This window comes from Ictidomys tridecemlineatus, chromosome 5, assembly GCF_052094955.1.
Source record: "Ictidomys tridecemlineatus isolate mIctTri1 chromosome 5, mIctTri1.hap1, whole genome shotgun sequence".
In the NCBI taxonomy this organism is placed as follows: Eukaryota; Metazoa; Chordata; class Mammalia; order Rodentia; family Sciuridae; genus Ictidomys; species Ictidomys tridecemlineatus.
Window position 1 is genome coordinate 24,131,602 of NC_135481.1, and position 144,179 is coordinate 24,275,780.

The 144,179-nt window shown below is 37.7% G+C and overlaps 1 protein-coding gene and 1 long non-coding RNA gene across 3 annotated transcripts; one reads left to right on the plus strand and one right to left on the minus strand.

Annotated features, from left to right (window-relative positions):
- Window positions 1-24,118: 24,118 nt before the first annotated feature.
- On the minus strand, window positions 24,119-32,237 carry LOC144377729 (uncharacterized). The gene is made up of 2 exons (XR_013438763.1): window positions 31,851-32,237; window positions 24,119-29,267 (listed from the first exon to the last, which is right to left on the minus strand). It is a non-coding gene; the product is annotated as an uncharacterized LOC144377729 (long non-coding RNA).
- Aldh1a2 (aldehyde dehydrogenase 1 family member A2) lies at window positions 28,084-115,475 on the plus strand. Of its 2 annotated transcripts, none has more exons than XM_005316616.4 (13): window positions 28,084-28,823; window positions 67,682-67,786; window positions 67,957-68,097; window positions 70,881-71,010; window positions 79,538-79,599; window positions 81,919-82,047; window positions 82,170-82,283; window positions 101,696-101,798; window positions 103,472-103,656; window positions 105,060-105,224; window positions 105,919-106,076; window positions 106,832-106,906; window positions 113,638-115,475. In XM_005316616.4, exons 1-13 carry the CDS (start codon window positions 28,707-28,709, stop codon window positions 113,708-113,710), a joined length of 1,557 nt encoding a protein of 518 aa, XP_005316673.1. In that variant the 5' UTR covers window positions 28,084-28,706; the 3' UTR covers window positions 113,711-115,475. The 2 variants fall into 2 exon arrangements, with proteins under 2 accessions (XP_005316673.1, XP_077905681.1); XM_078049555.1 differs by lacking the exon at window positions 28,084-28,823 and adding an exon at window positions 29,401-29,518.
- Window positions 115,476-144,179: the final 28,704 nt, after the last annotated feature.

The window sequence follows — 144,179 nt, forward strand, 5'->3', positions numbered from 1 at the left end:
TGAGTTTTGTGCAAGGTGAGAGATGGGGGTTTAATTTCATTTTATTACATATGGTTTTCCAAGCACCATTTGTTAAATAGGCTATCTTTCCTCCAATGTATGTTTATGGCACCTTTGTCTAATATGAGATAACTGTATTTATGTGGGTTTGTCTCTGTGTCTTCTATTCTGTACTATTGGTTTTCATGTCTGTTCTGGTGTCAATATCCATGCTGTTTTTGTTACTATAGCTTTGTAGAATAATTGTGATGCCACTTGCTTCACTTTTCTTGCTGAAGAATTGCTTTGGCTATTTTGGGCCTCTTATTTTTCTAAATGAATTTCATGACTGCTTTTTCTATTTCTATGAAGAACTTCATCAGAACCTTAATAGGAATTGCATTGAATCTGTATAGTGCTTTTGGTAGTATGGCCATTTTGACTGTATTAATTCTGCTTATCCAAGAACATGGGAGGGAGCTCTTTCCTTCTTCGAAGGTCTTCTTCAATTTCTTTCTTTAGTGTTCTGTGTTTTCATTGCAGAGGTCTGTCACCTCTTTTGTTATATTTATCTCCAAGTATTTTCTTTTCTTTGTGGCTATTGTGAATGGGATATTTTCCTAATTAATCTTTAAATTGACTCATCACTGATATATAAGAATGCAATTGATTTATGGCTGTTAATTTTATAACCTTCTACTTTGCTAAATTTGTTTATGAGTTCAAGAAGTTTTCTGGTGGAATTTTTGGGGTCTTCTAAATACAGAATCATGTTGTCAGCAAATAAGGATAGTTTGAGTTCTTCTTTTGCTATTTGTATCACTTTAATTTCTTTCTTCTATCTAATTGCTCTGGCTAGAGTTTCCAGGACTGTGTTGAATAGAAGTGGCAAAAGTGGGCATCCCTATCTTGTTTCAGTTTTTAGAGGAAATGCTTTCAATTTTTCTCCATTTAGAATGATGTTGGCTTTTTATTTTGAGACAGGGTCTTGCTAATTTGTTTAGGGCTTCTTTGTATTGCTAAGGCTGGCTTAGAATTTGTGATCTTCCTGCCTCAGCCTCCTAAGCACCTGGGATAACAGGCATGTGCCACTGTGCCTAGCTGGTGACTATAACTTTAAACTGTAAAGTTAACTAGGTCAGTTCCAGTTGGGATACAGAGCACTAGTGTGTGAGTTGCATGCCAGGTTTAGTTAGGTAGAGTCAGATAAGCCTCTTTGTTTCCAAATTCACTTGAGTGAAGAGAAGTGGCAGAATTACATAGTTCTTGGAACCATATCCTTTTTTAATAGGCTCAGATGGTCTCTAGTTAGTTCTGGTTTGTTCATTACATCATTTCTGACCATGGTTTGAGATATGAGTCCTAGGTCCTAGTTTCTTCCACAAAATGCTGTCTATTTTATTCCAGAACAAATCAAAACAAATAGAAGTCCTTGTTATAAAGATACTATGGTACCCTGCTTGGGTTGAGAAAGAAAAATATCTCCATGAAATCATTACAAATATGAAGGTTAAGATGAAAATAGAAAAGGCTTCAGAAGGAAATAGAAAATATTCTATGTCTAGAATACTGTCTTTGAGAGTTGAATTCATTGAGGGAAAAAAAGGTATTATTTAAAAGAACTAGATATGGATCCAGGCTTTGTGGTGCTTTAAGCTATACAATGTGAACATCTTACTTAAGAAAAGGAATACAAAATTTAAAATACAAAATTAATGACCCAAAGTTCTTAATTTTAATGGGGTTAAGTCTATCAATCTTTCCCTATATGGTGTTTTAGACATTGCTTAAGAAATCCTTCCCAACTCTGAGATCAGGAAGATATTATTCTACATAATCTTCCTAGATATTTCTAATATTGCTTTTTATGTGCAGATTTTAATTGTCTAGTATTGATTTTTTATGTATGGTATTGGGTAGGAATTGAATTTTATCTTTTCCCCATATGGACAACCCCATTTGTTTAAAATCTGTTCTTTTCCTTGCTCTGCCACACTCTTTTGGCTGCTTCTGGGTTCTATATTCATCCTAGTGGTCTATTCCTTCATCCCCAAGCAAATACCATGCTAACTGGATTACTATGGCTGTGTAATAAATCTTGCTAAGTGCTAGAGCAAGTCCACCCATCTTGTTCATCTTCAAGAGTGTCTGATTCTCCTGGGAACTTTGTATTTTAGAATCAGCTTGTCATATTCCACAAAAATATCGATTGAGATTTTGATTAGAATTTCATTGAATGCATTAATCATGGGAGACAAATTGGCATCTTTACAATACTGTCTTCCAGACCATGATCATAAAATATCATTCCATTTATATGTCTTCTTTAAAATCCTTCAGTAAAAACTTGTGTTTCCAAAGTGGTCCTGTACATTTCTTATTCAAATTATTCCTGGCTACTCTATGTTTTCAGATTATTAGGAATGATCATCACTTTAAACGTTTTTAATTTTCTTTTTGTCACTGATCATTTGAAATACAATTGGTTTTGGTACATTGATTTTGTATCTATCATTCCTACTAATTCTAATACTTTAATATTAATTCCTAAATTCTTTTGGATTTTATGTGTCCAAACATATCATTTATGAATAGTGACTTTCAAACCTTTATGCCTTCCCTCCCTCATAGCTATACCTTTTTTTTCCTATATTTTTTCTGTGTATCTTCTAGGTCCACAAGTACAAGTTAAATAGAAGTAGTGACAGAAGCCATTGTCTTCCTGCCCATGATCCTTTAACTATTTCACTATTAAGTATATCCTTGCTTTAAAAAAAATAGATACCCTTTTTAAAACTAAAGAAGTTCCCATACATTCCTCATTTGCTAATTTTTCTCTTGATGAATGGATATTGACATTTATTAAATGTGTTTTGTGCATCTGCTGAGATGGTCTTATGATTTCTTCCTTTGTTAATAATGCTGTCTTTCATTATATGATTTTCTGATTTCCAATTAGTCCTGCATTCCTAGAAAAGTTCTACTTGGTTATGATACTTTGTATCTTCTGCTATATTAGGTTTGTTAATATTGGGTCCATGGTTTTTGCAAGTACACTCATTAGCGAAGTTGACCTATAGTTTTCCTCTTTTGTAATGTGGTTTTGGTATCAAGATTATGACAGGTTCAGAAAATGAGTTGGAGAGTTCCTTCTTTATCTATTTGGTGGAGTGTTTTGTGGAATTAGCCACAGGTCTGGAGTTTTCTTTGAGATTATTATTATTATTTTTTTAGCCCTTATGGTTTGATCTGGAATATCCCCCGAAGTTTCACATGATGAAGTTTTATTCTCCACTGCAGCACTATTCAGAGATGGAGCCTTTGGGAAGTGATTGTATCAAGAAGGCTCTGACCTCATTGGCCTATTAAACCATTGGTGGCTTTATAGCTAGATGGGCTACTGGAAGGTGATGGAAACTGTAGAAGGTGGGATCTAGTTGAAGGGACTTGGAGGCCTTGACCTTGGGAATTTTGTCTTGTCCATGGCCCCTTTCTCTCTGAAAGCATGAACCATAATAAATCTTTCTTCCTTTATGTTGTTTTTCTTGGGTATTTTTTCCACAGAGACAAAAAGCTGACTATCACAACTCTGATTTGGTTTCTTTAGTGTTACAGCAACATTCAGATTTCTATTCCTTGAGACAGTTTTGGTAAGGTATATTTTTTTTTCCAGATAGTTTTTCAGTTTAACTTAATTTCCAAATGTTTTACAATAGAGTCATTTATAACACCCTATATTCTTTAAACATGGCAATAGCTAAAGGGATGTAACTTTGTTCATTCCTGATACTAGTTATTTTATCCTGCCTTTTTTTCCTTGATTAATCTCACCAGTATTTGTTAATTTTTTTAGTTTTTTTTAAAAACAACTTTTGATTTCTTGACTCTTTCTACTGTATGCTTATTTTCTATTTTATTAATTCCTGATTTTTAAATTTCTTTCCTTCTATGTTACTTCTATGTTTAATCTGGGAAGGTTCTTAAAATTTCTTAAGAAAGGTTCTCTCTAGATAGTCTCCAACTCTTGAGAACTTTTCTAGATTGTCTCCTTATATTGTCTTCTTAGCAGGAGAATGGGACTTCTAACATGAAATCTTGGGGCTTCCAAAAGTACAACAGAAGTTTCTGGAATCTATTTAAACTTGGTCCCAGAACTGGCATAACATTACTTCCACATCATTTTATTGAATAAGCAGTCAAAGCTAGAGCAGATGCAAAAGGAAGAGAATAACTCTGCCTTTTAATGTTGTGTTTGATTTAGTACTTTATGATTAATACTTTTTGATTCCATTTAAATAGTGTTTCCCAACCCTAAAGTCAAATAATTCATTACCTTTGTAATGTATACATTTCTTCTACATGAATTTTCATGCCCGCATGCATTTTACCCCTTTTCTCTTGCATATATACCTATATACAGGAATTTCAGTGATACAGTATGAATTTCTTTAATGCTATTAAATTAGGCTAGGTGTTGCAATGATTTATACCTGTTAGTAGAGCATCCAGTTACCATTGATCTATGCTGTTATGGACACTTGGTAGTGTCAATCTTCTCTCATATTAGCCATTCTGTGAGCATATAGTAGTTGATGATTGTAAATTTGCTTTGCATTTCCCTGATTGCTAATGGAGTTGATCCTCTTTTTATATTTTTATTAGCTATTTGGGTTTCCTGTTTTTTGAAATGTCTTTTCGAGTCTCTAATTCAAACTTGTTGGTTGGCCCAGTTTTTAAAATGTAATTGCATAAATTCTTTATATATTTGGATATAAGCCCTTGCTAGTTGTTATATATATCTTCCTTCTATTTTTGGTTTAACAATGCATTTTCTCCATGGTGTCTCCTGATAAAAAGTTATTATTTTTTTAAAAAATTATATGATGTTTATGTGTCAATTTCCCCTCAATTAAAAAAAAGTGAAAATCACATCAATTACTGGAGTGACATTTTAAAGTTGACAAAAACTTTAAAATATTGATGAAAACTTCTTGATGCCAATGTAGTATCATTTGCTGATCTGTACTTTATGATTAATACTTTTTGCTTCCATTTAAATAATGTTTCCCAACCCTAAAGTCATGAAAACATGAAAATATAATATATTTATCTTTTGAAAACTTTATTGATTTGCCTTATATATTCAAGTCTGAAAACCACCTGGAGTTAATTTAATGTGTAACATGAGATCTTTATTGTCCCATGTGGATATCCAATTGGACCCAGCATCACTTATTTTTCTTCCCTGCCTTGCAATATATAAAATATCCACACATGTATTATGTATGGATAGACTATTCTCTTTTATTAACCTATTTTTCTCTCTTTGCACTAAGACCACAATGTCTTCATTACCATGTTTTAAAATTAGCTAATAACTGATCAAATAAACAGTTAAACTTAATTACTTTATAGGTACAGTTTCAGCTTTATCCAAAAAATCTGACAATGATTTTTTAAGCAGTTTTTGTTATAGTTTAGTTTTATTGGTTTCTATTTTCCTTTTATGTTAGTTATCAGTTGTCTAGATGTGTGTTTTAAATGTTGAAATGTAAGGTATGGTTTTCTAGTTATTTTATGTTAATTATAAAATCAATCACACTATTGTAAAAAATTACCTTCATGATATATCTCATTTAAATTTGTTAAAGCTTAAATGTGTATTTTCCAAATAGCCTGTTTGATCTATCAATTTGAAAGATTGAGAGCCATGGGAGAATTATGTCAAAATCTTTTAAATTAATGGTGGCTTTGCCTATTTCTCTTTGTGGGTTTTGCCAATTTTTACTTTATATGAACATATATTGGTACTTTATTAGTGCATACCATTTTGGAAACATTTTCCTGGTAAAATGAACGGTTTGTTGGTTATGCTATTATACTCTGCTCTTTTATTTTTATTTATTTATCTATTTATTTTTCGCCTTAAACAATTCTGGGAAAATTCTAGGCTATTATCTCTTCAAATATTGCCTCTTTCCAATTCTATTATGCTGGGGCTGGAGCTGGAGCTCAGTGGTAAGGCACTTGCCTAGCATGTGTGAGGCAGTGGGTTCAATTTTCAGCACCACAAATAAAGATCCAGTTCTATTATGCCCCTCTGAAGGGAAAATAAAACATTGGTTCATTTTTTAAACTCCATAATTCTTGACCTTTTTCATATATTCCCTCTTTTTGGCTTTTTGAATTGCATTCTGGACATTTTATTTGAATCTATATTTAAGTTCACTAATTCTCTCTTAAACTATATCTTATCTATTAACATGTTATTGAATTTTTACTTTCAATTATAATATTATTCTTTTCTAGAATTCTTTTTTGACTCTTTTTTCAAACCTACATGGTTTTCTGTATATCTGTGTATCAATGGATCATCTTATCCTTTGTATTTCATAGACACATTAAACATGTATGTTTATGTTTTTTGGTATTTTTAATATTTGAATGATTTCTGGTTTTAATTCTGCTGTGGATTTTTTTTCTTCTGGATCTTCCTCATGAAAATTTATTTTCTTGTGTTTTGTGATTTTTTTAACCAGGGATTAACACATGGGAATTCTTGGAGTCCTAAAGTTGAGTTCCTTCAGAAAGGATTTGTGCTTGTATCTGCAGGTTGCTGGAAGTGTTACGTTTCCACGATTTCTTTATTTTTATTTCTCATAGATATTTCTATTTTTTGAAACAATCCCAAAATTACAGAAAAGTTGCAAGGATGTAAAAAGAAGTTTTATTCCTAAGCCACTTGAGAACAAGTTGCCAAAATGATGCTTCATTTTCATTTTCTTTAGTATTGCCTTCACCCAGAACATTCTACACAATACAACCATCAAAACCAGGAAGTAACGTGGATACATTGCTGCTATACTGTCCTCATATCCCATTCATATCTCACCAGTTTTCCCAATAGAATCTTTTATAACAAGTATGCCAGTCTAGAATTGTGAGGATTTATCTAGTTTTCCTTCCTGCCCTGTCAAGACAGATCAAGTCATGACATTTTAAACATTACAGGTCTATTATTTTCTAGAATTTCCCTCAATTTATCTTTTATTTAATGTCTCCTCATGATGTAGTTTGGAGCCAACACAAAAAATGATGCAAGATTCTGAGGCTAAGGGTGGAAAGTGAGCCAACTCAGGTGCAGAGGCAAACACTAGTTCAAAAGACATGCTTTTATTCAGAAATAAGAACTATTCATGGGAATATTAGAAAAGCAAATGTTGAAGCTGAGTACAGGGAAGTTGAAGGAACTCTTGGCCTTTGACCTCACCTCTCATGGCCAAACTTCTTGACCTCCACTTCCTCCTCACCCACTCACTTCTGCTCCCTCCAGTTTACAGAAGAAAGTCCCTTTTTAAAGGTTACCAATGAACTTTTAATCATCAAATTCTGGAGCCCTTTCCTGGTATTCATCCTCATTGACCTTCCCCCAATAACTACATGATATTTTTCTTAGACATTTATTTGAGATGGATTTTACATATCCTAAAGTTCACCCAGGTAGAGTGTATAGTTTAGTACCTTTTAGTATATTCATAGGGGTGTGCATTCATCACCATCAGCAGTTTTAGAACAGCTCATTACCTCCCAAACAAACTCTGCTCCCCTTAGCAGTCACCCCTCAAATCTCTCATTTCCCATTCAGCTCATGTCGGCCATTAATCTGCTTTCTGTGCATATAGATTGGTCTGTTTTGGTCATTTTACATAAATGGACCCATATAATATATGGTCTTTATAATTTTTTTTTTTAGTTGTAGATGGACACAATACCTTTATTTTCTTTCTTTATATTTATGTGGCACTGAGGATTAAATCCAGTGCCTCACATGTGCTAGACAAGCACTCTACCACTGAGCTACAACCCCAGCCCCAATATGTCTTTCATGACTGGTTTCTTTCACTTAGCATGTTTTCAAAGTCTGTACATGTGGCAGTCCTGCATCCTTTTCCATGACTGAGTAACATGCCTTTGTATGGAGGCAGGACATTTGCATTTCCCTTTATATAATTATTTGAGTTATTTTTTACTTTTTGGCTATTGTGAATCATGATGCTTCTCTTCATCTTAAAAGTTTTCCTTCTTTTGTCTTGCTTCAATGCTTATGTTATATTCTGAAAGAAAAAAAGAGAAGGAGGGAGAAAAGGATGGAAAGGAGGAAAGGAAGGAAGAAAGCTGACCAGCCTGATACACAGTAATCTCCATATTGATTCATTTTTCTGTCTCTTACCTCTTAATTATAAGCAAACCATATCCAGTGATTTAAAGCCTCTGGCTTTTCAGATATCTTTTTCTTTTTATCAGTTCCTGCACAAAACACCCTTCCTATTTTTGAAGGGCCAAAAATCCTACTAAATCTTTAAGTTTCATCTTAATTTCTATAAATACTTTCCCTATAAGCCTCGTAAAGTAAACGTTTAGTAAACTTCTTTGTATTTTGTGTTTGCTATTCCTATAACACCTGCTTTACATTATAACTATTTATGCATTCACTATCTTCCCTATCAACCTTAGTTCTTAAAGGCATGGGTTATGTCTTTCCCTTATATGTCTGCAGCACCTCTTACAGTTGACCTACCTAAAACAGGGAATCAATAAATATTTAATAGTGAAACTGCTGGGGGGAATATTTCAAAAAAATAGCTGGATAATTAGGGGAAAGCTATTTGGGGATTCTGAATTGTCAAGAATCTAAAACTTCAGTTATCTTTAAGGCATGACCACAATGAAGATGATTATTATCTTCTGAATAATTCCTATTACACTCCATTTGAGGTAATGACTCATTGTTTTAAATATACTGTGACTCAACTAATTCTAAGGCAATGACTATTATGGGAAACAAATGGTAAGTGATTTTTTTTAAAAAATGTTGGTTTATGAGACTTAGGGACATCATAGTTTCCAAAATAGTACCTTTATTAAAAACAGGCATGCAAAGCAATAAGAAACTAGTACAGTCACATGCAATGAACAATGTAAGCTAAAGGAGTTTCATAGTAAACCTATTGATCAGGAGTATTGTCAAGGTCATGATGTGCCTGGGTTATGGTAGAGATTTCCAAGACTGATTTTAAAATACTTAAAATATACATCCCTATTTATCTTCAAAAGATCACAAACTCTAGTACCACCTATGAAATATTCTTACCTGTAAAATTTGAACATTAATCTAACTAAACATCTAATCCAACCACCAAGTTTATGGGAAATATAGAAGATAAAAGAACAAGTTAAGTAACACTACAAATACATAATCAGTTTTTATTTTTTTTAACACATCAATGGCATAAAGAAAAAAATAACGTCAAGGAAATTGGGGATTATTTTAAAGACAAGAAAATTTAAGAGATATTACAATAAGTGCAATATGTGGACCTTGTTTAAGTTCTTATTCCAACAAATTGACTATAAAAAGACAAACAAGAACATTTGCATATAAACTGGGTTATAGATGATATTAAGAGATCACCTCTTAACTCTGTTAGCTATAATAATGTTATGTGGTAATTCTAGGCGCATTCTGAAGCATTTACACATAGTATAACATAATATCTAGAATTTGTTTTAAAATACTACAGGGAAAAACATGGAGGTGAGAACAAAAAAGAGTTAAGCAAACTATTAACAAGTGTTAAAGCTGAGTAATGGGTACATTGGGATTCATTATAGTTCTCACCCTCCTTTTTGGGTATGTCTGAAATATTCCATGATAAAATTTCTCTTAAAAAAGATTAATAATACAAAAGATTTAGATTTAAGCAAAATATACCATGTAGTTAATATAAATAAGACCCTGTACTAAGTGTGAAACTTTTATAAGTAACAATTTTCATAATTCTCAGTATAATCCTGGGAAAGAGATATTTGTTCTCACTTGTTAGATATGAGGAGGAGGAGGAGGTTTAGAGAGATAAGGAATTTATGTGCAACAGACTTAAGGGCAATTATCTGTAATCCCAACTACTCAGGAGGCTGAGATAGGAAGATTCAAGTTCAAGGATAGCCTTGGCAACAAGGTAAGATACAGAACTTGTCTCAAAACAAAACAAAACAAAACAACAACAACAACAAAAAAAAACAGAAAAGAAAAGAAAAAGAATTTATGTGTCTTGTGGACTCTCAGAATTGCAATTAGAATACAAATCCAGATTCCCATAAACCTAAGTCCAAAGTTCTTTCACAGCCTACATTACAGCTATTTTGTAATCTTATCAATAATTTTAATGGAGGCTGGGTTTGTGGCTCAGTGGTAGAGTGCTGACTTAACTTGTGTGAGACACTGGGTTCAATCCTCAGCACCATATAAAAATAAATAAATAAATAAATGTAAAATAATAATAATAATTTTAATGATCTTAGCCAGATTCATTTGACTCATAACTGTCTTATGACTAGGAGAAGATCAGAACAGAGAATATGAGTAAATCTAGGATTCATTTCTTTCTATAAGAGGATAAAAAAATCTTAGGGAAAAAATAAGAAATATTGAGTATTATTGATCAAAAGAAACATTTACTTTAGGAGGCAGAAATGTTTTAAGTAATAATAAAACGAGAATGTGTGAAGTCAGTGAATTTTGGGGAGACACAAAGGAAATCAAAAAGATCATCTTGATAATTGCCGATATTGAACTGAATAAACTGTACTACCCGTTGCCTCGATTACTTTAATGATGAGTCCGTGAGAAAAACAGCTTGCAAATGGGGTAAAATATTACACCAAGCAACATGTTATCTGGTTATGCCCACCTTGAAGAAAGTCTAGGGAGATATTTCAGAAGATTTATGTGTGAACAAAAATGAGGTCACAAGAAAGTGGATTCATCTGTGGATAGTTCTATGCCAGCAAACCTGAGAACAACTTGGGTTGTTCTGCAGTTCAATTAGATTTTCCACAAATGCAATCAAAATATAAACATTCTGAGAGTTTACAAATCTACCTTACCCCATCGGCTAAAACTAGGCAACCATTGCATGGGAAGAAATTCTAGCATTGATGTTCTTTCTCCTTATATATCACTTTTTGAAATAATTCAAGTTATCAACAATCATTTAAAAGTCCTTTGATCATTAATAACTAATAACCAACAGTGGTTTCTCACCTTCATTGCTTACCCTTGTGTTTGCTGTTATCAAGGAAACTCAAGCCTTCCTGAGGCGAAAGAACAGGCAGAGGGCTGATTGATAGGATAATCTCAGTGATTTCTTAAGAAGCCTGTGTTGTCACATAAACTTTCTTATACATTCCAGACCTAGAAGATACACAAGAGGTGACACAGGGCTCTCCTTATTCTGTGATTGCATTCTTAGCCATATCTTTCATTCTTTCTCTTCTTTCCTTTCTGGTCTTCTAATGACTGCCTAGAATAAGCCAATTACTTTCACTTACTTTCAAGTTAAATGACTCTAGAACCCTTTGAAACCACAAAAGTTATTCTGATTTTCTTTGGCATCTTCCAGCAGACCCACTTTCTGGGTCTCCCTGGGCTCTATATTTAACATCACCTGGTAGGTCAATGACCAGTTGCACAGGTGACCCACACTGGTGGCTTCACTTCTCATGAAACTTCCCTTAGAATTCAGCAATCCAGCTGAAAGCCTAAGAGGATTTACTGGCTACCATGTTTCAACCAATTGTCTGAGAAAGTCTCCTGCTGCCTGGGACAATCTCTTTATGTGAATGTGAGAATTCATGTAAAACTAGCAAGGGATCATAGCTCCCACTCGGTAGACAGGCTGAGAAAGAATAATCAGTCATTATGAGACTGAATTGTATCCCTATTCCCCAAATTCGTATGTTGAAATCTTATCCCTCCCCCACCTCGAAATATAACTGTATGTGGAAATAAGGCCTTTAAAGAGGTGGTTATTTTTTTAAATTTATTTCTGTGGTACTGGAAATTGAACTCAGGGCCTCATGCAGGTTAGGCAAGCCTAGTATCATGGAACTATACCCCAAGCCAAAGTGATTAAGTTAAAATGAGGCCAGTAGGTAGGTCCTAATCCGGTCTAAATGGTATTTTTTAAGGGGGGGAAGTAGGCACACTAAGAGACGGAGAGAATGTGTGTGCGTGGGAAGAGGCAGCTATATAGATGGTGGCCATCTGCAAGCCAACAAGAGAGGTCTCAGGAGAAAACAACCCCATCGGCACCTGAATTGTGGACTTCCAGTCTCCAGAATTATAAAAGAATAAACTTGCATTATTGAAGCTGTCCCTATTGTGGTATTTTGTCATGAGCCTAAGCAAACTAATATAGATCATCACATATTTTGTCTAGTTAGTATGATTATTGAAGAGAGAGAGTCTTCAAAGTATAGACAATGGAAATCCTTAAATCTTGGTTTGAAAATTAGGCTGTGAAAGAAAAAAAATAACAGCTGTATTCATATCTATCTATCTATCTATCTATCTATATACACACACACATAAATATGTGGTATTAAATTACCATACCACTTATAATTATTTACTGCCTTTAGGTTCCTGGAATTGTGATGATGATGATGATGATGATGATGATGATGATGATAAAGCATTTAGTATAGTCTAAGCAATATCCTAAGTACTTTATCAACATGAACTCATTTAATCCTAAATATAACTCCAGGCACTGTTATAATTCACATTTAAAAGGGGAATGAGCTAAGGCATAGGGAGGTTAAATAATTATTCAAGGTCACAGAACTAACAAGTAGCAGAGTTAGAGTGTGAGCACAATGATTGACTCCAGATTCTGGGTTGTTGAGCACCAGGCCAGCCTGCCAGTCCTCAAAGTCCAATAGAGTTGGAGTGATGGAGATGCTTGGACAAACATCCACAGAGGACTAGTGAAAGCTTTCACACAATACAAGGCTTAGCAGCTAAGATCTGAACATTTGCTCTACCATTTGAATAGGATCTGGTACTTTGTCACTGTTTTAATGAAAACAAACTAAATAATTCTAATCACAAGGTTTTTTTTTTTTCCTGAAGTTAATGTATTGTAAAGATGTGGTCTTAGTCCACAACACTTTTCTGGCACATAGAGAAAAGAATTCTGAATTTGAAAGTCAAAATACCTAGGTTCAAGGGTCTGCTTGATCATTTACAGCCATTTAACCCTGAGCATGTCATTTAACTTAGAGTCAGAAAGTGCTTCTTAACTAAAATGGAGATTAAAAGACTACTCTGTGGGCCTGATGTGAATGAGTAAGATTATGAATGTGAAAGAGACTGGTAGAGAGAAATTTCTCAATAAATTCTGAAAAAATGAGTCAGAAATCCTACTAAGATGAACAAGAAAGCATCACAATGCATTTAAGATTTTTTGCCAACTATTCTCAGTTTAATATTTGGCAGGAAGAATGAAGCCTAAATGAGGTGGAAGTAAACTCTTAATTAATTATTTTGGCTTGAATCACTTTCCTAAATATCCCTCAGGCTTTTAAATTCAACCATATATACCAGACAGTTGGTAGCAATTAAACAGTCTTGCTTTAAGTGGTGAATGCTATTATATAATTAACATTACTTTATACAACCAAATCTTTTGTGTTAATAAATACATTGTTACTTCTTTGGGATTTATAATATCTTCACTGTCAAAATAGAATGGAATAGTATGAGTCATATAAGTCTTATGATTTGATACTCATAATATTCATCTGTGTTTTCTTTTTTTAAAAAAGCCAGGATTTACCCTTTCAACAGTTGAGATCCTCTTTCTTTCACATATGTCCTCCTACATACCCTGCAAAACCCCAGAAGAAAGCTTCCCTTTAACATGGAATGCTGATGAGTTAGAGGCAATGGAAATTCAAGATCATGAGATTGTGACACCATGATCTTCATAGTTGGAGAAAAGAGAAGGAATAAGATACCAATTAGCAATAGTGGGTAGCCAGCCACTAGACATCCCCTCATTCTGGGCATCATGAAAATAGGCCCTGAAAGTCTGGGCTCTGGATTTATGTAAGGGACCAAAGGAAAAAGATGGGGAGAGGAAATGGGAGAAAATTAGCTCAAGAATTTCACTATTCTTAAGCAATTCTCGCCTTTTGGGTACAAAAACATAAGAAAGTTCCAAAACAAAACCAAAGTTAAGAAAGTTTTTGACTCAACAAAATTTAAAACACTTTTCTGCACGACCATCCTGGAAAACTAGGCCATCAAAAATGACCTGGAAAACTCTAATCATGGGTCCCAGCCTCTAAGCCACCTTTCCCCCACTATCTATTTCCATATGGCCACCAGAACTGCTGTTCAAATTTGCAATTCTTATTCCACTTCCCATACACCAACACCTTCACTGGCTCCCCAGTGTGTTCAAGATAAAGTGTAACTACTTGACATGAGTGTATCCCTAATCTATTGCTCTATAAAAAACTACCCCTAAGTTTAGTGACTCCAAACAACAAGCATCATTTATTATCATTCACAGTTACTTTGAGTAGACAGAAGATAGCAGGGATGGTGTGTGTCTCTGAGGTGTCTGGAGCCCTACAAGAAGACCTCACCCCTAGATGGAGGAATGAAAGAAACTGAGGGATCAGATAACATGTTGATGAGGCTGTCTTTGGAAAATACACTCTGCCACATGACTTTCCTGGTCCTTTGCCTTCAACCTACCATCTTAACATCCTTTCTTTTGGCTCCTTTTTCCCTCAGTCGACACTCTTTCCACACTGATATCTGCTTTATATTGGTTTTGGTTTTTCCTTTGAACATCATGAATTTTTCTGTATCTCTGTTCCCTGTATATACAGCTTCTCATGAGATTGTCTTTCCTTTTCCCTCTCTTTTCTTCCTACTACCCTCCATCCTCACTGCCCAAGAGTTGCTGCTGTTGTTGACCCCATAGGACCAAAGGGAGTGGGAAGGAAGTCTCCCACTACCAGGGTTCCACATTGCCAAGAGCTTTTATTAGGCTTGATTGAATATCCTATTTCTAAATTTTCTCTGCTTTCTCTCTTTTTTACAAGGTTATACAATTAGCTTTCCAAAGTCACAGCTCTGGTCAGGTTATGCCATGTCAAGGAGCTTGGGTTTTGTCCTCTACGCAGAGGGAGCCATTAAGGACAAGAGAAGCACAGTCATATTTGAACTGTAGAAAGGCTACTCTATCCACAGTGCAATGGGTGGACTAGAGTTTTTCTAGACCAGAAATAGGAAGGACATAATTTTTTAACAATCCAGATATTCTCTTCTTCTCCATTAGTGACTCAGAGCATTCCCACTTTCCATATGCCATAGTAACTGATCCGGTATCATTTTATCCTTGACTGAAATTCATTTTCATTGGTATAAAACTTGGCAATGCTATATATGCTATTCAAGAGGTAAAGGGGACCTGGACCAAAGCAGTATCACTAGAAGCACAAGAAGGGCCTGGACAGCATGGGGCAGGATAAGCATGAGATAGAAGATGCAGACCTTGGTGAGGAAAGGGTTAACACAGAGCCCAGTTTGTACCTTGCAGGGTGTTGTGGCCAGTGAAGTGAGAGCTAGTGCACTGCTAGCTCTTCCTATGTGGCACCTTCAGCCTCTCAGTCCTTTTCTTTTCATCACCTTGCCTCCTTCTCCTTTGGCTCTAGGAATTTCTCCCATGCCTAAGGATCCTTTGATTCCACGCATAGACCTTTTGGACCTTTTTCTGCTTTTGTCTAGATCTTTACAGTGTTGAATGGCAAAGACTTACACATCACACTTCTCTAGGACTTGCTACCACCTGACCCATGTCATATGGTCGGGTGTGTGTGTAAGAAGAGTGGGTGGGGGAGAACTGATTTACTCTAGCTTCCCCTTCTGCTACCAATTTCTTAGCTTCTCAAGGCTGGCTATGTCCTGAGTTTGTCTTCACAGGTGTGTTACATTATAACCAAACCTTTCTTTCCAAAATGGGTCCCAGGCTTTCTGCCACCCAACTAGTCTTGCCTGTGTGCTCTGCTCTTTAGGTTATAGGTCCAGCTCCAATGCCATTCTTCTGATCCCCACATGGACAGAACCACTCTCTCTTCGTCTTCCACATTACTACACACCTATCAGGACCCAGTGCCAGCACTATGCTTCATGCTGGTTGGGACACAGAACTCTTCGACATGAGACAGTGATTTATATATGTTTATACTCCTCAGTTACTAACGGTGCTGTGGTTGTTTTGTTAGATTATGAAGATGTCATGCAGTGATCATATCTCTCTTATACCACAATGTCTTTAGCTCAGTTATGCCCAAGTACTTTATTCCATGGTTTTAAGAATACCCGTGCAACATGGATAAAGATTATTTTCCTTTTGTAGCTAAAAATGCATAGGCTTTTAAAATATAAGCTATGACATATTCTTAAGGGGATACACTCACATTAGAACTGACATTTTCTATCAGAAGAAGTTAGGGACATTTTCAATGACAATACAGTGAATGGGGGAATAGTTAGGAATATAATTTAGGTTTCTTAAATTCTTAAATAATAATTCTTAAATTATTATTCGATAATGAAAACAAGCAAAATATTGTTAAGAGAAAAAAAACTCCAACAATGTTGACACAAACCATAAGGAGCCAATTAATGTATTACTTCAAATTCAAGCAATGTTTCTGGGTTCATTCTGCATGTTTTTTCAGTGAATTTTTAAAAATATGCAGGAGGGTTACTACAGGACAGTCAACAGAAACTTCACCTGGAATTGGAATATAGAGAATTCTATATTCCAGCAATTTTATGAACCCATGAAGGAAAACAACTCTATATATCTGGCCTACCCCTAACATTTATGATACCCAAGGGAAGAATACAAATAGAGATTCAAACACCATACACCTAAATATTTTATAATTTTAAACTAAACTTACAAATTGTTAAACATAATATTCTATTCTGCTTAGACACATAAACCTTTGTGATGACAAAATTTTTAAATAGGTAAAGCTATACTTACTAAATTTAACTATAATAGTGTATGTCTAAGCATTCTGTTGATATGTCAGCAATATCTGGGTAAGTTATGAAATGAAAAAATACACAATTCATAAGTTATATATTCATTCCACAAATTGCAGTGTGGGCCTTAATTTCATCAAAATTACTTTGTTGAAGTATTTGAAAATTTTCACATAATTTGTACTATTCATAGTAATAATTTAAAGCTTCTTTAAAAGTGAATTTCATTTTGAAGTGTATACATTTGAATATTTTTTTCATTTGAATGTGAATTAAATAAAAGCATAAATACTAAGTTATATCTCATAGATTTTTTTTAATAGAAAGCAAATTTTATTTAAAGGATAGAACAGAGATAGACTTCTCCCAGGAGGAAAAAGGGGATCCAGAGCTGGTATCTAGGGGAGGAGGTAGGAGTGAATCTTGTCTTCTTATAGTTTCCAGGTTTCTTACTTCTCATGCCCATTCCTTCTATCCCACCCATGGTGGGGGGAGGCAGGAGGGAGCAATCCAGGGATACCTCTTCCCATTTTCCATTGTCTGCCCAGAAAAGCCCAGGAAATACTCATTAATAATTCCCTGCTGGGAGGAACAATCCCCTGGAGGCAGGTGACTTTGGACACAGGTGAGGGGACCAGACATATCTGAAGGTATTAACATTCTTTTCTCTTCAAATCAGCTTCCAATCCCCCCTAGAGGCAGGTGACTTTGGCCACCGACAAGGGGGAGGGGGACATGTCCTGAAGGTCTGACCATTCCATTCCCTTCAAATCAGCTTCCATCTTCCTGACCCAACCCTATCATCTAGCTACACTAACTACCTGTCCTTTGTTCTTGCATCATCCCCCCCCCCCCCGCCTCTAATTTTAGGGAACCCTTACTGCTGTAAGGGAAAATGGATGATTACTGTTCTGTCTGCTTTGAGCTGAGAGGGACAAGCAGTTGTGTTTCCCTTTTTAGGCATCATTTGGGTCAAGAGGTCCACTGTAAAAGTCTAGTTTGGAAGCAATAGATTGTAAGTTCATTTGGGAGGCAGGTGATCTATGGGAGAAACAAGAAGATATGAGTACTGAAATAAGATTAATGCAACAGTAAATGCCGTAGCATGTGAACATGCCAATGAGTATGATGACGATGGCAGTAACAATGTCTTCCACCAGGAGGTTACCAGAGAACCAGGAACTAAGAAGTTCTTCCCATGACAAGGCTGGGGAGGACATGGCCTCTATCTGGGAATGTAAATCTTTAAGGATGTTCTTACACTGCCAGAGTTATCAGGAATGTAAACACAGCATCAGGTTTTCATAAGAGTACAAGTGTTGCCTTGGGCTGCAGTGAGAACATCTACAGCCATCCGGTTATGTCAGATAGGCTTTCCTCATGAGTGTTACTTCTGTGTTAAGGAGAGAAATACTTTCCTCAACCTCGTGGAGGGCAGTTTGAGTATAATTGGTTAGGGTTTCCATGTGCCACTTTACATCTTCTAAGCCAGTTTTTGGAATGAACAGTGAAGCTAGATGATCATACCAACGAAAAACTGATCACCCACACCTATGTCTGACATTGGGGAGATTTACTGGCTGCCTTATACTTGGTGTCCATCTTCCTTGCATCCAGGGGTACCCAACAGCACACCTTCCTATCCAGCCTGGGGGAAGCCAGGGCCATAAGTTAGTTCCACACATCCATTGGGTTCCACTGATGTTGCATCTAATCTCAGGTCTAGAGAACCAATTAGTCCCAAACCAATCATTGGCTTGTGAAATCACAATGTGTTGGCATAGTGACTCTGGGGTCCAACCTAATTCCTGAGTAGCACTAGGCCATTTGTCATAGGTGTGGTTATGTTGTTCCCAGCAGATTGGGGCTTTTTGGTTTAGATGCCCTATAGTAGGTGTAAGCCACATATATCTGTCCCAAAGCTGACAGTAACCATCCTTATACCTTTCACATATATTGGTGGTGATGTGAACACCGCCAACATGTGAAAGGCAGTGATGTTGGAAAGCTAGAAGTGGCTGAGCTTAAATGTGATTTAACAGTTGCAAAGTTGCAAAGTTACAAAGTTCTGAAGGTTGGTTTGTTCTAAAGTGGAAGTTTTTCCATGATCTGGTTGTGATGAAGTTTCATTTATAGGTCATAATTTAATATTGGCACAAGTAGCAGTTTATAAAGAGTGTCTCCCTTTTTTTGTTCTAACCTTAAGGATTGTAATTTTATCCAGTTTCTTCCTTGTAAGGGGATACCCCCCCACCAAGGTAACCCAGAAGCACTGGAAAGGGATAGTCCACATATCCAGAAATTATCTTTCTGTAACCTAGTGGCATACTATTGAGCCCAATCTAGAAAAGAGTTAATTTCAGTGGACTTGTCTAAAATAATAAAGAAAGAGTTGAAAAATAGTTTACACATCACCATTGTCTTTGCATAAGAGATATTTCAGGTCTTCTATTAGAGTGTAGGAGTATGGTTCCTCTGTTCCTTGGGAAGAAAAAGTTTCTCTGGAAGTTTGATTCAGGATGGCAGGATTTTACCTGAGAGTGGTGGATCCAATTCTCTGTCCAAGCATTCTCACTTGGTGACCAGCTCCATGAGACCTCCAAATATGATACCAGTAATGAGAATCAGGGCCAAGTTCCATTTCCTTATGTGAAGATTGAACACCCAAGAAATGCTATAGAAAGCAAGTTTTATTTAAAGGATTGAACAGAGATAGACTTCTCCCAGCAGGAAGAAGAGGATCCAGAGCTGTTATCCCATATCTCATAGATGTTTTAAAAAGTGTTTTTCTTTCCAATATACTTAATTTTTTAATAAAGATAATCTATAAATGAATCTATAGATGATAATCTATAAATAAATTATTATAGATTATAAAAATAAAATAATGTATAATAAAAATAAAATTAAGTTAATTTTTATTAAAAAGATTAAGTACTAAAATAGAAATTAAAATTAATGACCAAGCTTTTAAATAAATGATTGAAATGAGCTAACTATTCAATTTTTAAAACATGACATCTTATGAAATATCTTTATAAGAATAGAACTATTAGTAATTCTAGAGTTTTATGTCCATCTACTTACCCATTTAACAAATCAATATCAATGCAGGTTGTGTCTGGACTTACAAAGTTACAAATATAAAAGTATTAAATTGTTTAATAAAATATTCCTCAGCCATCATATAGGCTGTCAGGAACACTACATTTATGACTACTCAAAAATTGTCAATTGGAACACAAGAAGCAGCACAAAATTTGGACACTTTGTGCCTCTGAGAAATAACCTTTGTGCTTTTGAGGCATCTATGACATTCTTTCTGAGAGGATAGATGTGCAAGTTAATTCATTTGTCATTTCTCTCACTTCCATGGGTCCCCTACTCAAATGATGAGACTTCACACTCTTAATGATGATAGCTGCTTAACACTGATCTTTCCAGCATTCTCTACAAAAGATGCTGTCTTTCATTTTTAGAATATAAGGCAAGAGATGAGCAAGAGCATTTTATTGGGCCTGAATGATATGAGTTGTCATGACATCGATTTAGGGTTTCAGTTGATGCAGTATCCGAAACAGCCTGAATGTCCTATTGCAAATGACATACAGGATCCATATATTCCTCACAAAATTTGCTAGACACATCTTCTACTTGGATTATGCTTATGTATCCTTCTCCCAGTTCTGAACACATCAGGTACTAATTTTTTTCTCATTTTTTCAATTCCTGTGCTCCTAACTTCTACCAAGAGCAATATGGGAAATATTTGCTCACATTGGAAGTTTCTGGATACCAAAGAAAGTAAACCATCAGTGAAACACATTTAATATGCTCTTGTGGAAAATGTATATTTATAGTCAATTATAAAGACTTTTCTTATGTTAATCAAACTGTGAATTTCTTAAACTCAGAGCAGAACTTTCAGTTTGCTTTTGCCCACCCCAGGAAATCTAGCCAGTGCTAGGCACATGAGAAGCCATCTTTATTAAACACATGAATATTTCAGTAATTCGTTTTTGGAATATTTGATGTATGTAAACTTCATACTCTAGCAAGGATATTGAGACTTCATACCCTATATAATTCAAGGTAGATTTTAATAATCAAGTGTCAGCCCGAATGTAAGGAGTATAGATTAAAAAATTAAAAAAAATTAAAAAGACTTATTTCTCAGTAGAATTGTACATGCAGGTCCTGAAATGCTCTTACTGTAATGCTGCAAAATTGGTCCATGGCTTATCTCTTGCTTTGATGTAAAAGATATCTCATGCTTTAGAGATGATTTGTGATCATTTTCATCATAGTATTGCCACATCTAAAAGTAGTTTTCAAGTGAGATCTAGTCCTCACCTACCTTTTCTGGTGGCTTTTTTTAACTATCAAAAGTGATGATTTCTTCATAACCAGAAAAATACAAAGCCAGAAGTTTAACGATTGAAAATATTGTGGAATTAATTTTAGATCTCTAAATTACTAGATTAAAAAAAAAAATAACTACAGGAACATCCAGTTTCCTAAGTAATGCCTGGATGTATGTTTAAAGCTATAAAATAAGACAAGTTTGAAACAATCCTAAAGGGTATTACACTAAGTTTAATATTTTGTTTAATATGTGATATTATTTTTTATCATTAATCCCCTAAGAATTTATTATGAAAAACTGGATAGCTTGGAACAACAACCTAGACCTTTATATTTTTATACCAAAAAAGTGTCTTCAAATATATTTCTTTTGCAATTCTGAGTTCTGAATCCCTCTGAAAAGGCAGTTATCTTTGGACAACATACTGTTTTTCCTATTTTAGCAGGTCCATAGAACTCCTAATAGCTATGTAGTATGCAGAAATGTTAAAATGGAAAGTTCAAGCTATTTGTCATTTAAAGGATTATTTCCTTTTTTCATAGCAGAAAAGTTGTGTCCTCTCAATTGGCAGGCAGATATTCCCCTAGTGCTGCCTTCATATTCATTAGTCCATAATGAACCTATTAATTGAATATGTAAGTTTGACTAATTAGATGTAAGACATTTCTTCAGATTTAAAGGGTAATAATAAAAAATTTAAACTGCAACACCAGATCAAGCATTTAAGAGTTGATAAATGTGAACTGGAAAGTGCACAATTCCAATACAAATTAGTTAATTGCCTGTGCTAATTTAGGTGAAATACATTAGCAGAAAGGTCAATCCATTTGAGGCTTGATGTGTTTTTCAAATACTAAATTAAAGATAGCAAAGCAAGAATACTACAAAGTGGGAAGGCATGAAGTCCATGTTTCCAATAGAGAAGTTGCAAAGTGGAGTCAAACAATGCCACAGTGTTAACCTTCTGTGGGTTAACTAGTGGTTCCCAAATCAGGCTGTGCCTTAGATATACCAGGAGCCTTGTGAAAATTATCAACACTTTAGGTTCCTTCTAAAATTGGGTCCCTAATTCAAATCTCTGGAGGTAGGGCCTAACAATCATATTTTTTAAAGTTCCTCAATGATGATAATTGAACCCAGTGAAAGGGTTGAAAACCATTGAACTGTTCCATGACTGTCTAACCCCTGACAAAATATAAGTAAGGTAACAACATTTGTCTATAGCAGGTATGTGAGTATTTTAAAAAATGATTTAATGTCACATGTACTGCTTTTTGCTTTTATATGGAGGAGAATAAGTTACTCTTGGTTCCTCTATTTTCACATTAGATGTAGTCAATGAATATTTTTTTCAGTTGAACTTATTTTGATTGATAAAGGGGAGAAAAAAAATCTAGATTTGTCAAGAGCAGTGAGGAAGTCACAGATGCTCTGAAAGTGGGCCTACACATGCCTAAAGCAAGACCTTCTCTAGGCATGTTGGATGTCCAAATTGGATGCTTGTGTCCCAAGGCTGAATACTTTCCATTTATCCCCCTTACCTTTCACATAGGGAATAGTGTGGTGAGAAGAAAAATATTACTTTTCCTCCTGTGTGGTCAAGTCATATGAAGTGTCCCTGATTATCCTTTCTGTGGCTCAACCTAACAAGTCAAAGAAAGAAACAGGAACTGCTCATTTATCCTCGTTTTCTAGTGGATCTGAATATGGGTTCCAGGTCTAAATATCACCAAAGTTCATGAGACTTCCATATGCTCAAAGATCCTCTGAGTTGAACATTTGTGGGAAAGACTTGAGGAAGAAGTGTACGGGAGAATCCTGTGGTAAATAACAACACTAAAAAGTTCTGCACAGAGTGAGGGATTTTAAAAGTAAAAATAAAAATGTAAATTAAGGAATGTGAAAGGAAAGGTGGGAAAGCAAGCTTAAACCAAACACTTACCTGGGGAAGAAATGAAATTATTCTGGAATCTTACTATTAGTAACTCTTACTTGCCTGCCATGATAAAAAGTAGTTGCTTTCATTCTTATACTCCAAGATATTCCTATCTTCTCTATGATACTGAATGCTCTGAGCATTACTTAAGTGGGGCTATAGGGGTCTAAGTATTATATATTCTATGGCAAATTTAACTGATAGAAGTTCTTTTCTAAAAAATTAAAATGTCTTTTAATTAAAGTCCTTTTTCTGAAATAACTGCAGTCTAAAATTTGTTTATCTGACATGGTTTCTTTAAAGTAATTAAAATTAAATCTCCTAAAGATTTCTTACCAGTACCACATAAAAATATACTTAATACAAGCGACTGTATTTGGCACTATTCACTTGTACATACACACCATTGGCTGCAGAGGGAGCTAATGTCTTTTCCTCAGACGCTTTAGAGAAAGACTGCAGAGCTGGAATTTTAATTTTTTTTTTTCCTATCTGTTAAAGTGTCATTATTGATAAAATACTGAGCTCATCCCTGTACCCAGATTGAAACCTCTACAATACAGATGAAGTACAATCTGGCTTTAAAATAAAGGCAAATCTAGTTCCCACTTTTAAAATAGACTCTTGGGGCCCCCTAAAGTGAAGGATTTATTCTAAAAGGAAAGAATTATGTTATATATCAGAGTGTAGATTTCTGGAGCCATGACCAATTAGTAATCCACTCCCTCTAACCAGAAATAGTCTTCTCCAAAAAATATAATGACTAGGAACTACATTAAGAATTGAGGGTCTTAATAACCAGAGAATTTTTATGGTTAATAAATGCCACAATCTCAGCCTCTTTTCTTCTAGATGTAAAAAGGAAGAGAATAATTAAATGAGCATTTAGTTCTCAAATAAAAATTTAATATTGACATCAAATGTAAAAATAAGTGATTTTATTTTATACAAGTTTGCATAATGGGTCCAAAATACTTCATTAAGTATTTCTGAATAAAAATATGTAAAGGTTTTTAATAAGGTTTTGTTAGTAAATTAAATACCATTTCTCTATAAATATACTTCGCATTAAGCTTTCCTGTTAGAGTTTTCAGGAAACATTTCAAATAAAGTGACCAGGCATATCCCATTTGAGATGAATGAGATCATTAGGAAACACTTATATCTGAAATAAGCACTGAGATCATTCTGCATACGACCCAAGGGCTCTAATTTTTTAAATATTTCAAACAATGTGCCTCTTTCAAATCATTAGACTTAGAGACATTTAAGGAACTGATTCAATTAACCCAGAAGAAGGAAATGCTATAATATGTGATTTATTTTTAAATATAAATTAAAATGCAAGTGTATCTGGTTAGAAAGGTGGGCTGTCATCATGGTTAGTAATGGAAGCAGGAAGGCCATTAAGCGAGCCACCTGAGGCTGAAAGAGTCCCTGAACATTGAAGCTTGATGTTCAAGCTGGACATGCAATTATTGTCAAAACACAAAGTGTGTCTTCTTTGAGAGGAATCTTTAGAAATCCTTGATTTCTAAAGCATGGTTCTTGGATTAACAAATACTTTACTTTCCTTAACTGCATCTAAAAATAAGTCTAGATTATTATGATATCACACCTTAAAGTCAAACTTCATATAAAGCTGATGCCTTAAAATTACAACTTTGCATTCTATTATTTAGGTGAGGAAATATGAGGCAAGAATTTATTTTTCTCCTCTGCAACTCCAGGATATTGGCTCCACCAGGCCTAATAAATTGTTTTCACAAGGAAATAAATACAGTATGCTGTAGCTTAGGTTTCCTTGTTCATGGGGGTTTCAAACAAGATGTATCCTAAACAATAAATAATTACAGATGGAGGAGTGCAGGAGGAGAAACATTGTAAGGATGAGGAAAATGTTTCTTCATCAAACTGGGGGAAAGACTGACACTTAAAACCTTAGAATTGTGAAGGTAGATCTGGCAAAAATTGTACCTTTAATTGTTGTCAGATCTATAGGGAAAGACAATAAAAGAAGATAATAAAGAAAGAGTATAAGGAAGGAAAAATGAAATGTGAGAATAGAAGGCAGCTTTAAAAGTAATATAAGTCCTAAGAGCAGAAACCAAGCAGATGTAGACTAAAGAAGGATGATAGAATAAATCCACTGCTCTCTTATAAACTTTTTCCCCACCTGGAATTAAAGAGCTTGGATTAAAAAATGGTTGCAAGGGCCGGGATGTGGCTCAAGTGGTATCGCGCTTGCTGGCAAGCGGGTTCGATCCTCAGCACCACATACAAGCAAAGATGCTGTGTCTGCCGAAAACTAAAAAATAAATATTAAAATTCTCTCTCTCTCTTTCTCTCATTCTCTCTCTCTCTCTCTCTATCTCTATCTCTATCTCTCTCTCTCTAAAAAAACAAAATGGTTGCAATCCTTCCTGAGCTGATGGGGGAGGTTTCCCCATCCCAGATGATTATTATATAAAGAAAAAAAAAACCTTAGAAATCTTGAAATAGAAAAGTGCATGGTAAAAGATGGGGGATGGTAAAACGAAGTTTAAGATCAGAAAGATGATCTTAATCAGAATGTAGGGAAGTTTCCTCCTCTTATGGTAGAAGTAGTTAACAATGCTTTGTCTTTTGTTCAAATCACTCAACAAAATTCTTATTAAATAATCACAATGAACTCCACACTATTTTAGGAACTGAGGAAGGCGTAAAGGGAATAGAAGACAGTCCCTGTGTGGATCTCTTCACTGTCTAGTGGGAGAGTAAGTGTCACACAAAAGAAGTCATGAGGGAACCATTTAAACCAGCCTGCTGCTGTCTCTGAACTAGAACTTTGAGGTTATTTGTGAAAGGAAATCAAGAAGTACTTCCTTTCCTGCCAGAGTGAAGGAAATCTATTTGCTGTATGACTGTATAATTCCATCATTTTGGATCCTGTTCCTTCCTCTGTGAGAGAGTTTCTAGCCACAGTATTAGGAGTTAGCAAACAAGAGGTGGATCAAGAGTAAGCAACTCTTGTCTTACTCTCTGAGAATATAAACCAGTTTATTCTAGTTTGTGACTCTTTCCTGACCTTATTCATCTATTGAGTCAAACCATGAAAGTTTCCTTTTCCTCAGAAGCTCTTAATGGCCTATCAGTACCTCCAGCATTAAGGTCCTTACAATCTGAAGTTAACTGCCTTGCCAGCCTCATTTGCCACATTTCCAACCACATTTGATGTCTCTCCAAAAATGTTTTCACATCTCTCTGCCTGTGCTCTTGCAGACTCTTCAGTTTACTGTGTCCTTCCCTTTCCTGGTGAAGACTCACTTCTCTTTTCAAGCCATGTTCAAAGGTCAACTTCCCCTGAGAGTAGATCTCTTCCTTGATGGAGCCACAAGATCTCGCCATTGATGCATTCTGTAAATTTTCCTCACAGGTTCTCATGGTAGTAGGTCATCTACATATCAGTAGGGAAGGCTGTGAGCTCACTGGGGCAAGGGCTCTTGCTCTAATTTGTAATGCAGACTCAAGCACTGTACCTTGCATGGAAGTGCTCAAAACACTTCCATGTTTGTTCCCCAGGGATTAGTCCACAGAGATCCTTGCTCTCCCTTGTCAGGAACTTCTCTCTCTCCCTAACAAACCTCAAGATCTTACTTTCTTATTCCTCAATGCTATCTCCAGTCTTCTAAGTCTTTAATAAAAATGTATCTCATGAATGTATGCCATAATTATGGCATAATTTTGGAGCCTAGAAATCCTCTGAATCAATACCCCTCAACTGCCTAAGTGAAGGTCTGTAGTAAATTAAGTCACTTTGGATTGAGACTTTGGATCCTGAGAGGCTGAAACTATGTCTACAAGTTTATTACCAGAATTGCATATTTTGTCTACACCCACTATTGCTTAGCGTGAAAGAACCAAGCATTAGGCAGTTTTAGTTACTGGAAGTTTCTAACACAAAGGTTTTCTGATAATACCCAAAGAAATTGGATTCTAGTGTTCTGAAAATGGCATGTAAAATGTAAATCAAGGAGTTTCTTAGTAGTTCAGACACTCACAATAATATGCCCTTCCATGAAAAAAAAATATGATTGAAAGTTTTTCACAGTAGGATTTTGCTTTACATTCAGGTTTACATTGGGCATGAGGAGGGGAAAGGATTCTATTAAAGGTCTTTCATGTGGGCCCCAGATTCAGTCCAATGACCCCAAAGCCCAACTTGGAATGGCTCTCTATTTTTCTTTCTTTCCTTTCCTTTTCTTCTTCTTTCCTCGCCCCTGGAGGTACAGGGATTGAGCCCACAGGCACATCCCCAGTCCTATTTTGTATTTTATTTAGAGACAGGGTTTCACTGAATTGCTTAGCGCCACGCATCTGCTGAGGCTGGCTTTCAATTCATGATCCTCCTGCCTCAGCCTCCTGAGCCTCTGGGATTATAGGCTTCCGCCACAGCAGCCAGCTCTCTGAGTTCTTGATTTACATATATATGCTGACCCACAAACCAGAAGGAAGCTTGTTGGACTACAGAAAAAAATTAGGAGTTATGGAGATGGACGCTCAACCCCGAAGAGCAGTGCAGGGACAGATCCAAGGCATGAGAGGCCGAAGTTGTTATCCGGAGAACAAGGGACCCCCCCCCTAGGTGTTTTGGGGGAGAGGAGCGGGAAGGGGTAGAGGAGGGTATGGAGAGATAAAGTAGCCCATGGCACAACGCAACAACTCAAGAGCTGACCAGGTCCCAAGCCCACTCCTCCAGCCACAGCCCAGGCGCCCGGACTGGTCCCTGCCGGCAGAGGGCAGCAATCAGGCGGGAGAAGCAGCGTGAGGAGGGCCACGAAGCGCCCACTGGCTCGCAAAGGTTCTCATTCCGAATGTGGGGCGCACCCATCACTACCCCTCCCTAGCCCTCTGCCCACCGCGCACTTCGGGCCACCCTGACAAGTGTAGGAGAGGGGGTCGCTGCCGAGAGCACCGCGCCCCTTCCCCTGGGAGGAGGACCGCGGGCGTTCCCCCATCCCAACCGCAGGGGAGCTGGTGTTCGGCCGGCCCAGGAGGGAGTGGGAGGGATCTGGCCCTCGGGTGTCACCCTCCACGTCCTGGCTCTCTCGCTGACACCGCTTCCGGGGGCCACGACCCCCAGCCTGACTCGGGCCAAGGTACAGCTCCTTCGGACGCTGAGGGGACGGTAGGGAGACGGTCCAGTGACAGAGCCCCAAGCAAATTCGCAGTCTGGCCGTCGACGACGGCGGCCGTGTGGGCGTGGAGCGAGCCCCGCCGACCCGGGCGAGGGCGCACTGGATGGTGGGCGCGGGCCGCGCGGCCCGGGCTTTATGTAAATCGGGGCTGCGCCAGGGCTCCTAGGTAGGATGGACCAGCCCCCCGCGCCTCGGCCCTCACGTCCAATAAGAAGAGTCCCAGCTTGACACCTGCCTATATACAGGCGAGCGCGCCCCCGGCCCGCGGACCGCGCGCACAGCCCGCACAGCCCACGCCGCGGGCGAGCGACACTTCGGCCCGCCACCATGACTTCCAGTAAGATCGAGATGCCCGGCGAGGTGAAGGCCGACCCCGCCGCACTCATGGCGTCCCTGCACCTCCTGCCGTCGCCCACTCCCAACCTCGAAATCAAGTACACCAAGGTAAGCGCCCACGGCCCACGGAGGATTTCTAGAAACTTCCTTCCTCATCAGGCTCTCTAGGGGGCGAGGGCCGGGGTCTCTGGGGCCAGCCTGCCGTCCTGAGCTGCAGCGGACGCCCTGTCTATCTCCGCGGTGGTGGCTTTTGAAGTCCCGCCGTGTCTTGGGACGCGTCGGGGACTAGCCTAAAGGCAGCGCTCGCTGAAGGGTCTCCTTCAACGGCTCTGCCCCAGACCGCGGGGAAGGCGTCGGAAACCTCCCGGTTTCCGCAGAGGAGACCCGAGCTCCCGCCGGATCGCCGCGAAGCCGGGCCATCGCTTCGCGGTCTTCGCCCCCAGCCGCCCGGCAGGTCCTCGGAGCCCGGACCGAGCGGAGCGCTTTTCCAGTAGGAAATGGTCAGAACTCTGGCGCTCCGGCCGGTGTGTGACAAATTTCACGGGAACCTGGCTGATAAAAAGCACAGCGAGAGTCAGTGTCAGGATTTCATTTGAATTTTGTAGGCAGTGTGACTTTTTTTCCTGGGAAACTTGAAGAAACTTTGTATTTGTGCAAGTTTTCGGGTTCACGTTTCTACTGAAAACTTTTTTTTAAAACGAACTTTGACATTTTTTTTTTTTTTGGTTTTGACTAACAGGAATTTTATTGTTGCCTTGCATTTTAAAAAACACACGTATATAAATGTGCGTCTGCTACCTAATGTAAGTTGACTTTACTTTCTTTCCACAAATTCGTCATAGAAAAAAAATGAATCAATTTTACATATATATATATATATATATATATATAGCGGAGAATTGTAATTTTATAGCTTGGTGGGGTTCTGATAGATGTGATTTAGACCCACATTTCTTGGAGTTCACTTTACAGTTCTTATTTGATTTTCTATTACCGTCGCACATTTCTTGCAATTAACTTAAACCTATGTGTGTACTCACAATATCGCTAAAGTTGTATTCCATCATGCTTATTACAAGATCCACTACGTTTTGTAGAGAAGTTAAATTGTTTGATTCTTGGCTTAATGGCTGAAAAGAGAAATACCCCAAACCATCACAATATTGAAATTTTACATGGATTGAGTTTAGGATGCTATCTGGGATGATTCGTGTTTTGAATGTCGATTTAGATGGATTTAATGTACCTGCTAGCTCTTTTAGAGGGTGTGACAAATTTTTGAAGGCCATTTTAATGAGAGGTCGTTAATGGTTATAGCCCTTAGGCATTGTTTGCATAACAATAGTGCCAATGTGCGGCACCTCTTCGGTCTTAGGAACAAGCAGGGAAAGCATGCAGCATAAAAGTTTTGTTTTATGAGGGTCTCTAACCTCTCCAGCGGCTCTTCAGAGGTCTTAAAATGCAAGACCTACACATTTGAGAAAGGACTCAACCCTCAGATTTCGGAGGGTAGTTTAGTCTTAACTTTTAAACAGAATAGTAGCCTCTGAAAGTGGTTTTAGGTCTGCAGTAGGTATCTTTTTCAGAATTTAATTTGGAAACTCTTCCAGTTCTCTTTTCTCTAACTACCCCCTCTCTTTTCTCTCTTGTTCTCCCCAGTAGGAAAGACAACTGATTTATAGCTAATTGGAGCCTTTAATGTGGAGTCTTTTAGTTGGGGGAAGACTTTTAGCCAGTATCCACTTTCCCACTTATTACAAAGAAAAACAATCAGAAATGAAATAATGGATTGTAACTTGATTCTTTAATTTGAGGGGAGGAGGCACCTTATTTTTGCCTTGACAAACAACCCTCATAAACATTGAGTAACACTAATCTAAAGGGGAGCTCTTTCCACAAAAACTTGTAAACTGAACATTCCAAGCAGCTTTCCTCCTCAGCTCTTTAGTGAGAATTCTAAATTTTCTAAGACAAGCAGTTTTATGTTTTATTTTTAACATGAAGAGCAGAGGTTGATCCTTAGGTAAGCCCAAGGTGATCGCGCCCCCCACACACACACTTAAAAAGAAAACAACGTTAATGAAGAGAGAGTTTCTTTTTAAAATTACTTAGGATCATAAATGAGGAAAATTATCTTTTTAGTTTCAAACAGAAGAATAAAGAAGGTAGAATGCATAGTTATGTCCTTTAGCAGTGATACAATATTCATTAGAAAATTTGAAACACGTAATGGGTTAAAATATGCTTTAGGGACTGTTGAAAGGCATATATAAAACAAACACAATATTCACTTAAGTTAATAGTTCTCTAAGACAAGCAGATATCATTAATTAATCATTTTTATCTTATTGAACGAATACAGTTTTACTGAGGGCTATTACAATATTATTTTTCTATATGATTTTGCAATGTCATTTGAGGATCAACATAGAGTTAATACTTAGATATAGTCAGATTATGAAAATTTCAAGTAGCATGCACTTAGAATATTTTGCACTTGTGATCTCGGATATTTCTGCTTTTTTAAAGCTATTTTCTTTCTTCTGAAAGAATTTGTACCTTTTGAAAAGTTTTTATTTTTAAAGTTACTGCCTTTGCTGTCACAGGTCCAGTAGAAATGCTATAGAATTAAAGTTCAGTCCTCAAGCATGCCCAAAAAGCTAAACTCCTAGCTCTGTGTTGACTTTAAGGCAATTATATTCTGTTTTAAAAATAAGCTTACTGCTCTGAAGTTCCAGTATCCGTACTAGATTAATTATCGATAGCAATGTCTCTTTTGGAAAATGCTTGTTTCTGTTTCCCTAATACAGCAAGCTAGACCCTACATTTTAAAAATGATTTCTTATTAATGAATGTCTTTTCATTAAAACTCCCAGCCAAGAAAAAGTGATAACTGGCATGAAGTGTCAAGGGCAACAATTTGGAGCCACTTTCTTGCTTGTATCTCAAAAGACTGCTAAACAGCTAGCATAGGATTCTGATTGCTTTTAGCTAAGCTGTTATGAATTAAAGTTTTTCTGAGTTGTTTCTGTTTTATAAGTCTGGTTTTGTATGGCTGATCATATTATAGGAATACACAACGTTGTAGAATCAAAGCTCAGAGCTTTACAGACTGCCCCTGACTACAGGGAGTACCTTTTCCAGATTCCCAGGTTTTTGAAATATTCCTCTACTTTTCCACTTGTATGTTGACTCCATCTTCTCTTCTTGGCTCTAGGAGAATCCTCCCTACTCCTGCCCCCACATATAAGTGTGCTTACTTTCTGTTGGTTGCTTTTTCAGTGAGAATTTATGCCCATAAATAACAGTGATAAAAAGAGTTACGTGTTCTTCCAGTGTCTGATGCTGTGGGCATCTAGAACAGAGGCAGGAAGGGGAATATTTTTGATTACTGACCTGCTACACTAGAAGAGAAAAAATGCAATCAACTGAAAAAATCAGAACTAATATGTGTTGTGTGCCTACTATTTATTCAGTTAGTAATTTTTTATTAAATACATACTGTTTTCTGAGGTCAATCTCAATTCAATTCAAAGGGTATTTGAATGACGATGCTCCTAAAAATGATACTTTTAACTGTTCTAGTTGGATCATGGAAACATCTGACCTTCTAGGAGCTTAGGATCTTATGAGAAAGATTGAGTGCCAAATATTGATTGCCAGTATGGCAGTAGTTCAGTTGATCAATGTAATAATAAAATAGTAATAATACTTATAATGTAACATTTTTATAGGAACTTGTAAGACTTAATGATTTATCTAGTGCTTTCATTTAAATCTTATTTAATTCTTGCAAAACATTTCAAGGGAAAGAAATAAATAGGAAAAAAAGATAAGAGAGATTTGCCCTTGACTTTTAAAAATTGATAAAGTATTCCTTATCATACACTTTGCTTTTCTTAAGTATGTGACACATTTTTTGAGAGTTTAAGTCTTTATTTTGTGTGTGTGTGTGTGTGTGTGTGTGTGTGTGTGTGTGTGTGTGTTGCTTCTAATGCAGTCCTGGAATATGAAGTTGGTCTGTTCTTCTTAAAGAGTCACCTATTGTGACTTTTAAGCTCTTGACTTTAAATTACTAGTTTTTTTAAAAAAAATTCTATGAAGTGTTCTGGTTCTGGGAAAAATTCTTACCTATTTCAAGAATGATTTCTCTTAAATAGGTGTGTATCTAGTTCAATGTAAACCTTTACTTGAGATTGTTTGTTTTGATCATAAATTGTCAATCAAACTGCATGTTTATAGAGGATTTGGGCTTTTTAAAAAACACTTTTTTGTTAACTATACAGCTTTTTATTATATATTATCACCATTTAACCCAGGGAAGCTAAAACAACTTCATCATAGGACTTGGATTTAGATAACTTAATCTAAATATCTAAGTTAACCTTAGATAACTTAGGTCCTCCTGCCCTCATGCCTATTACTACATGGCTTTGTGTAACCACATGTAATTATGGTTTCTGGAGATTTTCTTTGTCCTTTATTTCTATAAAGAAAAAAGGGGAGAGAGGATGATAGCTTTTCTATTTCAGAGTAAAAGATTCTCCACTACCTGTTCTGTGAGGTTTGACTTTCTCATAGCCATAATTAAGAAAAGTTGGACATGAAGAATCTCTCTGACCTCAGTGAAGGATAATGATCATGATCAAACCAGTAAGCATTTCAGAACTCACACACAATCCCCAATTGTGAGTTTCTAAATTTAATAATGAAATACAAATACTAATGTGTGTTTTGTCTTTTTAGTTATCTTACTGATAGTTTGCAAGGGCCAGAAAACCACAGACTGTTTGTCTGGTTTTGCCATATCTATTCAATTACATATCGACTATAGCTGCTTTGAGACTACAATGGCAGAGTCAAGTAGTTTCAGCAGAGACCATACAGCCCACGTTTTAGAAAAAAAAAATTATGAGCCCTTGACTTGGAAAAGAAAGACTCCAAGTTAAAACAGACCTTTGATCAAATCCTGGTAAAAAATGTACTTACCATTATGTGGACAGGTAACATTTATTCAACTTATGGTGCCAGGTATGGTTCTAGGCTCTGGGGTTGTGGTAGTCAAAAGTATGTATAGCATCTTAAGTTTCTTCACTGAGTTTCAATTTTTACATGTGTCAAAATTTAGATTAATAGCACCTACCTAATGAAGTTATTATCAGGACTAAATGAGAAAGTTGTATGAAAGTAAGTGGCATACAGTGATAATCACCCAATGCTAGTTCTGTTGCATTTTATAAAGTGATGATTATATTTGGATTATTATAATATTTGAGGTTCCAAATTGATGGAATTCCATTTTTAAGAGACCAGAAATGTGTGATTAATAAAGTTTTATAAAACAAGCCATTGTTTACTATTTTGATTACTCATAAGAGTTTAATATTCTGGGTAACCATGGAATCCTTATGTGTTTATAATACATTTTTACCAAGTGAGACACCCTACATATTTCTTCATTAAGGTCTTGTTTTCACTAAAAAGTCATTAAACAAGACAAATGTTCATCCAGTATTTTAATAACAAATTAGATATCTGATGTACCAAAATTTAGCATTAATATATCTCAGTATGCCCAATTAACTGAACATAAACACCAGGTTGGAAATAGATACTTCCAGTATTTTAAGTAGTTTGAACAAAGATATTGCTAAGTTACTAGTACTTAAACCTGAGATGTGTAGTAACATATGAGGACATTTTCATATGGTGGATACCTTCTGGCAGTGGGAATGTGTCTTGGTTTATATAATTTAAAAGTGAAGAAACTTGTCAGGCGTGATGGTGCCCGCCTGTAATCCCAGCAGCTTGTGAGGCTGAGACATGAGGATATCAAGTTCAAAGCCAGCCTCAGCAACTTAGCCAGGCCCTATGCAACTTAGTGAGACCTGTTTCTAAATAACACACAAAATAGGGCTGGGGATGTGGCTCAGTGATTATGTGTTCCTTGGTTCAATCCCTAGTACCAAAAAAAAAAAAAGGCTGGGGGGAGAAGCTTTCCCTTGTTCTGACTCCCTAAGATAATGCATGGAATTTGGGGGACAGTCACCTTCCAGAAAGTAAAAGCACCAGGCAGAAACTATTTTAAAAATCTTCCTAGCATTTGCTTCCTTCCTTTATTTGCTGTGACAGGTCATTTCAAAGACATTCATTTCCTCTCAAGACACCAAATCGAATGTACATAAAGTTGATCGCCATAATGTCATCTTGGTTAATTTTTAATTGCCTTTCAGACATATTCTCGAGTTCTAGTCTATTTAACTTTTCAAATATGTGACATTATCCAAATTGGAAATTTCCCATCTGTGGCATGTCTTTATTACTTGTTTGGCTTACTTAATATTGAGTTATGTTTAAACTATTTTCCTTCTAAATCTTAACTCTTACGACTTTATTTACAGCAAACCTCTGTTGCATCAGTTAATTTGAAAACACTTCCAGGCTTTGAAAATTCCAATTGGAATAATAATTGGGTAATTTTAACACCCTGGCTTCTACTAGGCTCTCAACACTTCCCTGGGGCTAAACTCAGGGGTTAATTGAGCTCTGTACAATGTGGTTAAAAATTATAATGTCTGGAAGTGAACATTCTGAATTTTATTCTAGAAGGAAGCCTTCCTTTAACTTCAGTTCAGCCCTGTTACCTGCAGAAGAAGGTACTGTTCTACTTTCTTTTCTCCTCACTGTCTGATTTTTGGAGAGCCAAAGTAGCAATTTCTTTATCCCTAGATCTCTGGAAAGATAAAACTTATTGTCCAGGTGAAACTGGGAATTGAGAGACAGAGAAACAGTTCTCTCATTTGTAAGAATTCAGTATATCATGGTTATAGAAATTCCTTCTAATCTTGATTATAAAAGATAGGGAAAATTTTAAAAATAATTAAAAATTACATTTTTATATTTTCTCATTCATCTTGCCTAAGCCTACTGATTTCAAGGCCAGTGGTTCAAGTTTTTTCGCTCCATGTCATTTCTAGGGATTTCCTAAAATTTAAACTTTGAAAGTGGTATAGGTTGTGTGGCTGTTCATATAAGTAGAATGGAACTACTTTCAGGCAAATGAATTGGCCAAATACTATGAAGTTAGCAAACCTGCTAATAGGCAAAAATAACCTGTTTCCTCTTCCTCCCAGCCTCACTACTATACCTATATCAAATCTATAGACTGGATATGATTATGGAGAGTTTAGTGTATGGAGGAAGAGAGGAAATAGGACAACTTTGGAAAGATGAAATATGAAGAATTATTTAAAGTATTATTTTCAATTAGACAATTATTTTCAATTAGGGCAATTTAAAATATTATTTTCATAGATGTGAAAATTGGTCTTCTGCCTTGGATTCAATGTGTGAAACTTACTCTTTGGTTAAATTCCCTAGAAAACCTGAAACCTGGGATTCTGTCTCATCTATATTTTAGAATCTGATATCCAGTGTACTTGATTTTCTTAGAGAAGATTGTCTAATTGTATTATCTCAGGGCCAATTTTATTTTTAGTAGCCACTGTTTTGCTTACCTAAATTTATTTGCTTATTAACATTCATTAAGACCTTGTAGAAAGCATCGGTACTCACTGTCTAGCACCAAAAGATACATAGAGACGGTTCCTTCTGGGAGGAGACGGAAGAGAATTCCCACTTGGGCATGAGGTGAAGATAGGCCCCCAAGAAACTGTTGTGAATGATTGAAGGTGCTAGATACTTGACATAAATCAGTTAAACTGGGAGGATTCAGAAGATAAGGAGACATTTCATACTTGGCATGTGAACAGTGCACTGTATTGTAACACATTTGTTAGGAAATGAATTATTTTTATGTAAATTTTTAAAATTTATATATGACAGCAGAATGCATTACAATTCTTACTACATATATAGAGCACAATTTCTTCATATCTCTCGATGTATACATAGTATAGTCACACCAATTCATGCCTTCATAGATGTACTTTGGATAGTAATGATCATCACATTCCCCCATCATTTTAATCATACAGAAAAGTTTGGACAATGATACAACAAATGTATGTAACTATACCCAGATTTGTTAGTTCTTAACATTTTACACAACAGATGGGATTACCCCAGTGTAAGGTAAACTATCAGAAGTCAAAAATTCATTTAATCCAACCTATCCAACATCCTACCTTAAGCAACACAGTGCACTGTGGAGTATGGGTTGTTTACCATTATCACGGGGCTGACTGGAAACTGCTGCTGCTGCCTAGTATCACCTGTGAGTATCATAGCACACATCGCCAACCTGGAAAAAGATAGAAATTTGAAGTGTAGTTTCTGTTTTTGTTTTTTCTTAGACTGGGGATTGAACCCATAGGCGCTCTATCACTGAACCAGATCTCCAGCCCTGTTTTGTATTTTATTTAGAGACAGGGTATTGCTGAGTTGCTTAGGGCCTGACTAAGTTGCTGAGACTGGATTTGAATTCGATATCCTCATGTCTCAGCCTCACAAACCGATGGGATTACAGGCGTGCACCACCACACCTGGCTTGAAGTGTAGTTTCTACTGCATATTTATTGAAAAAAACATAGGTCAAACCAACATAAGTTGGGAACCATCTGCATTACTTTTAATTCTTTAAAAGAATTACAATGAAACCCTCCTACAAGCTCTTCCTATTCCTTCTTCCTTCTCACTATTCTTAGAGGCATTTATGTTTCTCATAGGTGTATGTATCTGTACATGTATAAGTATCCATAAATAATAAATGCTGTTGTTATTCACACTAAAATATACACCATGCTGTATATATCTTTCTGCAATGTGCTTTGTTTTGCTTAGCATCAAATTTCCAGGATTCGTTCATGTAGTTGGATATACCACCAACTCATTTATTGCATTGTTGCATATTATTTTATTCCTTGACAGTTTCCCAATTTTTTATTCATTCTATTATTGACATTTAAGATACTCAGTATTTTGCTGTTAGAATCATGTGTAAGAGCATTTACATTTAACATTTCCAAATGTGTCTCCTTATATGCCTGGTGAGAGAGCTTCTAGAATATATACTTATAAATGATATTGCTGGCTCATAGAGGATGTGTATCTACAACTTAATTAGGGCTTGCCAGATTTCTGTGCAAGATGATTATACTAGTTTCTATCCACCCTACCCGTCTACCACATTCCCCATTACTCTGTATCTCACTTATACTTGGAATTTCATAATTTTGCCAATTTGATGTGTTAAATGGTGTCTCTCTGCTGCTTTAATTTGCATTTCCTTGATTTCTTGTGATAATGAGCATCTTTTCATGTTTACCAGCCATTGGCTTTCCTCCATTGTGAACTGGCTAGTTTTTCATTTGCTTATTTTTCTGTGTATATGTGCTTGCTGATTTGTAGTAATGTATTTGGAATTGTAATTCTTTGTTAGATATGTACTACACAAACATTTTCTTCCCCATTGTACTTTTTTCTCCTTCCTTCCTTCCTTCCTTCCTCCCAAGCCCCCGCCCCTTCTCTCTTTGGTGTAATTGTCATACAGTTTTATTTTTTTCCTTTAATTTTTATTGTTGGTTGTTCAAAACATTACATAGTTCTTGACATATATTTCACACTTTGATTCAAGTGAGTTATGAACTTCCATTTTTACCCCGTATACAGATTGCAGCATCACATCGGTTACACATCCACTGTTTTACATATTGCTATACTAGTGTCTGTTGTATTCTTCTGCCTTTCCTATCCTCTACTATCCCCCATCCCCTCCCCTCCCATCTTCTCTCTCTACCCCATCTACTGTAATTCATTTCTCCCCCTTGTTTTTTTTCCCCTTTCTCCTCACTTCCTCTTGACATTTATACACAATGGAGTACTACGCTGCATTAAAAAATGACAAAATCATAGAATTTGCAGGGAAATGGATGGCATTAGAACAGATTATGCTAAGTGAAGCTAGCCAATCCCTAAAAAACAAATGCCAAATGTTTTCTTTGATATAAGGAGAGTAACTAAGAACAGAGTTGGGAGGAAGAGCATGAGAAGAAGATTAACATTAAACAGGGGTGAGAGGTGGGAGGGAAAAGGAAAGAGAAGGGAAATTGCATGGAAATGGAAGGAAACCCTCATGGTTATACAAAATGTCATACAGTTTTAAATGCAAATGAAGAGGAACTTTTCTTTGTTTACTGTTTAAGAAAATTCTAAGTTCTTACATTGTTCTGAAAGTTTTATTTCATTTTTATTATTTAAAATTTGGCTTTTTGCATTTGTGTCTTAACTTTCCTGGAATTGGTATTTGCTTATATATAAGGATAGACAAATCTGAAGGACAAATGATTTAACGTAGAGGAAAGGCAAATGATATTCATGTATAAGGAATTGTTTTAAATTGTATTCTGTGCTATCTTAGGGTAAGACTAAGAGGTCAAGAATGTGTGGTCTTCTTTCTCTAAGTCTGATCTTCTCCTTAATGGGAAAATATAAGAAATTAATTCTACTCTGATGTCCAAATTTAATACATGTTGATTTCCCTATACTAAGGACACAAGTGCATTTCATAAGCCTACCTATTAGGGGCCATTGTATAAAACTCTGTCATTATTATTATTATTAAATTCATATCAAGATATTATTTCTCTACTTTTCTTATAACACTTAAAACTGTGTTTGAATGTTAACTACTATTGCACTAAGACCCACTGTCTCTTGCATGCATGCGTGCACACGAGTGAACACACACACACACACACACACACACACACACACACTGCTACCATTTATGGAAGGCCAAGGTAAATAAATGAGTTCTTCAATATGTGTTGTTTGTTTATAGGAGAAAACATGTATAGATAACAATTTGAAAAATAATTGCTAATAGGTAAACCTTTTTCTTGAATAACTAATTCAATACTGTGATTTATCCTGTTAGTGTAAAGAATTTTAATTATTCCTTAGTACCAACTTGAAAATAACATTTTAGCACTTCACATTTTGTTAATACTTGAGCTTATGTTTTAAAGTTAAAGCTGGTGTTACACATTTACTTTTGTATTTGGGTTTTATAAGTGATTTGATTCATGTGTGTATGCCTTAGATTCTAAAGAAGCTGTTGTAGAAGCTGTTGCGTGTATGCCTTGACACTGAATTCAGCCCTTCTGTTTGTGTTCCTATATATGTAATACCTAACAAAATTGTCTGCATAACTTACTTTTGATAATGAACTTGAATTCTTTGAGAAACAGTATTATTTGTTTGCCCTTTTAAATGTTACAATTTTTGCCTCTACATTATATTTTTCTTTCACTAGATAATAAACTTTAATGCATCTTGGCTTTTCTGAAGCATCTGGCTCAGTCTATAGTATAGATATTTCAAAAATGTTTGTTGAACCCTTCCTGTATTTAAAAAAGAATTTTAGTTGTAGATGGACACAATATCTTCATTTTATTTATTTATTTTTTAATATGGTGCTGAGGATCGAACTCAGTGCCTCACACATTTGAGGCAGGTGCTCAACCACTGAGCTACAACCCCAGCCCACTTCCTGTATTTTACTATTATAGATAGCTATTAATAGGTACAGCTTTTTAAAAATGTAGTATTGAAAGTGCTTTTCACATATGACTAGTACTTAATTCTTTGGCAACCCTATGATGTGAACATAGTATTTTTTTTCTTTTGTAAGTAAGAAAATCAAGAATATTAAAATTAAATAAAATTTCCAGTCTCAGTAACAATAGTGGGTGGAAATTCCAGGACTCAGTTCTCTTCCATTTCTGCTTATAACATCAAGAACAAACACAAGAACCACAAAAAGCCAATTAATTTGAACTATCAGTTCTACTGAGTGTTTTAATATGATGCACCAAACTCAGTTCTTTGACCACAAATCCTAAATTTAAATTTAGTTAATATTGTCATAGCTCCCATTAGCAATAATTTGAACCATAAAAAATGGTGGAGGAAATGGATTGAGACAATTTGACATTTTAGATATGAATCACCTGGGTAAATGTAATTCTTTATACTTTGGTAAGAGGCTGTTTGTGGAGTGTCATTAGTTGAATACACAGGCCCCTTAATAACACGTTTGCTTGTTTTTCATTTGAAAAGTGGTTTTTACTTTTATTATGGTTATTAAGATTCAATTGGGAGTGAGAATGTTTGATTAACATTGAATGTTACTATATAGTTCATCTTTTGTCGAATCCCCCCATATGCCATCATTTGAGGTATTTGTCTCTAATCTATAACAGAGAGACACTTCTTGCAGGAAGACTTGGTTGGATATATTGCATTTTACTTGTTATGAACAATCATCTCTCACAATCATTTCAGATCTATTCACTACATATAGCCTCAGTAGGAATTCAGAATACAGAAATTCATATAGTATCCAAACTTTTAAAATAGAGTCAGTGATAAAGGGAGGAGGTAGCTGGGGTACAAGATTAAAGGTTCATTATAAATGACTCAAAATCCTAGACTCAAAATCCTACCCCCAAACTGCTGACAGGTTGTCTTTTTTAGTTAGATCTTAGTCTTCAGATTTCTCTGTCTTCACTTTTAGAAAACATACTTCTCTTTCTCCTTTATTTCCCAGGCAGACTTGCCATTTCTTTTTACCTTTTTCATATCCCTTTTATTCTTAGCCACTTGTGTTTCTTTTTGCTTCCATTAAGTGTTTCTCTCAGAACAGGCCCTTGATGACTTTCATCCTCTGGATAGACTCATTTACCTGTTTTCATAAAATTGTTTGTTATGCCTGGGAATCTTTGTGGTCTTCTCCAGCTGTTGGCCTAACCAGTCCTTAGGGAGCCCAGAAGCAGTGAACCTGGAATAACCACATTTGACTTCTGTTAGCCCTCTTGAGAATTTAGTAATTACTTAATGGATTGAATTGGTGACATATACTATTCCAGATAACAGCCTGGGTTGCATTAAATTAACCTTCACAAATGGGTATTTATTGGTATACTCTTAAAAGACTACATGTGTTGGCTATAATTGCTCTTCCATGTTTCTCCATGCAGATAAGTATTTGTACTGAGTGAAAAATTTCTCAGATTAAAGCTTGGGTGGTAGTTTAGGCACTTAGTGATGTGTGTCATTGTAGTCAGTACAATGAGCATAAATCCTGTCTTGTAAACAGCAGGGAGAAGACTGATGAGGTTTGCTCACATTCTGGTATCATTACCAGGATTTCCAACAGAGAAAAAGAAGGCTTAGAAAAGAAATGTACAAAATTTTTGGAACTCTTAATGATCTTAATTAAGGAGACTATTGCTCACTCTTTACATAGACATGGATAAATAAATATGGGTATATTAACTGCATTAAACAACAAAAATCAAACATTTTGCTTTTAATCAATACATAGTTTTATGGAGAGATAATGTGGATCTTTTTTTATGCTTCTGAGTGGCATGAAGGGGAAGACTTTTGAGATAGTGCAGCTATTAAAATGAGACCAAGCATACTTATTGCTTTCATGGAACTCCTTATCATTTCATCCAACTAAAATTTTACACCAACTTTAGTCTTACAATTTTTGATATTTCTGCTGTCATTTTTATTGTGACAAACACATGATTTGCAAATACCAAATCTATCATGAGAAATCTTTTAAATGTAATATTTTAGATTTATTTCAAATGCTTATTTTTATTATTTCTATTAAATATTGTGTGTGTTTGAAAGTCACATTAAGGAGTAAAATTATAGCTAGTTTTCTTCCTGTACCTGAATTTGTATGAGAGCTAGTCTCGTGGCTGCTTTGACATGTGTGGTCCATATATCTTTTGTGTTTGAATGAAAGAGAATATGAATACATAGTAGAAAATAATACTTTGATTCCATTTGTATAGTTACTAATTAGATAAAATTCCAGAATTAGAAAGTGAATCCCAGGGTGAAATGTTTTGGAATAGCTTGCTTCCTTTTATGAACCTACTTTAAAGAAAGTGTGCACACAGTATAGTATAGAAAACTCTCCTTCACTTTCACTCACTTGCTTTTCCTTTGAAAAAGAAAACCCTTGGGGTGCATTGTAGAGTAGAGTAAGACAGTAGAGTGGGCATTAGAAGACAAGTGTTCTGACCCCATCTCTGCTGCTCCTGTCTGCTCATTTAGCAGTTCCTTATATAATAAGTATTTATTGAATTAATGAATGAGAAAAATTACTTGATTGCTCAATTGATTGTGTCTTCTATATGAGGCCCTGGGGATATGAAAATGCTTTGTAATACTGAAAAGGCACTTAAGTTCCCTGGACAGAAGTTTTATTACTTACAAAATGAAATGATGGAATTAGATGCATATTTATTCATGCACCCTACTTATAAAAGGGATTGGATTAGAAAAGCTGTAAGATTTCTCTACCTCACCCCCACTCTTTAGAACTCTTAATTCTCTGGATTCCACATCTGTTTTTATGAAGACAGTGTTGAACTTGTTTGAATATTTAGCTGCAGTCCTTCTGGGATTCAAAATTTGTACTCACAACAATTTTGTTAAAAATATTTTCTCAGGGATGTGCTGATAATTAGCAAAGGGTGGTCTATGGAATTCTCTGTTAATGACTGTCCTTGTGTACATGAATGGTTAGCAGTGTTGAAAAGATCCACAGGAAATTAAAATCAAAATGTTTCATGTTTTGCTAAACTTCTAGTACTAGAAATTAGAACAATGACTCCCAAAAGAATTCCTTCTTTAAGTGTTAGGAAAAACTGATTGTAATATTTGGTGATAGTGGTGGAAAGAAAACACTTGTTGACATTTCTCCTCCAAGCCATTGCAACAGCCTTTTTGCCAGGCTAAGCTCATGAAGACCACAGAGGCTTGGAAAATTCTGAGGCAAGGGAACTTGTCAGAAGCTTAAGGCTTTTCACTCAGGTCTAATAGAGACTTAGCACTTGGCAGGTCAGTGCCACTGCTATTTGTCTCTGACCTAAGAGATCTGGAGTTCTTCACATCAAAACCACATCTTGCTGAGCAGAGATCAAACGTAGGAAGGTAAGGATTCTGCCAGTGATTTATCATACCAGGGAGAGTGATCAGGCCATATGGGGCCACTGCAAATGAAGTTGACATTCCGGCAGTTTCTCATATAGGCCTCTCATGTAGTTATGGCTAGTTTTTCTTGTAGAGGAATTCCGGGTCAAGTGGCAGCTTTCAGTGGTATTTCTTAGCAGGTCTTAGTTCCAGCATGAGGGGTATTTCAAAATGAAGTGCTAGAAAGAGTTTTCTGATGTTTTATTTAAATGGCAAATAGGAATTTCTTGACCAAATACTATATATTAATTTAAGCTTTTCATTTGCTGTCTCTTTTTTCCTTTTCTTAGAAGATTCATATTTAAAAAAAAGGAAGAAGAAGAAAAGCAAGAAAAAGATTAAGGTTTCTTGATGTCTACAAAAAAAAATTAACAATAGATCTGATTTTAAGATAATGAAATGGAGCCCATATGTACAATTAGGCCTTTTAGTTCATTTCCACATTTTATTAATTCAGGGGCTTTGTAAATTAATTACTGTAAAATAACAATCCAGTTCCTTTCTGCATTTTTGTAAAAGCCAAAAACAAAGAAAGAATTGAATCATTTACATACATACAGGTATAATTATGTTTGAAATTATTACTAAGATCTATGGCAAGGGCAAAAGTTTTTATTTCATCAAAAGAAAAAAATCCTTCTCTTTACTTCATTGTTCTATCAACAACTACATTAAATTAGTATGCTACCTAAAATTCAGCTTGCTTTTTGTTTACTGTCACAAACAAATGTTTGGTCTCCTGTGGAGAAATCACTCATTTATGGTTCAAAGGCCACTTCATCATTAAGATACAAACTGCGGTGTTATGCTTCTCCTTGCATAAGATGTTAGTTTTGCACCATAAATGAGAGATGAAATTCACATTTAAACATAGTAGTTCAAGACATTAACTTCTAATTCAAATGAAGATGGCGGTTACCCTTTTGGCTTTACTTTTTTGTGATGAGAAAATTTTCCTTAAATGGAATGAGCTTTAGGTGGTTAGAAACAGGTCTTATCCTGTAAATCAAAATTCACTTGATTTCCCGAGGTATCACTTTTTGTATTCATAAATTGGGAATTATTGTTCTGGTAAAGCACTTTGTAGAAAGTAAATTTAAATGCAGTAATGAAAATAAATTTTTATTGTTTTTAACTTGGCCTTCTTGGAACATTTGTAAGATCTATGGAAACCTGATTGGATTGCCAGATAAAACCCAGGGTGTTTAGTTAAATTTGAATTTTAAATAAATAAGTAATTTTTTAGTGTAAGCATATCTCATGTGCTGTCAGTGATTTCACACATACTTAGACTGAAATTTTAATCCTTGTTTTTTTTAAATTCATATTTTAACTAGCATCCTGTATTTTTATTTACTAAAACTGGCAACACTAAATCATTGAACATCAAGGTGGTGAACTTTATCTGTGGCTAGCAAATAAACATCATTTTATGTAAAAATAATTGGCGTTGAAATCCAAGGAAGACCCAAGGAAAGAATTCTTTAAAATCATTGCACTGGAATAATAACTAAGAGTGCAGCAATAGAAAGACTGAAAGACTCCTTTTTTTTTTTTAACCCTACCAATACTATTGAATAAATAGGGCAACTAGGCCCATTATAAAGACAGCTTAATCTCCTAAATGAATTGCTCCAACCTTCTAATTCAAAATCATACAAACAAAAACATTGAGATAAGCTGGGTGCTTTTTCAAATGGGGACCCCTGTGGCTTTGAAAATAAACACTTCAACCTCCTTCCACCCCAACACCCACACCACACCCACTAGCCTTTCTGATGTCCTCTATTTGCAAATGAACAGGCTGAATTCTGAGAAAGACAGAAGACTAATTAAACAGAGGGAAGATAGGCTAAGGAACATTTGTTTTCAAGCAGAAGACAAAAAGAAATCATGTTACATTCTGCTTTCTCAAGACTGACAGGAGGGCATTAAAGCCCTTTCCCTGAGCTTTCTCCTCTCAAAGTACATTTCCCAGGCTACTGCTCAGACCCTCTTTGGGCTAGGCAGCCCTAACATGTTCAAACCAGCTTGTGTTAGCCAGTCTTCTTGACATTGTTAGAACAGTGGTGATCAGACATTCTGGGAGAACAGTTGATGTCTTAGATGACGTTCAGCTCCACCTTCTTTCTTTTGTTCTTTGCCCAGTGTGTCTTATAGTTTGGCAAAGGGACCTTGGTAGCAATAGAGAATAATGAATGAATAAATAACCCCCTCCTCCCAGTACTGGCGATTGAACTCAGTGCCTCCTCTATGCTAGGTAAGTACTCCACTACTGAGCTATATCCCTAGCCCTGTGATGACTTTTTAAAGATTATACATTGCTTTAAACTGATTGTTTACATTCAGAATCAGAATCAATGAAAAGTCTGAGTATACACTATGCCATGCTTCTCAATTACCTAATACCTTATTTAATCCTTACAATCACTTGGTATTTTGCAGTCACATCCTATTTTACAGATGACAAAATTAGGCCGCAGAGTTTAAATGATACACCTCAGTCATATTAGTACTCTTTATACATGTAAGAAGTTGATCCATTAAAAAATTATATGAGAGGAATAGAGACAGAACTGAATCTTAGGATCCTTCATCAATTTTTGTGATTAATGAAGACCAAAAAGACCTCTATGAGATCTCATCCAGGTGTTGATAAAACATGGCATGTGACAAAGGGAGGCTTGGAAAATTGGACAGTTTAGATCTGTTGTAAGAATACCTTGTCATAACTCTTGGAATTATGAATCAAGTGGAACACTAGTTTTGCCTTAAATCTGGATCACAGGTCCCTGGAATTCTCCAGAGCCCTTTACTCTGCATGGTCCAAGATAGTGCTGGGTATCTCAAGAAGCCTCAATCTGGGTAAGGGACCAGGCTCCCCTACCTCCCTCTCAGTTTTGAATCCAGCCTTGTTCCCCTAAGGCTGGCCAAACTGTCCTCTGGAGAACATGACTAATGACCTTTTGTCTCTGTATTGTCATTAGTGTCCTTTCACTTTCAGAAACAGAACTTGAGGTTAGAGGGATATGTAAGAAGCTCCGTGAATCTTTACTACCTAACTGCTAATGTCCTTAGTTATTTCTCTTTACAACATGAACACAATTTGTTTTGTTATTGCATATTTGTGTAATGTTTTGGGCATACAGCACTTCTAAAATACCCAGCTCCTTATTCTGCTGCAGTCACCTTAGATTAATAATTTAAAGTTATTTTAAGATGTTGCCTCCAGTTTTTGTTTGTTTGTTTGATCTTGTGCTGAATACATGGGGAGTCCAGTTTGCAATCTTTTCTAGTGACAGCTTTTCCTGCCTTTCGATTTAGGACACAGCGTAAGTGGGATTCAGGACATATAATATTGGTTCCTTTATTTAAAACTGTTAATTGAAAATTTGAATTGAAAAATTAGTCCTTGGCAAAGCTGTCTTTGTAAAACCATGCTTTTTTTTTTTTTTGCCAGTGAAAGATTGCATCTATTGAACAAAGGCCTCATCTCTATAATATCAAAACATTGACTTTAAAGTGAAAAATGCAATCAATCATCTAGGTGTTTTTCCTATACAATGCCATTTGGGTGTTTTTTCACTTTTTAGCCAGATGTTTTGGCGTGAAGCAAAGCACAGAATGGAAGTCTATAGAACCGCTTCTGCTTTAACTATGTGGACATTTCAAGAGGAAGTTTGTTTCCCTTCCTCATAAATGATCGGAACATTTGCTTTATTATTTTACTTTATATAGGTAGATTCTTAACTAATATAAAATAAGGGGGAGATATTTTTCCTCAGGTAAAAATACCTTTATTGCCTTTGATTACAGGGCACTAATCTTGTAAAGGGAGATAACTACCATATGACAAGTCTTCAAACTATTATTTTATACATTGAATTAAAAATAATTGAACTTTTTCCTATAAATAGGAAATCAATCTGGCTATTGATTTACCACATGGTATTCACCTATGATGAACCAAAAGCCGTTTAGTGAGAAGCTGAGTATATTTAACTCTCCAAGGCACAATCTACTGCAGGGTTTAATACAAATCATTTGAAGCATTTACTATTAAAAAAACAAAACTTTTTATTACTGAAATAAAACATGGCAGCTTTATGTCAAAGATTCTTTGAGGATAGGAAATTATTTACGCCTAACTCCTATTAATGCCTGCTGCTTTGAGAATTTCCTCGGGTTTAGATTTCCCAATTAGAAAATTCATGGCATCCTCTTTCTGTATTGTGGTCATGGCCACTTTGCTGTGGGATGAAGTGTGCTAAGCCTGATTTGTCCTCAATTAACTGCCTGTTGCAAAAGTGGCCAAGTGATACAGCTTGCATTTCTAAACATCTCTGCTCTCTATTTAACTAACCGCTGAGATTTATAAAGCAACCTTCAGTGAATCTGGTCCTGTTGACAGTCAATCTAAATTCCTTTTTCTGCCCAACCTCTTTCCCTTGGGATTTAGTTTATTGTATCTTTTTAGCATTTACTGCATATTACAAAATTACATAATATTCCTTACTATGTTAGGAAGAAGGAGAAACCAGTTGAAGTCAGAAGACCTTTCTTCAATAAATTTAGAAAAGAGAGAAGCTTCTATGTTAGCCAGCAAAACCTTAGGCACCTTTACATTCTAATTCACCAGTTGTACAACAGCTATATAAAGTAGATCAAATTTCTGGTGTTTGTTTGTTTTTTTGTTGTTGTTTTTGCAAAGAAGGAAACAAAACTCAGAGAGTTTTAGTAGTTCCAACTTGCCCAGGATTTGTACTAGTGAAAGACTGACGGATTTAAATGGAGATCTTTGAGTCTTCTCCCTCAGCTCTAAGGTGTTACATAAGGAAGATGGAGGAATACATTCAAGGTTAATCATCTTTGTCCTTAGTGATAATTCCCATTTCTTTGCTTTGTTTTAGATAAAGACACAATCCTCATAACATTTAACTATCACATTTGAGCAAGTTAAGCAACTCTACACTTCTCTTGGCTGGGAACAGACTTGCATATTACCCTGTTATCCTGATAGTCTCTTTTGAAAAATAAATTTATGTAGACCAGCCCAATTACCTTGAATTTGCTTAAAAAAATACTTTCATGATCTTTCTTGGATTAACTCAGTGACACAACCTTATTCTCTATTCACCAATCTGACCATTTCCCTTGGAGATTATGAGATACCTATTCCTTTGTGATTTGGGAAGGGACATTTCTGATTGGCAGAACGTCTCTGTTGTAGTGGAGCATTGTCCTTGTTAGAATTCTTAAAAGCATTCCATTGAGAAGATGTAATTTCTGAGATAGGAAAATACTATATATGACATTTCCTGCCATATACGGAATCTATCTAGAATGCTATAAAATTTTCTATAAATTCTTACATGAATTATCTCTAATAAAGTGCCATTAATGACTTTTCATTTTGTTTCCCTTAGCTGAAAGAAGAAACTGTGAGCCAAATAGTTGTGTTCGTGTTTTAAAGGCTTCAGCATTTGATGTCCTTCTCTTATTCAACCTTGGACACCCAGGTTATACAGGGAAAGGAATATATGAAAAAACTCTCAGTTTGATGCAGCCAGTTTCTAAATCAGTTAAGGTTGGCCATTCCCTTATTGCTGTGTTCATCTGAAAAAAACCAGCCTTTCTGTGGGAAGTCATTAGGATAAATAAGGATTGTTTTTGAAGTGCCCCTCCCTGAACTCTCAGAGTCCTGTAGTTGTAAGAGCACAAAGTATTATTTAAGATGCTTAGAAAAAATAATTTCCTACTTGAAAATAATAGTTTATCTGCAGTTGTTCTCTGTCAGAGGTTTTTGCTTGTGCACCAAGAGACACTGCAGAACATGTCACAGGACTTCATCTCTAAGTAGTGTTGTGTTAGGAATATAAATCAACACTATTTTCCTAACATACTTTGCCCTCAAGAAAGAAAATGAAAAATTTATTCTACTTACCTGTGTTGATTTTACTGAAGAAAAGAGAGACACAGTCAAATTCCTTGTGCTACATAATTTCTAAGAGACCTTGTGAAGATGCAGTGAGGATTGCTCATATTCCTGGCCAACTCTCAAGCCTGCTGTCCAAGTAAACATCAGCAAAAATTAGATTTAGAAAGAGCATTGGAAAGGGGATTTGAAAAGGAACAGGAGGCTCATGGAAACCTTAATTGCTGCAAAAAGTTAGGAAGAGAAATATGATAGAAGTGACGGGTCTGTATGTGTGTCATGTGTGATCTGTCATTTTTCAAGACAGGGCATGGGAGTTCTAGTTACTATTCTGTCACTAAATGGGAGTGTGTGGCCTTGAGCAAGTGGTCAGACTTCCTTTGACAAGTTTGTGTGTATTGCATAGATTATTTCTAAGGCCCCTTTCAGCTTCATAACTCTCTCTCTTCCTTACTAAAATAGCCTCTATTACAGTTAAACCAAGAAAAATACTCATCCATTAATGTATTTTAACACAGTGCTTGATTGTTGCAGTATGATCTTAGCATACGGAATAGTTTACAACAAGAAAATAAAACCACTTTTTTGAGTGGTATGGGGATAAGTTTCCAGTTCTCCTTGGTGATGATTTTGCATAGATTATTTGAACGTTTATTGTAAGACTCTTCCACCTCAATTTTGCTTTGTATTCACAGACATATTGTTATTCAAATGGATATGAAACAAAGCTTAGAGAAGGAGTAAGACAAATCTACAGCATCAAAAAAAAAAAAAACCTAAAAAACCTTCAGATAACCTTTCTTACTGAGCGCCCACTGGTGGCCACATACATCCCTTATTCAGGACCTCAGATGTACAGGAATTGACTTAATAGTAAATGGTATTTTCCTTTCAATGAATAATAGAAAAGCATTAAAAGTTTAGCTGAAAAGTGTCATAATCAATTATCAATGTCTGCCAATTATCAATGTATCACAAATGCCATAGATTAACCTTCCTTCTAAGAGACCTTGTGAAGATGAAGATATTCATATTCCTGGCCAAGTCTGGTAGTCCCATAGACAAAGAAACTGAAGACTGGGGAAGCTGAGTGACTTGCATTCAGCATGAAACCAGGACTAGAACACAAGCCACCCCACCTTCCTTGTACTATAAAAGAAAGTAACACTTCCAAAGTGATTAAATAACAAACTATCGAAATAACTTTACTCCATACTTGGTAGTTATAAGATGAGATAGAAATTTCAGTTTGACCATCCGGGTTGCAAATCACTTAAAAGAACTTCAGTGCATGGTCTAGTGCCCCAGAGAAAAAGCAGGGCCTTGTGAACAATCTTCATTCCCAAGGACTTTAGCAGGGGTGTTGCATTCTTTTTCCGGAAATTAATTCTGTTGTTTTGGTGGTCACAATGTCTATCTAAAACTGTGTTCTGGGTGAAAACTGTCTTAACCTAAATTCAGACAAGAAAATATAGGAAGCATACAATGTATGTGAGATGTTACTCAGTGTAGATTGAACTTCTCTGGGATGTAAAATAAAATGGTTCTAGAATTTCAAGAACCTTGATTCCTGGAATTTAAAACATATGTTTTATCTATCTACTATCTATTTATTTATTTTTGTTGAAAGAAAGTACTTTCTTATGCAATATCAATACCTACAAAAATAAAAATGATACAATGACTTAGTATTTGTCCTTAAGGGGTAAACAGGTAATGGGAGATGTAGGTGAAGGATTATGGGACAATATGATAGGTAGATAAGTGTCAGAGGATCAGCAGTTAGCACTGCCTGAAGAATTTGGGAAGTCTTACCAAGAGATTGTATTTGAACTGAGTTTTGAAATATAAGTAATATTTTAATGTTTTGACAGATAAAGAAAGGAGGGAATAACATTTTCAAATATACTGACTCATAAAAGTTCATGTTATAATTAGAAAATGATATAGCTTTAGTATAGAATTTAGGAGGGGATAGGGAGTTCTATGGTCAGATTGTTTATGTCTCCCCCAAATTCATATCTTAAAATCCTAATGCCCAGTTGATGGCATTAGAGGTGGGGACTTTGGGAGGTAATTAGCAAGACAGAGGCCTCGTGAATGGGATTAGTTCCCTTATAAAAAAGGCATAAGACAGCTAGTACATTCCTTTGAGCCACATGAGGACAGAGGGAGAAGGTACCTTCTACTGAACCAGAAAGTGGGCCCTCACCAGACACTGAATCTTCTGGTATCTTGACTTAAGACTTTCTAACCTCCAGAACTTTTCCTCAGTGAGAAAAAATTCTGTTGTTTATAAAAATTTATAAAATGTCTGTTGTTTATAGAAATTTAAAAATTTCTATTGTTTGTTGTTATTTTTTGTGTGATGTTTTGTTATAGCAGTTGAATGAACTAAGTCAAGGAGGAATTTACACCCACAGATTTTAAGTTATCAGGCTCCTCATTTTATGGCACACTATAAGCCACTGGTCTGTTTAAGAATTCTCTGGTTCTCCCCAGGCATCTCCTCCCCTTGAAATTTATATATGAACATATTCTTGATAGAAAATATAGTGTTATTTTGTCTCTTTGAATTTTTACATACATAAACAATGTTTTATAGATGTTATTCTGGCTTAGATTCTTGGTGAGGAGTGTCAGAAGAGTCAGAAGAGAGTGGTTGGGGCCAGATTATACAGAAAGAAACACATTTAATCAATGTGTTTCAGAACAGTACAAATGGCCACATAGAGGTTATACAGTATGAAGGAAGTTACACTAGGGCATTACCCTATTATAAATTATATAGAACTGAAGGTGAAATGCTAGAGTCTTGAAGTTTTGAATCCAAGATACACTGTATTCCTAGCAAGTTCTTTTAAGTCTCTGAAGCTCACCTTTCTCATGCACAAAACAGGGATCAGGAGAGTGTGTACTTGAATTGGTAGTTGTGAGGATTAAAAGATTCAATATGTGTGAAGTGTTCAAATGTTAACTTTTATTATTGTCTCTTAATTGATTTGGTTTTAAATTCTGACTTTCCAGTAAATGTCTGATTACTGATTGTATTTTTCTACTGCCTTTAGCCAAACAGAACATAGATTTTTAAGGTTCTAACTTTACAGAAAAGAGGGGGAATCCAGAGATGCTCAGGGGAATGGAAAGAGCTTTGATAACATCAGTTTTTTGCTCTATGAATTATTTGCAACATGTAGTCTTGGACTTGGAACACAAATTCTAGTTTATTTCTCTAGAAAGGAAAATAATATCTATGTCACAGATTTGTTTTATGAATTAAATGAAATGGTGAAGGTTCTTAGTACATGGTGAGCACATACTGATGCTAGTTGTGTCTGAATTACCTACTGAATGCATATTATGGTTTGGAAATGAGCTGTCTCCCCCACCCAAAGCTCCTGTGTTAATGCAAGACTATTGAGTAGCTCTTATGCATCTATGAATATGCTCCAAAATAACATATTTTATATTCTAATTTTATATAACTCCAGAGAGGCAATTGTGTGCCTCAGACAAAGCCAATACCAAAGCAACCACATCTACCAGACAGAAGCCAAATGAACATTTCTCCAGAGAAAGGATGTGGGTTCATCGAAGAAAGCACTAGCTTTCTGACCCCATGGTTGAAGAGACAGCATAGTTAATACCCATGTATCAACCATTGGGTTGGATTTTATGGAAATTGTAATCTAACCAGTTGTAATCTAATCAGTACATATTAACTAGAATGGATTAATGGCAGGTAGAACATGGCTAGAGGAGGCGGGTCACTGAGAGTGTGCCCTGGAAGGATTCATCTTCTCTCTGAGCCCCACCCCCCATCTGCTTTCTGGCTACCATAATCAGAATAGTTTTCTTCTGTGACACCCTTCTTTCATGCCCTTTTGCCATGATATTCTGCCTCACCTTGGGCCCAGAGCTGTGGTGTCAGTCAACAAGAACTAAATCTCTGAAACCATGAGCCAAAATAAACTTTTCTCCTTTGAGTTTTTTCTTTTTCTTTTCTTTTTTTATTTTTTTGAGAGGAGGTACTAGAGTTTTAATATAGAATGACTTTACCACTAGCTACATCTCCATCCTATTTTATTTTATTTTTATTTTAAGACAGGGTCTCACTAAGTTGCGTAGGACCTCATTGAGGCTGACTTTGAATTTGGTCTCCTCCTACCTCAGCCTCTTGAATCACTGGATTACAGGCATGCACCACCATGCCTAAGTTGTTCTTGTCATGTATTTGGTCACAGTGATGAAAAGCTGACCAATATATTATGTGTTATCCATGTACTTTGAGCTAAAATAAACCCCTTTTCCTAAATTATCTGTCTGCGGGTGGTTTTTCTATGCAAGCAGTAGTTGAACTATGTAGGTGTACCCTGTTAGCACAGCTGTTGAAGAACGTGGGTATCAACTATTCTGTCTCTGCAACTGTGGGGTCAGAAAGTTAGTGGTTGCTTTGGTATTGGCTTTGTCTGAGGCACACAATTGCTTCTCTGGAGTTATGCAAAATTAGAATATAAAATATGTTATTTTGGAGCATATGCATAGATGCATAGGAGCTACTCAATAAATATTTTTGAGTGTTGTTACACATCATATTATTGTGTTATGGTTAACAATGCTGAACACATATTTCAAGGGCAAAGACTGGTTCTTATTTATTCTTTATCCCCTATTGCCTAGCACAGTATGTAACCTATATTAGGTTTATAATAAATGATTGTTCATAAAGGAAGAGTTAATGACTTCAAGGGAAATAGAACAAAGATGCCAATTGCCTCCCCTTTTATACGTAACCCCTTGTGTTTTTGCCCTCTCCTTTCCCCTCTTTCTTTTCACCTTCTCCCTTCCTTCTAATAAGGTGTTGTGAGGCATTTAACTGACCTTAATTCGCCTTTTTAGAAGATATATCTTTCATTTCTTCTCTTCACAAAAATGAAAAATGACATTTCTATTATAAAGAAATGGCCTAGGCAACTTCTGGAAAAACTCTAGTGGTTAATCAGTTACTTTTTATTTAAATACATATGCTTAATGCTGAGTTACATTGTAAAACTCCCAGGCTGATTTATGGTCTCAGTCTGCCTTAATTAACATCGATTCCAGGGGAATAGTAAATGGGAATGGCCTTCACAATTGAGGCTGAACAATGAACTCTCTGGGTGTTGTCCAATTTGTAACATGATTTACATGGAAGCAAGCCCTTCCTTTCCCGGGGTTATCCCTTTTTCATCTGGTGTTTAGGACGGGTTATATATAATCCATAGATAGGAACATTTGCTGTCAAATACTTTTGCTGATTTAGAGCTAGGCCACAAAATGGTCACTATTAATAAAGAAGGAGAAAAAAACCTAACCTGAGACTTTGCAGGGATTCCAGGTTCTTGCTATGTGTCATCGCTTGTCCAGTCTGTGGCGGTTTTACGAAGTGACCATAATGAAAGTCAGATTAAATGCACAGAATATATACATTTAATCAACAGCCATTGGAATCCGTGGTGCTGGAAGAGTTATAAGAGCCTTGTGAATGCAAATTTATTGCAAAAGAATCCAACGGGTGGGGGAATGAATGTCTGCTGAATGGTACTACCTGACACGGGACACCAAAAACTTTCCAGAGTGAGTGATTTAAGTGTAAGGTTTGGCTTGTAAAGCTGCCAGCTGCTTGGTTTCAAAACTTGAAACATTTCCAAAACATTGGATGAGGCACTTTATATGTTCACTAGAGTAAATACTCTGGTTTTACTGCCAATTTAAATGTGCTCAGTTTACAGTAATGAGCTTGTATAGGCATTACCTTGTTTATAGAAAGTGGAACAGGAAGAAATGAACATTAACCATTACCAGTAGCAATTCCCATTGCCTTCTGCCACAACACTGATGGCAAGTTTAGTTTCTTCCAATTTGGGAATATGTCACAACTGACATTGGTGTGTACTTGGCTCCAATGCCATGTTGCTTCAACAGAGCAACAGATGCTGTAATTCACTGTGCCTCTGTCAAGGCTGCTCATTCAAGTTGACTGCTTCTTACTATTTTTCCTAAAACAGATGTCAGTAGCACAGATGTGGGAACTGAGGGACAGTAGAATAGGTAGGTCCCAGATTATACATGACTGGGTGTGTTTTAGCTAAATCTGTTTTCTACAAGTGAATGAAGCACAGAGTCATTTATTTTCTCTTCACAGTTATTTATGTTTTAGTATAAATCTTTGTTTCTCGGGATGACTAGTACAGGAACCTCTTTGGCCTTCTTAACCACTGGGAGCATACACTAGAGATAGGCAGATATGTTTAGGATGAAAGACATAATTTACTGGCTAAGAAAGAAAATAGAAAAATTTAAGGAGACCCTAGTAAGCACAACTTCTGGAAGATAGTAAACACTCAGAAGATACTATTGACAGATATTAAAAACAAAAGAAAGGAGGGAGGGAAAGGGGTGTTAATAAGAAGAAATCCATATCTTTATTTATTTATTTACTTTTGCAGTACCAGGGATTGAACGCAGGGGTGTTCCTACTGAGTTACTTCCCCAGCTCTTTATTTATTTTTTCAAATTTTGAGAGAGGGTCTCACTAAGTTGCTATGGCTGGCCTTGAATTCTCCATTCTTCTGTCTCAGACTCCCTAGTAACTGGGCTTATAGGCATGTGTACCTGCCCGGTGAAGCCCATGTCTCAGAACCTTTTCCCTTAGGTATATATACTTAGGAATATCAGGATATTACTTCCCAAGGAATGCTGCACTCTCCTATAGTAAAGTTCCCTCTCCATTGTGTAAGATAGTGGCAAAACACAGAAATTGATCAAAACCAAGAGCATGATCTTAGATATCTGCAAATAAAGGATTCTGATAGCCCAAGGATGTGACTGTCAAGTATTTTTTTTTTCATGCACTGATTACCTTATTTTGTGGCTGGCTTTGCTTTACTGCTTTTCTAACAGTATTTCTATGGTGAAAAAAAAAGAAGAAAAAGAAAATATAGCTAATTATTCAGCATTGTATATTTCAAAATACCAAATGTCTCCATTTTTAGCTTTCACGAAAGGTGAAAATTTCTCTTTGCCCTGTCATGTTCTCTTTTCCCTCTGACCCCCCACCTCCATTATTCTTGGTTCCCTTCTCACTTTATTGTTTCTCAATATGAACTCTATTAGTCTTTTTTAAATCTTCTGTTCTAACAGAATTGTGTATTTTTATCAAAATTGTTGTTCTCTTTTTCAGTATTTTCCTTATCTTTTAAGTCTTTTCTTCCTGCTTTCTCCATAGTATTTTCACTCCTTTTTACCACTACTCTTCATGATGTTGACTACTTTATGTTAAACTTTCTTTTTTTTTCCTGTTTTCTAGTGTGTTCCCATTGTCTATGACTTTGCTTGACCACCTTTATGCATTAGATTCTGATTATTTCTCTCATTTCTTAAGGATTTTCATGATTTCTGGGCCTTGCTTGCCTGAAGATTTTATGCTTACTTTCAGGACAGTGTTGTGGTAGAGGCTGGTATTGAGAAGCCAGGGGCAGCTCAATCTTTTGAGCTTTTTGTAAGGTCAAGGGACTTGTAGAAGGGAAGAAGAGAAGCTCAACTTCGTTTCTTTCTTCTCTGTCACACTTTTTAAACAGGGTATCAGATGATCCTCAGAGAAGAGCCAAAGTCAAGGAAGAGAGGCTGATAGGGCAGCTGAAACATTTTATTAGGGATAGAGTTTCTTTCTTCTACCCTTCCTGTTCCCTACCCCAGACTGGACTCCCTCATTGTTTGTTTCCCTGAAGTGTTCATCTAACATATCAGCCACACCACGCCAATCCCTTCCTTCTCTGAAGTGATCTCCTGTGATGCTTATCTCTACCATCCATCTTGGCACTAAATCAGAGTATACAACATTATTTAACTTTCTTGAAAGTAATCTTATCTTTGAAACTTTATTATAAGTTCCAGAGTACACATCTTCTGTGGATTTTTCAGTAGTACCTACAAGCATTTCCATGCTTGGAATAGCCCTTTAATAAACATTTCATAGTTGTTGTTTTCTGTGGAGGTAAATTTCTACTCAGGGATATTCCTTTCTTTCTCAGTTCTAATTTATGCTATTTGTATTCTATCAACCTGCCTCACAGGGGAGTATGTGGAAAGTTAAGTTTTTCAGGTCCTTTATTCTTACGAATTTGTTGCATTGTGACTAGAGTCTAAAACTCCTTTGGACTACCACTTCTGAAACTTTATATTTTAAAATGTTAATAGTTGCTGCCAAAGGTGCTGGAAAAGATTCTTCATTTTGGAAGTAAACTAAACAATATAGTCTAAAGGTTCCTTCTGACACAATGCTACTGTCTTGAATGAGTATATGAATATGTATGTATGTATGTGTATGTGTGTTTATGTATTCAAACTTGGTTTTCCATTGATTTGCTGATAGTGTGCTGACTGTATATTGATCTTGCTAAATTTACAAATCCAGCATTTTGTTGATTTCTTAGGAATTTCTACATGGACAATCATGTCATCTTAGAGTAAAGACAGTATTCTTTTATTTCTAACCTTTTTGCCTTTTATTTATTTTTCTTATCCATATTGATAATATTAAATATTAAAATATTAAATATAAATAATGAGGTCAGTTCTTTATATTATATATATAATACTTTTACTGTGTTTGTTAATTAAACAGTGAACTGAAAATGAATAGGGGGATGAAGGAAAATATGAAAGTTAGATCTTCTCTAAAGGGAAATGCCAATCATGAGTTGTAGGAATTGTAAATATCCATCCAGCATCAGCACAGTATACATTCTTCTCAAGCTAACATAGAACATCACCAAGGTAGACCACATTCTGGGCTATGAGACACACATTAACAAATTTAAAACAGTAGAAATAACTCAAAATATACTCTCATACCACAATGGGATTAAATTAGATCAGAAAATAGCTGAAAAATACCACAACATTTGGAGATTAAATAACATACTTCTAAAGAATAAGTCTCAAGAGATATAAAAATATTTTTAACAAAACAAAAATGAAATATCAAAATTCATGGAATTCAACTAACAAATCATTTAGAGAGAATTTTATAGCATTGAATGCATATATTAGAAGAGAAGAAATGTTCTAAGTTGCACTCTTAAGAAACTAGGAGAAAAGTACAAGAGAGCAAACAGAAGAAAATAATAATTATAGCAGGAATCAATTTAATTGAAAACAGGAAAACAAGGAAAATCAATAAAACCATAGACTGGGTAAATTTGAAAAGAATCAATAAAATGGCTGAATATTTCAAAATACACTATACTGTCATGTATGTCTAAAGACCACAAAGAAAAAATATGAATGGCAAATAAAATAAAATTGCTAAACATCTAGCCTGACCAACCAAAAGGGAAAGAGAAAACTACAAATTACTAACACCAGAAATGAAGAGAAGCCATCACTGCTACTGCCATGGACAGTAGAATAATAATAAAGGAATATTATGAACAACTCTATGCCATTTTTGATAATTTAGAAGACATGGGTAAATTCCTTTGAAGACACAGTTTACCAAAATCTAAACAAAGAGAAATAGATCATCTCAATAAATCTACATCTATTCAAGAAATTCAATCAATAATTAATGACCTTCCAATAATGAAAGCATCACATAAAGATGGTTTCACTGGTAACTTCTACTAAGCATATAAATTTTCTATAGCATCTATCAGAAAATAGAACCAGAAGGAACACTAATTCATTTAATAAGACTATCATACCCTAATGCCAAAACCAGACAAAGACATTATAAGAAAGGAAAACTGCAAATTAATATCTCTCATGAACATAGATGTGGATATCTCCAGCTATAATCCCCGAGACTCCAGAAGCTGAAGCAGGGAGGATTGCAAGTTCGAGGTCTGTCTTTGCAACTTAGGGAGACCCTGTCTCAAAAACAAAAACAAAAACAAAAGGCTGGAGATGTGGTTGGTGTCAAAGAGCTCCTGGGTTCAATCTCCAGTACCAGAAACAAATAAAAAAAGATGCAAAAATCTTGAACAAAAAAGCAAATTGAATCTAATAGTGTATAAAAAGAATGATACAACATAAGTGAGTGAGATTTATTCCAGGTACACCAGACTGATTGGACATTCAAATTTCATTTAATGTATTTCATCAATACTGCTAACAATGGAAAAATCATGTGATCATGTCTCTACATGCAAAAAAACCCCCAGCATTTGACAAAATACAACACTTTTTTGTGATAAAACAAAATAAAACCTCTTAGCAAACTAGAAATTGTGGGTGATTTCTTCAACTTGATAAAGAATATCTACATAAAGATCACCTACATCTAACATCTTACTTAATAATGAGAACTAAATGCTTTCCCTTTAATATTAGAACAAGATATCCCCTCTTGTCACTCCTATTTTCCCCTCTTGTCATTCCTTTTTAACATTATCATGGAAGTCCTCATTAATGCAGTAAGTCAAGAAAAAGAAATAACAGAGTATACAGACTAGGAAGGAAAAAATAAAATCATCTTTGCCTATGACACAATTGTGTATGTAGAAATCCCTAGGGATTAGCAAAAAAAAAAAAAAAAAAAAAAAAAAAACAACTCCTTGGTACAATGAACCAAAATGCATTCTGCTGTCACTTATAACTAATTAGAACAAATAAAAAAAACTTTTAGGATAATAGATTGTAACAAAGTTTCAGAATACAAAGGTAATATACAAAAGTCATTTACTTTCCTATATAACAGAAATGAATGATTGGAATTTGAAATAAAAAACAGTAGCTTTTACATTCCCCCAGAGAGAGCAAGAGCAAAATCAGAGAGAGAGAGAGAGAGAGAGAGAGAGAGAGAGAGAGAGAGAGAGAGAGAGAGAGAGAGAATAGGGATAAATCCATTAAAATATGTACAAGATATTAATGAGGAAATCCAGAAAATTTAGATGAAGGAACTCAAAGGAGATCTAAATAAGTGGAGAGAGAATTCATGGAGGAAGATTCAATATTATTAAGGTGTAACTTCTTCTCAACTTGAGCTGTAGTTTAATGCAATCACAATAAAAATCCTGGTAAGTTGCATTTTGGATGTCAGCAAACTTACTCTAAGTTTTGTATGGAAAGGCAAAACTCCCAGAATAACTAACACAATATTGATGGATGAGAACAAAGTTGGAGGACAGACATTATCCAACTTCAGAACTTACTAGAAAGCTACAGTAATCTAGACAGTGTGGTAGTGACAACAAAGCAAAATGAAACAAACAAACCAGTTGAAGAGGGAGAAAACAGCCAAACAAATAGAGTTAACTGATCTTTGACTCACAAAGCAGCATTAACATTAATGGAGGCAATAATTTTGAACACACAGTACTGATACAACTAGACTTCCACAGACCAGTGAGTCAAAACACTGACCTTACACCTTTCACAAAATCATTAACTCAAATTAATCATAGACCTAAATGTAAAATGCAAAACTACAATATTTCTTAATGATAACATAGGAGAAGAATCTAGATGACCTTGTGATTGGCAACGTAGTTTTACAGTGCCAAAAGCCTGACCCAGGGAAAGAAACTGATAAGTTGGACTTCTTAAAATTAAGAATTTTTGATCTGTAGAAGATAATGTTAAGAGATTAAGACAAATTACAATTGTGAAAAAATATTTGCAAAAATACACCTGATGAAGGACTTTTATCTTAAGTATACTTCTGAGTTTTTAAAAACTCATCAGTAAGGAAAGAAACAACCCAATTAAACAATGGACAAAAAAGTATAAATAGACACCTCACCAAAGAGGATATGCAGACAAAAAATAAGCATATGAAAAGATGGCATAAGAGAATTGCAAACTAAAGCAACAAAGATACTTCTAAATACCTATTAAAATGACTAAACTCCAAAGGGCTGACAACACCTAATACTGATGAGGATGTGGAGCAAAAGGAGCTCTCCTTTATTGCTGGCAAGAATGCAAAGAAAGTCTAACAGTCACTTTGGAAGACAATTGGGCAATTTTGGACAGAGCTAAGAATAGTATTAATGTATGATCCAGCAGTTACTCTCCCAGGCATTTTACCCAAATAAGTTGAAAACTTATGTCCATACAAAAACTTGCAAATCACTATTAAATAGCAGCTTTATTCATATTTACTCCAGACTGAAAGCAAACTAGATTAATCAAGGTTGTCCTTTAAAAGGTGAATAAACAAACTGTGTTACATCCATATAATAGAATATTATGAAGTATTTTAAAAATGAGCTATCAAGCCATAGGAAGACATGGATGAAATTTAAGTGTATGGCTAGATGAAAGAAGCCAGTCTGAAGAGGCATTAATGGAGGCAATAATCTATTCCATGATTACAACTAATTGACACTCTGGAAAAGGCAAGACTATGAGTTTTTGTCAGGAGTTTAGGAGAAGGGTGGAGGGTTGAGTAGGTGGAGGACAGGATTTTTAAGACAGCAAAGCGACTCTATATTATGCTGCAACACAAAGAGTGAAGCCTGGTATAACTGTACAACTCTAATGTAAGATATTAATCATAGAGAATAACGATGGAGAGAGAGAACAAGATACGTGGGAACTCTATACTATCTGTTCAGTTTCCTATAAATTTAAAACTTTTCTAAAAATTAAAGTGTATTAATTTTAAATGCCAAAAGAAATGGCTTGGCATAAGTTTTAGAAATAAGAATATAAACATTTTAGATCCAGGTGTGAGAATTAGTGAACTGGAAGAAATTATTTGACTGCAGCGCAGAGAGAAAAGGAAATAGAAAATATGAGTGGTAAAAAGACATTAAGCATTGACATAAGTGTAATGATTGGAGTTCTTGAGGAAGAGAATAGAATTTTATTTAAAAAAATAAAGATTAAGAATATTCCAGAATTTAGAAAAAAATTCATATAGACTGTAAGCATAGTGAATAGATATCAAGATAAATAGAAACATAATTATTAGACATACTATGATGAAATTTAAGAATACCAAAGAAAAAGGCAAAACCTGAAAAGCAAAAGATAGAAAAGCAAATCACTAAGTCATCAACAAATAAATGATTAGAAGCTTCTGGCAGATTTATTATAAGCATCACTGCAAGATAGAAAATATTGGAATCATAGCTATAAAGTGCTGTGAAAAAATTACTGACTACCTAAAACTATGTAACTTATCTGGAATATCTTTTGAGAATGAGGGTGCAATTAAATACATGGTCAGAAAAACAAGAATTGATACATTACCCCAAATTATCAAATGAGATTCTAAGGATTAATCTGAATAAAAATTTAAAAACCTTTTTTAAAATAAGAAGTCATTTTATATATAAAATAAAACTTTAGTACAAACAAATTTCTCGGAGAAGAGTGATTGGATTTTGTGTTCTGAGGCCATTGTGTTGTTTGGGATCAGAGTTAAGTTATTGATTACCTTTAGACTTCAGGTTGTTAAACATGTATGATAAAATACTATGGAAAAACATTTAAAGAATATTAACAGTATACAACTTCCAAGGGAATAATTAAATTACAAAATAAACACCAACAACCTACCTTAACTAAAAGAAGAAAGAAAGGAGAAAATAGAAAGTAAAATGAGGCAGGGCACAAAGCATCATTTCCAAAAATAACACATATCATAATCATAATAAATGCAAATGTGTTAAACTCACTAGTTAACAGACATTTTTTGTTATTAATAAAATACAATCTAAGGCTGCATTATTTACATCAAAATAGTAAAGACACAGTTGAGAGCAAAAGGATGGGGAATGATACATGAGGCTTAGGAAAAACTTAGATAGCTAAAGCTAATACAGGTTAATAGCTAATGCAGGTATTCCTTTTTGCAGATTTCAGAGTTTTTGAGATTTTGAAATATTTTATAAACTTTACTAGTTGATTTTTCTAATCCAAAAATCTGAAATCTGAAATGCTCTAGAATGTGAAACTTTTTGAGCATTTATGTCAGCATTCGGTAAGTTTTAGATTTCCAAACATTTTAGACTTTGAATTTTCAGATTAAGAGTGTTCAGTCTATATTAAACAAAATAGGCTGTAATAAAGAGGGTAATATTATATGGATAAATAGTTTACCAGAAAAATCTAATAGTTACAAACATATTCCTTAATAAAATTGCTTGACTTTTATAAAGATAAAACAATGGAGCTAAGGTTTATGCTGACAAATCTACCAAACCAAAATGAGAAATTCCAATATAGCTTTCAATTATCATAGAACAAACAGATAAAATATTAAAAAATCAAGATGACTGAACAGTATATTTTACAAGATTGATAAAGTAGGTACCTGTGAAAACTGCTCCTAATAATTAGTACATTTGGGCAAGAAAAAGGAAATATTGAAGAATAAATAAATGAAGAATCCAGTCTAGTGGGTACCTCAAGTAGCAGTGTAGATCAAGCTGGAAGAAAGCATCAGGAGGAATACACAAGTAACTACAGTTATGCTACTAACTTGAATAGTGTGCTCATGGGGTTTTAATATGATGAATCTTAACATTTATGTTACATACATCCTTTTGTATATATTAAATACAACATAATTTAAGAAATATTTGTTACCCAAATGTAGTCTTCATTCTTCAGTGTTTCAGATTTTATCTTGGCCCAGGAGGTATTGAATTTCTAATCTTATCAGGAAAGATGTTAGACAGTGATTCATGTCCTCTCCCAGCAGACATTCCATTCCAGTTAACATTAAGTGCCTACCACATCCATTATGTCTTTTAATACCGACAACAACCCATAAAATGTCAATGGACAGTTCTTCACAACCATGGAAAGAAAGTTAGGTTTATGGGCTAATTTGTTCTATCCTCTCAGAAATCTAGAGTAGACAGGTACCTTCTTTCATGAGCCATGTTTCTTTTGCTCTCAATTATAGCATTACAAAATCATACAATATTATAAGTGAATATTTGTATATTTTACAAATGAAGAAACTGACCAACAGTCCGACCTAGGGTCACAAGTCTTATGTACTTTCAAAGAGCTCTAGAGTAGAAAAGTCCATGTTTTTTCTTATGCCTTTTCTGAAGTTCGACAAGCTGAAAAGCAGATTTTTCATTTTTCATACTGATTTTACTAAGCCTTTAAGTTGAAATAATAGGTAAATTTTTAAATGAATGATTTGACAGCATTGGGCTATATTTTAAGGTAGATCTTGAACTGTTTATTTCATTTTACACAAATCCGTGTAAAAGAATTTTTGTACAGCAAAAAAGTACTGATCCTCATTTTTTCATTTAACAAATTTGTTTGGGGCCTTTATTGTGTGAAAGACGTAAAAAGATGACACTAGTTTTTATAAATTCTTATTTTTACTTTCATTTTGAAATAATTTAAGATTCACAAAAAAATTGCAAAAAATAGAACAAAGAAATCTCAAATACTTTTCACCCCAGTGCCCTTATATAACTATAGTATGACATAAAAATCAGGAAGTAACATTGGTACAATATTATTCTCTAACCTAAAGACCTTATTCAAATTTTACCAATTGTCTCAATAATATCTTTTATTTTTTTCTGGTCCAGGAGCTAATACAAGGCTACATGGTTTATGTCTCACAAACATCCTTTAATTTGGAACAGTTTTAAAAGGTTATCTTTCATGACCTTGGCACTTTTAGAATATGGGCCAGTTATTTTGTAGGATATACTTTAATTTGGATTTGACTGATGTTTCCTCTTGATTAAAATGAGTTATGCCTTTTGTGTAAGAATACCACAGAAGTGATGGATGTCTTTCTTGGTGTATCATATCAGGAGCACATGATGTCAATTTTTCTTATTATTAATGATGTCAACTTTGATCACTTGATTAAGGTGATGTCGGCCAAATTTTTCTAATGTAAAGTTACTATGTTTTTTCATTTGTGATTAGTGAATATCTTGAGGGAAATTATTTAAGATATTACATGAACATCCAGTTTTTCATTATACTTTTTCCCACTAATTTTGCCATCCACTGATGATTTTTGCCTATAGCAATTATTATTGTGGTGTTTGACAAATGGTGAACATTAAATTCCATTATTCTTTCATATCTGTTAAGTGGAGATTTACTATGAAGAGCTATTTCTTATCCCTATTTGTTTAGTTATACATTTAAAAATTATATCATTATGAACTCAGACACCTTGTTATTCTATGGGTAAGCATCCATTGCTATAATTATTTATTTTGGCTTAAATTATCTTAGTGTTAGCCATTGGAGAACCTCTTCATATTGATTCCTGTTTCCTTTTATTATGTCCCCATATACTTTTGGTCATTAACTCAATTTCATGGATCATAGTGTTCAGGCCTAATTTTGTACTTTTCCCTGCTAACTTCCTTGAAATAAACCTTTCTCCATGGAGGCCTGGTCATAGAAAAATGACAGAACTAAAAATTTTTTTAAATTGCCCAGAGAAGTTGAAAATGTTCAAGTGGGCATATTTATTATCTGTACTAACAATGTTGTCAGCACAGTTTTTTTTTTAGTATGATGTGGTTGGATCTACCAAAAATAATAACAGTGAAGAAATCTTAACATTTTGCATACTAGGAAAATTAACCATTATATCCTGAGATACACAGAACTCTATTTAATGAAATAGTAAAGAATGTAAGACCTGGGAGGACTGAAACTATCTTAATTATCTTTGCCTTTCCTTTGTCTAGAAATACCTGAGTATCTATTGAGTAAATGAAGGTGTCATATTAAGCATGTTTATAATCTGTATAAACTATAAAATGTTACACAATGACAAGGCCATTGTATTTGTGCTCAATATGTTTGTATTAAGTACTATGCAAATTTAAGTTATTTTATTTTCTTTTATCTTAAAAAACCTTTAGAAAAAGAAAACTTTAGTACCTCCTTCCACATAGGCTCATTGTTGTATCAAATTGAGGGGAAAATGCGAAAAGAAAACCTTGGGATGTTTTCTATAATTTGGTATTTAGAAGTGTAGATTTATGCTTATTAAGCCTCATTTGTGATTAGTAAAATCAAAAAGAAAATTGGCAGTCAATAATAATTCAAATTGTCATTTTGTTTGTCCTAAATTAGTTGGCTGACTGGTTCATAAGTTTAGAAATTTTCATTTTGGTGGTATAACTTTTATTAAGTAAAATATCTTTAGATGTTGTGTTTTCATAGTCCAAAAATATTAGTTTAGATTTCTCTCAGAATCAACAAAAATCTTTAAAAATTTCTTTGCCCAACTTTTCCCTTGTACTTTAATGCATTTGTTAAATTTTTATGAGAAATTGGCTCAAGTAAATTCCTAAATCATTAACCTCTTTACCATTGAATATTTATGAATATGAATCTCCATTTCATAAATAAGAAAATCACTCTTCTTGAGAAATCTGAGAGAGACCTATTTGAAAGTTATACTCCTTTTCATTTGCTAACCCATGTAGCCTACACTTGAAGAGAAAGAAATCCCACTTGGGTTTATATGTGTAATTTGTTTAACTCAGTAGTTAGTTTGGCCAGAGTCACTGCTCACTTCAAGATCCAAGCATTACGTGCATTCTTATTACAGCACCATTCAGGTTTCCTTAAAAGTCACTGCCTTCTGACAGAGAAACTGGGATCTAAGGCACAATAACTGTTGCTTTGATCTACAGAGCTTGGACTATTAATGACTATTTTCTTAACCTCTTAATGTGTGGTTTATGTGTACATGGGACTCTTGCCTTCCTTAAGCCTATTTGTCTCTCATTAGTGGACATGTTCTCTAAAGGTAAGAAATGTATTTAGTCTTTGGATGATATTGAAGCAAAAATATCATAGAAGAAATTCCTGAATTAGGGGTGGGGCTAGATTGGATACTGTTTAGGGTGTCTTGTAGCACTTCAAATTCCACACTTCTACTATACACCAACAAGAGTATAGAACTAGTATTATTGCCATGGTATTTCCATACTTCTTGGTCATTACCTGATTTCTGATCACCCATGTCACAAATCTCATTCTGTGTCTCCTCTTTTAGATCTTTATTAACAATGAGTGGCAGAACTCAGAGAGTGGAAGAGTGTTCCCTGTCTATAATCCAGCCACAGGAGAACAAATATGTGAAGTTCAAGAAGCAGATAAGGTATGTCTTTCTTAAAAAAAGATTCCCTATGCAGTAGCCACTGTCAAAAGACAGAGTAGTAAGCATATCCTGTCCAGATGCATCAGGAATCACTTTTTCCATGAGCGATGATGGTTTATCTTTTATTTGGAATATTTTTCTCTTCAGCTGTGCCCCTTCCTCTCTAACAGGCAGATATAGACAAAGCAGTGCAGGCAGCCCGCCTGGCATTCTCTCTCGGTTCTGTGTGGAGAAGGATGGATGCTTCAGAAAGAGGACGTCTGTTGGACAAGCTTGCAGACTTGGTGGAACGGGACAGGGCATTTCTTGCAGTAAGTAATCTAAGAAAACAGGAAGTCTTTACCCCATATTTACCATCCCACTGGAATTTGTGTTCCTTAGTTTTTCTGAAATTATGCTGTAAAGGAGACATCGGGGGAAACCCAGGGAGGGCTTAGACATATTCAAGTTTGGGGATCAGGTGGGGAGGTGGAGGATCAGCTGAGTGTCTCTTCTCACTGCATTTTCAAGAAAAACAGCATTCTATGACTAGTAAGGATCTTCCTTTTCCACATCTCCCAATCCCTGATAAACAAAGCAAAAAGCATAAAGCAGTAGGAGAGTCACCAGGCTGTTTGCAGAAGACCAATACCAAATGATTCTTTGGAAAATCAGAACTAGTTTTTACCCATTTAACAGTAACCCCCCTTGACTAGAGAATCCTTCAAAAGCAGAGGACCTCTCATACTTTCTGCTCCATTTTCCATTCCATTTTTCTAGAGCCAAGAGAAAGGAGAGACAGTAGGGCACAGCAGCTTTTGTTCACTAGAATAATCATTTTCCTCACATAAAAAGCTGCTTTTTCCCTGGTGGGTTTTGTTGCTGCTATTTTCTTAAAAATAAAAGTTAACTTAGAAAACACAAACCTTTTGGAATCTGGAAACACTAAGGAATGTGTACACAAAATGCCAGGGATCTCCCCCTGAATGGCCCACAGTTGATCAATTAATATTTAGGGACTCCTTGTCCAGGGCCTTCAAGCCATAGTACCATATCCTTCCCTTGGCTTGGGAAAACAGATTGCTGTTGGGACTTGTGTCTTGGGAGGGAAGCTTTAATACCCTTCCTATGTGTCTCTCCTAAATGGCCCTTTCCTTTACTCTCAGGGATCTCTTCAGAGTATTGCAACAAAAATTATTCCTTTTTGGAGATGGTTTTGGACTATGGCTATGTAACATTTATTTGTCTATTAAAATATTCAACATTGTTTATTCATTTTATAAGAAAGATGATCCATGGTGAAGAAGCTGTTTCCTGGATATTCACAAGACACTGAGCATGTTCAGTGCTCTGAAAAGACCCACTAAGTACTTCTGAAATTTGAGTCTCAACACACATTTTCTGGCTAACTTACCAATGCTGTGTAAAACTGAGTTCTTTGGAACCCTCGGAAAATACTGATGTATATATTTGTCTTTTCACTGGATTTTGAGTTCCTTAAGAATCAAAATTATAATTTATTTCTTTGTATTCCTTGCAGAGTTCCTGGTGTATAAATGGTAAATGAGGGTACATAAATGGCCAATAAATGTTTGTCTGAGTTGCATATATGTAATATTTACAACATTGGATTGACAGCATGTACTAAAGATGATATAGTTTATTTCTACAGTTACATTTTCATATTTTGAAACTCCCTTTTCCTGCCACTTCTCTCACTGAGACCAAATCTCTTTTCCCACCACACTTAAATGAGATTTCTGCTTGTAAATCCTCCCAAGCTGTGGGAGAAGTAATTTTTGTGAGAGATAGCCTCTGAAGCAAAAGGGAGCTCCTAACCAGAGAAATAGAAGTTAACACTGCATCTGAAGTAAACACAATTGAGGGTAACATAGGGCTGGCAATTCTTAGATGACTCTCGTGTCCGAAGCTCACAGGGACCATTTAGGTGGCTCAGATTCTGATTATTGACTCTGCCTCACTCTAAACTGTGTAGATCGTGACTCTGTGTTAACTAGATGGAGAATGTAATACACACCATAAGAACATATAAATGTTCTAAAAGTGCTGGGAAATAATTTGGTTCTCTTTAATAAAGGTGAGCAGGAACATAGTGATAAATAACATGATATTTTTAAATTAGTTTAATCTTGTACACATAGTAAATAGATAAAATGCACTAAATAGTATTTTCATTTTATTGAATGAAGAGTATTTCACTTTTAGTTTTGTCAGTAATCAAATAATTTTATACCAGTATGTGTTATAAAATGTCCTTATAGAGAAAAGCATGAAATTGTAAATGTATATTTTTGTTTACTTCATTTTTAAACTTATAATACCTTTAGTATATCTCAACTCAAAATAACTTTATTCCATTGTGTTAATTTGTTGTTGTTTTTGTTACGGACTTAATCAGTTTAAGAATATGTTATTAAAATAATAATGTTTATAATAATATAAAGCTGTTTAATATTGCTATTTTTATTAAATGGACCAGACACTTTACTCTTAATAGATAATAGTTGTTAACACAAATGTTTACAAAAAAACCAGCCTTTAAGTTGTTAAAGTCTGAGTTTCCCTAGAGGAGATCTTGTTTATTTGATGGTAATAAATAAACTTGCTGTGCTCTGTGAATATTCCATTTCTCAGCAGGGGTCTTGGCAACTGTGGAGAACGTTTTATATTCTCATCAATTGCATGAAAACCCCATGACCCCGTTTCTCTTTATGGACTCAGATTACTACTGTAGACTCCAAAAAATCCCCATTCAACTCTGATCATTAATATAACAGAAGCTAGTTAAATAAGCAGAACATTTCATTATCATCATAAAAATTTGCATTTATGTATTTGAATAGGGGTTACTGAAAACACAAAGATATAAGAACATACATACATGTACTCTTTGTGGTGTTTACTAGAAATTCAACCAACAAGACTTGTAATACTAGAAATTTCTGTATTAGAAAGCCCAGAGTTGAACAGGTATACATTGACATTTATATTCATTGGCATCCTTTCTCTTTTATTTCCTTTTGTTCCAGAAACAGTTTAGTATGTCGTTGGAAAGTTCTAGGGACTTAATTTCTCTTCATTTGTTTTCCTACAGACTATGGAATCTCTAAATGGTGGCAAACCATTCCTGCAAGCTTTTTATGTGGATTTGCAGGGTGTCATCAAAACCCTTCGGTATTATGCAGGCTGGGCAGATAAAATTCACGGAATGACCATTCCTGTAGGTATGTGAAAATCTGAGTATGTTGAAAATGGAAATGTGAGGCTCCAACAGAAACAACTTTCATCATCAGACAAAACAGCAGCCACATATAATACAGATATGAGTCACTTCTAGTAGCTAGAACTAAGCAGAGAGCCAAATAATTCTGTCAATAATTTTGACAGTGTCCCTCTTTCTTTATATGGATAGTCTACACATAAGTGTAGGGAAAATCCACAACAATTGTAAGAGCAAACCACAATCATCAGCATCCTTAGTTTACAGAGGAGGAAACAGAAGCTTAAAGAAGTTCAATAGCTTTCCTACTTCATGAGCAAATGAATTTTACAGCTGAAATTTTGACATTAGAGCCCTAGCTCTTACTTCACCAGAGAATTCATTTTCACTACTGGATGGGAGAAGAAAAAGGGTGTACTGAAAGAGATATGAGGACTCACCAGTGCTTTGTGAGTCTAACTGAACTAAAGCAGGAGGGTCATCACATGGGAAGGTTAAGTTAGAGGGCCTCATAATTATTCACATGCTTATTTTGATATTTGTTCAGTGTCCATAATTTAGCAGGAGCTTGATTTTGTCTTTTGGTCACTTTTTCCCCAGTGAAATCTGGTATATAGAAAGACCATTAACTTTAACCATGATGCCTTTATTGCCTTACATACGTTTCTCTGCAAAACATAATAATTTTATATTTGGAATTATAACAGAGTAATAAAGTACTTTATTTCATGGTACTTGAAAGTATATTCTTTTACATATAGGACCTAATGACTCTGTGATCCTTTGAAACAGGCTGGATTTAGAAAGATATTATGCCCATTTTACAGGTGAGAAAATGAGACAGGGTTTAGTTTTTTAAACAAGTTTACCTGACCAATAAGCAGCAAGTCTGAAATTCAAACCCAAGTCTCTTTCTGCCTAATCTATTGTAAGCCTAATGGAGATTAATTTAGTAGGGCAGGAGGGTGAAGAGATGATTTGTAAGGTCTTTAAACCTTTGCCGATTTTTAGATTAACATAGTTTTTCCTCATTTTCATTCTCTCATTCATTTTAGTTTGTTTTATGAAGTTGCCATGGACACTGAAATAGCAGATATTGAACTACTGTTCTTAGGGGAAATACAGGAGTAGGTTCTAGTCAGAACATTTTGTCAATCATTCAGAATATGACCTTATTTTATGTGTTTCTGTTGAAAGGCCCTTTATTTAATATATATTATTGATTTATGAATTTTGAATTCAAGGCCAACCAGCCAGCAGCACTGTAACCCAAGCCTGAATGAAGCTGTTCTAATACATGTATTTTCTCCTTAAGATACATTACAGCCTTCTTGCTCTTAGGAAAGAAGAAGAAGTAAAAAATGTGAGAAGTTGGCACAAAATAGATCACAAAAAGACACCATTTTCATAGTATGAGAGCTAAAGCAATAATACAGTGTCACTTCGTTAACTTCACCTGAGAATGTGCCTTTGGCCTTGCATTTTTTTGTTTGTTTTGCATGTACATACCTGTAAACAACTGAAAGTGCTGCAAGTGCTGATTTGTGGGTTGCAGGTGAATTTTAACAAGTAAACAAGTTCTCAAATATGGAATCCCCATACACACAAAAAAAAATGGTAATCAACTGTATCTAGAGCCTAGTTTTCTCAAGATAGCCCTTCTGAATTTCAGATATTCTGGAACATTAAATAAAGGTTGTGGATCTCCCTGCCTGTGAGATGCACGAAAGAGGCTTTCATAAAGTGTCAGTGATGATAACACGTTTTTTTCACCCATAAAAATAACCTGAAAAAATTTTTAAAAAAATTTAAATCTAAGACTACTTTACTTTGCTACATGGATACATTGACTCACACTCCACAGTTCATCCATCTTAGCACCTCTGATACTAAAGGAGTCAAACAGTGGCAAGAATTGTTATTGTCTATTTCACTCCTTATTTAGGGAGGCTGGAGTCCTGTACCATGTAATAAGATGATTGTTTCTTTTACCTCCTCTACTACCCATCAACTTCAGCCTCTCATTAATTCACTAATTTGTTCATATATTCCTTTATTCAACAAAATTTTGAGCACCTACTGTGTTTCAAGTCCTGTGCAAGGTAGTGAAGGTGCAAAGATGAGTAAGATGTTCATAGAATAGTAAGGAAAATAAACAAGCAGACAAGCAATTATAGTTCAGTGTGGCCTATTCAGATATAGAAGCACAAAGTTCAAAGAGACTCCATAGGGGAGATATATCACCTATTATTAAGGCTTCCTGGAGAAGTTGCTGTATACAAGATGATACCTGGAGGGCAAGTTAAAAAGAAGCTGGAAGTAGAAGCATCAGGCAGCAGTAATGGCCTGTGCAAAGCATGAAAGGAGGAGAGTACTGTGTGCTGGTGGGTCTAAAAGTATAGTCAGATATAGAAGACAGTAAGGTTATGGACCTGAGTCAACTGGGCTACAGGTTTTATTCTGTAGACAATAGTCAGACACTGAATTATTTAAATAGGTAAGTGCTTGGATCAGAATTACATTTTAGAAAGAACACTTTGACTGCAAGTGGGTAATCTTGTAGAGAATAGGTATCTGCTTGCTTTGTCCCCCTGAAGGGTAGCCTGCTACTAGAATACTGGCAAGAGGAGAAAAGGATTATCACTTCTGAGCCATTAACCAGACAGCTGTTTCCTTATTTGAACTGGAAGCTTCTCCCACCACTCTCTGTTTCATCCCACCCACAGCTCACAATTAAGAAGCTATTGCAGAATTATGCAATATCAGTTTGATTCACAAGAGTCTTGATGTTGTTCCCTTTATAATGTGATCTATTGTTTCCTGCAATAGTACCCAACAGAGCCATTCTCTCTGTCCATAAAGCTATGCTTTACTAAGACTTTCTACTATGACAACTCCTAATTATAATGAGAAATAATAATCATTGCTATGATTTATTAAGCACTTTTTTGTGCTCATTTATTATATCTAATCTTGTAGCAGCCTTGATGAAGACTTATTATTTTTTCCCATTTTGATTATTTTCAACCCATATCATAATCTTGTGCTCTTCTGTTCACAATCTCCTTGTGATGGAGGAAGAATCAGTTTACTGAGGGAGAAATAAAAGTTAATGGACTTATATTATCTTAGATTTTTCTGAGTAATGAGTGCCATTAATTTTATTGATTTTATGGTATGTAAGAAAATGTAACCCATACTTTAAGCTGAATTCTAACATTAAAATGGCCTTATGATATATTTGCATATATAAAAGGTTAAAATCTACCATGTCAAATATAATAGTCTTTTTCCAGTTTTACCTGATAGAATGGGCTAAGAATGGGCTAAAATTTCACACAGATAGTGACTTAGATTCTTGGTCTGATTTAGTCCTGTTAACAGTGAATGCGTTTGTTGAACTCTTGTTCAGTTAGACTGAGAGTGAGGGACTGTCTTCTCTGCCCACTGAAGAAGAACTAAATTGGTGAATTGGTGATGACAGGAAATCATGAAGTCAGCTTCAGTTTCTTTGAAAGACTAAGGCTGTGAAGGACTTCGGGGATTCCTAAAGCCACTCTTCTCATTTTATAGACAGAGAAGCCAAGTCCAGAGAAGTAAACTGACTTTTTTCCTAAGACCATATTGGTGGAACTAAGATACCTTCATGACAGGCTCAGGAACCTAACTTCTTTGACTCTTCCAGCAAACAGCTGAGAAGAGTGTTTAGTACCACTTTAAGCTAATGTAAATTTTCACTGTCTTATAGGCATAAGTTTGTCACTGTAGCTGTAAAATGTTCAGAAAGATCTATGCCACCTTAACTTGCATAGAAGTATGCTAAGGTAAATGTTGGGATAATTTTGTGTAATTGGTCTAATTTTTAAATAACTTGAATCACCAAAAGGCTTACTAGCTCCTCAAAAGGTAATTCTGTATGAAGTTTAGAGATGGGAATATTACCTTCCATTTACTAAATTATGTTACAGATTTTTGTGCTATTGAATAAACTCATTTTTATTGTTACTAGTTATATGTAATTTACTACAATTCTTGAAATGCTTTTACTATTATGATTGGGAACTAATGTATTAGTTTATGACTAATACATTTCTCCTCAATTTCTGGAACATTCTGTATTTTTCTAACTTTATGGACTATACAGACTGATTAATCATTCGTACTCTTCTGTAGTTTACATATAGAATGTACCATTGATAGATATTATGAGAATAAAATTGTGTTTAAATTATTTTTCAAGCAGCTACAATATCTGCCTTAAGGAGTAATGTTTGCCTTAAAGAATTATCCAAATAATTAAACTGTTCTGATTAACTAAATATTACTCGCTCCTGTGTAATTTAATCAAGTCCCATCAAAAAACATAAGATCAGTGTCTTAATATTTCATAAATACAGAATTATTATTATATTACCCATCTTTAGGGTCAGAGACTTTTCTTAATAGAATTATACCATTATAAGCTTGGTGCACATATGCTTAGTAGAAGTTAATCCACGCAGTTCAATCAAATTTGTAATATAATGAAGCATTTAATTCTAAGATTTTTATGTGCTTCATTAACTATAAACTAATCTTTGATTATTGAAACACCCAGAAGTTGTCTTTGCTGGTTATGTCTTAATATAAATGCTTAAGACCTGGCAAGAACAATTTTAGAGGAGGAAAAATTTGTTTGGGCATCAGAGTTTTAGAGGTTTAGTCCATAGATGGCCCACTCCATTGCTCTGTGCCTGACAGGTGGAAGAGTGTGGTGGAGGAAAGCAGTTGGAAACATGGCACCAGGAAGCAGAGGGAAACCTCCGCTCAACAGGGCAAAACATACACCGCAAAGGAATACTGTGAGCAGCCCACTTCCTCTAGCCAAACCCTGCCTGCTCACAGTTACCACCCAGTTAATCCATGCAAGTGAATTTTTTAGGTTCAGGCTCTCATAACCCAGTCAGTTCACCTCTGAAATTTCTTGCATTGTCCCACACATGAATTTTTTGAGGTCACCTCATATATAAACCATAACGATCTATGGTGATGGGGAGAATTGACCCTGTGTCTCCTTTGAACTGACTCAGACTAGATAGAAGGAAGAAGGCTGTCAGTCCTGGACCCACTCAGTCATCCAAGGGGAAGTGGCTCTGTAGTGTTGTTCCCTTTATAACTTAATATACCAGAGTCTGTGTGAGTTCCCTATGTTCATATTCTCAAAGAATCATCTCACCCTTCTTTACAAAAGAGTGTCACTGGTTTCTTTTGTTTTATATCCCATTTGTATTTATTTTTTCTATTATACTCTAAGTCTCTGGTTATCCACACAACTTTCCTCATAAACGAGTCGTTAATATGTTTTGTGGATAAAGAACTTTGAAGTCCAAAGACCCTGATCCAAGTTTAGGAGCCACAACTTAACCAGTTATATCACTTTGAATTTAACTTCCCTGTCATATCTTCACCACATAAAAAATATTTATAATGATAGATGCATTATTTTTTCATAGTTATTTTTGAGTTTGAAATAAAGTTGTGAATGTATTTTATAAGGTTCTATACAAATATGTAGCCTTGTTCTTATTTGAACATTTTGAAAGTATTAAAAACAGTGTTTATATTCTCCTATACTTTAAACTCCTTTCAGATAGAGTAATAGAGTTATCAGAGCCAAAAGTACGTGAATGAAAATGAGTTCAGATAACTCTGAAGCCACTGCAGGTCACTGTGACACCTATGGATTGCCCTTTCCCTCTCGATTCCTCTGAGTCTCCTACGTGGAGTGTGGTCTGTAGTTGGCAGCACTGGCATCACTTGGTCACATGGAGTGAAGCAGACTCATATATCACCCCAGTGCTGTTGATTCAGAATCATATGTAACAAGATCAACACAGGTGTTTTGTGTGCATGTTTAAGTTTCAAAGGCATTATGAAAGGCTTACCATATAGCATTGGTAGCATGCCAGGTAATTCAATACAGTAAACTAGTCAAGGTTTTTAGTTTTCATTATTGGGATTTAAGAATATATGAATATTATAAAAAATATTGCTAGCCCTTAAACCCTGTTATTTCATAGTTTTTCATAGGTGAGGCTAACAAGTAGTCATGTACATATTTTTTAAAGTTGTATTGATTTAATAGAAATTATTAAGCAAGTGGTAGAGCAGTTAATACTTGGATGTGGCAAAATTGTCAAGGTGGCTTTTGAGGAACTGGCCTAGCCACAGGTAACCCTGATCTCAAGGTTAAGTGGAATTCACAGCAAGGTCATGGTAGCTATGAATGACTTCTGTATGCCACAGCCCCAGCTGGGACTATCCTGAAAGCATAGTTTGCAAGTTTGGCAGGAACTACAAGTAGGATGAAAGGTGTCATCTTTCGCTGTCCAGATGAGGATACAGACTGAATTCAGAAGTTCTAGAGCCCTTCCTTTATTCTTTCTACTCAGTACTCTTTAGGGAAGAGTTCAAGCATCTTTAGCCTATTTTTCCTCAGAAAACCCTTTCCAGAGATTCATAAATTGAAAGAAGGTAATAACCTGTACTGTTGTAAAAAATGGAATCTTTTCAGATGATCCATGAGTTCTCTGCATACAGAGCAGATATAGTTAATTAGATTTAAAAAATATTACTCAGACTTCTTATTATCATCCTATGGATAGTTTCCACATATTGACTACTTTTTGTTGAAATGGTGACACATTTTTTAAAAATTCTCTACAGTTGCTGAACCTGCCAACTTCCTCATTTCTTCAATTTAAAGTAATATCCATAAAATAAAGTCAAAAGATGAGCAGAAAAGCTTTGACCTAATATGAGAGAGAACGAATTTCCTTAATATCAGTAGAGCTCTTCAAATGACTAAAAAGATGAAAACCCCGATAGAAAAATGGCAAATGAAGATTAAGCTGAAGGAACAATTGAAAATGGCCAGTAAACATGAAAGGTGCTCACACTCATAGATCATTAAACACAAATAAAAACAATTTGTCATTTCCCCAGGTACCAGATTGTCTGACATCAAAGTGTTTAAAAAAGTCTGGTGTTAAAAAGTAGAAAGTATAGCATGTTGTTAAAATTGCAAATTGTTTTAACTTTTTTGAAGGGGAATTTGGCAAATATTTATGAAAATATATAAAATGCACGTACACTTTGATTTTAAAAGTTTCACAGATACACAAAGATATATAAAACAATAGGCTTTGCAGCATTATATAACAGCTTGAACTCTCTCTGTCCCTCAGGAGAATTCTTAGTAATATTATTATTTATTCAGACAATAAAATAGCATTTAGCTATTAAAAAGATGTGGTAGCTTTATAGGAAAAATAAAAAATAAAATACGGTGAATAACATAATCCCATTAGTATTTTAGAAAAAGGAAGAGAGAAGTGACAAAAGGATAAGATACTCACTTGTATGTGAAAAAGTTTCTTTGAAAAGATGCACCAATAACAACAGTTAATCTGGGAAAGGATAGAGATCAAAGGTCCAGGAGAAAAAAGGGGTGGGGAGAAACACTTTAATGTAAATACTTAAAATGCATAATTTTGAATTTAGTTAAAACAAGTCTGTGTGATAAATATTAGTGATTAAAATGTATTGTGAGACAATGATAAACAGTCTCCTTCATGATTTTTCTTGTCCCCCAATCCACACACTCCGGTCCCCACCTGCATCTGCATTCCTAACAGTTGTGTCTTGAATATTAGCTGAGTGTCTTCACTTTCCCTGAGGGACAGTTTTGAGAGAGAGAACAACTCTAATGAAGTGACCAAAGGGCTGGCAGTAGGGGAAAAACAAAGACTTTACCCAGTTCTGGTAAGGAAAGCCACATGCTAAAAATGACCCATTCTTTGGTTAGTTTAAGAAGGCTTTTAATATTACTTAGATAAAAGCCATGACATTTCCTTAAAGAATAATTTGGTTTGGTCTTTCTGGCTAATTATCCAAATTGTTTATTGCTTCTGTAAGAAAAACAAGATTATTAAATTTCTCTCAAGCTCTTTTACTTTGAACCCGTATGGTTCATTTTCACATCTAGTTCAAGGATGGAAGCTTTAAGTTATTGATGGAGTTCTTCTTGGCATATATCTTACTTTATTCCTTACTTTGTCCCATTGCCCAACATTTTAAATATGCCCAATAGTATTTTCTTTAATATTTTTAATACTTAGAAATTACTTAAACATTTGTGTTATTCTAGTTTTTCAAATAAGTTTCCTGTCTTATTTTAATACTTATTATAAAATTTAGTTTTTAATAATTGACAACTTTCCCAGCCCCATCCAAGACTTCTAGTTTCATAAGTTTGTCCTTCATTTACCTTAGAGGTCCTCTCATCAACTCTGTGTGTCTGGGAGCCTTAGCCATAGGTAACTCAGGCCAAGTGATTGCTCTTCTGCCAGCTTTTGTGTATGGTCAAGTTGGAAATTTATCCAGTTTCATTTTATTTATTTATTTTTGCTGCCACCAATGTTTTCCCTGTGCATTATTTTTCCTAACCTAAATTTGCTGGGAGTGACCATGTTCATGCTTATTTCTTTCAGATGGAGACTATTTTACCTTTACAAGACACGAACCCATTGGAGTGTGTGGACAGATCATCCCAGTGAGTGTATCTCCTCGCACCTTGTATTTATTTTCATTTGACCCAGTTCTTTTAAAGACACATAAAACATGGTCCTCAGCGATGTGTGTTTTCCATTACTGGGAAGAAGAAACTGAGCTCATGTTGTTGACATATCTTCAACAGCCTCCCTGCAAATGCTTATTTGAACAGGTTAATAGAGTTTCGGCTCTGTTACCAGGAGTTGAGTTCTCAAGTCATAGAATTCTCATGATTAAAATAAGCAAAGCAAAGCACAGTGTATTAATAACTTGCCCTTGGTTGTGGATGTCCATTCTGCTTATGGAAAAGTAATGCTTTGTTATATTTGCTTGTTTATTTTTTAGAACTGTGACTCCCCATGTTTCCAGGCATAGTATTTATATAGTTTTTTAATCCCATTCTTTCCCACTGTCTCTTTTCACAAGAATCTAGATAGGAGACGCTACAGAAGACACAGCAGTACAGTTAACGTCATGATTATAATTGAAACCATGCCGGGCTGTTGTCTGTCTTGTAAAGGGATATAGATGTAGTGCTTAGTGTTTGGATTGGAACATTAAACACTGTCCTTTGCTCTCTCTCTCTTTCTCATACACACCCTTGGCACAATAAAAAACATCAGTGAATCTTTTAACAATACTAGCTAATAGTTCTGGCCAAGATTTCAAGGGAAGAATCAATTAAACTCTTACAAGATAGACAAGTTTTCTCTTCTCCAAATTTAAGACATAATAAAATAATCTTGATTTTGGGAGTCAGAGATTTGGGAGAGTGATTGCTATTTGTTCAAATGACCAATAAGTTCTGGGTAACTGTGAGATTTATTAGAGATTGAGAAGGGAAAATGAGAAGTTTGGTGGAAGTTCTTTGGTTCCTACCCCAGGGGACTCCTGCTTAGATAGCTCAGGGGTGGTTCTGTCACCTTCACTGCAGGATTCAAACCTGCTCCTCTTGCCCTTCCCCAGGCTCTCAGAGCTACAGCTTCTCTGACAGGACAAGAGTTGTTTGTCAGCCAGCTCCAGCTCAATTACTGCTCTCCAAGATTTATATACTGTAGATGGAATTAAAACATCACGGAGGACTCCCAAGTTTATAAACAACTAAGGGGAAAAGAAATTGGGTGTTTGGTGAAGGCAAGACACTTGTATATTTTTGCAGGCTTGCCAGAGCCAGTGAGAATTCTTCAAGGATGGCAGCTGAGAGGCTTCAGGCAGAAACACAGTGTGGTCAGACGCTGCAGCCAGGGAACTCGGAATTCTGCTTTCTTTCTTAATAAAATTATCAATGACACCTGATAGTAATGAATCTCATGCCTGAACTTATGTTGAAACAAACTAGATGTCCTATTAAAATCAGTTTCAACCATTTTAGGCCCCAAATTCATATACTCCCATGAATATATTTTTTATCATTGGATAATTTTGCTGTGGAAAGGAGATAGATGAAAATTTTTGCATACTCATCAGGAGATATACTTTATTTTTTGTAGTCATATGTGTTTTATGATAATGTGTTTAAGAAAAACTGCTATCTTGAAGTACCATTGACTTAAAAATTTAATTTATCGCTAGAATTTTTTTTTTCGGTGCAGGGGGGCAGGTAGTACCAGAGATTGAACCCAGAGACACTTAACCACTGAGCCACATCCCCAGCCCATTTTTATTTTTTATTTGAGACAGGATCTCACTAAGTAGCCGAAGGCCTTGCTAAATTGCTGAGGCTGGTTTTGAACTTGGAATTCTCCTGCCTCAGCCTCCCAAACTGTTGGGATTACAGGTGTGCACCACCCTGTCTGGCTAGAAATTTTCTTTTTTAGTGCTTCTATATTGAATAGATTCCACATTAATGTGCAAATCCTGCTGTAAAAATCCTATATTCAAGAGAAAGTCTCAAACACAAGAACTTATTGGAAACAAAGCTATTGCTGTTGTTGTTGTTATTGTGCTGGGTATGAAATCCAGGGCCTCATGCATGCTAAGCATACATTCTACCATTGATAGCACTCCCTACCGCAAGGCCTAATTTTAAGAACATATGAAACAACAGCAGTAAAAAACCAAAAACTTCCTTTCAATCATGAGATTTCTTTTGGTGGGTAGCTGAGTAAAGTAATTTGTTGTATAGAGAGAAAAAAAGAGATTTTCAAGGTCCTTGCTATTCTATTCTTAATGAAGTCTTTAAAAATCCAAACATCTGTGCTTTGTGGAGACAAGATTTATGATGAGGACTAGTTTAAGAAAAATCCAAGAAGTCACAGCTTAGAAACAAAGTGGTAGAGGAATATTTTTCCATTTATCAACCTTGAGTTTTCCCTTTCAGTGGAACTTCCCCCTGCTAATGTTTGCCTGGAAAATTGCTCCAGCTCTGTGCTGTGGCAATACAGTAGTGATTAAGCCAGCAGAGCAAACGCCTCTCAGCGCACTCTACATGGGAGCACTCATCAAAGAGGTAGGGGAAGCTGACTTCAGGAGTGGTTTTGACTCCCTTTACAGAGTCTGTAGAGCATGCTCCATCTAATGTGGTTGTGTGGACCTTCACAAAACACATTTCCTCCACTTCTGTTTTCTTAGGCCGGCTTTCCACCTGGAGTCATCAATATTGTGCCAGGATATGGGCCAACAGCTGGGGCAGCAATAGCTTCTCACATTGGCATAGACAAGATTGCATTCACAGGCTCTACGGAGGTAGGTCCCTGAGAACCATGGACTGAGGAACATGACACTGAAGATGGTACCTGTAAGCTGGATACCCACTGGGCACTCAGTATCCAAGCCCTTTAGAAGTAATATTGATCTCAGAGATAGAACATGGGTGACTATGAAAGCAAAGATTGACATTTTTACCTATTGGATGCACAATTCTTTGAGCTTTTTTGTGTACTGTCTGTGTAAAAATTGTCCCAGAAGTTGTGGTTCTGGACACTTTTTTGATTCAAGAACATATGGCAGAAGCAAGTTAAGAAGCTGAAAAGCTAAACTAGTCTCTAGTAAAGATGAGAATTGAGACATAGCATTTCCTTCTCTTGATTTCCTGTAGTTGCAACTGGCAAATAATTATGCCCTAAGAGCTGTAAGGGATGATACAGAGCAGTGATCAGCAAACTTTTCCAGTGAAGGTCTGATAGTAAGTGCTGTACACTTTTCAGGCAATGTGGTCTCTGTTGCAGCCACTCAGTTATGCATTACTAGCACCAAGCAGTCATAGATAATACATTAACAAATGAGTGTGACTGTGTGCCAGGAAAACTTTACAGGAACTGAAGTTTAAATTTCATATAATTTTTACAAATCAAAAAATACTTACAATTTTTTACAAACATTTAAAAATGTGAAAACTGTTCTTACTTTATAGCTCATATCAAAAGAGGTAGCAGATCAAGTTTATAAATCCCTTATGTTAGAATCACATGAGTAATTAGGGAGATGTATAAATTGTTACTCCAGTATGTCTTTGATTTAGGTAACAAATGCCCAAAGAGAGACTCTGATTCATTGTCTCAAGTTGAACTTCACAGATACTGCTATCATCATTGCAAAGGATGTCTACAAGTCCAGAACAGTGTTCTCCAAAAGAAAGAGAATAAGGGCAGCATTTGTCACTTAAGTCTAGTAACCTAAAAAATTATAAGAAACAAGTGAAACTAATATTCACAACGTATTTAATTTAATCCAGTATTTCCAAAATATTATTTCAACAAATAATCGGTATGAAAATTATTAACACAATATTTTGCATTCTATTTTTCTTATGAAGTTTTTGAAATCTGGTATGTATTTTACATTGCAACACACCTCAACTCTATGGCCACATATGGCTAGTGGCTAGCATGTTGGAGAGTACAGGTCTAGAAAGTTGATAATATCAGTTAATAGAGAATTGATATGTGGTTTAATTGAGTCTTGTTAAATACATGAAAAATTTCATAAAAGATGAATTAATTGACCTAAATGTTAATTTACATTTAGAGATTATTTAGTTTTATGTTTGTCAAGAGTAAATCTTGCTTGTTTCTCCAAAATTTTTGTTATACTTGTTTTGTAACACTTTTTCAATTTAATGAAATATGTAAACCAAAATGAGAGTATGAAAGGGAATTATTGTTTCTGATGAACTGAGTCTAATGCTTTGAAAAATATTTATTAAGGAGAGATGACAAAAACAAGCTGCAACCAATTAGAAGTAGGCAAGAAAGACAATAATAAAAGAGTAGGGGAAAATAAAAAATCTGGATAAGAGTGTGAGCCTGGATGGCTTGGCAAATGTTTTTAACTCCCTACTCCACTTAAAGAAACTGAAACCAGAAATCTTCAAAGTATTTTAAGGATGTGGTTTAATCAGAAAGGACAAGAGGAACTGTAATTAAAATCTGTCTCTTTTTTAATGTTTATATTTGCCAATTTTATTGGTAAATTTATTGTTTTAATTTGCATTTAAAATTAATAATGAACTGGGGCCTTCCTTACTATCTTTATTGGCTAATTGTATTCTTAAATTATTTATTTATTATAATTTGTTATACATAATGGTAGAATACAATTCATTTCATATTACACATGTAGAACACAATTTTTAAGTCACCGATTGTACACAAAGTATTTTCACACCATTTGTGTCTTCATGCATGTCCTTAGGGTAATAATGTCTATCTCATTCCCCATCATTTCCTAGGTTTTATATTGAAAGACTGGAGAATTAGATATACATATTTTTAAAATGTACATGATATACTTAAGGTATCTTTTCTTGCTTTAATCTTTTTTTCTGTTAATTGAACAGTGGTCATAATAGAGTCAGGTAAGACACTTCGGTGTAATTTTTTAATAAAACTTTATAATAAAAATAAGAGTATGATATACAGATACCATGTTGTACCAGTACCAAAAGATATTCTTTCTTTTTAATAGCTACATGGCATACTCTTACATCAATATTATTTAGTATTTAATCCTCTGTTAATGTGCACACCAACAACTTTTTTTTCCACTTTTGTTCTTATTATACAAACTATTGAAATAAAAGCCTTTGGAGATACAAAAGAGATTTTGTGTGTGTGTGTGTGTGTGTGTGAGAGAGAGAGAGAGAGAGAGAGAGAGAGAGAGAGAGAGAGAGATAGTACATTGGATGTTTCTGGAAATGTAATTGCAAAATAAAAGGATATTTATATTTTAATTTGCTTACCAAGAAGGCATTAAAGTTTTGGTTTCATTTATAGGATCTCTTTATATGTCAAGTATGTTAATCTTAAGTTTGTTTTATAATTTGTAAATATTATTAACAGTTTGCTTTTGGATTTTAACATTTTAAAGAGTTATTTGCCATGCACAGTTTTAAATTTGTGTATAGTTATGTCTTATTCTTTTCCATAACAGCCTCTGAGTTTTCTGTCCCTTTGGAGAAACCCCTTCAAGTTTATACAGATTGGTTCTTCCCGTTTTCTTTCAGTATTTTTATGGTTTTGTTTTGTTTAAATCTTTTTTCTTGCTGGAATTTATTTTCCTGTATAGTGACAGGTAGGGGCCTAATTTAGTTTTTTAACACACAAAAAAACTAGTGTTCAATTATTTAAGTATAATTTATTAAAGAATGTATCATTCTACAACTCATTTTAATACAATATAACATTATATGATAAATTTACATGTCTACATGTTTCTGTTTTATGATTCATAGTTTTATTTATCTATTGTTCCAATTACTAAGTCTCAGAAGTTGTCATATGATAGACAAGATACCCCCTTATTACGCCTTTTTTGTTTGTTTTTCAAAACCGTTTGACCATTCTTTCCCTTTTAATCTTTCAGATGAAATTTCAAATTGATTTTATAAGCATCTTACCTTTCTCCCCAGAACTCTCATTGGAATTTTGATTGGTATTATATGTTCATATTAAATTGAGGGAAGGACAATCTTTACCATATTGACTTCCTACGTAGGAATCCCTTTAGTTATTTGTCTTAAATAGGTCTTAGGATTTTATTGATAATTTCTAAGCACTTAATATTTTATTCCAAGATATTTAAATCTAAAAACTGAGCACCTTAAAAAAATGTTACAACACCATGTAGTAGAAAGTTAGATGGAATAGATAGATGGAATCTCATCTTTCAGGCCTCACAAGAAGTTGTATGACAAGTCAGTAAAAATGTAAGTACTTGTGGTCAGAGCTCTTGGGTTCAGATCTGTTTTGTCACTGTAGATTTTTTAACATTTTAAAGAAATTTACTGAAGTATAAGTTACATACATTAAAACACACCCATTTAAATACCAAATATATATATATCCATGTAACCACCACAGATTACTCAGGCCTTTTTCCAGCTAACACTCTTGGCTCCAGGCAATCATTAATTAATTTTTATTAATTTTACTATTCCAGAACTTCATATAAATATAACAATATGATATGTACTCTCTTATGTCCTCTGTTGTAGTTGTTATTCAACATTTAATGTATTATTGATAAGGTTGTGTTTAAATCTCCCATCTTGTTTTGGGTTTTCATCAGTCTATCTAGGTCTTCCCCCCCTCACCTTTTTCTACCCTCTTTTGAATTAATTGACTAATTTAGTTTTCTGATTCACATTATTAGCTATACCTGTTTTATAAGTGATTGCTTTAGTGTTTACAGTATGCTTCTTAATCACAGTCTGTCATTAATTATATTGTTTCTTCTATATGATATAATAATCACACAGCAGTATTCTTTCATTCATCATATTCTTTGTTCTGTTTTTGTCCCTAATTCATTTTCACATTATGTGACTCTGAATACATTTCTACTGTTACTGTTTTAAAAATTTAATTATCTTTAACAACTTTTTTAAAATGAGAGAACAAAATTATTTTGCAGGTATCAATATATTAGCCATTCCAACCCTCTTTTGTTTTGGGGTAGGCCCTCCTTCCCTTCTTGTAGCATTATTTTTATTATTATTATTATTATTTGGTTAGAATTGTTTCTTTATAATTTTCTTATTTATTTATTTATCTAAAAACGCCTCTAATGTTTCTTGTAGGGCAGGTATACTAGTGAAGAGTTCCCTTAGTTTTTGTTTGTCTGACAATGTCTCAATTTGTCTTTTGTTCTTTAATAACTTTTTTTCTGGATATGGAATTCTATTTGGACAGTTTTGCTTCACTTTACTTTCAAGACACTGAAGATGTCATTCTGTTTTTTTCTGACTTGCCGTGTTCTGATGAGTCTCCACAGTCGTTGTGTGTGATGTTTCGTTTTCCTCCAACTGCATGTAAGAATATCTCTTTTTAATGGTTGTCAGCAATTTGATTGTGATGTGTTTCTTTGTATTTGTTCTTTCCTAAATTGTTTGGGGTTCATTAACATTTTTGGTCCTTCAAGTTTATAGTTTTCATCAAATTCAGAAACATTTAGACTTTTATTTCTTCAGATGTATTTTTTCTTTCTACTGCCCTCTACTTATTACCTATGTATTACATCACTTGACATTATCCTGTCAGTCACTGAGGCTCTTTTCGTTTATTCTCATCTTTTCTCCTCTTTGTGCTTCAGTCTAGATAGCTTGTCGTCATAAAGCTCATTTATCTTCTGATATGCTTGATGTGCTTCAGATGTTGCATTTTTAAGCTCTGGAAACTGTGAGTTCATATATGTATATATAGCTTAGCTTTCCTTCCTCACTGTATGCTTGTTTTCCTTTAAATTTGTGAATATATTTCTAATGTCTCTTTTAAAGTCCTTCTCTGTTAATATTATTATCTCTCTCATCTCTGCATCTATTTCTGTTGACTGATAGTTTTCCAGGGTATACTTCTTTTCACTTCTGTTAGTTTTGGCAGGATACTGGACATTGTGAAACATGTAGATTCTGTTGTCTTTCTTTAAAGAGTGGGCTCCCTGCCTGCGCCACCCCCCCACACACAGTTAAGTTACTTAAGATCCAGCTTACCTCTTCCAAGACTTATTTTCAAGCTTTGTTATGACTGGTTTATTTTTATTAGTAAATTGAGATCCTTCTAGTGTTTATATTGAATACCTCTAGCATTCAACAGGTCTTTCTACTCTGTCATCTCTGAACTTAATGTCTCCTATCCCTCAATGAGTACTCTCAGTTATTAAGCAAATTACCTGATATTTTTCTTTGCTCAGTCTCATGGAGCTTCTCCCTCTGCACTACCAGCTTAGCATTCAGCCAAAGACACAGATGGACCCCCATGCAGACTTGTGGGCTTCACTTCCTCTGGTACTCATCTGGTCACATTTTAGTCACTTCAGTCTCTGTGGGCTTAAGTCTCTAATAATCAACTGAGTGAGACCATCATGTTCTGCTTTGGTCTCCTTACCAGAAATTCACTTACTGCTTTCAGTTTCCCAAACTCATACTGTGTTCTCACTGTGATCTAGAATTTTTTTGTTGTTGTTGTTGTTGTTGTTGTTCGTTTTTTGTTTTTGTTCTTGTTTTTAGCAAAAATGACTTTCCTTATTTGTTTCCCTTGGCTCCAGAATGACAGTCCCATACTGTCTTTGGCTTTCTTTCTCTAGGTTTCATGTAGATCAGATCACCCTATGCTCATAATCTCACATTAGATATATTATAGTCAGTGGGATTACACCTTTGTTTACTTCAGTTGATATAACTAGAGTCTTAAGAGTACAATTTTAGGGACATTTGGATACAGAAAAGCCCTTGATTTATCTAGTACAAAATATTTAAGAAGTGCTTTAATTTCATAAATAACTTCTTTTAATCTTTGAGCTGATTTGCATTATCAGTTTAGTGTTGATTTTATAAGTTTTAGAAGATAGCAGTTTCTAGTCATACATGCAATTTTGGATGAGGACGTTTCCTCTGGGATCTGTCCTTTTGGCATTCTCCTCAGTACCTAAAATAGTATCTTAGATCCATTTCCAAAATCTCTTACTTATAGGCTTGTGGATGGTGTGCATAAACCTGGATTTTTAAAGGGTACACAGCCTCCACTATCACCACCACCTTGAACAACTACTGAAAAATGATTACTACATTACATTTTTTCAGCAGTGAAATTTTATCTTATGACAGAATTTGAATGTAGTCAATTCAGGTTGAAGTAATGACCCCCACTTTAAACCATTGCAAGTAATCTTAAGTGAGTTCCTTAATAGGTATCAAAACTCTCTTCCAATATTCAACCATTGTAACTTCATATCATGTACAACCACAAGAATGGGAAGTTATAATCCATGTATATATTATATGTCAAAATACAGTCTACTGTCATGTATGACTAAAAAGATTAAAAAATAGAAAACACAGTGAAATAAAAAAAACTCTCTTCCAGCATTGCATTCTAAATAGTACACTATTTCACCTAAAAAGAAAAATAATTCAAAAGCAATTTATCTAAGCAAGCACTGAGGCAATCTTCCAAAAAATGAAATAGAAGAGCAAACACACACACACACACACACACACACACACACACACACACACACACTTAAGTCAAAAATATTTGTAAAGTACTTACAAAAGCCACAAAACAAATAAAGAGTAAAACTGTCAGAAGAGAGCAGGAATTAGTTTTCGACAGATATATTATTTGCAAATGGAAAGTTCAGATTCAACTAATATTTACTGAAATCTTACAATGTGCTAAGCAACATGATTGGAACTTTCAAATACAATTATCTTAATCCACAAATAAGTCTGTAGGGAGTTATTCTTAACTCTTAGCGGATGAAAAAACGAAAGGAGAGACTAAATAATTTGCCAAAAATCATACAATAGGAAATCTGGGATCTGATCCACAGTTGTTTGAATCTAGAACCTCTCCTATTATACCACACTTCCCCAAACATAAGTTGTTCTATTAACTTCACTTAAAAATAAATACAAAACAATGACAACTAATATTTACTGACACCTTACTGAGAACCAGACTCCGTGTTAAACACTTTAAATATATTAGTTCATTCCACCCTCACAATCCATTTAGTATATATAATTCTTAATCTACAGACAGGAAATCTGAGGCCTGTAAAGATTAACAACATGTACTGTGAACAAATCCATACAACCATAATAGATATTTAAATTAAGTCTCATTTTCTGATATCACTCTGACATAATTTTAATTGCTCTTAGGGTAAGTTAAAAACTGGGTTTGGAATTTCTTGTTGGAAAAGTGTGTTTTCCTCTACTTTTTTTGAGAGAAAGGCAAATTACAGTGTTGTGATAGTGTTTTTCCAAGTTTCATTTTAGCAAAGGACTGATGAGCACTTTGTTTTCCTTTAAGAGATTCTAAGTAAAGGATGGAGAGAAATGAACTCCAGCTGAACTACATTAAACTTCTAAATTTACTAAACTAATTTTGTGAAGTGTTATTTGGTGATCATTAGGTTGATCACACTGATCATTAACTGTTCAGCTCAAAAATTATCTTTGCTTATGATAAGCCACTGGCATAGCTTTGGAGATGGAAATTAACTTGCCTGAATGTGATTGAGAGGCTTTTCTTTGTAGCAGCTCCAAACTGCTGAATAGATAAACAAATTGTGATTTATCCAAAAGGTTGACTACTATTCAGCAATAAAAAAGAATAAAACACTGATATACACAGCATGGATGGATCTCAGAATAATTCTGCTGAGTAAAAATTAGCCAGATAGCAAAGTTTATACCATATGTCTCCATTCATATAAAATTCTAGAAAATGCAAGTAACCTAACCAGAAAGCAGATTGGTATCTGGGAATATGGTGGGGGGTGGATGAAGGGAGAGATGCAAGAGAGAGATTGCAGAGGGGTATTAAGAAACTTTTGAGGGCAGTGAACATAGCCACTATCTCAACTGTGCTGGTGGTTTCTCAGGTGGATGGCTACATATGTCTAGACTATCAAGTTGTACATTTTAAATATGTGAAATTTACTATGCATAAATTATATATTAATAAAGCTGTTAATAAAGATCTAATAAAGATTTAGATCTTTAAGTCTAAGTGACTATTTAAAATACAGTTTAATGGTTTTAAAGTAAAAAATACATTAGGAATACACTGATGACATTCTAATACAATTAGAACCCGAAAAGGAAAAATAATGACAAGACATTATTATATGATAATAATGACATCTAGGTAGAGATTTCCACTTTGTGGTTAGAAGTCTAGGGCTCAAAAGAGAGATTAATAATTACAAGTGAGTTATTTTAGGGAAATTTCCTAAATGAATACTGTGTTGATTAACTTAACTGATTACTTTCATATTGTTAAATAAAAATTTAAATAAATGTGTTAGATGAAAATAGATGAGTTAGGAAAAAACTGTTGGTTTTATGAAAAGGGAAAATAGTTGGGGTGGAAAATAAATAGTGATTAATTTCCATGTTCAGAAACCTATAGATATGACTAAAATGAATCCTGAAACTTTCCTAAGGAATATTGCTTTAAGCAGATAAGGGCAAAATCAAGAAAAATTGCTTAAGAAGAAGATCTATCCAGTTGAGCCTGAAGCGTCAAATTGCTTAGGAATTCATTGGTGATTATCGGGGCTCCGTTGAACATCCTATGCAAAGGGAACTAGTGGTCCTAGGGGCATAATGATGCAATGAGATGGTATTAGAGCTGTGCTGAACCTGCAAAATCCTCTGGGGCAAAGGCCTAGAGCACAGAAGAAACAGAGAAAACAGGAGGGAGAAGTTCATGAAGATCTCAGGTGATTTTTACCAAATATTAACTTTATGCTCTTAATGCTAGGGTAAGTCCAGTTCATCCATTTGTAAAATATGGGGTGATGGAAGGGCTTCTTTATATGCCGATGCCTGACATACAATAGTGAACCAAAATGCTTTCTATCTGAAAGATCAATCTTAGTTTTAAGACTATTTCCCATAACCACATTTCTGTTTCTGAGGTTATATTACTCTCAATCTACAAACGTTTGTGTACAAATTTTCATCTGGATATATACATCCTAAGAGTGGAATGCCTAAGAATGTAATGTCAGATTAAGAAATGTAAAGTATTTTCCAAGTAAATTTCCTACCAGCAATGTAAAATATTTTCAACTCCTCTGCATCCTCATCAACATTCAGTATGGACAGTCTTTTTAAATTTTAGTTATTTGAATTAGGTGTATGATGTTCTCTTGATGTGGTTTTAATTTCCAGTTCTCTACTATTGAGCATCTTTTACTTTGTGCATTTGCCACTGAATGTCTTCTTTGGTGAGGTATCTTTTTTAATGTTTGCCAATTTGTGTGGGGGAGAGCATCGTTTGTCTTCTTATTGTTGAATTTGGAAAGATCTTTGTATATTCTGGTTATAAGAACTTTATATGTTGCAAATATTTCTTCCCAGTTTGTGACTTGTCTTTTCATTTCTTAACAATACTTTCTAAGAGCAGATCTTCTTGATTTTGATTATATTTAGTTCATTAGTATTTTATTTTATGAATCAAGTTTTTGACGTTGTAAGAGAGCTTTAACTTAAGAGCACAAAGATTTTCTCCTCTGGTTCATTCTAGGAATTTCAGAGTTTTTGTTTTACATTTAGGCATACAATCTGCTTTGAGTTAATTTTTGTATATGTTATGAGGTAGAGATTGAAGTTCTCCCTTTTTTTAAAACATAGAATACTTGTTAAGCACCATTTCTTTTCTATTCTTCTTTGTGCATGTGTGTTTATGCACGCGCACATACTCAGAATCAAACTCAAGGACATCACACGTGCTCAGCAAGCACTTAACTACTGAGCTAAAAACCCAAGCTGCTCACACTTATTTCTCGAAAAGCCTGTCCTGTCTCCACTGAATTGCCTTTGCATCTTTCTCAAGCATGAGTTCTCCATATTTAGTCTTTTTCTAGACTCTGTGTTCTGTTTCACTAGGCTACATGTCTGTCCATTCAACATTACCATATTGTTTTGATTACTGTAGCTTTATAATAACAGGAAATTTTTATCTCTACAGGAAGAACATTAACAGCTAAATATGTAAAATATGTACTTTTCAAAACTGGAAATATGCAATGAGGAAGTGGGGGGGGGAGAAAAAGGGAGGAAGAAAAACAGAGAGAAGAGGAAATTGGGAAAAGAACGGTGCAGAAAGTGGCCCTGTGAAGTGTTTTGTCATTAGAAACACAATGTCGAGGTAGCCTAATTACAGTGTACACAGAACAAGTTTTAGTGGAAGTTTTCCACTGGAGTCTACATTTGATATTTTTCTAGAGATGCTTACATTCATTTGAAGGGAAACCAATTCTGTGGCTTTTGAGGTATCTCCTAGTTTCTTCTTTGGAATGACATCATTGGCAGATGCTAAAGGACCTGATGGAGAAGCATTTGTCTAGAATATGAAAACCAACTTGTAATTATCTGTTAATAGTGGCACATGGACAGTTTTCACAGACAAATCAAGTGGTCACATAATCCTGGAGCCCCTTTTTAGTTTGTAGTTATTTATTTCTTCATCTATGTATTCTTTTATAATTTTGTAGGATACTTAGGATATTATATACATTCTTCCAGACTGAACATGTCACTTAAACATGGATTTAAGTGTGGCTTCTGTTATGATTACCCTAGGGAATTAGGACCTTTCGTTACACAAAATGTCTGGAATAGTCAGCAACAAGAAGCTTATTTGAGATGGCTGATTTCCATTTTATTTTAGCAAAAGGCATTTAAAAGGCAAACAAAGTTACACAGATTAAAGGTAGGATTAATTTCTTCTTATGCAGCTAAATACATAAGCAATACATGTAAATATTTAATAAGAGAATATGAAAGGGCTCTTATAAACAGAATCAATAAACACTTCAGTAAAGTACAGGAAAACAGTTTGCATTTTGCTTGATATAGTGTTTTCTTTATTCAGTTAGATTAACAAACCATGATTTCATCATTAGTCAACAAGATAGTAGAGAGACCATCAAAGCAAACTACAGGAGAGTCCAGATTGATTCGTGCCAAACAAATGTTTGTAGCTAACAGCTGTATTATCACTGATTCTAATTTACGCAGCTGGTGTTCTCCTTTCATTTCCTAAGTGAGATGAATGTCATATTGCATGATACAAACTCATCTCTGCTGCTTAAGTAATGAATCGGGTCAGCTCTCCCCTGTTTGGTCTCACCCCTCTTTGTAGGTGGAGGAAGTTCTCTGCTACAGTGTAACCTAGTTTTTATAAAAGAGCTAATAGACCTTTTTCTAAAGTTGTGTGTAAATCTGCTAGGGAATCATCTAGCATTTTAATGAAAAGTCCGAGTTTGATGTAACAGAACTTTTGGATGTTCAGGTTTTAAATTATTAGCTTTCTTCCCCTTTTTAAAATACTAGTGAAAATATGAGTATAGAAAAATAAGAAAAAGCATGCTAATGTCTCTATCTGCTAGCTGAGATTCTGTGGTTTACTCTTTATGCTAAATCAAGGATTCTGCAATATGTTTCTTCTCTTGTCCAAACTCAGCCTGAGTATGAACAGGTTCTAAGATGCCCACCCGCTTTAGCTTGTCTAATTGGTTAGACATTAGTATCTTTGACTCAAGTACTCCATACTTCTTCCTGTCAAAGCAGACCAAGAAATCAGAATATTTATTTTCAAATTAATCTGAAATAGTCTTATACAACAAAAAGTTGACTAAGTGTACAGGACAGTTGATCTAGAATAAGTTAGTCATAGATAGTGTGCTAAATTGACAGAATCCCACTCATAGAAGAGGGGATCTAATCCTCAGAAGACCTAGAGAAGAGAAGTGACCACAGAGAGAAGTTGTGGTGGAGGTAAAAGAGCCAGAGGCTCCATATGGGCATTCTAGGGTCCAGTCCTGGCTCTGCTACTCCATGGGTGCCTGTCCCCAACTCATTTCTTGACTTCTCTGCATCTTGTGTTTTTCCAAATATAAAATGCAGTAATAATTCTTGTCTCCCAGCATTGTTTTAAACATTAAATAAAATAATGTTTTTGAAAACAAGTAGCATGGAATATGTGCCCATTCACCAATCATATTAAATATTTGGAGAATGCACCCAATGATAAAAGGTGAAAAAGAAAAGTGTGAGAGAAATGCCCTTAAAGATTTTATTGACCCCATGGTTTGGAATACTAGCAGCACATTTGAATTGGGAACTTTTGAAAAATAACTATGACTGTATGTTCCACTCCTAAGATGATCAGAGTCTTTGGAGGTAAATCCTAGACAGAAAAGAGCATAAGTGCCCTGGGAATTCCAGTGTGCAGCCAGTGTTCTAACGCATGGCTCCATCTCTTGTATCTCTCACCTCTCTGTCCCTATTTCCAAGACCTCGAGAGTTACCATCATGCTCTGGCTCATTGACTCAACAAATGTTATTTAAGATCTTTGTATACATACATATAGGAAAAAAATGATCCAGACAGAGTCTCCCCTGATGCATTCAATCTAGTGAGAAAGGTAGCTCACTCACAAATACAGGGCAAGAGTTATGTACAAAGCACTGTGGGTTTGGAGAAGGAGGAACTAACCTCTGTGGGAGAATGAAGAGAATAGTTAGCTTCTCAGAGGAGGTACAGAGTTAGGTCTGTACAGAGTTAGGTCTGGAAGAATTAGTTTATCAAACAACCCAGGAAGGAAAGGTTTTTCAGGCAGAGGAAGCAACTTATTCAAAGACACAGAAGTGTGTTCCAGGAAAGGCAAGTGGCTTTGTGTGGCTGGAGTGACGGGTGTGCGGTGACAGGAATGATAGGAAAGAAGGCTAGAACCATAGCAACTGGTGGTTATACTGATTTTCATAATCCACATTTCACAGATAAAGTTTTGAAATTGCTGTTACCACTTAAAGGATGCCTTGGCCCTATTACTTGCTAGTGAAAATCTGAACAGATGAATTGGCTTATTTGGGGGTATTTCACAAAGACAAGAAATACCCAATTCACATATTTTTGGCTTTTGTTTTCATCATGGTTGAAACCAGGAAGCATAACAATGAAATTTTAGAAAGAAGAAGAGGGAAGAAGCAGAGAGTCAGTATGTTTGAGGTTTTTAAGAAATGAAAATATATGCAGAAAACAGGCATCTTCAACCAGTTTACTGATGTCTCTATAGACATTTGGTTTACAAACCATAAAAAGGTATCATATCTTGGAGGAGGAACCCACCCTAATTTGGGTAATTTATTAATAAAAAGAAAATTTTTCTCTAACTTTAGAAACTTTGTTCAGGGAGCAACTGTCTTGAATAAAGAAGGCATGAAGAGCCTTTTGTAGTTTATTTATTTTTCCAATTTAACAAATTATTTTCCCTGTTAAGAGCCAGGTTTCATTCCCCTGCACTACTGCATCGCCATGAACAGGATTCCTGTACATTGTGGCTCTTCCGGGATGCCCCTGTTATCAATCTTGAAGCCTATTCACATGAAGGTGGGAGTCTGAGTTTGGTCTGTGCCAGTATTCCTGCTGAGAATTAGCCTAGTTTCATTATGTGCGTGGGAGCCCCCAGTTCACTACCCTTGCCTGTCTGGGGTACCCAGATTAAGCTGAGAGGCTCTGCAGGGAGTGCAGAGTCAAGAAACCACATGATAGGAACACTATCACTTACTCTTTCATAATGAGCTCTGTGCAGGGAAACTAAAAACAGACTAGGTTCTCTACAATTCCCAGCAGCTGTGGTATCTTGTGAAAAGCTACTTCTGCTCCTTAAGGCAAGAAAAACACAGAATAATTGCAGACGGACTCTGAGAGTGAGCAAGGGTCCCAGGAGTCCTATTCATCTTCTTTAACTCCTCCAATTAATCGGAGTAAAAGGGACAAATTCACTGCTTTGCCTGTGCCTCTATTTTGCAGATAAAGAAGCTGAGACCCAGAGGAGATGAAGTGACTTTCCTAAATTGAAGTTTCCTTAGGAGCCAAGCCAGAATTTGTAGCATAGGTCTTCTGACCCCTATGGGCCAAAATGTAGTCCATAAACCTACATATGGTTATAATCAGGCAGGTTGTCAGCAATGGAATCGAAGGAATAATAGTACATTGTGAAACCTTTTCTGATAGGAAAAAGGATGAGGAATTCAAAACTGAGTGTCTATGCCTTTATCTTAAAAATCTATATTCATGTTATATACAGGATTTGGTTTCTCAAACTGACTGCCCATCTGTTTTATCTTGCAAATTGTCTGTTTTATCTGAATAGGCATCAGTTTCAAGAAGCTTGTCCCTATCAACTTGATCAATTTAAGTCTCCTTCATGTCACCATGCGCTCCTATATTCTGGTCAGGTGGGAATGGTCTAAATATGAGTAGTGTAGCACAAATCCCAAACAATCACACTTAAACTTTTGCATATAAGTGTTGGTCAATCCCAGACCTTATTTTATGTCTATAATATATTTTTCTTAGATTTTGTAATCTCATAGATTTTGACTTTGGAAACCTTTGAATGGGATTTGTATAAATAACGTTTTAGTCTGTTAGAACCAGTTCTCACTGAACTCTTTGTTTTTAAATGCATTACCTTTGGTAAGAATCACCTCTTTGGTGTTGACTCTATTTACTTTGTACCCTTCATGGTAATAATAATGAGAAATGCTTCCTGTTTGGGGTCATTTACCCTCCTTCCACTCTCAGGGAGAATTCATGAAAAGTAATATATTTTCTAAAGAAGGTTTTGACCTGAAAACTGAGAATCATGGGAAGGGATGTAATGCCTGACCTTGTAATTAATGAAGCTTGTTGCATCCTAGCTCATTTCTATAGATCAAGATCAGAATGATCTGACTCCAGGTAACACCAAAGTGTTACAGAACTATAATTAATCAGTTCAGATCTAATGTTAAATGAGACCCAGATAAATCTTTTCAAAGTGGACTGCAAAGCCAGCTACATTTGTTGAGCACCTGCCAGGGTTACCTGGGAGCCCTTGTAGCTGTGAGTTCTCTGTTGGTAAGGAACTAAGCCCAACATTGCAACTGGCACAAAGTAGAACCACGAATATATGTTTACTGGAGAAAATTGGGGTTAATGTTTAATGAAGGAAATTCTGAAAACTGGAGTTTTCAGAAATGTTCTATCCTGAGGCCACTTCAGATGGAAGTGGTTCTCCAGTGGCCTAACATTTCCAGTTCTTTCTTGAGGCTGAGCTGCAAATTGACTTTTGTCCAGAGATGAAGAGGAAAGACATTATTCATCTAAGATTTGCCTTGCAGTGTTTAGCATAAATTTGGTTTCTAAGGAAAGACTGGCAAAGCATTGCCACAGGAAAAATTATTCTTAGGTTTTCTTCTCTAATGACCATGAACTGAATGAGATCTTCAAGTAGTTACTGTAGTCATGAAAATAATCACTGGGCGACATTCCTGGTGGCAAAATATATTAACCTGGCGAATGGCCTCATGAATTTCTTGGAGTAGGGCTAAGAGAAAAGTATGCCCTGGGGGCCAGCACTCTTCACCTACCCCGCACGTTTATGCAGCATCTCACTATGTGTAAACCCATGGTTTCTGCCTGCTCTTGCTTGTTTCTTAAATGTAAATTTGAAGACATAGTATAAGTTTTATAACTTGACTATTTTGAATGGCACTTGTGTCTCTAAGAGGCTGTATATCTGTTTCCTTTCAAATCAATCTTGAGTGTAAGGGGAAGATGTGAGTGATACGTGGCAAAAATTAGGTGCACAGTAGACAAAAAAATGGAGGCAGAAAGAGGATGCAAGAAAGGGAAGGAGAGGGAGTGACCCCAGGCTCAGACCCTAGAGTCAGTCTACAGAGTCCAACCAGTTTTTCTGTTGGCCAGATGAGTTATCTGATAATGTTCATTAACTTTTAACTCATATATGTGATCATCTCTAAAATGAGATAATTGCAACTGGCACATAGTAGAACCACGAATATATGTTTACTGGAGAAAATTGGGGTTAATGTTTAATGAAGGAAATTCTGAAAATTGGAGTTTTCAGAAATGTTCTATCCTGAGGCCACTTCAGATGGAAGTAGGTTTTGAGAGGCATAAATGAATTTCTAACGTAAGGAACTGCCATAGACTGACTCTTGTAGTGAACAATATGCTCATGAATTCCAGTCACTTGTCTTCTAAGAAAACACTTAACCTGCTTTCCTTCTAGGACTTTAAAATGTGTCCACATCAGTTAATGTGGAGCAGAAAGAAACTCCTGAAATTCCTCACAGGAGCAGGCAGTCACAGATGGTAGCATTTTTCAGGTGCTCTCCTTGGCTGCTGGCATGAGTTGAGGGGTTGCTGATTCTCAACTTGTCCTTAGTTATGAGTTTTCCCCTTTACTAAGTGTCTCAAGCTCTATTAATAATTTCCACTTACCACTGTTCTCTTATGAGAGCAGAGGGCCACCATATTCTTTTTATCTTTGTGTATACACATTTTCTTAAGAGAATGTGTTTGAAAACAGTGCATTGACTGAGCCCATCTCCTATGGAGTTTGCCTGGAGACAGAAGAGATCCAAGAGAAGGGGAAATTTAGCTGGTGGGACAGAGTGCCCATTAATCTTTAAGATCTGTTAGCATTTCCTAACATCTCAGTAAGTAACTCTGCAAAACAAGAAACTAATTCCACTTCCTTTAGAGACATCATTCTCCTCTCCTTTTCCATAGTTAGGATCTCTCAGAATGAGGTTATATTTTCTAGAAAACTTCTACAGTGAGGCAGAATTACAGTGAGAACACAAAAGCATTTAACCCATCTAATGAGTAACAGTGAAGACTGGTGTGGGTGTGGGGAAAGGAGGCTAGAGAGAGTAACCTGGTGGTTTTTTTGAAGCAGTTAATATGCATGTATGGTTTTGGAAATCTGGAGACCTACTTTGGAAGTCTAGTAGTATCTGTCCTTACAGTCACCTTGATATGTTTCCACATAACTTGGGAGGAGAGAGTCCCCTAGCTTCTCACACTTGTGCATGGTTAGCATGTATGTACACTTACTGTGTGCCAGGCAGGGTTCTAAAGGCCATCTTTGTTAAATCACTGAATCCTCAGAACATCTCTAAATCTGATGTACACACTATTGTTTTTGTAAATTTTTATTGATTCTTTTTAGTTATACATGACAGAAGAATTCATTTTTATGTAATTATTCAAGCACGGAATATACCTTGTTCTAATTAGGACCCCATTCTTGTGGATGTACACAGTGGTGGTGGGATTCACTGTGATATATTCATTTAAGTACATAGGAAAATTATTTCAGGTTCATTCTACAGTCTTTCCTTTTCCTACCCATCTTTCCTTTCCTTCATTCCACTTTGTCTATAATCTATTGAATATCTATCCTTCCTCTCTCTTCCCTTATTGTGGGTTAGCTTCCACATACAGCAAAAACATTGTACATTTGGCTTTTGGGGGACTGGCTTATTTCACTTAGCACAGTAGTCTCCAGATCCACCTATTTACTTGCAAGGCACATTCTCTTTTATGACTAATACTCTATTGTGTATATATACCACATTTTCTTTATCCATTCATCTGTTGAAGGGCATCTAGGATGGTTCCATGGCTTAGCTGATGTGAATTGAGCTGCCATAAACATTGATGTGACTATGTCAGTGTAGTATGCTGATTTTAAATCCTTTGGATATATACCAAGGAGTGGGATAGTTGAGTTAAATGATGGTTTCATTCCTATTTTTTGAGGAATCTCCATACTGCTTTCCAGAGTGAATTTACCAGTTTGCAGTCCCACTAGCAGTGTATGAGTAGTCCCCATTTACAGAGAAGGAAACCAAGGCTTAAAAAAGTTAAATAATTTCCCAAGGCCAAACGGTTGTTAAGTGGTGAGCCAATAACAATCCCAGGCATTCAGGCTCTACGGCCTTTTGACCTTACGTTATATAACCCTCCACTGCCTGAAGACATATTAGCCCTCCTGAATCTCAGCAAGAGGCTGAGTGAGCCAAACATGAATGGGTTATTTCTCTTCTCCAAGCTTTTTAAATATTTAATTTTCAGTAGATCTCCAGGCACAAGCAGCATTGTTTTTTATCTCAATAAGACCAAATTGTCTGCATGGGTGGCTCCACATTTTCCATAAAGTACCTCGGTTGTCCAGTAGAGTAGCACCCTGTTATAGGCTGTTATAGGCTGGTTCTCCCAGAACCAGTTACTGAGGTGGAGTTTGGGATGCAGGATATTTACTAGGGATCTCTGGTGAAGAGGAGAGGACACAAGGGAAGTTGAATTGTAGTGCAGGTCTGAGATAACCTTGACCAGCCATCTGGAACATGGTGGAACACGTGAGTTCCCTCAGAGGGGTCATATGATGGGCTAAGTGGGCAAGGCCTGCCACTATTAGTGAGTGGATGTGAGCCACTCCAGGGTGGCATCCCTTTAAACAGGGAGCTCTGTTCAGCTGAGGCAGACCCTAATGGAGTTAGCAGCTGCTGGCTGACTCCTGACAGCACTGCCTGACACTGCATTCTTCTTTGAGCAGGGCTGTGGGTGGTACATCCCTATTTCCGATTTGAAACTTTATATTTTATCATAAATGTGAGTCAATGGCAAATGCATTCTCCAAACTCAGCCTCTTGTTTACTTGGATTCTAGTTAAATAGGCATCTATAGTATTGCACAAGTAGAGACAGATTCTCTCCCACTATATGGAAACCCTTTACCATAGCCCTAAGTAGAGGCAAAGGTGTAATATCAATAGTGTCTTTGGACCATGGGATAAAGCATACCTGGCATTTTTAGAGATACACACACAATTTTATCTTCATTATGTCTTTCAAGTGGAGCCAGTTGACTTTTTTTCTGGCAGCCAGAGTCTCAAGCTAAAGGCCACAATGCAGTGATGGAAATCTCTAGTCTCATTTTACATGCCATTTATCTTTAGAGAAATCTTTTAGTGATTAAGAGTCCAGGTTTAACTCCCTTTGCCTTGTGTCTTCCATCATGAAACTGAAGCAGCCCTCCAGTAAACTTCAGCATGGACATTCAACTGTATCGAAACTGCCTTGCATATCTTATCCTCCCAAATTGATCACAAAAGCTGTCCTTGTTTCTTTCAGTGGATTCTTCTTCCTTTTAGCATTGGCTACTGCCACATTTCTTTTGTTGCCCAGAGCTGGCTTTGGCCAGAGCTGACTGAAACATGGTGGAACATGCCTCAAGAGCAAGGTGTGCAAAAACTCCTCTGTGTTTCTTTTATTTCAGGTTGGAAAGCTTATTCAAGAAGCAGCTGGAAGAAGTAATTTGAAGAGAGTAACTCTGGAACTTGGAGGGAAAAGTCCCAATATTATCTTTGCAGATGCCGATTGTAAGTCAACCACAGATCTCACACATGTTCCAGCACATCACCCTTTGGGGCTCTTTTGTATTTCCACTCTTGCTATGACACAGAAAAAAAAAAAGAAGCTAAGGGTAATCAAGATATCCTGGGGAGAAAAATAGCTTAATATTGGGGAAGAGTTCTTATCAACTGAGTGCTGAGCAGAGTTCATTTTCTTAGCTGTTTTGATTCTGTGACATTATAGAATAGAGTAGAAGAGTTGAGGGCCTTATTAGCAGAATATGGTGGAAGAAGCAATATTTTGAGTTTCTAAACACCCGAAGTACAGGTCTCTCTGTCTAGATTCAAGTATTCTGAAACTTCTCAACTGAGCCTGATGGCTGGAAGGTGATTAAAAATAAATCCTAGGGCTGGGACTGTAGCTCAGTGGTAGCATACTCGCTTAGTTTGTGTGAGGCCCTGAGTTTGATCCCCAGCACCTCAAAAAGAAATTCTTCACTGCCTCTACCAGTGTTTTCCATGCCTTCTCTGGTCAATCATCCCAATACCTTTCTGCTGCTCCCAGGATTTTCAGCTAGTGGTGAGAGCACACTCAGGTGAATTCAGTGAATAGACTTTGTTTGGAGGAATTTATAGAGGCTTCAGGCAGTAACCTAGGAAGCCTGTATTTCTAGGAAGAAGGCCATCTAGTCCATTCTGTACAGGTGTGGTCTCTCTATTTTGAAAAGCTCTCCAGGGAATAAAAGTGCATAATTTCATTCAGTCATTTTTTTTTCTTCTTCACATCCTCAAGACAGAACAGCTTCCCAATTCTACCACTGAAAAGGTCAAAAAATGAAGCAGATTGTTTGAAGTGTAGCCCCATCTTGAAATTTGTGGAGTTCAGCTTTAGTTACTATTTATCAAGATCAGAATTCTTATACCTATTCCTTTTGGGACTGTAGGCATTCCACTGTCATGCCATCAGTTGCTTTCAGTCAGTCATTTAGCAACTTGCACACACTATATTTATCAACACTATCTTGACATCTTAAGTATGAGATGGAATGAAAGAACTACATGCTATTCTACAATTCAGTGTTGACATAGATGAAACTTAGTGTCTTTGGAAGATCCATTGCTGTTACAGATTAATCATCAAAATGCTAATTAGATATACAAGACCTTGTAGATTATGGGTTGTGAATTGGCATTCCACAAGCCAAATGCAGAATATACAAATATACAGAATATACAGATTTCCATGCTTAGAAAACAAAAACTGAATGTTAAAATATTGATTTCTTGGGTTTTTTTTTTTTGGCTTATATTCATACATAGCAACACCCAGCCACACTGGCTTCCTTTAGTCTTTTCATTACAGTGCTTGACCACCTGGCAGATTCACACCTTTACATTATCTGCCTAACCTCTTTGCATAGTGGGATCAAGACTGTTGTTATAAATGATGTGGTCCAGTCTTTGTTTTAACAAGAAAGAGACTCAGAGAAGTGAATTTGCCCAAGTTCACAGAGCAAGTAATGTCAGGGTCTAGTGAGAATTAGAACTAAGTTGGCTTCTCAGTCCAGAGCTGTCACTGTTATTCTCCATGGTGATCAGGATGTTATACCTGAGACCTTGGAGAGGAGAGGGAGGTATCTCCATGAACAGGCCCCTCTGTAGGCAAAGTGGTATTGAAAACACAGCTGTTTTTCTTGCAGTGGACTATGCTGTGGAGCAGGCTCACCAGGGTGTATTCTTCAATCAAGGCCAGTGCTGTACTGCAGGATCTCGCATCTTTGTGGAGGAGTCCATCTATGAAGAATTTGTGAGAAGAAGTGTGGAGCGGGCCAAGAGGCGCATAGTGGGGAGTCCCTTTGACCCCACCACTGAGCAGGGTCCTCAGGTAGAGAAATCATAAACATTTCCTTGTTTACTTAATCTCTGGCTAGCACCACAACAGTGGACAGGATGGGATCCACCAAGGCAACATCTTCATCTTCCTGCTGCCTTTTTACTCTTCCACCTTGTCTTCATGGCTGGAAGTGTAGCCATTGAGAGATTATTTATTATGCTTCTCCTTCCCTGCCTAAATTTTATCTCTGAAAAACTATGAGATTAGTGTTGTCTTAAGGATGTTTTGAACTATGGGGTTGATTTGGAGTCTCTCAGCTTTAAAGAAATTCCTAAGCATGACAAGGTGAATCTTGACCCTAGAACTGAGTCGCAGTCCTCCTAACTGCAATGCCTCATGACATCCTACAGATGCCACACTCAGGGAGGGTGGCTCTCCTTCCCAGAGCCATTTATCCTTTACCAGATGCCAAGGATTCTCTCCTTCACCCTGTGCTAGTCTGCAGAGATCACTTGAAGCTTGCAAATGTGTAGGAATGAAGGACTGGCTTACTTTCCTCCTGACTGTTGGGTTATCTCTTACTCTGATTGCATCACACATTGTGGTAGAATGAGGAAGGCCATGAATGTCCCTCCTGAACAGGCTAACTATAACCATCATGATCTATTTGGAAATGGAACTGTGATTTTAATCTGTATACAGGGTCTGAGAATTTGTAGAAGGGTATCTGAACCAGTTCTCATCTGGGCCACCAGACCATGAATTTTCCTGGTTAAGGACAATGTCATCTCAATTTGGTGACCACTGGAGAAAGTTGATGTTATAGCTGAGCAGTTCAAACTCAGATGAATATAGGTTTTTATATTATGTACCATAATAACTGAATGATAACTATCAGTGTTGGTGGGGGGTAAAACTGGCCATTTTTCTGGACTAAGAAGTTTGCCCAAACTCTTTAATTTTAATCCTCTCCTCTAAAGGCACAATAGGAATTCCTTTAAAAATAAACTCCAGTAGAATTTGGTATGTGACAATATCTAAAGAGGCTGTGTGTTAACTTATCTATTTGTTTGGGTTTTTTTTTGTCATTTTAGTATCAATTCAACTTGCTTAATCATTCATTTGGTGATAGAAGTTGATCTTTCCTTATATAAATAATGAGTAATAATTATCCAGTGTCTCTGTCATTTTGAACCATTTACTAAATCTTCACCTGGTACTTCAGATTAGGCCAAATCATCAGGGCAGTGCCTTATTGGAATCCTCCATATATTGGATTGAACCATACCAACTCTGTAGTTTGTCAAAAGTTGGTAAATAATACCAGTTTCATGATTTGATTAGATATGATGAAATTTTGAAAACAAAAATCATAAATGAGAGGCTCTTAAAAACATGTTTGTTTCCATTTTCATGGACGGCTTTACTGAGTCATGAGGTGATTTCTCCTGTAGATTGATAAGAAACAATACAACAAGATCCTGGAACTCATCCAGAGTGGTGTGGCTGAGGGCGCCAAACTGGAATGTGGAGGCAAAGGACTGGGCCGAAAGGGGTTTTTTATTGAGCCAACGGTGTTTTCTAACGTCACTGATGACATGCGGATTGCCAAGGAGGAGGTATAGTGTACTTACAAAAGCCACATCTCTTTCTTGGGATGGTTTCTAGGGAATTCCTGGTAGACAGTTTTAGAATTTTAGTCCTTTGTATTTTATACTCAGACATTTCACAATGGCAATAAACATGGCTATGAAAATCCCACTTTCAAGGAAAAAGTTAAACCAAAAGGCAGGCAAGCAACATGGAGGCCAGGTGATGTGCTATGTGAGTGTAACTGTCATCAGCCAGCAAAATAATTATAATAGCCTGTCTCTCACCTCAGTAATACACTGGAAGAAGTTCAGTTCCCCTGAGGATGAGGGACTAGGCTGTTAACTAGCAAAGAAAACTTCCAAGTATCCTCATGTCTATGAGGTGAGAGACCTGGTCCAGGTCAGCTAGTAGTGCAGAGCAGTAGTTCTCAGTTCTGGAGGAATGTTCTCCAGACACTGTTTGGGGGATCAGGGAGAATGTCACTTTCTCTTCTGCATCTAAAGAACACACCCCAAGAACATAAGAGTGGAATTGAGTGATGCAAGGAGGATATGAAAGTCTGAGGTTAGAATCTTATTCTGGGGAAGTTTGGGATAGTGTACACTTTCATGGGGCTAAACTAAAGTCATTTTAAAAATAGAAGCAGAGTAAACGTGCTTTAAAATGGGGAAAACAGGTAAATGAATGGCAGCCTCATTGAGTCAAACTATTTTGTTATAGATCTTTGGCCCTGTGCAGGAAATTCTGAGGTTTAAAACTATGGATGAAGTTATTGAAAGAGCCAATAACTCAGACTTTGGACTTGTAGCTGCTGTCTTCACTAATGACATCAACAAGGCCCTCACAGTGTCTTCTGCAATGCAAGCTGGGACTGTTTGGTAAGATCAGAAGCAATCTCATTGTACTGGCTCTAACAAAATTCCACTGGTGGTATAGAGGCCTATGTTACTTCATTTTTCTATAATGAGTAACCTGAGACAGGCTAACTTTATTTTTTAAAAAGTTCTTTAGCTCAGTTCTTGAGGCTGAAAGTTAAAATGGCATGGAAGGGACACTTGATTATATCACTTCATGGCAGAGGAAGCTCATGTGGGAGAAAGAGATTACATTGCCAGACAGGAAACAAGAGAGAAAAATTCAGGTGTTTGGCCCTATCTTAGAACAACCTAAGGGCTATACACTTGTAAGAGCTCTTGGGGAGCACAGAACTACTACCTTAAACCCCTCTGAGGTAGCTCAACAGTGACCCAAGGACTTCCCACTAGGCTGCACCTCTTTAAGGTTCCACACTGTCTTCCAGAATGGCCACCCTGGGGACCAGGCTTTCGACACTTGAACCCTTAGGGGAAACTACTTTCAGGTTAGAGCAGGGCCTTATGCTACCAGGAGCCTTGGTAAAACAGATATCCTCTGGAAGGATGGAGAATACCAAGGACATCCGAACTTTAGCTTGAGAATGGATACACTTCTTACTTGCAAGATAAGAAAATCAAGTAAATTTTAAACTATAAATAAAGTTTTTGTCTGGAGACTAGAAACAAGAAATAAAACTTTTGAAAGAAATGTCATGCTAATAGGATTATTTCTCTGCAGGTAAAATTCATACTAACAGTACTATGTTTTCTTCTTTCAGGATCAATTGTTACAATGCCTTAAATGCCCAGAGCCCTTTTGGAGGGTTCAAAATGTCTGGAAATGGGAGAGAAATGTAAGTGTCACAGTTGCTGATGCCTGCAGAGATGCAGGGGTTTTGAATGTTGGCCTAGAACAGCACTCAAAACATAGTTGAATTTTCTGAAACTCCTCTGTTCACTAAACTAACACTTTGTTGAGCACAAACTACTATAATCTAAGTATTACATGCATGGTACAAGAGTGAGTAAGATACAACTTCCTTATGCTAAGTGGGGACAAAGAAAAATTAATGTACCAATAATTCTATTTAATAAGGGCTATTATAGAAGTATGTCAGACATCTTGTAAATATGGAGCAAAAATCAGTCTTGTCTAGTAGTGTCAGAGAAGACATCCAGAGGAAACAACATTTCAACTTTTAGGAGTAGGCTTTCACCAACTGGCAGCCCAAGGGCCAAATCTGGCCCAGAAAAATGTATGTTTTGCTTTCATGGTATTTTAAAATCTTCAACTAACACTCCAACATGAGAAGGCTTCACATGAAATGTAGATTTCTTTCTTGTTTCAGTTCCCTCACAAAAGAATCACCAGAGCTGTGAGCTCTTCAGCTTGCCATGTTCCCACCATTCCTCTTGCTTCCTGGGGTGGATGTTGGCCACCATACCTGTTGCCCCTACCCAGTCCCCTCACTTATATCACCTTCTCAGTCCTGATAGGTTCTTTGAGATTGGGATTGCAGGGTTTAGGGCATAGGATCAACAGGGGGGACCTACTGAAGGTACAAGTGGAAAGGTTGGTTTAAATCACATCTCAAAGGAAATTCCATGGTAATCAGAAGCTACCAGAGATTTTAGGGCCAAGATACCTAGAGTATAGAGGGTGTGGTGTCTTGGCAGACACTAGAGAAGAAGACCAGTTCGAAGGATTTACTGTAACAATAATAGGTATCTTAGTTCATTCAAGCGGCTAAAACTAAATGCCTTAGACTATATAATTTATAAGCATTAGAAATGTATTGCTCAAGGTTCTAGAGGCAAAGTGTGGCTGAATGGGCAAGGGAGCTCATTCAGAACCTCTATACTCCTATTCTTGAGGGAGCCCTCATGATTTAATCACTTCCAAAAGGTTCCAACATATGAACTTTCGGGTGACAGATGGACATTCACCAAAGCAGATGTTATTAATTAAATGCCTGCTGTTTATCTGGCTTGATGCTGACTTCTTTTCTAACATTGTCTCATCCAACTTTCACGTTGTTTCTGTGGGATAAATACATTACATATATTACGGAGGAGCTAAGGGGAAGAGTAGTTAAGTAGCTTGACCAAGTCACATAGTAAATGGCATATCTGATATTCCAGCCTAGGTCTCAGTGACTCTGAATGCCCTTAACTCCTGTGGATCCAGCTAAGGAAGCATGAGGGCCAGACACAGGGACTCTTTAGGATAGGATAAGAGCCTGACAATCCTTCTGAGATGCTAATGCCCTGAAAAATAGCACTGTCGCAGAAGTAAACTAGACTCCAGGGGATTTCAGTACAGAAGCATTTAGATATGATCTTTATTATAGATATTTGAGTTGCCTTTCTAGGAGAGGAACACTTGCATTGATGGAGAGAGAGGAATATATTTTCAAGGTTGGAAGGTAGTTAGCCATAGTGGTGCACCCCAGTAACTGGAGAGGCTGAGGCAGGAGGATGGGAAGTTTGAGACCAGTCTGAGCAACTTAGCAAGACTCTCATCTACTTAGCAAGATCCTGTCTCAAAATAAAAATGACTGGGGATGTAGCTTAGTGGTAAAGCACCCCTGGTTCTGTCCTCAGTACCGAGAGAGAGAGAGAGAGAGAGAGAGAGAGAGAGAGAGAGAGAGAGAGAAGGAAAAACAAAAAACAGTAAAGCAAGGTTAGCAGTGGAGGAAGAGTAAAAGACCTTATGAAAAGTAAGTGTGGCACTTCAGTATTGTGTACCGAACCCTTTAGACTAGAACAGAGGTTTACATGCTTCAGATACTTGAGCTGATACTTCTAGCAACTAATGATTACACCTGTAAATAGAGATACCTTTGAGGCCAAGAGCAGTTCAAGAATCATACTGTTCAGATGTGAATCCTGGCTCTACTACTTACCACCTGTGCAACCTTGCACAAATTACTCAATCTCCTCAAGCTCCAGTGTCCTCATCTATAAGGATTAGACTCGCAGCTTTGAGGTTTGTCATGAGGGTTAAGTGTTGGCATTAAGTACGCTGGACACCAGCAGTGTCTGGCAAGCCTTTAGAAGGCGTCAGCTGCTGCCATTAGTGCTCAAGCAGGTGAGAGGTAGGTGCTCCTTCTTTTTCTTTACTAACCTGTTGCTTTGGAAGTGCTGCAAAAGTTTTCCTAAATCCCGGGAAATGCCACCTGTCTCTCGTAGGGCCAGGGGGAGCTTTCCTCCTTAGATTCTTTGCTTCTGGCTTCAGTGTTCCCACACTGACTTTCCAGCCAGAACCATTAATGATCTAGATCCTGTTCACACTGGTACTCCTTCAGCTTGTATACTCTAGGTATCTCCTCTTCACTCTCATGTGGTCTTAACTTTCCACTTTTATGCTTCAAAATGTATTCTGCTTGTTATTTCATTTCCTGCCTCTGTAGCTGTCTTCATCCAGTCTCTGAAATGTTGGGGCCGTCACTGGCTCTGGGAATGCTGCTTGCACTGACTGTTTTGTTACAGATCATTAACAGGGTGAATCACTGGCATAAAATATACTTGTAAAAAATGGTTGCTGGCTGATGGAGCCTCCCAGGCTAACTCTTGTCCTTCATCATGAGCAAGCCTCCTGCCAGAATCCAGGCTTGTGACATTATCCTAGTCCAGCATATTCTCATCGGAAATGTCCCCTTGCTAAAAGATTGTTTGGCTGTGTCAGAACATGTAACAGTAGCCCAAGAAGTAGAAGAGCAGCTTCTCTCTACTTGTCTTTTAGGTATGGGAGTGATGTGTCCTTCCCACAGCAGTGAGAAAAAATAAGAAAAGATGCTGTTTGATGAGACCCATTTCATCTTATATAAATGGCATAGCTCTTTGTCTCTACTTACCCCCAAATGCACTCTCTCTTTCTTAAATGATCTAGAGTGGTAGAAAATACTTCAATTAAAAGAACCTGCACGTTTACATCTCATTTGATATATCCCCAGAAATTCCACTGAGCCTTCCATCTGGAAAAATTGTTTTGTTCATGACCTGTAGACTCCATACCCATCCCCAAATCCATCCCCAAGAGGAGCCGGGAAGGGAAGTGACACTGCTAGAAACAAGCTTCAGGGAGGGTTGGGGAGCACAGAGTTCTCCCACAGAGAGCTGTGGGGAGGGCTGCCCTCTGCAGGTTGTCTGATGGGCTGGCCTTTTCTTCCTGGAGGTCAGAGACTTGAGCCACGTGTCTCTTCGTTCTGCCTGCCCAACTAATTTTGTCTGTTTCTCCCTTCCCATCCTTTTCTTTTCTTTCTTATTTAAGCTCCCCCTGAAAGATGGTAAAACATAAGCTATAAAGTATGTGTCACAAACTGAAAGAAAGCTATGAACCTTAGCATTTTAGTAACTATAAACATAGGCCTTGAAAATGAAAAGCATAATAGGGAAACTTGATCAAGTTGTGTGCGTGTGTTTGTGTGTGTGTGTGTGTGTGTACATGCACACCAGAAGTCACCTGCAATCTGGTGAGGTTGTTAAGCATCCTTATCTGGAAGCCAGTCTCAGAGATTCTGATTCAGTAGGTCTGGGTTGGGGCCTGGGATCTGCATTTTTAACAAGTTTCTGGAATGATTTTGATGCAGGTAGTCTGGGACCTCACTTTGAAAAATGCTGCTGCAAGCCAAATAAAAGTGCAGGAATATATATATATATATTTACTTGGGATATAATTCACCCATAATACAAGTAAGAATTTATTTGGGATATATATATATATCCTAAAATGGCTTGCTGGGAGCCACCAAAATCTGACATTTTTTTCTCACCACTGGGTATGCCACATTTGGTTATCTTACAGACTGTAACCTAGTCTGTTGAGAAGCAGGCAAGTGGGCTTCTAGATGTTTGTGTGCCCTGTGCTCTACAGCTGTTAAAGTGACCTCACAGAGATTGAGGCTCTTTAGCAGTGAGATGCCTGTCTTGTGCAGCTGTGAGGATCTTCCTTTTGAGCTATGGAACTGTTTGTGTCAGAGAATTTAAGTGCAGCAAAGAGATTCTAGAGATAGTGAAACAATGGAAGAATCCAAACTTCAGGACTTTGTGAGTGCTTCCCAAAGTGTGGATCAAATGACCACCTGAGTCCCCCTCCAGACCTACTGGAAACAGAATTTTTGGTGCCTGGAAGGTCAAGAACCTACAGTTTCAACAAGCTTCTCAGGTACTGCTTATACATGCTGACTTTCAGGAAGATGCCTGGGCACCAAGAGAATGGGGTGATTTAATTGGGTCCTTCCGCCAGTTAATGGCAGAGGCATTAGTATTTCTGTCCACTGACTCCAGCTGCAGGGAGGATTCTTTGCTCTATGAGGCCTCCATTGTCTGCTCTATGATGGCTCCCTTGGTGCCCTGAGCACCTGGGAAGTCCTTCTTTTGACAATAGATCTATTGTTCCAGGAGTGGGTTGAAATCCATCCCTGCCCAGGAACCAGGAAAAAACACTCCCAGACTAGCAGGGTTTCCACTGCTTCATGCACCCAAACACTGTGGGATCCAACATTCATGTGCAAAAGCAATTGTGAGTTTCTGACTTCATAGACTTCCTTACATTTGTCACAACCTAGTTAGAGATCTAAGTGGGAGGAAAGAGTGGTTCAGGGTCTGCCGCAAGTGCGTGCACGCACAAGCCAGGAAATGAGAAGGGAGTAACCTCACTTCAAACAGGAGACACATGATGTCCTTGATGAAGAGACAATTCAGAATTGCCTAAGGGCAGGGAAAACTAGAGAGAGAGAGCCAAAGCTGAGCTGGTAACATAGAGACCCAAGGCCTGCATGGAGTTAATGAGGGAACCTTGTAATGAGTAGGGCAGTCCTAGTTTGCTGGCCTCATTCCTCTAAATGGAATGACCCTGTAGGCGAAGCTAGAGAACAGGATGCTTACCAGGCTCTCCTGGACTGCTCTCTGATGTCCCAGGGTGGGGGCCTTGTAAACTGAGGTGCCCTCAGGGTTCAGAGGAGTCAGCAGCAGTGATTGGACTCTGTATAAGGCTATCAGATCCCTGAAAGGAACCAGGAGGAACTATTTACTGCCAATCTCGCTTGTAAAACCCAGTTGCAATAACTGACCATTTTGAAAGAGAGCTTTTCTTAATCCTTTCATACTCAAACACGTCTGAGTGTTCTTTTATTTTCTCCTGGTGGAGACCATATGTCCAGAAGACAGAACTGGGAAAAAGGGTGATAGGATGAGACCTCCTCACTTACTTTCTCCCTTTCACAGACACTTTGAGTGCCTTTTCCCTGCCAGGCACTATAGGCTGACCATGATGTATTGTGGGGGCAGAAAGCAAGTTAGTGAGCTGTGGCTCAGGGGGACACAGAGGTGCTCCCAAAGCTCTTCCAGTGTGGTGAAATCATGGTGGAGATATGGCAAAGCGCTCTGGGGAACAGAAGAGGAGGGGAGTGCCTTTCCCTGGGCTGTCAGGAGAAACCTCACTAAGGAGGACTTCAAAAAGAAGAGAGGAAAAAACTTCCTATATTTTAAAGAAAAATTGAAAATGTCGATTTTATAATAAAATTCTTAAAAGGCAACGTTTAAGTGAAAATGAGGGGAAACGGCAAGGTGGAAGAAAAGGAGCATTACAGTAAGCATGCTTCACCATATGCCTGCCCTCTGGTTTCTGACAAGTGTCCAGAGGCCTGGGAATGGCTGTGTCCCCTGTCTCCACTTAGAGAGTGACCATACTCATATCTCCTCCTTACTCCCAATCACCTGCAAGTTCTTCAGAGGCTGGGACTAGTTATTTAGTTTTGCTTGACCTGAGCCCAGCACAGTAATATCTCAGTAAATGAAAAATGATTGGCAATCTTTGATTCTGACCAAGATCACAGAAGAAGAGGGCAAAAAAAAATCTTAAAGAGGAAGCTTACTAATGGTTATTTTTATTCCCTGAATCCTACCTCGGATTCCATGAGGCTACGAACAGTACTTACTGATTTTTTTTTTAAGATATTGAAAATGATTTCTGCATTTCCATGGTGGGCTCTTAGGTCTTCATCCCTGTTTATTGAATCTAAGGAATAATGAAAAGGAATTTAGAATAGCAGAGAGGATCCTCCTCTGAGAATCTCAGCCTTTTCTTTCAGTTGCAATGACTAGCTCTCTAGGCACAGCATCCAAACATCCAGGGGTATGTAGAGGCAGGAGCAGGGCTTTAGGGAAGAATAGCACACCACCCGCATCCTGAGGAACCAGTGTGCCTGAGGGAGGAACAGAACCAAGGCACTGGAAGACTAGGGACTTGGTTCTGCCACTGCCCCTGGTGCTCAACCAGGAAGGAGCATGCCCTCTGGCAACAGCTAACCCTGGGTCTGGCTCTCTGAGTAGCTGGAGTCATTGCGTTTCTGTGTAGTATTATGGAGGCAAATTATCTTTTGAGAAATGATGATTGCATGTGAGATGAGGGCTCTCTCTGCTCCTCAGAGGAAGGCCTAGATGTCCCATCCATTAGGAATTTTTATTTGAAATCTCTAGGTGTTCACAAGTGACAAACTGAATCTTTTCTAGAACTACCATCACCCCCCTGCCATGACTGCCTGGGTTCTGGCATCTGATTCTGCTTATTTCTATTTTTCAGGGGAGAATTTGGCTTGCGCGAGTACTCAGAAGTTAAGACTGTGACTGTAAAGATCCCCCAGAAGAACTCCTAAGAAGGCTAAGAAGAAAGGCGATGGCCGGCCTACACCACTCTCCCTCTGCTTTCTCTGTAGGGCCCAGCTGTCAGGAATAGAATCGAGCCAAGGTCCTTCTTTAAAGGTTGAGATGATGATATGTAGCAGGCAGGTCACTGCACCACTGAAACAAAGCAGCTGGGCAGGTTTCTAGGCATTCTGCAAGGGATCACCTTAATGATACCAAGCATGGGGGAAGGTGGGGCAGAGGTAAGGGGACAAGCTGTGGGACACATCCAATAGAATAGGGAAGCTGCTTACTGTCGCAAAGAACATGATGCTGTCACAAAGAACTTCCCTCTCCAAAGAGGTGGCCTTTGTGCCAGCTTCATTTTCTTCCTTCCAGTTCTCCCTGCTCTTCCACCCCTCCCTCTCCTCCAAGGAGATCTCAGCTGAGCTCATTTGGGGCAGATGTTTGGGCCGGGAACAATTTTCCAAGGTTTTGCAGCCAAATTACCATTTCATGTCATCCATTTCTTCAAAGCAAAACACGAAATGGTTTTAGTTAAGAGCCAGACCAGCCTGGAAAGGCCAGGAGCTGGTGCACTTCAGACACTCTCATGGTCAGAACTTGGGATCTTCCTGACCCAATTTGTTTTTTTATGTCCATAAATAACACATGTGAAATAAGATCAGGACGGTGCAGATGAGAGGTCATTGTGTGTAGTTCATGGCTTCTGAGCTTGCTATAGATTGTGTGTGTGTGTGTGTGTGTGTGTGTGTGTAATTCTTTTATTGGTTGTTCTGGAATAAGGAGTGTTTTTTTGTTTGTGTGTTTGTTTTTGGTGAGTAATCTCTTTTCCAAAGCTTATCTTAAAACCAACCCAAAAAACAATTCAAGTAGGCTTGGGAAGTTGCTCAGGTTGGATTCCTTGCAGAAATAATTTGATTTCCAATACTAGCTGAGAATTCTTATCACGTGAACTATTTCTGTAATCACAACCCATAGCCTCTTCTGCACCCCAAATCCCAGTGCACCAGCACCTATACATCCTGTTGCTGCAGGTGTCTCTCAGGCCTGTCATGCCCAAATTACATGCCCTAATTCCATTGGCAGCAACCTTGGAAAACCTGGCCAAGCCTGAGGGTGTTCTCTATTTGTAGAATGCCAGCATGCCACAGTGTCCACGCTCTGCCAGAGCTCCTCTCACACCCAGTGGCTCATCCACACACCATTCTTGCCTCTCAATAAGTGAGCTTCAGCCTACAGAAGGGGAGGCATGAAGCAGGCCAGCCTCCTTCTCCTAGCTTGGCTCCTCTGCTTTCCCGTAATCCCCCGGTTTGGTGTGTTAACTTCCTCTCCTTCTCTTTCCAGCTGCCACCTCCAAGCCAGTCTCTAACCTAGATGAAGATCATTTATTTAAAAGTACCAAACATAACCTAGAGTACATGGAGTATGGGCAACGTATATATAGCCTTCTATACTGAGCGTGTTTTTCTGCTTTCTACCTGCACCAGTTTTCTATTTATAACCCTCGTGTATTCATGATGTTTTAAAGAAATCTCTCCTTGCTGTTATTTACAAACGGAAGTGCGTTCAGCTGCCTGATGCCTTGACAGATGCCGGCTTTCTGAGTTCTTCCATTGAATGCCCTGCTCTTCTCCTGTAGCGCGTCCAAGTGAACATACATTAACCAACTAGTTACCTTTGAACTGCAATATAGAATGTGAAATGAAGATTTATTTCTTTTAATTTACTTAAAAAGAAACCTCTGTGCTGGCAATAAAGCATTTATATTGTGTACTCCTTGGGATGATCTGGCCGTGTTGTAAGTCTGTGTCGCACTGGGTACCTTTGAGTCCTTCCCTTGGCTGCTGGGGTTTTTAGCTGTGTTCTCTCTAAGGTCACTAAGCATAACTCTGGGAGGGTATTTTTGTAAACAAAAAATTGTTTTCTGACCCTTTAAAATCCATTTGTGCTTATAGTTTTGTGTGGCAAGGAAATGACTGATTAAATGATAGTTTTCATTCAGACACCTCCATGGAAGCTGAAATGTGGAGGAGTTTTTAAGCCCTAATGTGGGCTACACAAGCAGAGTTCACATTGTTGATGGCACTTGATAGTAGCTTTATTTGTATTTACTAAAGTGAAATGGAGTCCAAGGCTGACAACCTGATGAGATAGTTTAGCATCTGTAAAAAGAAAGCTGTCTTCTATATACTCCAAATGGACCCATATTTTCTACCCTTTGGACCTCCACATTCCCCACTTCCAACCCGTAGACTCTCCATCCAAATTCTGGTGAGACAAACTTGTGAGACAAAAACTAAATTGACGATTGAGCCCCAGAGTAAATCCAACTTTGAGAGAGAGAGAGGCCTTGCCCTGGACTGGAAGTCATTGCTCTGTCTGAGGATATCTGGTCCTTTAAAGAAACTAATGAAGCATGGGACAATGCAGCCTTGGAGCACTGGGTCAGACTCAGATATAAGACGGGGGTTCCCTGTGACTCTACCTTATTATCAGTACATTGATCCATCGGGCAGAAAATGAGGAAGAGATGGGCCTGAAGTGATAAAATCGACCAGTTCTTTGGAACAGTGCCATTACAGCATGTGCACAGCAGGAATTTGAATAAGGTAAACGAAAGAAAGCATTCTTGGCAAAAGGAGCAACCTTTTAGGTTGGGGTGGGGCTGAGCTTGGCATACTCCCTTGATAATGAGGAGATGCAGTGCAGTGCGTGCCAGCAGTTGGTCAGCAGGAGGTGCTCCATGGAGCTGTAGTAGGAAATCAGGAGTCAGGGTGGGCTCGAACTGGAGAGGAATGGCAGCAGTGGTCAGAGCACACTGGACTGGAGCCAAGGGAGTGGGAGGAGAGAGACTGATGGAGGTCAGTTTGACATTACACTTGTTCAGCCCGTAGGGATGGAGAGGAAACAACAGATCAATGGACAAGACACGAGCACTTGACTGAATGTGAAAGAAGGAAAAGATAAATGAATTTTCAAACTCAGGAGAGTTGGGAAACAGCAGTGCCACTGCCTGAGAAGTTGAAAGATGGGACAAAGTTTTGAGGAGAGATCTGGACTTCAGGCTTTGGACATGCAACTTGTGGGGTGACAAAGAGACAACTAGAGCAGGTGATTGAGAGAGGATTAGAACTTTGTTCAGGTGACTTGACTATGGCATGACTCCATGAAGGGATGCTCCAGAAATCCAGATACAGAGACAGCAAGGGGAATTTATAAAAAGATAAGACCAGGGCCAGGAAGCAAGAGCCCAGCGAAAGAAGTGGAGGCTTGGTCAGAGAAATATGTGCAAAGAAAGCCACACCAACTCCCTCCCTCCCTTTCCCCTCTCTCCCTCCACAAATAGCTGTTACACCAGGCACTGGCACAGGTTCCAGGGACACAAAGCAAGCCAGACATGGCTACTCCCCTCGTAAATCTCACAACATGAAGTAGCTCACAACCAATAGTGGCTGGCTTCACTATCTCACTGTAGCTCCTTCACAGATGTTTAACTTACAGAGGATAATGTAGTTCTTTCCCGGTCTGCTCAGTGGATAATCCAGAGTGACAGTTTTGCCCATTGTGCCAGCTATCAGTGTGACAAAGTGAAAAGCACAGTACACCAAAGGATCAGAAGGGGGATTGGAAGTCCTCACTGGAGTTCCCTATCTACCATTTATAAGGATGGTCTTTGGACAAATCACATCACCTCCATGAATCTCCACCTCCTACCCTCTTAGGATCACAATGGCCATTTTGCTCTGCCTGCTTCACAGAGCTGTGTGCAGATAAAGCCACACCATGGATGACACCGTTCTTTTCTTGACCTGAGACATCAGCTATACACACACAACTCTAAGCTAACTATAAAAAATAAAAGCCAAATGCTCTCTCTTGCTTTGCTGGCCAGTACGTAAGACATCAGAATTCTTCACCTTTCTCCCAGCTTTGAGGCCATCAAAGAGACCCTGACACTCCTAGGTGGTTTTCTCTGAGAAACCCTGGAGAAGGGCTTCTTCACTTGGAGGCCAGATCTCCTGAATATCTCACCAGCAAGGGTCTGGTGTGTATACAATTCTGACTTTACCCCAGGTTTGGCCCTGTTCGTTTCATGCATTGTTTAGACATTCTGTAGGGTGATTGTAAGATGTGCAGGCTCCAGCAGGCTGTACCACCCCGAATGTCTTCTATAACCACTGCTCACCAGTGGAGACCAGCAGGGAGAAAGAGCAGGGGGATATCCCCTCTGGAGCCCCATGAGGCCCTATTCCTAGCTGTGTCACCTATCTGATTGTCACTTGTTTATTGGCCAGATTGAAAGGAAGATCAACCTGCTTTTTAGCCTTTGGTGTGAAACTGCTTGGATAAGATTTCTGAAACTGCCTGGATAAGGTTTCCTTTGGCCATTTATCTACGCAGCCAGGAGGAGGTTTTCAGGCTGAGCCTCGCTCCTGCAGGAGCAGAAGCACTGTGTGGCCTCAGGATCTTTGGGCCTGGCTGTTTGGTCTGTTTCTCAAAAGCAGTACCTTGTCCTCCTCATGAAATGGATGTTATTTATCTAGTGGGCTTGAGTTGCCTAACTTCTTTATGATATTGTTTCCTCAGTCTGTCTTCAGCAGTGTGCATCTAGTTTCATATTTTACATTCTGGGCATCATAAACATTATACCAACTCAAGTACACCTGAGCTGGGAAGAAGAGGAACCCTCTGTCCCTACCCCACCTGCAACTGATTGCAGGGATTTGGGGACCCTGTGAAGACCTCTGTCTGATTCTGGAAAGAGATAAGACAAATATTGTGCTTCCCCCAGTTCCTCCTGGTTGGTATCTCTGACAGCTCTCAGCTCTCCCCCCCAGGGATAGCTGAGAAGCAAGGAACAAGAACCCATAGTGCTTAGCTTGACAGAGTTTAGAAAACCCAAAGGGAATTGTCTGTTTGCTGAATAGCCCAAGTCCCAGTCTCCATTTCCCAAGTTAAGTTCACGAATGAACAATGAAGATTTGTGTAAAATGGAATAAAATCCAGATGCCATTTGATAATACAATTCCCTTATGCTCCCTGGTAGCCCTGAGGAGGTGTGATGCTCGCAAACATTCACAGCCTGAAGCATGGTCCGATCCCAGACTCAAACTGCTATTCGAGAAGACTTGATGTGTCTGTCCAGGGGCTTATCAGACAAAGGCCGGGGAGCAGGTGTGTGTAAAGGAGTCATCCACATGTCGCGTGGGTTAGTTTTTTAGTTCAGGTCTGACATGTCTAATTTGAGAAAGGGGAGATTGTCAGCAAGGTAAAGAGCTTCTTGGCTGGGCACAGTGCTACAGGCCTGTAATCCTAGCACTGGGGTGCTGAGGTGAGAGGATCACTTGAGCTGAGGGGTTTGAGGAAACATAGTGATCCCTGTCTCAAAAACCAAAAGGCTCCTCAATAGGCAAAGAAATCCCAAAGTATTCCACCACTCTATGTGTGTTCTTGAAAAATTAGCCATTCAAACCTTCAGTTTCCCTACTTATAAAATGGGCAGTAAAATTATGCAGCTGTGAAGAGGTGGAACAAGACCAAGCCTGTAAAGTGCTTGGCCCCCATTGTCAGCTCAAACAAATGATAGCAATGAATAAATCCAAATAAGCAAGTCAGTATTCACTAGAGCTAAGGTTCCAGGACATAAATCTCAGGTTTCCTGGAGGTGGTCCTTGTGTAGAAACCAGGCAGGAGCACCCCTGCATTAAGGGAGACAGAATATGAAACTGCAGCCAGTCTCTTGGCAACTGTTGGGAAGTTGGAAGGTGAATGACCATTTAAAAATCATATGTCACTGTCCAGTCGGTTCTGCCCCATTGCTGAGTCACTGAGATCCAGAGGCTTCTTAACACACAAGATGTTGCTGCAGCATCTGTTCTATTTAAAAGAACAGGTAGCGGGAAGGGACCAGAGTTCAACTGGTGAGGTGGGTAAATGTTGATTTAGAGGAGGGTTTTGCCACCTTGTGCTGAATTAAGTGTTAGCTGAGATGATTATTATTAGATTATTGTTGTTATGGTCCCCAAACTTGAGAAGCATCCTGTCTTCTTTCTGGGATGGAAATACCTTGTCCAGATCTGATATTCACATTGAACCATGGCAGTCCTCAGGAAGGTGATGGTGGCTCCCTTGAAAGAGGAATGTTATGGAAAACATCTCTCCTCCCCATAGCTACAAAGTGTGACTGTGAGAAGAGCTGGGGCAGGTTTGCCAGGTGTTGAAAATGGGAACTTCTTCCAAGCAGGGTTTGAGGTAACGTCAGCAGAGAGCAAAACAAAATGCCCAGGACAATTCTGGGCATTTGCTTATTTGTTTCATTCTCACAAAAAAACTGCTATTCTTGCAAATAAGAAACAAGGCTTGCCCTCAGAGTTAATTGATAACCTTGAAAAACCCAGGAAAAAAATGAACTGGAAATCCACTCAATCCTAAGGACTCAGCTTGGGGCATGATGACCCAGGATTCTGATTTGGCATTTTTCCCCTTCTTTTTCCTCTCAAAGATAACAAATAAATTAGTGCCAAAGCCACATATATATTGGAAACACTTGTCTTTTTTTTTCCACTTGCCCTCAGCGATATCAAGGGCTTTGTAATAAATAAGCCTGTCAGGAATTCTTTTCAGGAAACTAAACCACAGTTTCAGTCTTGTCTATTCAACACATTGTTCAGAAATGTTTTGGTAACCTTTAAAATCCAACTCCAGTAGATGTTCCCATACCCTCCAATTAAATTCTTTCCAATTTTGAAGGTCATTAAAAAGACTTTGGGAGATGTGCTTATTTACATGGGTTTGAGTCACGCATAAGTGTCCTCAGCTGGGGGGCAGGAAGGTGCAGCACTGTGAGGAGAAAATATTCCACAGAGCTACCAAGCTGTGCTGGGAAGAAAGGAGAATCTGTATGTGGGGGAGGGGGGAAGGGGTGGGGAGTTGGAGGGGGAGAGTTGGAAGGGGTGGTCCACCTGCTATTGGAAGGGTCAGGGAATGACCAGGTCCACAGCAATGAGGACCCCCTCAATGGAAGATTGTGTGAAACCCTGAACTTGAGGAATTTGTCCTCAATGACCCAACCTGCCAAATACAGTCTTTCTACTCCTGTCAACACATGCATGTGACAGGAAACCAGCAGAAATGTATACACCCAAGTTCATAGCAGGACTATTCACAACAGCCAAAGACAGAAGCAGCCTAAGTGCCCATCCATGGATGAATGAATGAATGGATGAGCAATATGTGCTATGTGTATGTATATTTTTTCCATATATATATGGAAATATATATATATGTATATATATATATATATATTATATTTTTCCTTTCATTTTCCTTTTCTTTGGAAGAAATCTGAAACTACTCTTCTTCTGATCAAAACTGAACTTACACTGAATGGTCTCTTTTACCACTCACCTAATCCTGAAGTGACTAGAGTCATGTTCCTGGTGTTCAAAGCTATATGGATATTATAATTATATACATGAATATATAATATTAATATAACAATATAATATTAATGCAAATCATCTACATATTATTCAGCCTTTTTGAGGAAGAAAATTCTGACATATGCTAAAGCATGAATGAACCTGAAAACACAATGTGAAGTGAAATATGCCAATTATAAAAAGATAAATAGGGGCCTGGGGATATAGCTCAGTTGGTAGAGTGCTCATTTTGCATGCATAAGGCCCTGGGTTCAATGCCTAGCACCACACACACACACACAAAAGATAAATGGATAAATGCTGATTCTACTTATGTGAGAGTCATCAAATTCCTAAAGACAGAAAGCAGAATGGTTATTTTCAGGGGTAAGTGGGAAGAGGAATGAGGGGTAGTGTTCATGGGGTATGGAGTTGCATACAGGGAAGATGAGAAAGCTGTGGAGATGAATAGTGGTGAAGGTTATACAATAATGTGAACCTACTAAATGCCACAGCACTGTGCACTTAAAGTGATTAAGATGATAAATTTTATGTTCTGTTTATATTATCACATTTTTAAAAATCTGCTCATGAAAAGATTTGATAGCTTCATACACACTCAGGGGTGTATGGCCGATAAGAATTAAAAGTATTGCTCCCTCAGGAACACCTGCATGTTAGCAGGAGAGAAGTCTTAAATCAAGACTCCTCTCCAGTTGGTACAGTGGAACCTGCAAAGAAAGAAAAACAGAACCTCTTCTCCACCACTCCTTTCTCCAACAGATATCTTACTTTCCTCCCTTAGCAGGAGCAGTAATCACTAGAGGTCAGGTATATCTGTGCTAAAGTGCAGCTTGGCTGCTTGGTCCTCTGCAATTCTAATAGGCTATTTTCTCATCTTTATTTCTGCTTGGTTGCTATTACTCTTTCTTCAAAACAAAATTGAAATTTTGAATTTTTCTTCAATCAAAATTGAAATTGCCCTGAATGGTACCCTTTGCTGTCCTGAAATGTTTTAAATCATCCCCTCAGCACTCAGAGCCAAAAAAAATTTCAGTGATACCACGAACTGTTTTCCAAAAGCACAATGATATCATCCAGTGACCAAGTTTAAAACATAGATCTAAACAAAAAAGAACAATATAGGCAGGGATCAGATAATAGAATTTTAAGAAACAAAGAGGACCTTTGAATCTCTTCAATCTAATGCTCCCATTTCTCAGATGTAGGAAATGATTCAATGAGAAAGAGAGAGGGGGTGGTCTGGGGAATGACTTCAACAGGGTAAACCTTCGAACCCAGGCTTAGGGACTTCGGTCCAGTGCTTTTATTCCTCAGCCTTCCAGGATAGAATTTTGGGAAAGCAGGTATCCTGTTGACTATCACTTCACAGAAGGAAAGCACAGTAGTTTATTGCAGATGTTTCCAGATAGATACCTTCATGAGGTGACTCATTAACACATTAGTGGCCACTTCAATATAGTATCACTTTGTATCAGGTTGGGCTGAAGAAAGGAGAGGTTTTGATGTTCAAAGGGCCTGGGACAAGAAAAGTCTTCCTCATACAGAGAAGAGAAAAAGATGTGGGAGGCTGCGGTGAGCTGAGGGTGATGGTGCTCGTGTTATTGAAATCTGGGCATTTGGAAACCTGGATTCTACTTGTTCTGTTTTTAAGCAGCTGTGTGATTTGGCCCAGTCTGAACCCCACTTGGAGCTCAGTTTTCTTACCAACAGAACAGGGGTCCTGAGTGGGGAGGCAAGAGTTGTCCTTAAGGGCAGTGGTTCTTGAACCTGGAATCAGAACTACCTTTAGAGAACTGGTTAAAAATAACTGCCTCATTTCTTCTCTAGATATTCTGATTCAATCAGACTGGGGTAGGCCCCTTGAATCTCTACTTGCTGTTCATCTTACATTAAATGTGAATTATTTTAGTTATGATTGAAGAGTTAACTACATGCATTAAACCCAGAATTCAAAAGGAAGAAAAAAATCAATGTGCATTGGAAGATTTCCTTCCAGTGCCTTTTGCCATCCCTCAGTCCTCTTTCCAGAGCAAACCTGATATCTTTCTTGGTATCTTTCCAAAGCATCCTCTATTGTTGTAACAAATAGCCCAAGGGCTAATACTACAGCTGGCCTCAAGACAGGCCTGGGGCCTGATCCAGTGTCTCCTGATCTTACAGATGAGGGCAATGTGGCTTGGTGTGTTTGGGAAACAACAGCAGATGTTTCAGGGGGTTCTCTTGGTTCTGTGCTGATGAGCCCCAAGGGCCAGCCAGCCTTGCTTGTTGTCTTGCCAAAGGCCAGCGCTCTTCTGGGCTTGAAGGGCCACAGCTATGTGTACTCTGAGGCTGTCTCTTTCCTCAGGGAAAAGCTGCCTTCGCCTTCGCCTTCACCTTCTGGTGTTAGGAAGGGCCTCTCCCAAGTTCAGATCCTGCTGGCAAGGTTTTCAGGGTAGCTGGATGAGCGACTGTGTGGTCCTCCATGTGCTGCCTCCAAAGGAAACTGATCAAGGTAGAAAGCACCTCTCCCTAGTCCCCTATGGGAGAGGCTGCCATGTGCCTCTTTCCTTCCTTCTGTCCTTCCTGAGAAATTTGAATGCAAAGATTATTTCCCAAAGTTGGCTGATTTCATATAAGAATAACCCACCCCAGAAAAAGGGCTGGAAGTTCTAGAGAGTAAAAGCCCTTCACTCTTGATATTTGAGTCAGTAATGACCTTAGCGATCCTCTGTTAATGGCCCCAGCACCACTGCGTTTCCACATACTCCTGCTCTTAGCTAATAAATAACACAATGAAGCTTCACCAGGGGTCTGGTTTTGGACAAATTATCTTTTCAGCACTTGGATCAGTTTACTTCATAGCTTGGTTGTTTCCTGTGTCTCAGCATCCAACTGGCTTGCCTCAGAGCTGGACGTGAGTGTGGGCTTTGTGTGCAAGTGTAGGAAGAATTCCTTCATGTTGCTGAAACTCCAGTATTCCTCACTCCCCCTGGGGACAGCTGATGTGATGGGAGGGAGCCTTGACTAGGACCAGCACCTGGGTTCTGGTCCCAGCTGTGTGCTGACTCCCCACCCCTGGGTAAGCAGTTTAAGACTCAGAGCTGGCTTCCTCTTCTGGAGATGCAGCCCTCTTGCTCACCACGGTTTTTCATGTTACATTGCTGCATTTAACTCTCACCAGGAGTGTCCCTGGGTGAGAGCTATGAATGAGTAACCCCATTTTATGGATAACAAACAAGATTTGAGAGGATGTCAGAAGTGGCTGTGCAAGAGTTGAAATTCAGTATTCCTTGGGATAGAGCATCAGTAAAAATGTTGGAACCCCCAACCTTCAGCCTCTGCCAGACCACTCCCCATTTAGTCTCCTCCTACAGTCTAGCTTTACTCATTTAGCATCCATCCTTCTCTCCACCCACTGCCAACTACTTTCTCCCCCAGAACCCATGCCCATTTCCCATGACTTTCTTTCTTCCACCCCACCTGCGCCCCAGCCCTACTGGCTGAGGCCCTCTCTCACCGCCACATCTTCTTTGTCCCCAGCTCCAGGCTATTCCCACAACCTTTGGGCCCAACCAGCTTCCCTGGTACCTTCAGTCCAGCAGGCTTGGTGGAGGGTTCCCCCATGCACAGTGTGTGAAGGAGCCAGCAAGAACCAATTGCCCATGCTTGATGTTGGGCATACTGGGCATCAGGACATGAAGTATTGGTCCTCAGGAACTCCTGGCTTAACCTGGTAGACAGAAAAATAAGCAAATCGCTACAATATCATATGAAAAGTGCTGTATCAGGAAGAAGAAATCCTGCAGTGGGGAGACAAAGGAAGAAAGTGATAAATTGTGATAAGGAAACAGGAACTGGGGGGAGTCTGAAGGGAAGTTTTATAGAGAAGGTGACAATTGAGTTATGTAATACATACTTGCTTCCAAAAAAGATTTTAGAAGGAGGAATGGAGGTCAGAGACCAGAGAGTGAAAACATTATGATTTACTAGAAAGCCTATATGCATCAGGCATTTTTATTTGTCCAGTGGCATGTAGCTAGAAGATTCAAAGGCATGTCCAAAGTCAAGAATTCATGCTGATTCCCTCTAGGACAGTAACTTAAAGGAAAAAGAGAGTAAAAAGTTACAAAAAACAAAGTACATGGTAGCAACTTCAAGGAGGAAATAGCTATCCATCTGCCAAAAGTAGATTCGTAAGTGTGCATCAGAAAAGCAGTGAGATGCTGGTAGCACCCTGAAGACTGACTCTGAAAGAGAGAGGAAGGTGACCAGGAATCTCTCATGGCAGCAATGGAACTGATGACTGTCATGCTCCCCTCTGAAATTCTGAATGGAGTTTGCAAAGAGGTGGATAGGGCATGACCTGGAAGAGGGCCTCTTGAGAATAAACTCAATGCCAAACTCTAGAAATACGTCTTTGCTCCGTGACCATGATATCCTGATTTCCATCAGGGCTTCTTTAGTGGACCAGAGTGGCCAGCACACTGAAAGCTGCTCTGCTAGATTCCAAGAGGAACAGTGAATGGTGACTAAGAGGGAACCCAGTACAGGGCAGAGTAGGCAACAGGATCTAGGTAAACAGCACTTAGCCCATGGGCCAGGTTGGGCACAGTTGTGGAGCAGTGGTGGAAAGACACTCCCAAAGACACGAAAGAACACAGATCCTCTCATGGACACCAGTACCAGACAAGTAGGACTCTGCCTGTCGGGGACAGACCCCCTATCTCACTGATTCCTAGCACCTCCTTGGCCCAGCACTGCAGCAGGCTTAGTACAGCACTGTGAATAGGTTTGGTGCCTGCCAGCAGGTGCGTACAGTTTAACTTATATTTCCTAGGCCTGTTGCCCATGGTCATGCCAAATGACATTAATGGAAACTAGATGCAAATTTACTGGTTGGAATAAAGAGCTTATTTTTATAGTCTATTATAAAATGACTGAGATTTAAAAAAAATAATAATCCCTGCATTTATCCAAGTGGAGTCATTAGACTAGAAAGGGGTCAAGAATGGTGGGAGAGCACTTGCCTCAAACATGTGAGGTGCTGGATTCGATTCTCATAAAAATAAATAAATAAAAATAAAGGTATTGTGTCCATCTATAACTATAAATAAATAAATAAATAAATAAATACCGAATCTGCATTCAGGCAGACAGGCTTCAAACTTAAGACTGAGCTATTTATGTGAAATTTGAGGAAAGTTCTTATCTTTTGCATGTTGCATTTCTCTTCTATAAAGCCAGAGAAGGGCATAATGCACAGTGTACAGTGCCACAGGAATGGTCAAGAATGTGAACTAAGGCCCAAAATTTACTAAGTATTCAGTAAATGGTATTTTTAAAGTCTACACAAAACAGACTAGGAAAAAATATTTGCAAAATGTGCATTAGACAAGTTAGCAGTATCTAGAAAAAAGAGCTCCTAGCAATCAATAAGAAAAAGGCAAACAATAGAAAACTGAACAAAGACTACAAAGAGAGAGTTCACAGAAGAATGAACATGCAAGGTCATTGGTCTTGTGAGGAGATTCTCGTCCTTACCAGTAAGCACAGTGGAGATTCATAATGATGAGATACCCTTGATACTTATTAAATGCACTTTCATGCAGCTCAACCATAGAATGAACTACATTTACTCCTTTCCCTGTGCCAAGAAGAGATAGAATGATATGTCTTAAGTGAAGCTTCTTGCAAAAAAAACCATAGAAAACAAGATACAACATAGGCTAAAAATGCTCCCAAATATACTGTATATGATTAGAATATATAGCATTACCATCGATGTGTAGAGAAAGACTTGGAAAGATTCACACCAAATGCATATCATTGGTTACCACTGGGGAATAATTTGGCATGGGCAAGAGAGGGTCAAAAGGCACTTTAGCTTTATCAGGAAAGTTTCAATGTCTTATAAGAACATGTCTGTAGACTAGTTTAAATAGGTAAGTTAAATAAACAAAAATGTAAAGTATATATAATAATTTTCTCAGCATGAGGTGTAGTTCAAAGTTATGGATCTAAAGTCAGACTGCCTGGGTGCATTCTTCTGCTCTTCCACTCACTTTGTGAGTGTAGTCCAGCCACCCAGCCTCCTGTTGTCTTAGTTTCCCTTTCCTTTACAGGAACATAATAGCAGTAGCCAAGGAGAGTTGGTGTGAGGATAGAAGAGCCAAAACACTTTAACAGCTTAGGGCTCAAAGTGTGGAAGGTCCTATTGTTGTGGCTTGTGTAGCCATCACCCTCTTTCCTTTTACAGGTCAGAAAAAATCACCTCATTCTGGAGTTGGAAAGGTCCACATTGAGACCACTGTCATTCAGCCGATAAGGAAACTAAGGTCAGAGTTCAATGGCTTGCCCAAAGGACACAGTTCACCAACTTTGGATCCCAAGCCCAGATTCTGATTCTGACATCTTAGTACTTTAATGACACAAAGTCAAGTTCTGCAAGGCATAAAAATACCCAGACTGTGCTTCATTTCTGTAAAATGTTAACATCTCTTTCTTTACACACATCTCACCAGACTGCTGTTGGAGAACTGCAGCTCCAACAAAAGCCTTACTCATGGCATGAATATTTTGCTTTGGGGCAGAAAGAAAATCAGTCCTGGGTATGGTGATTCTCTTGCTCCCAGTTGATGCTCCAAAGACATAAATCAATAATGACTGACATTTGTGTTTGAAAGTACTTTCACAGAGTATCTCATTGGTCCCGAAGATCCAGTGAGGCAGGCAGGTCTCACTGGTTATCTCCAAGTCACAGAGGAAGAAATTGACACTCAGAGTTTGAGTTTGCCTAAGAGTTTTGAAGCAGATTTAAATTAAATGGCAACTTTAAAATTAAAAATGAGCCATTTAAAAAGTTTATAATATTGTTTGTTGTTTTTGCAGAATTGGAATAAGGGCAGATCCAAATATATTTTATGAGAACATATATTTCAAATATATGAATATAAAAGAATAAGAATAGCTTTCATACATTTTGTATTATTGACAGTTTGTATGCATCACCATGTTTCAAAAAATCTATCTTATAAAAATTTTTCCACTTTTATACTAGTTTTATACAATTTGGGGTGGCAGATAAATAGAACTTGATAAATGAAACTAAACTACCTTTTAAGAAACATCTTCAAAACTCAACCAAACATCTCACGAACTATCTGAGGGGCCCCCCACTTCATGGGGTGTCCATATGTAGATATGTTCAGAAGTAGCTGGAGATGACAGAAATATTAAAGAAAAATATTCCTCTCCATGGGAGTCAGTACTGATTCCCTCAAGAAAGAGGCCTTTGGGAACAAAAAATTCTCTGCTGTCAAGTGCTGAGCATGCATCAGCATGGATGTGTTGGTTTACCACACTGCGTCCACTCAGACCACCATCCAGCTGCGAGCTGGTGTGAATAGTCAAGAATTAACTCTCTCTCACCCAGAAAGTCCAATCAAGGGAGACTTCTTAGAGTGGCACAGGTGTGCCCAAGGAGGCTTAACTGATGGGATGTAAAGGAGAAGAGGGAGGGGCTCTGAAGACATGGAAGCATCTCAGATTGGATCAAAGGTTCTGCCTGGAGCTTGCCTCTAAGAAGGTCACAGCCTGGAAGAAAGTCCTGTGGGCCAAGGAAGCCCTCTCCAGAGGCCAGAGGACTACCCAGCCTCACAGAATATTTTAATGAACTTCTACCTTGGGGTTCACCAGGTGGTGACTTGCAAAATGCAAACAGTGCAACAAAGAAATGCAAATGGCAGCCTGTTTGGCCAGTGCAGCCCACCCTGGGAGAGGCCGCTCAGGGCCTGCTTTGAAGGTGATAGATGAAACCAGGCCTCTAGCTCAGCCAGCTCTCAGACTCCCAACCACCTCCCAGAGGACTTAGGGTGACCAAATTCTCACAACTGCACCTGAGTATTTTTGTTATTCTTCTACAGATCTATCATCTTTTAAAGACAGCTGGGAGAGTGTCAGTAGCATGTCTTCCTTCTTGAGTATCCCAGGGATTGTCCCAGTGATTGAGCACACTCATTACTACTCAGGTTTTACTTTCAACATCTCTCTGTTAACTTCAGAGCACTTTGTTGATGAGACCAGTGGGTGTCAGGGAATATGTCTATATATCAAAAGACTAAAAAAAAAATTTCACTATAAGAAATAACCCAGATACACTTATAATAGTAACCAGTGAGTGCTATCAACAGGAAAAAATACTTTAGAAACATGTTCATAAAATGAATTCTTTGGGGGGTTGATGGAGACCCCAATACCACAATAATGTTTGCCCATCAGCATACCCAACACAAGATAAATTACTAAGAAAGAAATATGATGAAAATGGTCTAGAGGAAAGACTTATGTAGGCAGCTAGGAAAGGAATCTGAATTCCTTCAGGAAAAAAGAATACAGTTAGCAGAATGCCAATCAATCCAGCAGTGAAAGCTACAACTTCACCAGAAGAGAAACTGAGATGGCAGGGTCTCCTGTACAGGGTATACTATGCTCCATGTGCCTGACAGGGGGTAGAAAGGAGCGAGATCAAGGGAATCCTGCAGCTGCCCACCTTGGCTTGGGGGCAAGAGGTGAGGTTTTATGCCTCCTCTGAACACACAGGATTGGAGGTTGGACTCAATAATGGTCTTTTCTCCTTGAAGAACCAATGATTCTAGGATTTGTCTCTATGTAATTCCAGGTACGGTCAAGGTCTGGATCGAGGGTAGAACTGCAGATTTGTTGAAGTTTTGAAATGATCTTCACCCCTAGTGCAAATCTCTTAACGTAGTATTCCTTCTCTCAATGGCAACAGTTTATCTTATAGCACGTAGTTCGTCATTTTGCCTTTGGAGCAATTCATTTTATAACAAGAAATCAAAGAACAGCAAGAATGCAAAAATATACATCTATATCTCTACATATTCTACCTTACAACTAAAAGAAAGATGAAAGTGAAGATTCAGGTACTTTTTCTAAACATAAATTATTTTTGTTACCTAGATGGGAATCATACATTCAGTTTGAGTGATTAAAAATGTTCTATAAATTAAGGTGAAATAATTTAAATATTTAAAATATCTTAAAATCTCTCTCTCTCTCTCTCTTTATATATATATATGTATATATATATACATATATATATCCAAAGGCAAAGAAAGAAGCCCCAAATGTTTATGATTAATGTTAAAGGAAAAAATTTGCTCTCCAACAGTTACCTGCTGCAGGAAACACAAGCCATCTCCCAGTCCCTTGATATGTTCCTGCTTGGTCCACCACTTGAAGTAACAGTCAAATCAGCTAGGGTACTCGTACCTGCATGTCCCTGAGACTTCATCCCTCAGTCAAGTCTTTGACCTATAGCTTGGAGAATAGGTTGAAGTGTCTAGTTTCTGTTTACCTTGTGGAAAAGGACTTTCCATTGAAGCACAGATCCAAGCCCGAACTAGATAAAGAAGAAAGTCTAGCCTGAAAAACTCGGTTCTGCCAGGAGTGGTGGCGTACGTCTGTAATCCCAGCGGCTCCTGAGACTGAGACAGGAGAATCACAAGTTCAAAGCCAGCACTCAGTGAGCCCCTGTCTTTAAATAAAATATAAAAAAGGGCTGGAGATGTGGCTCAGTGGTCGAGTGGCCCTGAGTTTAATCCCTTTGTACCAAAAAAATATATATATATATATTTTTTGACTCAGTCCTTTCCATACATATATGACTCAGTCCTTTCCACCTGAGTCTAAGAAAATCTTTGGGATTCTTGGGAGCAGAGCCTGTTGGGGTGTGGTTTCACTTAGCCCATTCCACTTCTCTTGCACAATAGAAAGACTCCAGAGTAATCTGTGACAAATCACTTACATATGAAAAGGCTGTTGACTGCCCACAAATGCCAAACTTCAGCTCCAAGTGGCCAATACGTTTTCATTTAGCTTGTGGCTCTTGCCTCAGAATACCAGCAAACAGGGAATTGCCACCTGCATTTTGGGTCCCCAGATGCAGCTGCTGTGTACAGAATCACAAAGGAGCTTCCCTAAGTCTCATCAGCAAAGTGAGGGAGAGGATGTGGGTGGACCTCAGACCCATCTGTGCATCACAGTCCCTGGAAGGTTTGCAGGAGCACAGGTCTTCAGGCTCCTGCCAAATTCATCAAATCAGAGGATCTATCTGGGCCGGGTTCTGGGAAAGAACTTTGAAAGTCTCCTTGTGAGATTCATATGTCATCTGCCATATACTGATCCCTAATGTGGTCCTTGGAAACCACTGACCAGGTAATTGTTCCCAGTATAGTAACTTCTCAGAAAATAAATTGGTTTCACCTAGATTTCTTGTTAAACCCACGAAATATTTCTTAGGAGAGGCTTTCTATGGAAGTTTTTCATTTTAACTTGGCTAGAGTTATTGTAGTTACTCTGAACCACACACTATTCAATCCCTATTTGGCATTAGGTTAGCAAAATTAAATCTGTTCCTATTTTTAGGTTAATATATATGCTAGTTGATAGGGAAAAATCAGAAGAGAATATATAAATCAATGAAGATTAGTCAACTGGAACAATTAAAATATCTATGACATTTTGGTTTTAGGGCTTGTATATCTAATACAGTGTGTCTCCAAAATAGCTGTGGTTATCCCACTAAACTGGAGTAGGTTTTCATGAAAAAAAAAAAGTAACAATAAAATAATAAGAGAAACAAACGTGTCTGTGCCTGCTGAGTTTACATTGTTTCTTCTTGATGGAAAGGATAGTTCTAAATCTTGCTTTTTTGGATAACATGGTGTGGTCAACAACATTCCAGTCTTTTTCCTTAGACCAATGAGAACAGTGGAATTAGGGAGGTGTGGAGGTCCACTCCTCTGGATTAATTTGTTGGCAGAGATCTTGTTCAAACCTCGTGCTGAACCAAAAACCTTTCCAAAGTTTTTAAGGTTCAATAAAAGTGTTCATTTGAATAAAAACTTCAACTAAAAAAAAGTGTTTTTGATTTAAGTGTTTTTGATTTGTTTTAAGCTATTTCATACCACCCAGTTGCCTGACTCAGAATAAGAAGTGGCTGTACGACACATGAGGCAGAAAATGCAAACTTTACAGTTGTTGAAAACAAAAATTTATAGAACCCAGCCAGTGAGTTGAGAACAGAAAAGAGGAAGAGCCATGTTGCACGAGAGCCCAATTCCAAACACAGAGATTCATTCATCCTTTGAGATAACCTCTATCAAGTGTCTTCTATGCACCAGACACTAGGAGTAGGAATTTATAGATGACTACCAAGCATCTAAGAAACTCTGAAGGAGAATGACAGTGACAATGACAATACTGTTGGATAATTCAAACATGATTCATATTAAAGGAAATGATTTGCTGCCCAGTTGTCACCTGCTGCAGTGGACACAAGACATTTTCCAATCAGTTGGTATGTTCCTACTTGGTCTACTGTTGAACTAACAGGCCAGCCTGTGTTAGGTGTTCTAAGGTAAGTGCACCTGTGTGTCCCTGTGACTTCATCCAGCATCCAGCATCCAGCATCCATTTCATGTGTGGCTTGGAGAACAGGTCAAGGTGTATAGCTTCTGCTGTTGACCTGGTGGAAAAGGGCCTTCCACTGAGGCATAGGGCCAGGCCCAAGCCAGGTAAAGAGAAATTTCCAGTTTAAAATACTTGGTCTTTCCCAAGTATTTTATATAGGAGGACAGATACAAACTGGACTTTGCAAGATACACAGGATTTTACCAGCTACTATGGTGCCTGAAATCCCAAGTGTTTAAATGGACTGATACTTCTGAAATCATGAACAACATAAATTTTTCCCCTTCAAGTTAGTGTATCTCAGGCCTCTTGTCTCCATGATGGAAAGCTGACCAACACACTACATAAAGCAGGGAAGGACATTCTCTCCACCTCCCAAATATTGAAAGCTCAGAGTTAAGAGAGGAAATGTCTTGCATTGGCAATGGCCAGCTTTTCACTGTGATTGCACTAGAGGATTGTGAGATGTGGTTCACCTAAGGTTCAGGTCTCATCAGAGTCCAGGTCATGAAGTGTACTTACATACTCAAGAATTAGACGCTATCCTTCAAGGAATGGGATAATCTTTGAAGTATAGGAGTTCTCCTGGCAGGATGGACTGAGACAGATTGGAGGGATCTATGACAAAGACATCTTTGGCAACACTCAAATGAGTGGGGATGGGAAACTGAATCAAGACAGTGCAGAGGGGAAAAACAGCCAGATGTAAGAGCTATTTGGGAGATGCATGTAACAGAGTTTGATTGGATAAAGATGTCCCAACAGATATAAGGATAGGAAGAAATAATAAAAATGGCTGATATAGGTGTTAATACTCTGATATCTCATTTTTCCTCCTTTCTCCTTTCCATCAAGTGCCCATGTTTTCTTAGATCCCTTTCCTGTTCTCTTATCCCTACATTTTTTTATAGTTCATCCATTGAGTGAAATATTGCCATCAGTGTGCAGATGGGCCCCCACCACATTTAATTATCCTACAGATAGCAAGAACTCAGGCCACAGATAGAAACTTGGAGTTGTGGCTTGCTGATACACAACACTTGTCATTCAGAAAAGAAACAACCAAACAGTTGTGCATGGCTTCATAATGCCCAGTTTTCACAGCTGTGTTTCACTTGAGTCTTATCACCATCTATCTGTAGGAAAGACAAATTTCATAGATACCATTTTAGAGAAGAAGAAACTGAGACTGGGTCCATAGCCCACCCACGGAAGCAGCTTCACAAGACTGCAACCTCAGACTGATTTCCAACCTGCTGCCTCTGGGACTGTAGGCCTGTAAACCAGGCTCTCCAAGTGCCAATATCCACCTCTGAAAATGAGAGAATAAAAGTGCCTGCCTCTGGGGACCTTTATACCAGCTAAAGCTAAATAATGTACACAAAGTGTTTGGCATAGGCCTGGTGCAGTCTCGAATGTTAGCTGTTGCTTTGACAGCTCTTCTTGCTCCAAATGCCTGGTTCACTGTACTGTGTCACAGTGTCCTCCACTTCTGGAGAAGATTTTTCAGAAGGTTGGATTCACCTTCCAGACCACTTGATAAATTTCTGCTTGCTGATAAAAGAAATATGCCAAAACAAAACAGAAGTATCTCCCTGGGCTTGGCATATCATTCAGTGATCACAAATCATGCTCAACAGTTTCTTAAAACACAAAGTAAACTGTGTCAACAGAGAAATGTTAGTATTTAAAGGTGCTCTCCCAATCCCAACGGAGCCTCCTGTACTTAACTGGAGGAAGTGTAAATTCGATAGAATGAAACTTTGACAAGTCTATGTTATCTTACCAGGGGAACGGGTAAACAGGCTGGGCAGGGTTTGGGGCTTGCACTGTTTGGCAGTTAGGTAGAAACTACAGACAAAGCCCCTAGGTGTTTCTGAGATCCCAGCAATACCTGAGACCCTCATTGCTGATGATCCAAGGGACAAAGCAATATGTTCTCTAGGTAGCCACTGGGTGGATGGAACTCCTTCTTAGCAAATACAGTTCCCACATCAGGGTCTACTTCCACCACTGTGACTGTTCTACTTCTTCACCGCACTAATGATCCATAAAATACAACGTGAAGATGGCAGGTGGGAGTGGGGAGAGGATAGGAGCATTGGTACATCATTTGGGGGCAAGATAGGAAAAGGTACTTAGGGAAAACAATTCAAGAAAAAGGAAGAAGACTTCCATTCTGCCTGGCTGGATGGAATAAATGCTTGAGCAGCATTCTGTCCAGCTGGGGAAAGGCCAAGACTAATTTAACCTTTGGTCAAATGGTTGGGAGTTAGCTAGTTTCCTTTTTCCTCTTACATCACTCCCAGAGATTCAGACAAAAATAACATGGTCCCGATTACATGACATTATGGGCTCTGAAAATACACCAGGGAGGATAGTGTTGAAACCCCTCAGAGACAAATTAATCCTAGCAAAGCAACAGCTGTAAGATTGATACAAACAGGAGAAACAAAGCATATTGGTTCCAGGCTTGTTTAAAAGTTGATTTAAATCCAAGCAATTTAAAAAGGGTTAAAAGCACTAATTCAGTAGTGTTTAAAGTTTCTGTTACTTTAAGATGGTGCTTCATGAAAAATACTCACCAATCCTCTAGGTGCTGTGGTTTGCTGTTTGACATACTTTGGGATTTAATTCCTAAACCCTGGTTTTTATCTTTATTGTTTAAAATGAAGATAAATGCCATGGCACAAGAGAGTTTACCTCTGCTGAATCAGAGCTCCAACATCAGGCCTCTGTCGCGGAAGCCAAGGTCTGGAAGTCACCTCTACCCTGGGCTGCCTGCCTGAACTTGGCAGGCAGGAATTGGGCACCTGCCCCTCCTCCCTGGGCTGATTCTGTCCAGAACGGACACTTGAGCATTTCCTGAAAGCACAGCCTGTAGCCCCTGGAGGACAATTTGCAGAACTTGTATGCACCATTTACACTCAAAAATCAAAATATTTCCTCTCCCCGGGACACAGCAGCCCTCTCCACACCCGCCTGCTTTGCAATTGGGCATTACTTGGAGACCCAATATGAACCCTAGAATAGAAATCTCACAGCTAGAGCAGAGCTTAACCGAAGGAACACACTCTCAAGACAATAGGAAACCAATGGTGATGGTTACCAGCAAGGTCTCCATACTCAAGACTGCTGAAATCCAAACCCCTCAGTCCTCTGCTGCGCGTGTGGCCTTGGGCAAGACCTCTCTATGCCTCAGTGCCCTCATTTGAGAAGCGAAGGTAAGAATAGTGTCTACATCACAGGGTGGTTAGGAAGATGAATGACATTGTCTGGGAAATGCTCAGCACAGACCCAGTGAATAGCAAGAACAAAATAATAAAGTTGTTGTCATCATCAGGAACATGGTAGTTTGGGAAGTCTTGGCAAACTTACTCCAGAAACTGGGTAGTAACTCATGTTCCAAAGTACTCTTCAGGACTAGGCTAATTTCTAATCATTTTAATCATAAAAGCAAAGAATACCAGGACAGCAGCCATGTAATCAGTGAAAAGATTCCAAAGCCAAGTTTGGCAAGCAAGAAGTAGAGACCCCTGTCTTTCTCCTGGAAACAGGGAAAAATCCCTCCACTAAGATTGGGTGTGGGAGTTCATTTCTGGGGAAGAGGGAACAATCACATCAAAAAGCAGGAGGCAGGTGGCCCCTTGAAGAGGGTGTTGAAGCTGTCAACTGTGGCTCTCACCCATCCATCTACTCATCCACTCACTCAGCAGATCTCCCTCCCCGCTGTGCCTGGGAGGCTCTGTGCTAAGTTCTATTCATACAGAACAGATTGATAGAACTCAGGCCTAGGAGCAGAGACACATGTTTCAAACACAATCTCACAAACTTGATTGAACTTGGGTAATTCATGTAGGTTATTTTTCAAAAATAGTGTGCCATGATGGGAAATAATGGTGAGTCTACTACAGGCTGAGACTCAGGGTAGACCTTATGGAGGAAAGGACATAAATGACCCAGAAGATCGAACAGCTGGAGATTTGAGCCTATGGCTCATAATGTCCCCTGAACAGGTCAATAGCCTCATGCCACCTGCTCAAGGCCTTCTTGGCTTTAACTTTGTAAGCTACAATTTCTTCTGCCTCTACAACAATACCTGGAAATAAGAATCAGACTAGTGCAAAGATTTTATTTCTTGCATGCACAGATTCAGGTCCAGTTTGGCGGAGATTGTGGCTTGTCCCTGATCACACAGCAGGTCATGATGGGAACAGGAGTCCTAAGCTGGAGTTGGCACTCGTCCCTTTCCCACTGTGACTCAGAGCTTATACCCTAAACCCTCTGACACTGACTTATTCCCAAAGAAGCACTGATGAGCTGTGAGTGTCTTTTAGAGGAATGTCTTTTAGAGAAATTTCTTTTGAAGCAAACCTACTGTTAGGGGAAAACTAGTCCTTTTCTCGAGATCCCCCGTCTGCTCTGAGGTCCCTCTAGGATCACACTATTAAAAATTATAAAAAACAAAATGAAATGAGATGAAATAAGCCATTATTGCACATGCTAGAGATAACACCTTCAAAATGACACTTGCTGTGGCTCAGTGTGCTGGGTTATATTGGGACAGGGCTGGCTTTGGGGTTGCCCTGACATGGGGGGGGGGATATATTTCTGACTCATCTGCAGACATTTTGTGAGCACAGCACATAACTAGTGGAACTTCAACCCAGATCTTTTGACTCCAAGCCCAGTGCTTTTCAACTCCAGCATGAGAAGTTTCTGTTTGGGGATGCATGGAGGTTACAGAAATGGTGAATGTTTCAAATGGTAATTTCCCATGGGCAGACAGAGCGAGGCAGATGGTCACTAATTTATTCAACAAACATTTGCTGGATGCCAACAAGTCAAGCCTTGCAGATTTTCTGGTGAACAAGATGAATTCAAGTTTCACCCTCATGGAACTAATAGTTGTTTAGGAAATTCACATATTAGATGCAAAACTACCCAGATAATGATTAATTACAGCAGTACTGAGTGCTGGATGGGCTTAGGTATGGAGCCCTGGTCTAGAGAGGAGAAGGACACATTAGAACTTGTCATCTGCCCTCCCAAACCAGGTCCCATTTCAGTCTCGTCCACTTCGAGAACAACATCCCATGGTCACCCCCACCAGTGTGGACACCCAAAGGCAGGGAGTCACCATACTCTTCATCCTCTATTGATAGTCCTCACCAAACCCCTTTGATTTTGCTTCTAAGCCTTCTCCTGAAGTTTGCACCTCTCCATTTTCACCACTGCTGTCTCCACTTGCACCACCATCTTTTGATTAGGGCACTGCTCTACCCCCTCCCATGTCCACTCTCATCCAACTCCAGCCGCTGCGCTGGGGAGACCACTCTCTACCCCTCTCTACCCTTCTAACCTGCCCTATATCACCCTCACTCCCACCCCACACTTAAAGCTCCAATGCCTCCCCTTGGCTCTTAGAGTCAAGACAAACTCCAGAGCATTCCTACGAAGTCCTGGGAATCCTGCCCTTCCCTCCCTCTCCAAACTCATTCTGCAACCCACCTGTCCTCTCTCTGCTCCGGCTGCCTCAGCACTCTTTCCAGCTTTATAATGTCCTTTGTGACTGTTCCACGGGCTGCTTTTCTGCCTGGAATGCACATATGTCTCCCTGGTTGCCTAACGCAGCTGTTTCTGACTTCTCTAGCTGTGGTTCTTTATAGCATGTATAGGTCCCATACCCAGGACTCACCTCAGTTGCACTCTTAGGCTTACCAGCCTTACTGCCTGCTCCCCTGCCCCTGCACAGACTACAAGCTCCTAAGGACAGGGCAGAGACATGTCATTTTGACTCATTATTATAACCTCAACATTTGCTCTAGGACCTGGCACAGAATCAGTAAGGAATGTACAAAAGGGAGGAAAGAAGAAAAGATGGAAGAAAAGAGGGAGAGAGAATGAGTTCTCTGAGGAAATTTGAACTTACAAGTGAAAGAGAAAAAAAAAAAAAAAGCATCCAGTTAGATAAAGTATCCAGAGAAGAAGGAATATTCTGGCCTGAAGGAAAATCATGCTCATGGAGAAAGGAGCTAACACAAACTTCCTTATCTTCCAAGGAGAAAAAGAAGGTATCAGAGAGATTCCAAATGAAAATAGGGTCCTCCATACTGAATGGGTCAGACAGATGTAGTTCCAGTCGATGTGGGGACAGGACTTGAGGTGAGGGGTTCTCTGTAACAAGCATAGCTTAGGAAGGAGGTAAATATACATATAGTACAGAAATTCCTGAGTTATTTCACAAGATCAGAGTCATGTAAATAGAAAAAAAATATTAGCTCTGGCAGCTCCAGAGACTGGTCTCTCTGATATTCCTTTCCTCAGCCTATCCTAAGGAAGAACCTCTGTGCCACAGAAAGAGGGATCCCGAAACAGGTAACAGGTGCCAAATCTTTATGGCAGGAAGGAACTGTGTATGTGTAGGACAGAAAGAAGAACAAGTGGTCCTTATGCAGTCGAGGGGAGAGTTTCAGGGAGAGAAACCTAGAGATCAATGACGGAGGGTGCCATGCCCATGTTCGATCTGTTGGACTTGGTTCAAGGTAATGAAAAGCTGTAGATGGGCTCGAAGCAGAGAAATACCACAATAAGTTTGCGTTTTCAGATCATGCTGGCCATGGGGCAAAGAATGAATGAGAAGAGTACAAACAGATCAGGGGACCTGCAGGAAGCTACTGCTACACCACAGGTGAAAGGTGAGAGGTGATGGTGGCCTGAGCTGGGTGATTTCCAAAGAGATGGAGACAGGATGTGGCCTCTGGATGTGAGGCGATGTGTGATAACAGAGGTGAGTGGAGGAAGTTCTGACAGGGCACACAGGAGGGAGAGTGGCACTCCAAGCTGGACTAGGAAACTGGAGGAGGATCACATTTGGCAGAGGAAGCTGCTGGACCTCATGCTCTTTAGAGGAAGCCATTTATGTGGCTCTTTCCTCAAGAGAATCCCAGCAGCTTCCTGATGGCAGTGGTCCTTGTTGATCTGTTTGTTTCCTCTGTGGCTGCGTGTGGAAGTGGGTGCCTGTGGGATTTGGGGTTTGTTCTTGTGGAATGACTGGTTCTCATTTTCTCCTCCACATGCTCCCTGAAGTTGTTTTTGGGAATGTTACATAACAGCCCTTCCTCATCTCTCTCCTATTTATCTTTGCCTGTGGATCGCCCTCCCCAACAGGATGGGTGAACACATCGGTTTCAACAAATTTGCCAAGTACCTGACTTAGGGGTCAGGGCTGGGCTCAGTTCTTCCACAGTTGTTAAAAAGCCAGCAAAAGACTTTGGGATGAAAGAGTCTTCCTTCTTCCAATGTTTAGGTCTCTGCCACTCCCTCACTGGGGCCTCAGGTACAGTTTTGGGGATGCCCTCTTCAGGATAAAGAAGGCAATGCTAAATAGTAATAAGAGAAGAATTATTAAGAACATTATGTTAAACTTGTCTAGCAAATGCCATAGAAGTGCCAGCTAACTTTGTGGTCCTCCTTGGACTTGGGACACTTTTCTTTCTTTCCACAGGCAGGTCCTACTTCTCTCTTAGCTTCTTCCTTCTCCCTGAGTGGCTGGATCTGTGCCCGTGGTGTCATCTTCTCTTGGCATCTCTGGTTTTGTCCATGGGCGTCCTGGTCATTCTGTAGCTGGTTGTGGTTCCTCAGGCTTGCCCTCCCCTCCCCCTCCCCTCTCCCTCTCTCCCTTCCTTTCTCCCCTTGTCACCATTTGTTCTCTATCACCCTCCTCTCTGGCTGGCTGATGCTGGAAACATTTCAGGAATTTTTAATTGAAAATACCATGAGAACTGTTATCACCTCAGTTTCACCAGGGAGAGCACAGCGGCTGGGGGCTGATGACGGGTGACTCCCGGGGCGGGTGGAGTTTAATATCTCACCTAGGTTAACCGGGGCAGCTGGCTGTGTGAACCCAGGCCCCGGGTGGAATGTGAGAAATGAAGTACAGTCTGACGGGAAAGAGGGCGTGCTGAATAACCCAAAATTCCTATAAAGTCTGAGGAGGTGGGAGAGAAGGACAGGAGGAGGAATCAGTTAAAAGAAACAAAACAAGCAGGAATCCCACCACCCTTCCCTCCTCTCTCTCCCCCTCCAACTGCCCACCATAAAAATGACTCTGAGGGAAAGCAGGTACCACCTGGAACTCAGAGAAGGATCCGGAGCCTCCTTCCTTTCCCGCCTGGAGAAGTCGGGCCCTCCCTCTGTTCTCACAGCTGTCCAGGGCCCTGGGTCAGATGAGCTCAGCCTCCTTTGATCTCCTCCCCTGTGAGGTCACCACCCTCCCCACCACCAACACCACCACCCCAGCCTTCTCCCAGGTCCAGGGCAGCCTTCACATCTGTCAGAGCCTCAGAAACAGGGAGGCTGAGGACTAAGGCAACAGCGGTGCCAGCAGGGGGTGGGCTGGCCCAGTTCTTACATAACGCCACACAGAATCAAAGGATCCTATTTTCACCCAGTGGAACAGGAAAGGCCATCAGGGATGCTGGGACAACAGAGAGAGAAGGTGATGCTGGGATTGCACCCACATTGGAGTCAGGCTATGGCCTGTGACTAACCTAGACTATCAGGACTGGGAGGAACCAGAGCCAGCCTCCACCCTGCTCCTCCTCAGCCTGGGCCCTTGGATTGGGTGTGGGTGAGTGAGCCCTCCAACCTCCTTCAGCCAGGGTAGCTCCACTTCTGTCTGTGCCCTAGAATGAGATACTATGAAAGATTTTGAGTAAAGAATTCCATGAATGAGAAAATAAAACAAGTAAAAATTTGAAAGCCTCTGATCTAGTCCACCTCACAGAACTATAGGCTGAACTCTCTTATCTCCAGAGCTAAGAATCCTGGAAATCACTTTAAAAAAAAAATAATAAAAGAAGGAAGGGAGGTAGAGAGAAAAGGTACATTTGCCAACTGGCATAAATGACTCTCTTTTTTCCTAAGAAATAGTCTGGAAAATGCAAGGTGAAGATTCTTTTAATCCGTTCCTGCCGGCCATATGTCAAAGCTAAATACTTAGTTCTTGGAGTACATTTTTCCTCTGATATAATTTTCTAAAAGAAGACTAAAGTAAGAAGATGAAAACTCAGGAAGACTAAAACTGAAAGGGATGTCATCCGTTCAGGAAAGGAAGTGGTGGAACTTGGGCATTGATAAAGACACTGCCAGAGTATGACTGGAAAGGGTGAATGAGCCTCCCTGGAGCTGGGGCCAACCCAGGACAGGCCCTGTTGCCCTCCTCCCCAGATGGTCCTCACCCGGCCCAAGCGTGAGCAACTCTGCTAGCACATGGTGTTTTCTTTTTCCTGAAATAAAATATCATCACCTGATCTTAGCTAAGTAACTGTGAACTTGTAAAAGTCTGTTTGTTGTTCCCCAGAGACCCATTCAAGTGGTTTTTCATATGAGTTTGTTCATGCAAACACTTTGCGATGTTTCTCTAATTGTTTCTCACAGGCCCGTTGTGAGGGATAATTATTCCAGCTTCCTTACTCAACCCTGGTGCAGGTGAGTAAATTGAGACTCATAAAAGGGGTGACGTGAGTGGCAGAAACTTCCACTGGTTCATCCTCCCTACCCTGGAATGTGTAGGCATTTCCCAACTCTAGAACGCTTGCAGAACTCAAGGAATGAGGTTCCCAGCTAAACCCAAACCGGCAGACTAGGCATCTGTTTGGTTTGGCCAGGAAACAGCATCCTGTTGATAACCATTAAGTACTTTTACAGCTTGTCAGGACCTCATACATTTCAGTTTTAAAAACTCATTCAGGAGACTGAAACCAACGAGAATGAGAGTTCTAAGAAGCCTTTAAAGTGCTGGAAACTTATAAGAAATGCATTTGAGAAGTATATTTGGGATTTAGTTTTCCTTCTTTATCTCCCTTGAAGTATGGTCCTGCCCAAGCATACAGGGATTTATTAATTATTAATCAGTCAATTATTATTAATTATAATAACATTTTATAATACACAATATAATACAGATTGAGTAACCCTTATCCCAAAGTGTTTCCTAGTTCTGATTTTTTAAAATTTTGTAATATTTGCATTTATATAATTAGGTATCTTGGAACTGGGACCCAGATAATCATGTAATTCATTTATGTTTTATGTGTACCTTACATGCATAGCCTAAGGCAATATTATATAATATTTTAGTGATTTTTGTGCATGAAATGAAGTTGTATGGCATGGAATTTTCCACTTTCTTCTTGTTGGCACTTAAAAAGTTTCAAATTTGGAATCATTTCACATTTTAGATTTTTTAATTTATAAAGGGTTAATAATAAGTTACATATTATAATATTTGGTGAATATATAAATACAAGTATATTAACAAATAGTACAGTAATAAAATACATGAGATATAATAAAATGTGACAGAGTATTAATTATGCTAAAATGAAGCAAATACCTAGAACTATGTGCCGAGTACTATGTGCTATGTACTTATGTTGTGGGGGGTGGGGTGCACAGAGCTGAATAAGACCCTCAGGATAGTCTTTGAGTCAGACATGTCTAATTCAGGAGCGGAACATGGACCCACCACTGTTATCTCATCATGGTTCAGCTGGGACTGCTCCATGGAGGCCGCTTCCAAGTCCTCTGTTGACAATACGGTGACATTAAAGACTCTTGAGGGGGAATTAATGGGCAGTTTTCCAGAGTTAAGGGACTGGACAGAAGGATCCCTCCCTCCCTCCCTTTCACCCTATCCCCACCCATTTCTCCTCTGTAACAGCTTATGATCTCTTTCCTCTCAAGCGCAGATAGTCTTAAATATGTAACTTTCGACCAGGTGCTGGGATAGGGATGGAGAGGGGAGACCATACTGCTCAGAGCCAATAGGTAGGAAATGGAAAGGATGCTCTGCTGATCTGAGGGATGAGCTTTCCTGGGTCAAGGGAGGAGGTAATTTGACATCAGTGAGGAAAGAGTCTATAAGCTCTCAAAGTAGTAAGTGAGGACCTAACCTGGAGGGTGACCTGGGGAGGACAGTCAAAGGGACTGGGAGGAAATGGACTCAATGGAGCGGAAGCCTAGAGATCAAGGGCACTGGGTCAATCTGTTATTGCTTCTACCTTGCTGAGTGATGTGAGGAAAGCCACTTCTCCCTGGACTCAGTGTTGTCATTAGTGAAATGTAAAACCTTATTTCCAGGATTGAATTCCTTGCTGCCCTAAATTCTGAGATTCTATTTTAAGCTGGCAGGAAAGAACCCTAAAGCCTGGGCTTAAACAGGAGTAAAGTCACATTGCAAAGTTCTTGCTCCAAAACATATTTTGGATAACAAAGAATGGGTTATGGTCCCATCTTGATTCTATTCAGCATGAACTTGGGCACATGATTTTACATCTTTGTTCTATGTTTACTCATTTGAGAAATTGAAGTATTGATCGGCAAACTTTTTCTTTTTGTACCTGAAATTAAACCCAGGGGCACTTAACCACTGAACCACAATCCTAAGCCCCCACCATTTTTTTTTTTTGAGACAGGGTATTGCTAAATTGCTAAGACTGGCTTTGAACTTGAGACCCTCCTGCTTCCTGAGCATAGGAGTATAGGCATGCGCCAC

Coding starts and splice junctions, on each gene's coding strand:
- Aldh1a2 (XM_005316616.4), top strand. CDS start 28,707: ATGACTTCCAGTAAGATCGAGATGCCCGGCGAGGTGAAGGCCGACCCC. Junction 71,011..79,537: donor CGGAATGACCATTCCTGTAG/GTATGTGAAAAT, acceptor TATTTCTTTCAG/ATGGAGACTATTTTACCTTT. Junction 82,048..82,169: donor TGGGAGCACTCATCAAAGAG/GTAGGGGAAGCT, acceptor CTGTTTTCTTAG/GCCGGCTTTCCACCTGGAGT.